This window comes from Molossus molossus, unplaced genomic scaffold (genome assembly GCF_014108415.1).
Source record: "Molossus molossus isolate mMolMol1 unplaced genomic scaffold, mMolMol1.p scaffold_m16_p_8, whole genome shotgun sequence".
In the NCBI taxonomy this organism is placed as follows: Eukaryota; Metazoa; Chordata; class Mammalia; order Chiroptera; family Molossidae; genus Molossus; species Molossus molossus.
In genome coordinates this window covers 102057770-102179665 of record NW_023425402.1, presented here as the reverse complement: position 1 = coordinate 102179665, position 121896 = coordinate 102057770, and the positions used below count along the sequence as shown (strand labels likewise).

Sequence of the window (121896 nt, the reverse complement as noted above, 5' to 3'; positions counted from 1 at the left end):
CTCATCCAGAAGCCAAGTCATCTGTTGGTCTGGTTCTTAGACTCCCGACCTACACGGCATCATTTACCTGGAGAATATTCTTTTTGGACAGGTCAGTTATCATGTGTGAATGAAAAAGACGAGAGAAAAAAATCTAATTTTGTATCACTATCAGGTCTTCTTTATTAGATATATATGACATTGTACAGTACATGCAAGAAAAGTATAATACAGCCTAAAATGGGTATGTATTCTGGCACAACAAGAGTAATACAATGCACTCGTTATTTTATATACAAGTACCTTTGACAGTCAAATAGGAATGATGTAAAACGAATGCAGCAATGTGCTCACTGATGCACGAGTCCCCATTTTGATCTGCACATGAGACCACTGTGATTGGGCAGGTCGTTCCTTTGAAAGCTGCAGCTGATGATCCTGCCTTCTCTGGAAATGTGCATTACAGGTGAAATGATAGCTTCGTCTTCAGTGCAAGTGAAAATACTTTCCAACAGTGAAAAAAATTGTGATGGGACTAACACACTAAATAAACCCCCCAACAGACAAACAGAAAACTAAAGCAAAATGAGCAGACCAACAAAATGAAAAGAATGTTGTATATTTTTAAACATCCCTTTCTGGGTGTGACCACAACCAACAAGATATTCGTTTGCCTCTATTGTTGCGGTAGGGGCACAGAGGTAAAATACTGTGCAGATACCCAGGCCGATATATTTGACTTATTGTGATAAAGGCAGATATGGGAGAAGACCTGAAAATAAACACAGGAAACATGTGTTCATTGTTACATCTACGGGTTTCGTACTATGTTTTGAAAGATGTGCTTTCATTTTCTTAGATACACAATCTGTCAAACATGAATTATTCTAGACTTTATGTTATGGGTGGGCACTTCTATGTGCTCTTTGGATATTTGACTGCTGCAGAGGAGCTGAACACGGATGCAGAGCAGTGGGTCTGTCTTTTCTTCCAACCCCCAACACTTTCCAGGAAAATGATGAATTCAGCTCTTCTCCAGACAGACCCCTGAATGGCAGCCACTAGAGTGGTATCAGTTGGTAAAGAGTCGATCGCTTATGTTAGGTTTGACTTCGAGTTCAGGAAAAGAAAATAACTCTTTTGCAGCCATTTCTATTGCTGGGGAAAAAGGTAGTTTGTGGGCTAGAATCTGTTTTAAAAATATTTGAACTAAGTCAACCACAGAGAATCTCATTGAATGAAATATGTTCTTTACAATATTTTGTTTTTTTCCCATGGAAACAGTATGGGTATATATTTTTAAAACTAAGTGTTTTTAGTTAACTTGGATTTAAAATGTAAATAAAAATCTACAGCACATCTCTTTTCTAATGAAAATTATCTTTGGAAAGCAAAAATATGTCATTAATGTTGCAAAAAAAATTAATGACACGTTACAGAGCACCCAGTGTTTAGATTTACACTTTTAAAAATTTGTCCATTCGCTACATTTGATAGAGCAGATTTTTCAATTTCTTTTTTTAAAGCTTCACCTGCAATATTTCCTTTTTTTTTTAATTTAACATAATAACATGAAAAGAGAAAGATCACTTGTAATTTTAAGGTTCCAGAATTATTAAGTATATTAAAAGGTCAGAAAATGCATTGTCAAGGGGAGGATGAGTTAGTGAAAACTGGTAATTCTTCTTTAATTCCCCCTAAATCAATGGGAATATACTGATATAAATATATAGTAAGTTTACATTGGTATATATAGATAAACAGCCCCTTTATATATTCCATTTACATTGGAAATGTAATGGGAATACATATACCAATGTTTTAAATTTAATTCTCATTAAATTAATGGGTATTTATATTCTGATAGCCATAGTGTAAAATTTTTTATGCTGCCAGTATTAAGTTATAAATTGCAGCATTGGATTTTATGTATTCAGGTTTTATGATCACTCAAACTTTCCAGTGAAATTGATGTTTTGAGTGGAGATAATAGCATGATTTGAAATTCAAATTAAGATTTAAATAGAGAAGGTATAGTTGAAAGCATTTTCTAATTTTTATTTTAAGTTTATATCCAGAGTATAAATATAAATAATGACTTTGCAAGTAATTTATTGATTGTGGACTTTCAAGTAAGGAGCTAAGAACTTCATAAATTTTATTTTGATTGCTTTATATTTTTATCACCATTACCATATAATTTCTAAGAATCCATTTTGTTAAGGGGTGTATATATTCGTACATGTGTGTGTGTTGATGATATTTATTTTTAAATATACTATATAGCCTTGACTGGTTTTCTCAGTGGTTAAAGCATCGGCCTGCGGACCAAAGCGTTGCAAGTTCGGTTCCGGTCAAGGGCATGTACCTCGGTTGCTGTTCATCCCAGGCCCTGGTCAGGGTCATATGGGAGACAACCTGTCAATGTTTCCCTCTCATGTCGATGTTTCTCTCTCTTTCCCTTCCTCCCTTCCACTTTATCTGAAGATAAATAGAAAAATATCCTCAGCTGAGGATTAAAATAAAATAAAATATGCTCTATAAAGCAAAGCATCTGAATGATAAAAGGCACTTCAACCAAACCAACCATTTTAGAAACCACAGGATCCCCTGATCCTTGAGACGCTGCAGAATTATTTCCAACAGTCTGGGAAGTTACATGTTTACCAGGCCATGCACTAAATAAGTAGGTTTGAGAATATATTTCTGAAATTAATGTGGATGTTCTTATGAGAAATAAAATATATGTCTAAAAGTGTTATTGATGCTTTATTTTTTCCACTATGGATTTTTCTCAAATAGTGGGAACTCAAGCTAAAATTATACATGTATATGGGAACCTCCAATATTATATACTGTTGCTGTAAGCTTCTTGGACTTAAAAGCATTATGAAATGCAGATACAGGTCAAAATGATTTTCTTTGAACAGAAGAGAGTCAAATTGACTTACGTTTATAGATCCAACTTAATCTTAATTTACTATTTGTACAAAGATATCTGTGTGCTACGCAAAAACAGAGAGGAAACATGTTTGGTTTTTTAACTTGTGTCACAAACATCACAGCTATGACCAGGCAGTTAGCATTTACTGGGTTCCTCGTTCCCCTCCCACAGCTCTGCATGAAATACAAGGTAGCCCTTTTTCTCAAGGTGTCTGTCTTTAATTGCTCAGTTTCCAGCTGTCTCTAAGTGAGAAACCAGCCAGTTAGAGAATAAACAGCGTGATCCCTTCAATAGTTTTCAGGATCAATAAGAAACTGACCAACTTGATTTCCCAAGTTCCTACTGGAAGCTTCCACCTTGTTATAAGAGAAAGCTACTTTGGAAGAGATACTTGTTCTTTATGTGCACATTCACGCATGTGGGCCAAGCCACATCCTAACTCGAACAGACTGTCCCAATTCTTATTTTTCACTGGAATTTTATTGTAGTGAACATTACCTAAAATGAATGGATCATCAACAATTATTAGGAATTACATTATGCCATTTGGTCTATGAATTTGGTTATGATAAGATTCAGTTTATTCTTTTTTATTTTTATTTATTTTATTTTTATTTTTTATTCTCACCTGAGGACATTTCTGCATTTATCTTCAGATAGAGTGGGAGAGAGAGAGGGAGGAAGAGAGAGAGAGAGAAACATTGATGCGAGAGAGACCACTGACTGGGGCTGGGGATGAACAGCAACCGAGGTACATGCCCTTAGTGGGAACCTAACCTGGGACTCTCTGGTCCTCGAGCCGATGCTGTAACCTCTGAGCCAAACTGGCTGGGGCAGATTTTGTTCATTCTTAAAGAAGAAAAAATTTCATAATAAAGGTGATAAAGAAATCATGTAATCAGGATTATTTCCATCCCTATCACCCCTTAAACAGATGGAATTTATTAAAACAAACAACAACAACAAAAAATCAGTGGGCAGTTGTTCCCATAAGCACAAGTTTTTCTTGTTGTTGTTTCCCCCCAGTCCACATAGAAATTATGTGATTGATTCACAGGTAGCAACGCTTGCCAGATTCTACTATTTAAATATTGATTTTATAAATTCCGAAAATAACCTGATGTTATTTGAAACTAATTTGTATAGATGTAGTCACTTGCATGGAAAGTACCCAGCTGGGTAGGAGGCCTATTGGTTTTCTCCATTCCCTTGAGAAATAAGGTCCATGAATTTCCATAAAGTTAGGAAATGAGTTTTGAGTTAATACATCAGAGATCAGTAACAGCTTCCCACTGAGTCAGAGCACTGGGTGAGCCTGGGGGCAGATGGGAACAGATTGTCTCACAACCAAAGAGAGTAACAAGAAGGCCTTGTTATTTTTCTGTTTTCTGAACGAACCTCTGCAGAGGCAGGAGCAGGCAATAGGAATCAGGCTTACCACCTGCACAGAGGCAGGGGAACAAGAATAGGCTGATAGGTTTCTTGTACTAGTCAGGGTATTGGAGATTGAATTCGGACTGATTCTAAAGTCAAAATGATGCAGAGAAGGGGGCCATTGTTTGGTGAAATGGTAATGTAGGTGGCCCAACATTGATGCCATTGTAATTAACTAGTTATTAATAACAGAAAAGAAGGAAAGGGAGGCCAGACATAGGCATGTCATTTGGGTAGCTTTACTAGGAAGCTGCAATTTCACCCCTCCCCCCCCACCTCAGGGAACCACTGGCTCATTCCCTGCCAATCACTGGGGGAAGGGGTCCAATAAAGGGGGGATGAAAGCATGCACAGTAAACTTGGGATGACATAAGTAAGATGCCTTTTGGTCAAACATGGGGAACCACAGATTGGCTAGAGTAGGCAGGGCCATTGCAAGCCCGCAAAAGTTTGAGAATACACAATCCCCCAAACAAAGGAGTTCATTGGCTTGACTCTATCTCGGTTCTCTGGTTTCTTTGGCTTTGCTCCTGCCTGTGTTCCCTCCATGGCTATGTGGTCATGTGGGTCCCACATGCAAAGGACTGGTGAACTGCAGCAGGAAACACAAACTAAGCTACCCTGGTGCTGGATTGGACTATACCCTAACAGGAAAAGGGAACTTTGGACTTGGTTTGATTGTAGCTCTACTGAAAGCAAAATGGGACTTCTTCCTTGGCGGAACAAAGTGAAATGGGACCTTGGAAACTCAGGGGTTTAATTCCACAGAAATAAAGCTCTCTGCAATATCTCATCCTCTTGTTCGAGTCTCAGAAAATTCCTTGGGATATCATAACAAGCCCACTCCCACTAGCAACCAGTGGAGATGTGAAGATCTTCCCACTGATAACACCATGATGTTAAGCTATGAGCAAAGATATGTCTTAATTTTCCACTTTATTCAGGCAATGCTGACCCCTACTCTAGTCATCACAATGGGAAATTCATTCATTAGAGAAAAGCTTCACAGAGGAGCTTGTATCTGTGATAACAAACATTCCAGGGAGAAGTAAAGAATCTTGAGCAGTAACAACAAAGCACCCAAACAACCAACAAACTAATCAACCAACAAACAAAAAAATCCTCAAAGAGTAGGCATATAACAAATAGGCATTCTGAAACTCCTGACTGTTTTATCCAGTTCCCTTTGTAAATGGAAACTCTTCTCCTTTGGAAGTGTCTGGTAATCACATTTCTTAGACTGACTAATGTCCTCTGATTTCAAAGAATGTCTTGACCATGGCAAGAGAAGAGTCATATGTGCTACTCTGCCAGGAAAGCTACAGAACTTCATGTTGTGTCTCAATGTTATGCTGTATGATGGAACTTCATGCAAATTGCCTTTTATTATGTTGGGAGTGTAAGAACTCTAATATGTGACTCAAAAAAAACCAGCAGGATTTTCACAGGTTTAATTTTGATCAAAGATGCTTTGAAGGCTTGATGAAGACAACTATATGCCTATAACTGGAAATACTTATGGAAGCCAAATCTACCCAGGCACTTGAAGACTGGAAGAAGTATGGGCTGATCTCTTGGCTTAGCTGTTTTGGTGTCAGCAGTGCAGGTGGTGACATTCTGGCCATAACCGGATATGGAATGTGAAGAGTATCTCTGCAACCCAGCAGCCCACCTCTGAGGGAACAGGCCGAGAGCCTGTGAACCATACACATTTTTAAATATTGCATAGTGTGGGGGCACTTTTGCCCTCCTCAAAATGGGGAAATGATTGCTGTTCTGCACAGAAATTCATCAACTTCGCCCTCCACTGCAGATGGTGAAATCACAATCATCAGGTCACACAAATGTAATCATCTCTCCCTTTCCTCTAGAATTTGTTAATTCAAACAGTTTTACTGTACTTAAGTTAGGAAACACATTGTTCAGTGTGTGTGACTGTGTTTGATTTTACTCAGACTCTTAGAAGACTAGTTGTCTCTTATTTCTTCCCATTCTCTTCCTTAGTTCCCTTAGTTTGCATCACTTCTCCTCTCATTTTCATTTGGTCTTTTGTTATCCAGTGTAGTCATTGAGAATTTTCTAAAATTAGTGGGTAATGCTAATTAAATAAAACACTATGTATCTGAATCAAAACAACAAACATTTCTTTTGAAATTCAAAAGCAAGTATGATAATCTGTTCTGTATTTTTTTATTTAAATCAAATTGTAAGGTAAGAAGATAGAAATTATAGGCAATGTTTGAAACCACCTTTTCCTGGAAAATTTTTGTTCTAAACATTGCTATTATAGTTCATGTGAAAGTACTAAGATTAATTTTCTTCATTGTCTCCAAAATGACCTCTGTGTTGTTTCTCTGGAACCATAAAACAAACACACACCCTTTTTTTTTTTTTTTCAAACAATGCATATGTTGCTAAGAATATGATACTATAGATGGAACTTAAGCAACAACCCTTTTTTTCTCATTTTCACTGGTTCAAATTTCATGCACATTCTTGTGGGGTGAGAAGCAAACTATATTTGATTTATGAGATAGCCCTGAAGGACAGCAAACCATTGAGATATACAATCATTGAGATGTACAGACAGGCAAATTCAGTCACTGCAGAAATTGTGAGGGTCCCTCCTCATGAGATACACTCAATATTACCATTCTATCAAAACCCAAACTGGAGACAGACAATCTGAAGAATATAAATATACCTATACTTCCATTGAAAAAAATTTGGCACTGTTATGATTAAGTTCAGGCATTTTTTTACACTAACATAGGAGTATTTTGTGTTGTTTTTACAACCAAGAGGTTTTCCTAGAACAGAGCTGTACAGCTGTCCAGTGCAGCAGCTTGCACTCAGACATGGTTTCAGTGGGTGCCGTTTCTGGTCTCATAGATTCTGTAGAGCTTCTGCAATCTTGAATAGATTGGTACCTCCTGTACAAACCATCCGAGGAGTACGTTTCAGAGAAAATCTCTTTGTATAAAGGGCAGTATATGCCAACTACTTTCTCTAACAGTGAAGGGTGATGCCAAATAATTCGAATGGTAGAAAAATAAAATGGGTAAGCTCACTCTTCCTTCCTTCTTTCCCCAATATTGGTTCTACTTGAGTCCTAACTCACTTTTTCCAAATAAATAAACTTTTATATTTTCTCAGCCCTAGTAGTACACTCTGGGAACATCTTCATCTACTGCCACAGACTTTTATTTTTTCTTCAAGCCTATGGAGAAATGGATCAAAGACTCCTAAATTTCTGGAGGTTGGGAGAGAAGGAAGAGCTCACCTCTTTCTTGCAGCACATGAGAACAGCAGGTTGTTCCTTTTAGGTATGCAGTCATGGGCATGGCTAAGCATTAGTTTCCAAGTGGGTTGCCTATGAAATGCAAGCCTGCACCTCTTTCAAAGTGCTGAGGGAGCAGTCACCCTCCCAATGTCCTCTGTAACTTTGTAAAGTTTAAGTGCAATTCCAATAAGTTTATAGGAAATGCAAAGTGAGTTGAAAAAATCTATCATTAAATTTGTATTAAACATATAGTGAGAAGAAACCCAGAAAAATGATCTTTCTCTGAATGTGTGCCCAGGGTCTAGGATCACCTTCTCATACATTTGAGTCAAGAGATGCTTTAAATGCTTGATATATTAATTTAAGAATTCCTTTAAAATTATATGCAGCTCTTTAATGTTATTTAAAAAGTACCTTGTTGTGCACTGGCTGGTTTGGCTCAGCGGTTAGAGCGTCGGCCTGCGGTCCTGAGAGACCCGGGTTCGGTTCCCGCTAAGGGCACGTACCTCGGTTGCAGTTTGTCCCCGGCCCTGGTTGGTCGTGCGGGTGGCAGCCACTCGATGTGTCCCTTCACGTCGATGTTTCTCTCTCTCTCTCCCTTCCTCTCTCTCCCTCCCACTCTATCTGTACAAAAAATGGAAAAATATCCTCGGGTGAGGATAAAAAAAAAAAAAAAAGTAAAAAAAAAGTACCTTGTTGTTAATAGGATGCATTTAAAAAAAATGACACCATTTAGTTCCTTCAAAATCTTTACTTTTAGTCCACCCTGAACCCACTTTTAATATTCCTAAAATCTCAGTTTCACTGGTCCTTATTGTAACCCAAGTGCCTAGGACCCAATAATATTGGTTGAATTAAGTTGAACCTGACCCATTTGCTGTTCCCTTTAAGGAATGTTATGGAATTGCATGGCAATAGTTTGAATATTTACCATACACTGTAGCACACTAAATACTTGCTTTTGCTTAATTCTTGAATAATTAGTAATGTACATAATACCTGGAAGTTTTAGTATTTTGATTTCAGTGTAAAACAATGACTGTGGGTTGAAATTATTTCTAATTAAATTCAACTGGTTCTTGGATGGATGTCCCAAAGCTTGACTCTTTAATTGACTCATCACTTGAGGACCTAAAGTCCTAATGACAATGGTCTTAAGTATAATCTGGATACCACATTCTGTGACTGTGAATCCTGCAGTATCTCGCACAGAGAAAATACAGTGGTAGGCCAAGATACCCATGGAGGTCCACATTTGTTCTCATTTGTTCTCCTAACCCTAACAATATGACCTGTGGGGAAAAAATTATATTGAGAATCTAGGTAAGCTATCTGATGCTTCTACACTGCCAGTAAGGATTTCTTAAGACATACATTTCCTATTGGTGGCTATTTCTATGAAGAGGGCAGTGATTTGGCTGTGTATGAACAGCCAGAGTAGGGATGTGTGTGGCGATTAGAGAAGCCGAGAAGCTGAGACTACAATGTCCTATCCTTAGTTTGCTTTGGATAGAAGTCTTCAGAGTTTGGGGAACTCCAAGAGCGAATAGCAGCGTCTGTAGTATTTATGGCTGAAGAATTGCTCATGGGCCACCTCATCTTGGTGATTGCCAGAAGACAGGGAATTGTCTGTACAAACTGATCACCTTTATTATAGGAGAGATGCAACACATTTTTGAATAAAACAGTTCACCCAAGCATTACTAGAAGGATCTTGTTTTACCTGTGAACAAATAAACATACTTGACTTAAGTAAGGACTTTGAATGCTTTGGAAGCTTTGTGATCAATGTGGTCAGAAGGAATCTCTTCTTTGTGCCTCAGTTACATATCTCTACGAGGCTTTGTGTCTGTGCTTCCAACTTTTATGTTTTGCCTGGATCCTGAGATGAAGAGGGCATGCTGTGCAAACACTGAAAATAGAATTCTGTTAGCATCTTTTAGGTGATATTAAATGAACTGAGTGTGCCTTTTCAATAATGAAATTTGCAACTGAATGGATGTCAATTTTAGCAATACATGACATATTATCTAAGAAAATGAATATCTATTTGCCAATGCAAAGCTAGTTTTTAGAAGAGTTTATTTTAAAACTGCCATCTATATCAATGTTGAGAAATATTTCTAATGGACAAATTAAGAGTCCTACTTCCTTTTTTTTTTTTTTTATCCTCACCAGAGGACATTTTTGCATTTCAAATAGAGTGGGAGGGAGAGAGGGAGGAAGAGAGAGAGAAACATTGTCGCGAGAGAGAGACACATTGACCAGTTGCCACCCACACCAACCCAAGAGGGATCGGGGACAAACTGCAACCAAGGTACATGCCCTTAGTGGGAACTGAATCTGAGCCTCTCTGGTCTGCAGGCTGACGCTCTAACCCCTGAGCCAAACCGGCCAGGGCAAGAGTCCTACTTCTTTTGATTGGACCATTAGAATGCCCTTCTATCATAGATGGAGGTTCTACTTGGGATGTTTCCTGCCTCTCAGGGTTTTATGCCAACGTGGGTGATCAGATAGTGGTTCCCAGTGAGAATTCACCAAGTTTATCTCTATTTTGTGCCATTGATAGTTTTCATTTATAATTTTCACTACAGCATTTGCTACATGGTAGGCCAAGCTTTTTAAATACATTATCTTACTTGGTCCTGACCACAGCCCAATAATTTGGTATTAATGGCTCTAATTTTGAAGAGAAGACTGAAGTGAAGAAAGCTTACATGTATTTCTCAGAGCCACAAAGCCAAAAACACCACGATGGGTACGCAGACATGTACGCAGATGACCTCAAAGCTTAAACTTTTAACTTCCTCTCTAAACTCTTTTATTTGACATCATCACATTGTTAATATAGATCAAGACTATTACAACTAAAAGTTTGAAACAAAAATGAGATCAAATACCCAGCAGGGACACTGGCAGTAGATCCCCGGTGACTCACTTTTGCCCCGGCTGAGAGAGTCTCACCTCCTCTCTTCTTTCCTTTCCAGCGATTGGCAGGGAGAGAAGGATGAAGGAGCAAAGTAACCGTGAAGGCCAAGACTAGAGGAGAAAACAGTGCCTACTTGGGATTAGAATCTCCACAGCAAGTAATTAGATGAAGAAGCAAAACTTCCACTTCCCACCTACAATCTGCATTACTGTGCTGCCAAACTCGGAAGAGAGCCCATCCACAAGCACCAGGGTGAGGTAAGAAGGAAGAACAAAGCAGAACGTTACATTTTCTTTACCTTCATTTCATAAGGAACTTTATTTTAGCCCATTTGACTGAGTTAGGGTTGTTGCTTTCTTATTTGCGAGGGAATTAATAGCAAGGTAGTTTTAGCAAATTTATGATAAAAGTGGTTTTGAATAAAAAGAACTGAAAACACACTTATTTAGCACTTGCTTTATAACCAGCAAATAATGACAGAGAGCTGGCTATTAGGCTGGGATAGTGCTTGCTGAGAAACAACCCTATGAGCAGAAAGCAGTACTATGGCATCCCTTGAGAGAGGTCTTATTATTATAGCTCATGAACAACAAGAATTTCCTCTCCAGTGACTTATCTGCAAATATTCATTTTCCCTTGTTGTGTTTCATCTGAATTATCCCTTTTACTTGTGGAAGCCCTAGTAGGACATATATGTAAATAATATATATGAAAATACATTTAACATTCTAAATATTTTTTAAGGCCCTAGTTTTAATTACTTTGATCAGAAAATGTAAAAATTTAAAAATAATGCATATACATTCTGGAACACAATATTTGAGAAATGAAGGTTATTAGAAGCAAATATAAGACTTCATTAGAAGGGAACATTAGAACACTTATTTTGGATGTTCTTTTTTTCCTCCTCCAATGGATATTTGAGTTAGGTCCATATAATTATAGGCTATCAGATCCGAGAGAGTAAATTCAGTTATTCTGATCCATGACAGCTGTCTTCCTAAAACATCGCCTTTGGATGTCTGGTGCATATTTGTACTTTGTTAGATTGAAGAACGGATGCGATTTTAAAGTTGATGCTCCTGGCAGCTTGTAGACTCAGGAATGCTCTTGTAAGGGAAGAGGGCACCTAGTTTTCTACTTGTGTCTTCATGGATAACTACAATATACTTGATTCATCTTATAAATCCAGACAAAGTTTATAATGGAGAGCTTTTTGGCATGGACCATCTGACTTGAATGTCTTTATAGATCAAACAAAATGAATGATTGCCAATTCTCTGCTGTAGTTTGTACCAGTCAAAGAGAATTGTCTTAGAGAAACTACTCAGAAGACTGACATTTTTACAAAGAAAATCTTGGCATTTAGCAAAGATCAGAAAGACCAACATATTGGTGAAGACATTATATAAACACAACCTCCAGGAAAATATTTCTGGGTCATTGTTAATTTTTCATGTCCAAGTAATAATACAAGATTGAAAATAGATCATCCGTTTTTCTCTGTGGTCATATGAGTCTATCTGTTTTGAGATTAAATTTATTGAATCCATGTTTTTAGAAAAGTTTAAACTGTTCTGAAAATCAACAAAAACATCTGTCAATTTATTACTCTGATTCAAAGAGCATAAGTATTCTGAACAAAGAAAATAATATGTAAAAGGAGCATGCAGTATGGAGAAACTACTGAGAAATGAAGAATATATTGTAACGCTTGACTTTCTGCATGAATAAAGTGATGAGCTCATTGACCCACTAATCATTTTGTGAGCACTTAGGAAGTTCTTTGCAATGCACAAGAGTCAACCTTTCTGCAGCTGACACATTACTGGGTTTCAGATTACCTTTCATGCTAATCTCTTCCTTTGCAATAATGGAGATGATTTTCTTTAAAAAATATAAAATGAAGAAATGAATGTAGAAATTATGTCTTACTCAGAAGATAATTTTAAAGTTAACGTTAAAGATAAAAAATAGAGTATTCTCTTCCAGAAGACTAGAAATTCTTGGATGTCCATAGAAGGTGCTTTGATCAGAGGTAGCATTTACTTTATGTGTTACTACAGGGAATTAAACAATCGGTGGTCTTTCTTTGATGAAACCAAAAATATTTGCTTGAAAAAAATATTACCTATCCAGATGGTTCATTTTCCATGATGACATGAATTTACATACCATAGCCTGTTGTGGTCCCACTGGGCATCTTCCTCGTGATTATGTACACAGGCTGAACTCATTAGCAGTTCTTTCCTTCCCAGTGTTTGACTTACTCTCGCTAATAATGCAGAGCGAAGTGGCCAGAGCAGAGTTCTGATGACTCAGAACAGGCCCTTTCCAGGAAAACTAGGGCCTCCCACACCTTCTGGCAGTGACCTGCTTCCACATAAGATTGTGGCGTCTAAGCTCAGTGAGGGTCTCAACGGCCGGAGACCCAGTTAGGGCAACGGAGCAGTTTCTGCTTCCAGATTTTCCAGCTGAAAGAAGAGAAAAAACAAAGACAGTGAGCATTTCAGATGGGGTTAGAGCACACATTTATTGGGCATCTTCTCTGCATCAGCACTGTAGCGAGTGTCCGTGTATACTTTCTCCTGCAACACTCAGCGTTTTTCCTAAATGTCAAGCCATTATATAATATCTTGGGTCATTATGAATAACCTCTTGGGTCATTATGAATATGTTATTGTATTTGAATACACTAATGAATGAGAACTATATATATTGGTCATCAAAGAGATATTTTTGATGGCTTTTCTTAAAATATATATTTTAATGCAAACTCTTTTTCTCCCTCTGTCCTTGACCTTCTTTTTGTCTCCTTACCCTCAAATTATTTATAATTTGATCAAAATTTTAAAAGAAAATTGCAGCATATTTGAAAAAAAATGTCTGGACAAAGACATTTTAATTTGTCACTCAATTCTCAAAAATTAATGGATTTTTTTTTCTGAAGAAATTGATAGGAAGTCCAGGGATTTCCCATCCCCACGTCTGTTGTTGCGCAAGCACATACATACATGGAGCAATAACATGACATTTGTTCACACACATGCAAATGTGGCTTGATCTTTTCAAACAAGGTGAAGAATTATGAGAAAACACTTTTTATAATTAACAAATAATCATTGCTTATCATAGTTAAAATTTTTGGTGAGAAAAAGGAGGCATTTGTATAATAAGTGCAAAGGGATAAATAATTTTTTCTTTAACTTTATTTTGGTAAATTTCAAGCTTCAGGAAAAGTGCAAGAATATGAATGATACAAAGACTACTTTACCCAAATTCACCTACTGTTAACATTTTAGCCTATTTGCATTTTTTAACCCTACTTGCTTTCTTTTTGCTTTTTCTCTCTTCTAAACACACACACACACACACACACACACACACACACACACAATCTTATTGAACCATTTGATAATAAGTTGATGTTTTATCCCTAAATATTTCAATATGTATTTCCTAAAAATAAGAATAGAAAAATCATTATCACCATTGGAAGACGCAGTCTGCCATGGGTCCTGGGTAGTCTTGAACATGCTTGCTGACTGTGCCAAACTATAAGGCTTACCTGTCCTCTGACCTGGAACAATTTCTGTAAATAGTCACGTAAGTAATTAAGTAGGTCGAGGTGACCACGGCGTTGGCCACTGTGTGACTGCTCACTCCTGGAGAAGTGTGTTTACTGCCTGCTGCAGAAGGGCTGAGATTTTCTCGGCCCACTGCCTGCGCAGCCACCATCTGGTTCCCCTGCATCACCCTGTGGGGTGTGCGGCAGGGAAGGCACTACCATGCCAACGCTTCTGCGGGCCCAAGCGGTGCAGAGAGGGAGTGAGCGGTTCACTTCTGTCCTAGCTGTTGATAAACACGATCTGAGTTGCTGGATGGAGGCTGAGGGATAAACTCCAACCAGCTGCCCAAATGGTGCATGGTTGCTGCTTGTTCTCCTGTGGACTAGTGGGTTAAAGAGCCTTCTGGGCCTCAACATTAGGAAAGTACAGTTGCACCCAGTTTTAAGTCAAAACTGGAAACATCCAGAGGACAGTATTCCTCTGCAGCGAGTAGAAAATGCAGACCCACGGTGAGAGGGAAAGGAAGACACCCAGGGGTGCTCCGATCAACAGCCTGAGGATCTGATTCGAGAGCGGGGGCAGGGGGGATTGGGGGGCGTTGTGCTCCAGAGGGTGAAGGAAGCAGCTAAGGCGCCTGATTTAAGCCATTGTGCATAACATTTACCTGGGACAGAATCATTCCTCACAGGGAGGTTTGCTTTTGTGGATTTCTGTTTTCATGACTACATTATGGCCAACCCAAAGAGGCTTTCTGAAGGACAATAAAATCCCATGAAATTCCATGGAAGAAGCTGGTCAAAGTCGGAGGGCGGAAGTGGCTTTAGACTGCGTTCCTCTCGAATGGAATGACAGCCTGGTGTTGTTTTATCCAGAACATGACTGATGAGTTTTTAAGATTGCCCCCCTCCTCCTGAGCTGGCCCACTTCACTATCTTCCTCAAGGGGAGGCCCTGGGCTGGAAGCTGTGTTAATTTAGGGCCACAGGATGTCCAGGATAGCACTCCCTAAGCTGGGCGATGCCTCGGAGTCCATGACTGAGCCTAGGATGGGACACCGTGAGGCAGTGTGGATAGGCATACTAAAATAGAGGCTGCCAAAGCAGAGACTGAGGCGATGATCACCACCGATTTGCAGCCCAGACATGAGGCTTTGCTGGGCTGCAAGGAGGCAGCTAGTTGTCCAGGCAGATGGAGCTCTGTGTGCCTCTGTAGAACCAGGTTCCTTCGTGGAGATCATTCTCTCTAATGCAGGAGCTAGGAAGCCCGTGGCTGCCTTAGGACAAGTGACCCCCTCAGAATCTCAACTACCGGACCCTGCATTGAAAGCCTTCAAGGACAAGGGGCACTGGGGGAAGTGTCCTCATTCTCAAGAGATCTCAGAGGTCTTACTTTTATGTCTCTTTTTGATATCCATGCTGAAATGACTGATGCACCAGGCTCTCTTGAGGGGTGAGGACCACTCGTTTAGCTAGCGAGATTTGAAACAGAGTCAAATAGGAAAGGAAGTGACCATGACCTCTGGGTGGCGTTGTTATGCAACACTTCTGCTGCTTCCAAAGCCGATGCATAATTGGTATGGATCATTTCCATGCTTGTTCTGTGCATGCTCAGAATGTCCAAGGGTGCTGGTCCCAATCTGGAAGAGTTGCTTGTGGAGAGGTGAGGGTGGGACACAGGCCCAAGAGATGATAATTCATTTTCAGGCTCCCTTCCAGTATAAGAACCCCATGTGGCCAGTGACAAAAGTCCATGTGGTCATGGAGGATAATTGCCAACTGAATTCAGTTTTTGCCTCTGCAATTCTGGCTATTCCTGACATTGTGACTGTAGCGGAATCAACTGCCCATGATGGCACCTGGCACACCATCTGGAGCTTGGGTCATGTCTTTTTCTCAATTCCTTTGGCACCCAAAGATCAAGATCCTTAACCTGACTCAGCTTCCAAAACAGAATTATTGTGCAGCCACAGTAATACTTGGGTTTTCCTGCTATTTGCCACCAATAGGTGGGTCAGAACACGGAACAAGCTTCTCTCATTTTGCAAGTGACTTGGTCCTACCACATTGACAATTTCATGTTGATAGGCCTCAAGGAAATTAGCAGATGCTAACTCAAGTGAAGGCCAGGATTTCTCATTAATTCTAACAAAATTCAAGGACCAGCCACCCATGTCAAAATTTTGGGAGCAATGTGAGTTACATTTAAAAGTGGATACTAGCGACAGTAAAGAAAATATTTTCTGTACTATGGTTCCCCACTATTAGAAGGGAAGTCTGGCATTTCATTCCGGTATTAGAGACAATATGTGCCTTACTCATGTATGCATTTTGTTGAGGATGCAAGTTAATTAGAAAATCTACAAAATTTGGAAGGAGACCTATTGGTGCCACCCTGGCACCAATAACCACTTCAACTGGGGAAGGAATAGCTTAGATCTTGGAGGTGCTGGAAGGGGGAAATGATTAACACTGTCTTTATCTCCAAATTCCAGCCCCGCAGCCTGGTAAAACAATCACATGTTCCACCGAGACAAGTAGCAGCTCTGACTGCCAACCTGACCTATATCAAGGCTCATCACTTCAATCTCGATGCATGGGATCAGGAAAACTCAGGTGGGCTTGGCTGGCCTTGAGTAACTCCTGATATTATCAGAGGCGGGTCTTAAATGTGAAGTCCCTTGTACATGTACAGACACACAGATAGATGCAATCTTGTTTCAGTCAGGCGTATACCAGTTCATTTGCTTTTCCTGACACCTGAGCGCCGTTGGGTTATACCATGGATGGCTTTCCAGGCTACAGCTACTTGGTAACCACACTCATACGGAATATCCAAAGTAATGTAATAGTGATCCAAATTAAGTTTATTAACAAATTGAACCTGCCCCCTTCAGTTAGATCTCTTCATGTCATGTAGGGAAGAGGGGGTCAGAGGATAGCTCTCTATTGAGCACGGGGGCAGTAGTCCGCCTCATCTTCGGCCCCCTACAGTTATTGACTATAACTCCACTCTTGGGTCCAGTAGTCCGCCTCATCTTTGGCCCTCTGCAGTTATTGACTATAACTCCACTCTTGGGTCCAGTAGTCTGCCCCATCTTTGGCCCTCTGCAGTTATTGACTATAACTCCACTCTTGGGTCCAGTAGTCTGCCCCATCTTTGGCCCTCTGCAGTTATTGACTATAACTGCACTCTTGGGTCCAGTAGTCCGCCTCATCTTTGGCCCTCTGCAGTTATTGACTATAACTGCACTCTTGGGTCCAGTAGTGCGCCTCATCTTTGGCCCTCTGCAGTTATTGACTATAACTCCACTCTTGGGTCCAGTAGTGCGCCTCATCTTTGGCCCTCTGCAGTTATTGACTATGACTCCACTCCTGGGTCACTTTCCCTTCGCTAAGCCTCCAGGTAAAAGAGGGCTGTTGTACCTGAGGGATACATGAATTCCTGTTATCGTACAGTAATGTGATATTGTTTCCTGGCATCTGAGTCCACATTTGAGAGACAGGTCAGGAACCTCTCCTTGACTTTAGCTACCGCACCAGTGAGACAGAGCAAGCTGCAGGAGATCAACAGGTCATGTTAAACTCCCTGATCGTAAATTGATTATCGACTGGCTTGAGACTACATTCTGGTGGGTGTGGTTGCCAACCACCCCTGTTGTGTTTTAATTAATACCAACAGTATGGTGGCACACTAGATGCATACCATGAAAGAGGAAGCCAGTGGCTCACTGAGATCAGAGCTATGGGTCCTCTCTGGGACTAACTCTTTTGAGTCTAGGATCCTGAAGTGCATGGCTGAGGTCCATACTGCCGACTGAGCTGATCCTGTGAATGAGGATTCTGTGAATAATAACCCTAATCAAATATTGTTTGAAATAAATGGAAAAGATTTGTTCCTAGCCTTTGTCAGTATGTCTAACCCAAATTGCTAACGGGGTGACATAAATATATGGAAACCGATTCAACCAAGAATATGTCCAGCTGACAGGTGAATCGCTGGAAAAGGCAGTGCACCATGCATCCCTGCACATTCTTGCTGACTGAGCTGAAATGCAAGACCTATTTTTTGATTCTGAGTCATTTCCATAGTCACATAGTCAGTTAAGAACCCTTGCTGCCAGACCACGAGAGGACCACAGCATGACCACTTCGTGATGGCCTGCTCCTGCTCCCAAGGGAGAAGGATAGGCTTGTTTACTGGGTACTGCAAGGTGCTGAACCCTTAGCTCTGGGACTTTCGACTGCAATGCAATCCACTGTATGCACAGTGGCTGGGCCCACTGTGTCACCCATGCGACATTCGGGCAAGGGAGCCAGCACTCTTGTGCTGAGGTTTCTGCTGTTTGCTGTGTTGTCAGTGGTAAACAGTTTTCTCTGGTCCATTGAGTGACGCTGTTTATTTTTGTAATCCATACAGTTGTGGCCTGCTGACCAGTTGCTTGCTGAGATCTCTCCTTTGGAAGCTTGTAACTCCCTACCAGTTTCAACGGCTGGGCTTCTTTCCTGACAATAACCACAGGACTGTTATGAATTTCAGTAAACTTGACATGTGACATAGATATAACAGTTTAATCTACCATCAGTTTTTCAGTTTTGCCAACAGTTTTTTAAAGCTTTTATTTTTCCTGGAAATCAACGAGCAAATCCTTTTGGGCTATTTTTTAGCTTATTTTGAAAAATCAAGTGTTGAGAAGCTTTTAGGTTCAAACTGAAGCTTATTTAGAGCACTTTAATTTCTACCCATACAAGGATTGGAGTGTGTTTCCTGCGCTGGAGAGAATGTAAGAGACTGTCTTTCCCAGCTTCATGGGCCTATGGGAAGAAGCAGAGGTCTGTAGAGGTGAAGAGACATGCCCACGTGTACTGGTCGAGGAAAGCTGGCTTACTATTTTATTTTTGTTTTCTGTAACTCTTTTCCACTTCCATTTTCTCCCTCCTGTTTGTAATGCCATCCAAAGGTGCAATTGAAGCCAGTAACAGCCTCGGGTACTTTTGAAGCCGATCAAGGTTTCAGTCCATAACAGCCTTCAAAATCTCGTTCGTTGCAGAACCATAAAAGCAGAGTTACACAAAAGACTCTTGGAATGGATGACTCAGTGGCAAAGTTCTCCATTTACCTAAATCACAGAGAACCCATCTCTTTCTTCCAAGCTCCCATTGCTGGAATCAGACATATTGGGATGTAGGTATTATAAGGGCTCAAACGGTCGTAAAGCAGAATTCAAGGTCAGGTAGAACAATCCGGTTCTTCAAAGGGCCCAGACTCAATATGCCATATACTGCCTCCTGCTTTTAATATGGATTTATTTTTTTCAGTATATCTTTTCTCTCATAAAAGGGAGCTTGGGTGGTTACTTCTGATGTACACTAGAAGATGCTAGCCCCTCTCTCCCCTCCCCCCCAGAGTCTGCCTGGGGAAATCAGTGAAACCCAGAAATGAGTCCTACTGTGTTGTCAGTCAAAAAAGGGCTGGGGAAATCCCACTTGTCAAGAGATCGCCCAAGCAGCCAGTGGCTTGGAATGCCAAGCTCATACAGCTGCTGGTCAGCAGACAGCAGAATCTGTTTCCTGGCTTGCAGTCCAGTGCTCCTTCGCAAGAAAGGCTGAATTAGTCAATATTTAGGATGCTTCTCACAGTTGAGTATGGATGACTTTTCAAAAGAAAGCTGTTTTCTCAAGGAAGTTTCATTCAAAACAAACAAAAAAAAAATATGCCAATTATAGGCCTTATTCTTAGCAATGTGTAGTTTCCACGAGGGAAAACATATCCGAAAGCTACATAGAATTTTCTCCCTTTAGGATTGTAACCAGGAAATGGCAAGATGAAAAACAAGGCAAAACAAAAGTGAAAACCCAAACAAAATGCAGCCTGTTCTATTTTCAGAGATACATAGTTTCAGCATCTTGTTTGTATTTAGACCTTATATTTTTAAATGAGTAAGAGTAGCAGATCAACAATTTTAGAACACTGATGAAGGCCTGGAATTATAGAATGTTGCATTTGTTCTAATAAAACATTGACTTTTGAATAGATTTGTGCCTAACTGACACTGATGGTCTAGGGTGGGCTTTTGGAAACTGCTGAATGAAACCTTCATTCTGTGAGATGTTACAAGGTGTCTCCTGAAAAACTGTGTTCAGATAAATTTGAAAACTTCAGCTTACAATACAAAATGCAAATATATAGATATAAATATATGCATTACACACACACACACACACACACACACACACACACTCCATAAGGCTTTTCAAAACCTTAAAATGCTAATATATTTAACCCAAAATGAGAGAGGCAACATTTGCTAATATTTGTCTAAAGAGCTATATTTTCATGGATCATATATTAACATTTTACTGCAGTGATGTTCTGTGGGGACCAGGTAGAACTTGTTAAAACTAAAAGGTTATTCAGAGGGTTATCCCCTATGATTCCCTAAGTATCAAACCTTAACACCTGAATTCCTGTAGCAACCCTGCCATGTAGGCTGATGCTTGAACAATCGAGGCTCCCAGTAACAAGGAAATCTTTGTATCTCCAAGCTTAGAAAAGTCTTTCTTTGGTTGTATTGCAATCCCTCTCCCTGTAGCTTTGGCTTTCATTAGTAGAGCTTTATTGGATAAGTCCAATTCCTTATTTGAATCCTTTTAAGTATATGAAGATAATTATTTTGCCCAGAGTTTTCTATTTCCCAAGGTAATCATGTGCACTTATTTCAACCACTTGAGGAATTTTTAACTCCCTTCACTTTCTTAGCTGCTTATCTCTGAACACAACCTAATTTGCTCATTTCATTCCTGAAGTGTGTTGTCTATGACAGTGAAGCTAACATTTCTTTGGCTCTCAACACTAGGCTTTTGTTGATGCAATCAAGTGTAATTGCAATAGCTGAGATGTACTATAGCATATTGTTAATCCACGAAATAACATTTCTAGGGATTTCTGTTCATATCTGCTATCATTCATATTTTATGTTTCTATAGTTGGATTTTTGGATTAAAGTTTTCCTCTGGTAACTACTATAGCTTAAATTTGGTTTGTTATCCTATTATCTAGATTATTCAGCATTCCTTCATTGATTGGATGTTTAAGATGGCAATCGAAGTTTATACATCTATGTCATTGTACCATTATATCCAGATCACAATTCAACATAGCATAGCATTACAGAAATTAAAAAGAGCTTTTCAAATCTTGTGTTTAAAACACTATTGATACTGGGTTTACTTGATTTTCCTGTCCTGTGATCCTCTAAAAAGATAACATTTGTTTCGTCATAACAAATTCTTAGAGAACTTAGTTGTCGCCTAGAGATTGCTGCTTCCTTTCTAAGTGCTCTAAAAATATATTTTAATAATATGATCTAGGTTCTAAAAACAATCACTGCAAAGTTAAATATTCTGTGTGGTTTTCCATTGCCACAAAGTTTCCATTAAAATTAGGACTCTTTTTCCCTTGATGTTTATGAATCCTCCCACTTTTTGCTTCTGAAGTTATGGTCTGTGTTTCATCAATTATGTTTCATTTAAAAGTTCCCTTAAAGTTTTAAGATCACAACGAGTCTTGAACTTATTCAGAGCCTCCCAGCTCTCTAACAGTGATCTTCACTTTTATTGGCTTTAATTCTTTCTTAGTACTGTTTCAGGATAGAAATCATTTGCTTTGAAAGAGAAACTTGAAATAAAATAACTTGAAGAAGTATGCTTTCCTTTTGTCTTCCATTAATATTGTCTTATTCTTTGCAACTGGCTAGCAGCACAGAAGAAAGCTTTCTTTTGAGAAATCAGTGTGATGTTTCAGAGGAGAATTACAGTGAAGTCAGGACACCCGAGGTCTAGTTCCAACTCTCAGGTACAACTTTAAGAACATCACAACTAATTTGGACATTGTTGTTTTTTCATCTATTAAACATATTTGGTTGAGTTAAATTAGTGGTTCTCAACTGAGTTTTTTATTTTGCAACATCAGGAGAAATTTTGGCTGTTGCCATTGGATGCTATTGGCATCTAGCAGGTAGAGGCCAGGGAGCTGGTAAACATCTCCCCACAAAAAAGTTTATCTGGCCCAAAATGTTACTAGTCCCAAGGTTGAGAACCCTTGAGTTAGACTAATCTTATAATTCCTTTGGCACCGTTATTTAATTCTTTTAAACTTTTCTTTACAAGAGCTGTAATTTAGTTTCTTGGGCAAAAGGAAAGGGAAGAGATGAAAAAAATAAAGCTTCATTAAGTGACTTAGTAATATTGGCCAGTTGCCTGGCGCTGTGCTGTGTGCTTTGCATGGACACTCAGGTACCACACTCACATCGAAACTAGCTACTGTCGTTGTCATTCTTACAGATGAGAGTGATTAAAACATGGAGAGTTTCAGAAACTTGCCCAGGACATTCAGCTGGTCGGTGGTAGAATCTGGATAAATAAATGTCATCTAAATTTTTTAGGATTCTACAATATACCTGCCATTCTTATCTAAATATAAACTTTCCCCTTGATGAAATTTCAGTTTCAACATTCTAAGAACTGTAACTATTTGCATCTGTTTGATAAATCCAATTGCATTATTGGGATTTAAATGTTGATATTTACATCTAGTATAGCTGTTTGGAAGTTTCTTTGTCCCACTGGATTTCTGAAGTAACCATATACTTTTTCAGTTAAAGTGTATGCCAGCCACACTGCAGACTTTCACCTGCAGCATTTTAAGGTTCTGTGAATGACATGTATTTCTTCTATTTCCAAAGAATAGCTCAAAGACAGTATTTTTCTAAAGCTGATATTTTAAATTTGAATGAGCTCTTGTATAACTATATTTTGGGTTTTTATGAATCTAAGGATGACCAAGAAGAAGAAAGAAAAAATAGAAAGATTGAGATCTTCCTGTTAAACTGGTAAATTATAGGACGCATTAAATCTGTGATCGCATCATCAAATAGAGGCTAAATCCCATTTCATATCCTTGTTCACTGCATTTTCTTGTTGTCCAGGTTGTTTTGTGTGATCATTGTTAAAATTTGAATTTTCTTAAGCTATTTTTATTTCTTAATGTCATTTTCCCGTTGGCTTTTCTTTGTTGTTTTTCTACCTGATGTCTTAGAGGTACCTATTTCATCACAAGAAAAATATAATTTATTTCTTACACTTTAAGGGATTTAGATGTACCATTTTGAGACTCTGGATCACATATATATGTAGAAAATAGATAGGATTCATAGATTTTATAGATTTCTAGTATCCCTGGGATTTCTGATGTCTGTATAGAAAAAAGAATAGTAAGAAGGATGTAGCTGATTTTGGATGAAAAGTGTGCTGGGTGGATCATTTCTCTTCCCTCCCTCCCCCTCCCTCCCTCCCCTTTCCTTCCTTCCTTCCTTCCTTCCTTCCTTCCTTCCTTCCTTCCTTCCCTCCTCCTTCTTTCCTTCTTAATAAATAGTGTTTTATATAGACAAATAACCTGAAGTATTTTTTTGTTATATTCATTCTTACACTGAAAGGGCAATTATTTTCTTTAAAATATATTTTTATTTTTAATCTTTAGAGAGAGAGAGGGAGAGAGATAGAAACATTGATGAGAGAGAACACTGACTGGTCGCCTCCTGCACCACCACCCCCTCCACTGGGGACTTGGCCCACAACCTAGGCATGTGCCCTGACTGGGAAGCTAGCTGGTGACCTCTTGGTGCAGGGTCGATGCTCAACCACTGAGCACACCAGCTGGGCAGGGCCATTATTTTCAATTATGATTAATTTCTAGCTTATATTTAATTTATATTTGATGATTATTCTATATAAGGTAGAAAATGTAGACTGACATTTTCTAAAACACTAAATCCCAATAATGAGAATTTTTTTTATGACAAATTATAATATAGCAATTTACCAGTTAAGTAGTTCTATTAATTGAAATGACAAGCACCAGAGAATGCTATAGAAATGACATAAGTTAACCCAATTATTGCAATTCAGACTCCGTGAAAGATCAGAGTATTTAGTCAGGAATCTCTCCAGTTAATTCATGTATCAATGTCCACTGTGTTACACAGAATAATCTTCTGGCTCAATCCATTGATGTGAGAGTTGAGAAAACTGAGTTTTTGCAAGATGAAAAGATTTGTGTCATCACATGGTCAGGCACAGAGTGACAACTAGAACCTTCACCTGACTCCCTGTCCTGTTCCCTTCTGACACCCCTGCCCCTCAGCTGCCTTCTCAAGTAGGATAAATGTGATAGCAATCATGATCACAAAGATCAACTTATCAAATGAACCTCTCTGATATGAATAAAATCTTGGAGCTTGTGGAAAACCAAATGTTATCATTCAATGAGAGTCAATACGACTTTAATGATGTCAAAAGATTTTAGTTCAAATTATCTGAGGTCATATAACAATACTGAGATCCTACTTATTAAATTTTTAATTTCTCATGCTATTCACAAAACTATTTTAATGCTTATCTTTACACACAGATACAATAAATTATCTTTGAATACATCTAACAAACCTACATAAAGACTGTATGGCACTCATTGTCAAGAGAAAAAAGGCTAATATTTGGTTCACAGAACCACCACTGAGAAGAGTAAAAATCAGACCAGAGGGAGAGTAGGGAACATTGATTAAGAGCCTGAGTCAAAATCAAATTAAATGGATTTATTCCTCAGCCACTACTTTTTAACTATGACCTTGGGCAAGTTAATTCCTTAAACATTGATTTCTCAACTGTAGAAATAATAGTTAATACTTTATATGACTAGATAGGATATACTGGGCAGAAACTGGTCAATAACTTTTTATTACTAGTAGTCTTAACACCAAATATTTTCTGGGAATAAACTTATTTTCTATTAAATAATATTTTTTTCCTCCCAGTCAATTTATCAAAACATATCAACTTCTACTATTTATGAAAGATATTTTTCATTTTAAACCTAGATATACTCTAGGGTCACTCATGTGCAGCGAGGCACACACCACACACTCATAACTGGAACCATTCCCTTAACCATCAAATTGAAGAGTCGACATTTTGGTTGTTCACAAAATATGTATTAATGTGGCCCAGCTCTGTAATTTTGTGAGCTATTCTCATTTTGAGTTTTTCTCATGGAATTGAAATGCCTTCCTTCTCGAATTAGCTCTCCCCAGATGTCTTATAAAAAATCAAGCTCCAGCTTTTGAGTCAGGTGACTGACTATAAAAATTAGGTTTCTGCTTTTAGTTTAGCTGGTGATGATATCATTTTATAGTTAGTACAGATGCAAAGTATCTCCTGATTCTTGACCTGCTGCTTGGATTAAAATGTCAAGAAAGTGCTTTTAAAAATAGTAACCAGAAGATCTAGAGGGGGACTTGCTGATTTAATGAGGAGTTAGCAGGAAGTACCACAGAGCTGGATTTCCCGCTATTGTATTACTTCCTCCTATGAGACCTCATGCTAGAGAGAATAGAAAGTTAAGGCTTTGTCCAAGAATAACCACATTATTTTACTGAACACAGGGTACATTACATAGAAAAATTTATATCGACCAGCTTGGCAGAAATGGTTATTCACATTAGACAAAACAGAAACGTTGGTAGTCTTTGGATGAAGTCATAGTTGAAATCAGAGTTTTCAGTTTAGTGTTTTATTCAAAATATAGATTCTTGGGCCCTACTTCCACCCAGTGAGCCAGAATTGCTTAGAAAAGTTCTCCAGCACTTCCTTTTTCTGGAGCTCATTGGAAAACGTGAGAACCTCTGGCTGAGACCATGCAATTATCGTTCCGTGCAGAATAGCACTGTGTGGGAGTGCAGAAGCAAGCTTCGGAATAATGCTAGAAGCTCCATGTTTATCTGGGTTCTGCCTTTTCCTGGTGGTTTTATATTGTTAATCATTTAACCTCCTGAGCGTTTATTTTTTCATGTTTACCCGTCAGGGTTGTTATAGGAAGCCTGGGTGTTAGTGCACAAGAAAACGCTCTTTATGCTGTAACCCATGCTACAAATGTCAGATAACATTATTATTACGGTTATAGTTCACACCAACTATTTAAACAATAATCCAACGAGTGGGGGGAGAGTTCTCCAGCAACATGGACCCCAGCAGTGACAGCAGAGGAATCAGACCGCACTCAGCACGAGGAAAGTGAGTGCCTAGGCCTGAGTCCACTAACGAAAGCCCAGTAGCCATGAAGATGCTCCGCCGAACATAAACCAGGCACGGAGTACTACCGCTGGAGCAGTGGCTGAGCCTTGAAATACACAAGAGAACATGAGGGCATTTTGTTTTCTTCCTGCTTAGCCAAGGCAAGATCTCTTTGGGCACTGAATCCAATTCGTGGCCTCCTCCTCAATAGCACTCATTAAAAATAAAACTGAGACAGCACAAGTGTAAATAAGCAGTGTAAATGCTGTTTTTGAACAGTATAACTTCTGATCAGAGGATCAGCAAAGAGAAAATGAAAATGCCCTCCTGGGAGTACTTTCTAAGTTCGGAAGGGTGAGCCTGAAATACTATCAGAGTGTTACACAGTCATTCAGGTGGTCAATGAGTTGCACAGGCGGGGCCATTCTCACCACCTCTCACATCCTCTGAAATATTGTGAGCCCTCTGATTATTCATTCAGTTAACAGATAGTTTTTGGACTAATTTGTAACGTGCCAGACACTGTGCTTGGTTGAAACTGGAGGCATGAGAAGGCAGAGGCGGTGTATGCCCTCGGGAAGCTGCGGCTTGCCTGTCCCCTGCTACGTGCGCCTCCTGGAGATGGTTAGCAAAAGTGGCCACAGTTCCTTCCCTCCCTGTATCCACACCCCTTTTCATTGTGACAGCAGCTCCTACCATCAGTAGGAAGAGTCTGTTTCCCACCCCTTGAATCTCAGACCTGTGTGACCCCCTGTGGACAAGCCTGGGCTAACACGCTGGAGGAGGAGAGGCCGTGGGGACTAGGCATTCTTGCTGTGGGGATCCGCATCAGCTCTTGCCAGCTGATCTGGCGGATGCAGCTGCTGACCACAGAGTGAGCCCAGCTCAGCCTGGAAGAACTGTCCAGCCCGCTTCAGCCCAAATTACTGATCTATAGAATCTCAAACTAAAAAATGGTTCCTTGAGGCCACCAAATGTTGGAATGAGTTGTTTTGCAGCAAAAGCTTCACTATGTAAGTGTGATTCAGAGTTTATTTTGGGTACAGACTTTTCCCATTTGGCTTATCAAATGACCTTGGTAACTGCCAACTCTCCACCTCACTTCGTGCTGTATGGACATGGTCTTAGTGTATAGTTGTCAGCATACAGACACCCTGGGAAAGTTTGATATTGGATATCTGATTTGCAGAATATGAAGTTGACTAATGTGCTTGAGATGTGACATATATAGTACAATATACTTCTTGGAGAAAACACAAATACACAGGCAGACATAAACATCTGCAACCATGTAAACTTCAAACAAGCTGTTAAAGAAATTAATGCAAATCCAGTTAGCTCTGTCTCCTAGCATGATGGCTCATGATGTTGAAAAACAAAACAAAAACAACCTGTTAGTCACAATCTGAATTTGTACAATGAATCAACTACATCCAACAGACATAGCCATAAAGTCTCCAATTTTTCCTTCAAATAATTTTATTATTTTGATGTATAATTGAGACTATCACCAAAGGCTGATATATTGTTCCAGATGTCTGTGTAACTGCCTTGATTCTAATGATCATATTAGTGGAGATTAGCGAAAGGATCTTTGATTTATCTTAATTTTCAAATATGTCAGAGTGTCATTCCTCTTTTCCTGGAAGCCACTCTACTTTGTCCGGCTCTCCCAGCTGGGCATTTTGGGAAAGCAGCCAATTCCGGGGCTAATGTGCTCCTGCTGGGATCTGACATGGATGCTGCTTCGTGGAAGCAGCAATGGAGATAAGCGCTAATTGGAAGCATCTTTAACGCAAACCTTTTTGTTACTTAGAACAGAGCTTCCCCAATTAGCTTCTTTCCTCTTCTCTCTGGCTTTGCAAGAATCACAATGATGTGAAAGTGCTAGATTTGGAAGGGAGTCAAGGGCACTGTCAAGGGCAACTGAAGGAGAGTCGTGCTGAAGTCAGGAGAAACGCTCCAGCACGGAGCTGGGGGCTGAATGGCCCGGAGGACAGGGCGAGTGGAGGGTGCTGGGAGGACCAGAGGTGACGAGAGGCCACAGCAGTGGTCCAGGGTATACTGCCGACAGCCACACTCTAAAGTGCCGAAAGCAGAGGGAAGATGTGGGTGGGCACTGAAGGAAAAAGAACCAGTATTTTATAATGGCCATCGTGACCTCCAGTGGAAGTATTTTGCTGCAAAGGCAATATATTTTAAATTTAGTTTAGGACTGAGACATTTAAATTGCATTCTTAAATATGTTATCCTCAGGTTGAAGAAAGTCTATTTAAATCCCTGCCTTTTTAGAGTTACTCACAAGCTTTTGATAGCTGCTGAAAAGGAGATCTCTTAGTAAAAGGGACAGGTTTAAAGGCCTTGATGTGGGAAAAAAAAAATAGAGAAAAGAAGCAGGGTAGGAAACCATTTCTTTCTGGCTTTTATTTCTGAGATGCATTTAGAAGTGAGACATAATAAGTTAATTTCCATTTGGTTGGAAGTGGGTCTGCCATCATTATCTCATACTCTCCAGGGGTGCCGGATCCTGTGTTCATTTTAACATTATTTAATATGAGGGGTATGAGGATTAATAACCCCTCTGGGCCACGGAATTGCATTAGTCCTGTGGTCAATTAGAAAGGGTGAGTCTGGGTTCGGCTGGGTGGCTGCCCGGAGCTAACAGGGGACAGCGAGGTGGGGTATTTGGGAGACACAGCAGAGAGGAAGCAGCGGACTCTCCCAGAATTCCCCTTCCAGTCGCTGTTACGGACCCATCTGTCCCCACAGACCCACCCCTGACCCTGGGAGCTGTATCTAAGCTTCTGACTCAAGAATTTACCGCACAGGAAGTTTGAATTTGAGTCCTGAGTTAAAATACCACACAAGCTGTGAGTTTGGGAAGCTGGCACCCTTATTTGAAAACGTACTTACTTAACTTAATATCCATAATTAAGTGATCTATCGGATTTACTTTAAAGGTCAGACTCCAAATTTTGCAAACCAGTAGCTTCATAAGCCAGGATGAACTTAGAGATGGATTTTTCTCTTTCCTCCTTTTTGACTTCTCACTTAATTATAACATTGTGTGTACATCTTGAATCTTTCATGCAGGCCATCACCTTCTGCTCCTAGGAATATATCTTCCAACAAATCATCTTTCCTCATTTGGCTTTTCCTTTTCTCTTTTGCTGTGACACCGATTTGCGGGGAACATCTTGTACCTGTCACCAGAGTGAGCAAAGTGCTGACCCTGTCTCTTTAACCACAGAACCGGAGAAGGGCTGGCTGTGGAGAAGTAACAGGGTTATCAGAGTGATATGCAGAGAATATAGAACATTGCTGGGGACCATGAGGAAAACCCTGGATCAAGTTCACTCCCAAAATATGTTAAAAGTTATTCATTTTGAAAAGAAGAAAAGACTGTGAAGATAATGATTTTTAGAGGCGTTACAGATTTCTAGTTCGCGTATCTCTACATCTAAACAAATGCATAGACATGTACAGAGCTCAATATGTAAACAAATCACCTCTCCAACACAATGATCAAAACTTGCTCCCCTCCTCCCTCCATCCTCATGCTGAACCTCAGCCTCCTAGTTACTGGTCTCTTCCTAATGGATTGAAATCTTGGATAGGTACAAAGCTCTGTTTCATACAGCCCCAGTAAGTATACCCAATTCTAGAAGCTGCATACCTGATGGTTAGTCCTATCCACGGTATTGGCCGTGGAGGGGTGGTCTCTTGTGTTCTGACGGATTCGAGTGGAGTTTTGCTGCTCAATGGTGGAGGACGTTGGGATACAGAACTCCCTGAAGCATCGTTTGAAGTTTTCGTCCAGAAATGCGTAGAGGACGGGGTTCAGGCAGCTGTTGGTGTAACCTAGAGCAATGCAGAAGTGCCAGGAAACCGTCTGGAAAGTTGTTTCTGGGATGGTGATCAAGGCTTTGATGATGACGTAAATGTGGATGGGGGTCCAGCAGACGATGAACACGGCTACGACCACCAGCACCATTCTGGTGATCCTTCGAAGGTTCCTGTCCTTTTCTTTGGAGCCAGAGAGCATGCGGACACTCTTGAGGCGTAAGATCATCAGTCCATAGCACACCGTGATGATGAGGACAGGCATGATGAAGGCAAAGATGAAGACACAGATTTTCAGCAGGTTTTCCCAGTACCAGGCGGGGTGAGAGAATGTTAGTGTACAGTCTACGGAACCTAGATGGAAACAAATTGTGAGGAAGAATTAGCAGTAACGTTTCATTATTGCCATGTTGCTTACTAATTTATAGCCTTGACATAAGCTCACTTACGGCGATTAGTATGCACGCCAGTAGAAAAATATCCAAAGAAACTGTGGGAGACACTCAGCTCTCTGCTGATTTCAGAAAGTGTTTTATTTATTTATTTATTTATTTATTTATTTATTTATTTATTTATAAATATCTAATTTTGCTATCCACTTTGATCACATTAAGCTTTTATTCAGTGAACAATTGTGGACCTCCTGTTGTAAACTAGATCCTTTATGGGGTCTATGGTGATATAAAAAATATAATCAATGTCCAAAGTCTATAGGATGTCCCAGCTAATGAAAGTTTTCACTCCGCTTTTTGGTGGGTCATTTATTATTATTTTTTAAAAAATATTTTTTCTTTATTGATTTGAGAGAGAGAGGAAGGAAGGGAGAGAGAGATAGAAATATTGATGAGAGAGAACATCGATTGGCCGCCTCCTGCCTGCCCCCCACTGGGGATTGGGCCCACAACCTGGGCATGTGCCCTGACTGGGAATTGAATTGGCAGCCTCTTGGTGCATAGATCAACGCCCAACCAGTGAGGCCCACTGGCTGGGCTGGTCATTTACTATTCTGATATGAGGTATAGAAAGACAAATTTGTTAAGTAGGCAGCCGCTTGAAATGATAAAATAAGCCTCCACTTAATGCTTTTGGGTTTCAGCTCTAATTTCTCATCATTTTGATGATGTGCAGAGAAGTCAAGAACCAATAGATTATATTCTCTTTGAAATATTTAGTGGGTTTACAATTGCAAGGAAAAATTCCTATTTAAAAATATTCAAAGACATTTTTTTCTAGGAAAAAAATGATTAAAATTAAAATTTGACTGAGACATTGGACCACTCCACAAAATTCTACTTGGCCTGTGACTTCACCACAGTTCGATCTCTGAACTGTCCGTCCCTCAGACCTGCAGCGTCACTCACCATTCCTGTACTTTGTTGTTGCCATGAACATCACGGGCAGACCAATGGCTGAAGAGAGGATCCAGTTGCAGACATTGATGATTTTGGCATTGCGGGGAGTACGGAAATCTAGGGCCTTGACGGGATGGCAGACCGCAATGTAGCGATCAACACTCATGGTACAGAGGGTGAATATGCTGGTGAACATGTTATAGTAATCTATGGAGATGACTATCTTGCAGAGGATGGTTCCAAATGGCCATGTTCCCATGAGATAATTGACGCTCTGGAATGGCAGGGTGCTGGTCGCCAAGGCATCTGCCAGAGCGAGGTTAAAGATATAGATGTTGGTGGCTGTCTTCATTTTGGTGTATCTAGGCAGCGAAGGAAGAGCAGAGGCTGAGTCAGGAAAAGACAGCAATGTGAAATACAGATAAGCTTCAAATAATTTTTTTTTAAAGTAAGGATTAGTGGAAAGCATTTGGTATTCACCATTGAAGAACTATTTTCTGATCCTAGATTGGCTGTTTATAGCCATGTGCCTATAGGTTAAATACATTATTTCTCTATCTATCAGTTTTCTTACCTATAAAATGGTTATGATAATAGGTGCCATGTTGATATATTTATAATGTGCCAGGCACAGGTAGCTCTCAGTCAAGTATCCAGACACTGGATAATAATTCATTTTAATTCTAAAGACACAAAAATTCAGATTTATATAGTTAAAATTGTGAAGCAATGTAACTGTGAAAGAAAGTATACATATGTATGCATATGTATACATATATGTTGGCACACACACATACACACACACGCAGGCTATTATGGGGGCACAGAGATGAGGCAACGGGACTAAAAGGGTTAAGAAAAGAAGAAAGGCATCCTAGAACTTAGATGCACAAGATGACTCTTACAGTTGGTAGGAGTAGGTTATTCCAGGCAGAGAGAGAATCCAGACAAAGGCACAGAGCTGAAATGGCATGATGTGTGTTTGGCAGAGTTAATGGGGGAGAAACCCCACCAGGGAATGACAATGAACCTGATAGAGGAGGAATACAGAAGCTAGTTCATGGAGGACTTGTATGCCATGATAAAAAGATTAGACTTTATCCAATCTGTGATGAGGAAGCTGAGGTTGTTTGTTTTGTTTTTATTATTTAATATCTTTACTTATTGTGTAATTAAAGTGTACAATTTGATAAGTTTTGACATATGTACACATTTGTGAAACCATCACCATAATCAAGATCAGGGATTGGCAAATGATGGCTTCCAGACCAGTTGGGTTGCTGCCTGTTCTTGTAAATAGTTTTATTGGAACACACTCACACCAATTAACTACTTCCAATCAAAGCTGTTTCAATGATGCAATGGCAGAGCTGAGTAGTTGCAACTGAGATCATATGGCCCACAACACTCAAAATATTTGTTATCTTGCCCTTCACAGCAAAAAATGCCAATTCTTGATCAAGATAATAAACATATCAAGTATCCCCAACATTTCCTTGTGCAGCTTTTTAATCTTTCCATCGTACCCTCCCTGCCTTGACCCCCACTACCCTGATTCCCTAGGTAATCGCTAATCTTGATTTGTTTTCTGTCATCATAGATTAGTTTGCATTTTCTAGAATTTTATGTAAGTAGAATCATTGAGGGTGTCCTTTGTCTGGGCTAGCTTTCTTCACTCAGCATAATAATCTTCAGATTCATCCACATTGTTGCATGCATTAATAATTCATTTTAATTGCTGAGTGGTATTTCATTGTGTGAATATGCCATAATTTGTTTATTCATTCATTTATTAATGGGGATTGAGTTGGATCCAGTTTTAATATATTATAAATGAGCTGTAATAAACATTCATGTACAGGTCTTTGCACGGACACACGTTTTTCTTTCTCTGAGATAAGTATCTAGAGCGTTATATGTCTTTACAGCTGCAGAAATGACAACTACCCTGTAGATGAGATAGGCAGTACATTTTATCTCATACATTTTATCTGGTGGTAGAAAACATCTTGCAAAATTATTATCAATATATTTTACATTCCATATCTATTTACCCTATTTTTAGTAACAGTACTTCAGTTTCACTCTAGGGAACCACTCATTTCTCACTCTCAGTCCATATGCATTGCAATAGGCTCTATTACTAGTTCAGGCACAAAGATGTAAAGTGATTGGGACCATGGGGGACGTTTAGCAATGCTTCAATGTCTCATATTTCAAATAGAGTCAATAAGATTGTTTGGGGACTTCTGAGGAAAGAGTATATTATTTTTCCCACAGGACCCAAAACCTGAGAGTATGGAAAGTATGTAGGTTCTGGAAGCCTTTCTGAAAATGAATCCAACTGACAGGATGTGGGTTTGACAGAGAGAAAACCCTACCCGATGCCAGGTCTTCCCTGGACTTTTTTTTACTTCATGCTGCAATCAATTCTTTTTAATCTCCAGTTTGTGTTTATTATTTTTCAGTCACATGAAATTAAGAGTCTAACTCATTCAGCCCAAGATGGCTGTTGGTTAGAGAAGACAGTGTTATAGACTCATTTGTTTAGAGTGTTAATTCTTATGCCATTTCTCCAACAATTACTACTTACCAATATATCATTGATTTTGACCAACTTGTGCTAAATGAAGCCATACTGAATAAATTACTTGTGTATGCTGATGGGTTTTGCAAATATTTTTTCATTTTGTTTTTGAGTTAATTCTTAAATTGTGATGACCTTATCTTTGTTTAGAAATAAAACTGACCAAGGGAGCTTGCAAAGAGGAAGGACAAATTCTCGAATTTAGCTTGTCAGTTTTGTACCAAGTCAAACCTTTTACATGGATCAGCAACTACCTTTGCTAGGAGTTCACAATAGAGCCAACTGGAATGTACACAGACTTTTAGCTCTTTTTGGGCTGATTTTCTGCTCCGGAAAGTTTTTACCAAATGGAGTTTTTATTTTTTTGGTTAATATTAGTGGAAAAGAAAGCTACATAATTCAGTAAGAATTCAATCAGGAAATACTTTTTCCTGATTCTAGAAAGAGAGGAAGGCGGGGTGGGGGTGGGAGGGAGAGTGAGAGTGAGAGAGAGAGAAACATTGATGTAAGAGAGAAACATCAATTAGTTACCTCCCATAAGCACCCGACCGGGGATTAAACTCATGACCTGGGTATGTGCACTGACTGAATCGAATCTGGGAACCTTCCGTGCACTGGACGATGCTCTAACCAATTGAGCCACACTGACCAGCGCTAGAATATCACCTTTTAATACTCATGATCAAGTGGATAAATTCAAGTAAATAAAGGCACTTGTCCTATATTTCAGGTTTTATTTAGATTATGAAAGTGATCATGAATACCTACTTGAATTTCTCCTTTATAGAATGGATAACATTCTATTAAAATAATACCATGTTACCATTAAAATAATACCATTCCTGGTTAACATTAAGTGAGCACTGCTTCTCATTCATAACTCTAGCATTACTCCGTTGATTCTGTTTCTTAGATAAGAAATCATTGATTTCCATGTTTCAAATTACTCTTGCTTTGAGACAATACTATCCAGACAGACTTCAACTTCCTTGATTCTTCTTAATCACTAAACATGTACTAAAATCCCTGTGATGTCCTCTCTCCTCTCCTGCAGCAAGCTTAATAAGTCTAATATTTTGGGCTCCGAGTCTATTCCTGGTGGCTTTAACTGGTGAGCATTGATATCAGAGTGAACTTGGACCAGGAGGTTGTTCTACCAGCAGCAGTCAAGCGTGTGTGTGTGTGTGTGTGTGAGTGTGTGTGTGTGTGAGAGAGAGAGAGAGAGAGAGAGAGAGAGAGTTAGAAAATAGCTAGAATCAAAATCAAAACCAGTGATACACTCTCATTAGGTATTAACACAGAAAGAGACCATATATTAGTTTATTTTTTGGTATATTTTCACTAGCTTAGTGAAGGAGGAAATGAAGGATTTCTAAGTTTGCTATAAACTATTCTAAAGCCCTGGCCAGTTTGGTTCAATGGTTAGAGCATCAACCCGTGGACCAGAGAGACCTGGTTCGGTTCCCGCTAAGGGCACGTACCTCAGTTGCAGTTCATCCCGGCCCCAATTGCGGTCGTGTGGGTGGCAACCAGTCGATATTTCTCTCTCACATCGATGTTTCTCTCTCCCTCTCTCCCTCCCTCTCTATCTGAAGATAAATGTAAAAGTGTCCTCAGGTAAGGATAAAAAAATAAATAATAAAAAAAAAATGTTCTAAAACATTTCATTTACATTTATTTCAAAGTGGTTTTATATGGTCAAGGACCAAATTTCCAATGAGCTTATACTAGCAAAAAGGAAAGAATAGTAACCTCAGACCTCTGAGCCCTGCAGACTGGAAAGTAATTATTGTTTACTAGTTTTCCCCAAAAGAGAAGACAGAAGCTTACAGGAAATTAAACAAAGATGCACCTCTTCCCAGAGGTCAGTTGGCTCTTTCATCTCTGTGGCACCAGGGTGATGACCATCAGAGTTTTCTTGGTGAGTGTTGCTCTCTTTTTAGCCACACCCACTTCATTTTTTTCTTCTGTCTTATAGTCCTATGTCTTCCTCCTCCATATCCCATTAACCAAAATTCATGAGAAAAGCATCTTTTGGACAGAGGAAGGGAGCAACAAATGAACTTTATACATTGGAAATGTAAAATGAAAAAACTTATTATATTTTTATTTTGCGTTTGGTGCTAGAAAAACTCAGAGTAAAATTTGGGTCTCCCCTTAATGATTGTGCAGCATTCTAATCTAATTATTTCACCTTTGGTTTCCTATTTCCCTAGTTTCTTCTTTATTTCTTATATTTTATTTTGTGCATTTTTGTAAGGCTCTTCAAATTTTTGGGGGGGCATAGGAAATCGGTCTCCCAGGTACAACCAGGATCTCTGCCCCAAGAATCGCAACAGTTTTTAAATGAAGATTGTTGCTTCTCTGTAGCCTGTAGACTAGAAAACACATCAGGGGCAACTGACAAGGTTGCCACTATTGTGGAAATCCATCCCACTGTGGAAACCTCTTTTTTTGAATTCATATTTCATGAGTAAAGTCATCAATGTCTTGAACACTCTTGATCTTTCTCTCTGTTGCATCATCCACTCCTTTCAAAAGGAGGAGGAGTGACTTTATCTTGTTTATATGTTAGGGTGAAGAATTGGATATGTATAACTCTGTCCCTTGCATTGTCTTTTTCTAAGATTCAGCTGCTTAGAGGAAATATGTATTATATCTAACTATTCCAAGTTCTAAATTTTAAAGAGACTGGTCCCCACTGAAGAAAGTTACTTACTTGTGTTTGGGTCTGTGACTAGATGGGTTCATAAATTTTATTCTGGGATTAGAATTAGGAAGCCATTATTACTGCACAGCTCAATCAAAACCACCAGCAAAATATTTGCCGATAATAAAGATATCTTTTCTCTATCTGCTCATTCATTTTGTCTTCTTGTTTAGTTGGTTCAAATATCATCAGGCAAAGAAGGAATGACATTCAACAGGGCTCTTTAAACATCCACTTTGCCTACCAAGAATTTCTCTATTATTTTCATAAATTTGCGTATGGGTTTTTATTGCTTTAATTTGTGTTCTTTAAAAAATTATTCCTAATGTTATTTTAGAGTTTGGGGATTGGGAATGGAGTCTTCTGTTCTCAATCAGAGATCCTGAAAATGATACATTGCATAGTAATTAATTTAAACAAGTTTTTAATTTGAGTATTGTATAAAAGCAAATCTTGCACTATTAATGAACTTGAGGATAACTTTTAACCTTTTGCATGCTTGCATATACAATCTTAGTCCTGTGTAATAAATGTGACATTTATATGGAAATTGTGTTTTGTCTTTTAGTCTTTAAGCTTCTAGGCTACAGAGATAGTGATCAATCTATACTCTACTGGCTGCTTGGCTGAGCGACATGATTAATTCCCTTGACCCTAAGCCTTCATCTATATAGCACATTCCTGTTCATCTCATATACCTAAGGGATTCCCATTCCTTGCCACCATAGAAATAAATTCTGCTTTCCCATCTTATGTCATCAATGTGGTACCCCACATTGATACCCATTTTTATCTCTTCCTATTGGCAGAGGAGTAGAGGATGTCATGTTATAGTGGTGAAGGTGAGGAATGATGAGAAACAAAAAAGCCCTGATGGCTTTCAGGGAGGTAATTCAGTTGCTAACAGCCAGGCTGTGGTGTTCATTTATGGATAATGTGGTATTCATTAAAGAATTTACAATTCTTTAGAGTATCAACTTCAGATGAGGACTTTCCCTGACTGTGATGCAACAAGACCAAAACAAGACACCTCTATAACTAGGTCTGAACAAAGATAAAACCAAATCACCTGAACCATAAAAATGCCAAGCATCTCCCTCTCCTGGTTAACATTAAGTGACCACTGCTTCTCATTCAATAACTCTCGCATTACTCTGTTAATTCTATTTCCCAGATAGGAAAGCATTGATTCCCATGTTTCAAATTACTCTTGCTTTGAGAAAACATTCCATCCAGACAGACCTCTGCTTTCTTGAATCTTTTCCTTAATCACCAAGCATATACTAAAATCCCTGTGATGTCCTCTCTTCCCTCCTGCAGCAAGCTTAATAAGCCTAATATTTTGGGCACAAGTCTGTTCCTGAGGGCTTTTGGCTGGTGAGCATTGATAGCAGAGTGCACTTGGATCAAGAGGTTGTTCCAGCAGCAGCAGGTGAACAGCAATCAGCAATTAGAAGGAAGCATTAGGAATGTTTCAATGATGTCCACAGATGGGTATGGGCTACCTGCACTCCTGGAGTCTTGGCAAACATATTCACCCACCGTCTATCCGTAGCACACAGAACCTCTTTCAGATGGAAGCTGGGGCTTATGGAAGCTTGAACTGGGTACCATCTTACCCTTTTTAGGGGGCCACTCCCCTCTCTTCAGAGCCCATGACCACGCACTGCAGCTGTAATTGGATCCTCATCATGCCCTAAGTTAACTCTTTCTACCTATTCTGCTTTCCATTGTTTCAATAAGTAGTTAAATGTGGTCTTTGGATCTAGGAGTCATTAAAGCAGAGGTCGGCTTGCTCAGTTGTAACTAAGAGGTTTCTATTCAGTGTTTAGTTTCTCTATCTTCAATAAATTTTTTGCATTTTAACATTTAAGTGTTAGGAAACTAAGGGATAAAAATCTTACCTTTAAAGGTGGAAACATCAAGTCATGCCACCTGTTTACTCGAGTTGAAGAGCGGGACCAGTCCCATTAAAAGTGCCATGAATCTCCAGAGCTGTGAGTAAATAAAACTACTTTGATTTTGTTAATTTTACCCTAATTCAGCTTCTTAATCAGGTTAGGAGTAAAACCCTCTCGCATAGCCTTGTAGGAAAAACAGTGGGTTTGGAATTAAAGCACGCAGGTCTGAGCAAGGTTTTGTGGCCATGACCAAGTGGCTGAACTCTGATTTCCACAATTGTAAAGAGGTGATTATATTAACCCTGAGAATTACCATTAGAACAAATTAAATGATGATGGTGATAGATGGTCTTTTTGGAGTGTTAGAACCCTAGCCAACCTTTACTGAATGTTTATTTTCTGTCAGGCATTGCTGTAAGCAGTTCACTTGAGTTTTTTGGCTTAATCTTCATTACAGACTTATGAATTGCATATTATCACTTCTTTTATAGATGAATAAACTGAGGTTCATGGAGGTTAAATAACTTGCTCAAAAATAACAATGGCAGAAGCAGAATTTAAATCCATATCTGTTTGTTACAGTTTTATGTTCTTCACTATGACATTGTACTGTTATAGTATGCACCATGTAATACAAGTTATGTGATAAACTAACTTTATAAAGTACAGTAAACACTTCTACATATATCTGTGTAAACTGATGCTCACAAAAATCGTATTAGTAGCAACAACAACTGTAGTTTTGTCTCTATTTCAAAGAGAACTGAGGCTTAGGACAATTGTCAAGGACAAAAATATTTAACATTATAAATTTAAATATCTGACTGTTACTATGCCAACAAAGTACCTAGGTAATTTAATCTTTTTTTTTGGGGGGGGATGTTTGTGTATATGTAACAGTTTTGTTGATATAACCATTAATAGTGTTTAATAATAGCACAACATGGAGAGAATTATATATCAGGATGCTGTGTAAGAGGATGAAATAAAAATGTTCTCATAGCTTTTGAATTTTCAACAGAGATTTTTAATTAACATCCATGAACACTTGACTTCAAGTTCATTGGTGAAAACTGTGGATGAGCATTCCCTGTTTATCCCTTTCACTGTGTCATAGCATCTCGTGATATCTAAATGTTTTGGCATTCAATTAATTCCTGCCACAGTAGCTGCCCAAAACTTTAGGAGCTATTGAAGAAAAACACACACAGAAGTTATGCAGTTAGTTCCTATAGGTCTTGGCTTATATAAAATGATATATTTATAATAACTGTTTTCTGTCTAAGAATGATACAAATCTTTATAATGTAACTACCATGCTGACCTGGAATTTTCCTAGGAAACAGAAAGCTGTTTATTGAGATTTTCATTCTAAGTAATTTTAAACAGAGAGGTTTTTGGAAGGCATTTTTCTTCCCCTGTGGAGAATTCAATAGTGCTTGTTAAAAGAAAATATGATTCATAGAGAAGCCAGTAATGTGGCAAAGCAAATAAGTCCCACTAGTTTTTAAAATCTGAAATTTCAGTCCTAGGGCCCAATAAGACTTATTAAATCAATTAGAATTATTAAATCAATTAGAATTGTCATCCACTTTGGAATAGACTCATTTGGCACTAACATTTTTAGTTGTGAATTAATGTATATGTGTGTAACTGTATTTTTAATAGGAAAACTCTAAATATGACTTTGATTTATATTTTAGTGAAAAAGGCTCTCATGCCATATTTTATTGCCTTTCAGGATCATCTATTACTTTGGAAACTCTCCTTTTGTATTTTTATATTATTATGTTTTTCTTGATTATACCACTCTACATTCATTTTTAAAAAGCTGAAGAATATAAAAAGTAAAATACAAATCACCATAACCTTAACATGTAGAGGCAAACTGATAACATTTTCTGTTGAATGTCCTAAATTCGTGATCAAAGTTCTACATTATACAATTCTCCTAGCTAAAGGTAAAAATTATATTGGCCTTTATGTATGAAATAGAACATCTAAAGAATTATAGGCATATTCTTTGTTTTCATAGACTACATTTATATTTGTATAACATTTCTTTTTCACAATAAAACCCTCTGAGTGTCAACACTGAGTCAAACATATATTTATGTAACACCTTTTTTATTTTTGCCAAGCACTGTGCTAGGCAACGGTTCTCAACTGATTGGTGTCCCTCCTGCCTCGGGGGGACCTACGGTCTGGTGAGAGAACATAACCAAGTGTTTTCAAAACAGAATGTTAGCTATTAAGGCAGAGTAGGAGTGATATGGCAATGTTGAAAGGAATACCTAACCTGTATTTAGGTGTCAGGAGAGCTGCAATTACTCAGATTTTGTTTCATTACTTGGAGAGTACCCACGAAAATATTAAGTTTGCTTCTTGGGGTCATATTGCTGATCTATGCTCTGAGGATTTTATCTCTGATGGTGGCAGGAAGTGCTTAGTAGAGGGTTGACCCTCAAATAAGCCTACCTATTGTCTGTGTTCCAGAAATAAATGCAGTTTCTCCAATTAGTCTATCATGTACCTGTTTTTCAGAGACAAATATAAACCTCCGTTAAGTACATTTAAATGGGCAAATTTTACTACCCATTTTATGGATAGTAATTTTCAGATTATATTGCCAATTAATTTTTTTTTTTTTTTGTGAGATAGAACTTCTTTTTCCTGACCTAAACTTTGACTTTCAAATGTCTGTTGAATGACTGGAGTATAGTAGAGGCCAAAAAAACTCCCTTAATCACTTAGTATAACTTTCTGTGTGATACATCAAATAATTAATGAATTCTATTTTTTTCCAATGTGAAAGGTAAACTCAGTTAGAGATCTAGATCAACTTAGTCGAGATATAAGTTCTGTTCATCTTTTTTTTTCTTCCTTTTTTAAATTTTTTATCCTCACCCGAGGACATTTTCCCATTTTTTTGTTCAGGTAGAGTGGGAGGGAGAGAGAGGAACAGAGAGAGAGAGAGAAACATCGATGTGAAAGGAACACATCGAGTGGCTGCCACCCTCATGACCGACCAGGGCCGGGGACAAACTGCAACCGAGGTACGCGCCCTTAGCGGGAACCGAACCCGGGTCTCTCAGGACCGCAGGTCGACGCTCTAACTGCTGAGCCAAACCGGCCAGGGCAAGTTCTGTTCATCTTGTCACCATTTAATATGAAGACAAAACCACCAAATTTAAACCTATAAGAATATAAAAAGTAAAATACAAATCACCATAACCTTAACATGTAGAGGCAAACTGAACATTTTATGTTGAATGTCCTAACTTCATGATCAAAGTTCTACATTATACAATTCTCCTAGCTAAAGGTAAAAATTATATTGGCCTTTATGTATGAAATAGAACATCTAAAGAATTATAGGCATATTCTTTGTTTTCATAGACTACATTTATATTTGTATAACATTTCTTTTTCACAATGAAACCCTCTGAGTGTCAGCACTGAGTCAAGCACCATGCTAGGAAGTTTTCTATTTTATTTATTCTTTCAGTGGGGACACAATCTATCAATCAAGGAAACATCATGAACAGGATGTCAATTAGGGAACATTCTGGACAATGAGATATAGAAGCTAAGATAATAGTCTAGTCAGCTACACTGATTAAGCCTCAGTACTGGCCTGAAAATCTCACCTGGATGCAATTAAACAGAACAGTTTTGAAAAACCTGAACTTTTAGGATCCAATAGCTCTTGATTCGAATCTTGGTATCATAAGTTATTAGCAGGACAAATTTACCGTTATTACTTATATTTTCTGAGTAGTTTCCTTATCTGTAAAACTTGAAAGTATTAGTACTTTACTTAAATGATTGGTGTAAGGATGATAATCTCAAAAATAATGTATTTAAGAAATGTATTTAAGGTTGTTAGTATTAAGTCTAATGTGTAGTAGCTTTCACTAAATGTTAAGACGATAATGATGATGCTTCAAATTAGGTTTCAAAATTGTTTTAAATATGTTTTTATTGATATTTTAGAGAGAGGGAAGGAGAGGGCGAAACATTGATGTGAGAGATACGATGATTGGCTGACTCCTGCACGCCCCCTTCCGGAGATTGAGCCCTCAGCCAGGGCATGTGCCCTGACCAGGAATTGAGCTGGGACCTCTCAGCCCATGGGACAATGCTCAACCCACTGAGCCACACTGGCTGATCTAGGTTTCAAATTTGATGAGGCAGATACTATTTTCTGACAGGACACAGGTTAAATGCTTATATTCATAAAAGTGTGACTTTTACTTGTGTTAACACTGTTTCTAGCATGTCTTCTCTTATGTGCTAAAGATAACTGATGAATCCTTAACCTAAAGCTGTTCTGAAAACAAAACTATTTTACTTGACCCATTATCCCCCATAAAATATTTTGATTTGTTAAATTCCACATCTTCATCTAATTTAACTGGGGTGCTGACCAACTTGTTATGTTTCTAACAGCAACCAAATTGCAAAAACTATGTGAACAAAATGTCTCAGCTATCCCAAAGCATGGTTTCTAACTTTGTGCTAAAGTTAGAGTAAATTTTTTAATGAAATAGAGGACATATGTATTTTATGTAAAATATGTTTTAAAAGGCAATTTAAGAAAAGGTATAGAGATGAGCATGTTCAATTGTATTTGAGTTTCTAAATGGGTGACAAAATAGTATTAGCCTTTTGTGGAAATTGTCATTTATATATTTTATTGTATTTTTTTATTTTTGAATTATATTGTTCAATATTATTTTATATTAGTCTCAGGCATATAGCGTAGTGGTTAGACCTTTATATCATTTATGAAGTCATTCCCTGATAATTCTAGTACCCACTTGACCATACATGGCTACTACACTATTATTGACTATATTTCCTATGCTGTACTCTACATTCCCATGATTATTTTGGAACTACCAATTTGTACTTCTTAATCCCTTCATTTTTTTCACCCAGCCCCTCAATCCCCCTCCCATCTGGCAACCATTAGTTTGTTCTCTGTATCTATAAGTATGTTACTGTTTGTCTTTTTAAATTTTGTTCATTTATATGTTTTAATATTTGCTTTGGGCATTGACTCATGTACCAATGTATTTTATGGAAACATGACCTATTTGTTTATAGGCAGGAAACTTTGTTCAGAGTGGTAGTCCGTTTCCAAAAGATGCATGAATTTCTCCTTTGATACTTATATTTTAAGTATCACTTTAAAAAGACAGTGATTTTAAGTAACAGCAGTTTCAGGTCTCACATCCAGCCTGAGCCTTCTGCTGACTGTTCATGTGTCAGAGTCCTCAGAAGTAGACTGGCCACCCTTTCCGCACAATGGCACCTGGTAAATGTCCCTGACCAATGATTCTTGAGAGCTTTTCCCTCTGAGTCACTTTTATTCAGTACCCTACCACTTCACTGCATTATACTTATAATTTGTAAAATATTTGCAATATCTGCTTTGAGAAATACCTGTAAATTATGGTCGATAGAATTCTCTTTCATTTTCTATGAAAATTAATCAAGACCCTCTCCTCTTACTTTTTCTCTATCTTGTCTCTGAGACACAAATAACACTTTTAGCAAAAGTTGTAAAATTAGTTGGAGACAAATCAGAAGTTACCCAGTTGCTGGGCTTGGTGATGAGGAAGATGAATTACAGTAATTGTAATAAACCTTGGGGATGGTGTTTGTCTAACAGTGTGGTTAGAGAACACTATTATAGTTATCATAGTTCAATCCTTGGCATTTATCAACTGGTTAAGTGTTTAATTTTCTTCCCCACTAGACTGTACTTTTGGGGAGAAGAAGAACTGTATCTATTTTGCTATATCAGGAGCTTCTAGGAAAGTGCTTTGTATATAGTTTGTATTCAACAAACAGAAAAAATGAAAAAATGAGCCTGAGTGTCATCTTCTTTAATAGTTCTTTGATTAACATCTTTCTCTGTCTATACTCAAAATCATTTTATGAAAATCAAATTACTCAGTGTAATGAAAAACCAAAGGCATATAAAACTTAAAGGCATTATCTTTATTCTTTTAGATACATGTTTTACAAATATGCAAAATAGGCTTCCTTTTGTCATGAGAAAGTCAGGCTGTTTGAAGGATCTCAATTAATGTTGTCTGCTTTGAATAGGACCTCTTATTTCAGTGGCCTGGGATCACCAGTATCACCAGAGACATGCTCAGATTGAATTTCATTCAACCCATGTGGTTTCCTTTTCAGAGAGGATGGGGGCTGAGTAAGTATGAAATTATAACGTTGATAATAATTTCCCTTGTTCTCTTGGCAAGCACAGTCAGGCTCTGAGGTTCAGGTTATACTGCCAGCAGCATTTTTTCAATTAACATTTAATACTCCCCCACAAAAGTACTTAACCTTTCACTGGCACTGAACCCAGTGTTCAGTGAAAAAATGCGCAGGAGCAGAAAAGGCCTCTTTGGTTGATCACCTTGTTCTGCACGGTTTCTACACTTGGGGTAGATACTCTTAGTTCTCAGGAACACTGCAAGCCTTTCGGATGTTACTTTCTATCTTGTACTTGATTTATTTGTAGACTTTACTACTCTGGTTTATAATGTGGACAAACATTGCTTTGCATGTCTTGGAAAAATCCATAATGAAAGTGTTAGGAACAGACAGGCACACAACTCACAGTAAAATCATTAATTCGCCCTCCATCTTTTTAACAAATTTGACTATGATTAATGTTACTGTGATAACAGAACCCAGGACTAGTCATCGGAATGGTATTTCAAATGCCCAAATTTCCAAAGTTAGTGTTTAGAGAACATCATTATTGTAAATTATTCCTTCTAATGCCAATAAACTACTCTGCCTGGTAAAAAGGAGTTCATCACACGCAGTCACTATCTAGACTTAGATTCTGTTTTAGGGCTTCGACGATAACACCCATTTAAACGTGAAACACTTAAGTAACAAAAATAGCTGTTTTTCTCCAAAAAATAATTGGGTTGTCCTGTTTCTTCACTGAATTCATTGGACAACAAAACAAAAGAAAAGCAGTTTATCAATGGGGAACCAAATAAGTTTCAGTTATCTGCCCTCGGAAATCTTTTCTCATCGTCTTGGCTGCCCTGGGAAGGAGGTGACCGGCGTGAAGAATGACAACAGTGACACCCTGCGAAGCCTTGCTTTGCTTCTGCAACATTGTGATTCCCAAAGGATAAACTGTATTTCAAGACATCAGACCAGATAATACATTTGACCTATGGGAAGGCCAAAGCCCTGGGTGAATGACGAGATCAGCTCACCGATGGCGCGAGCCCAGTGAGAAGGAGGATCCATTGTCAGTGGGAGAGGAACAAATGACAACAGTCCTTACTTTGATAGTAGCACTTCCAGTTTACCACACGCTTCCATACATCTTGTCTAATTGGGACCTAAAATCCACATGAGATTAAATAGAATGATTATTCTTTCAGTGTAAGTGATCTAATGAGATTTAGGGAGTTTATGTGACAATGATAACTAGTAAGGGACAGAAGTTCGAACACGAGTCTTCTTGGTTCAGGTTTAACCCTCTGCTCACTCCCTTACGCCAACTACACAGAGAGCTGGTTGGCTAATTTTAAGGACATTTTGAAAACATCTTGAGCTTTAGCTCCTTTGAGAGGTAATTTAGTTCAGGACTTATTCAATAAATAGCTTCCTAAAGTTCAGAGGAGTAAAACATATGGACAGACCTCTTAAATCTCCATGCCAAACAGGACTGTTTCCTTAGCCACACAATGGACAGATTTGGCCAGATCTCTGCTTCTCAATCTTGGCTTCACATTTAAATCACCTCGGGAGGTTTTAGATCTCCTTATGCCCAGGAGCTACCTCCGGAGATTGAGCGGAGGTGGGTTTTCATTTTTTAAAAAGACTTCCCAGGTGATTCTAAGGTGCAGCCAAGATGGAGAAGCACGGAGATGGAAGTTCTGGGAGGCCTTCTTCTATGTGTCAGTGTGTTGCAAGGATTTACGCAACAGCACTGATGGCCCATGAGTTCTTCTGAAGGAAACTCAACGTTTCATTATTCATTTTTATTCTGTATTGGTTCGTGGCTAGAATTTAGATCCAGTCCTCACTGAAGAGGTTCTGGAAACTGTAGCATTCTTCAGTTGGACTACATATCATAGTTAGACCTCTCCTTAACTTGGCTTTCCTTGCAAATTTACACCTGCTGGAGATCTGGCTAATCTAAAGAATTCTTGTACATGCCCGAAAGTTTTCTCTGAGTACCACTGACCAAAGAAGCAGTCATTTGGAGACAGATAAGAACTGAATTAAAGATGTGAAGTCAGGCAGAGAGGAGATTTCAGTGAGTGTATAGGAAATAATGGAACAAAACTATGGACAGGAGGCCAAAGGCTTTTCAACACAACAGGACACCTTGGCCTGCCTGAGTCCTCTTTATCCAGCTCAGCTGGACAGTATGAATTCAAAAACACAAGGAATAACATTTTTCAAAGAGACTTTTGATAACTGCAGAAAACAATTTTTTTTTTTTAAAGTGAGGAAGTTATGTAAGTTGGAAAGAACAGAAAATAATCCAAACTTTTTGTGCTTAAAAGGACATAGAGAAGTTGAGTGAAATGCCCAGCACCATCTGGGTGGGTGCAGAGGGCTAGTGTGCAGGCACAGGTGTCTTTAAAAGCAGATTTTATATTTGTTAAGAAGTTAATATAAATGTACAGATGACAGTTATATTTTTTTCCTGAAAGCTTCAAATGATTGAAGATGGAAATACCACGAGAAAGCCTAGAAAATTGCACTGGTATAAGAGAACCACAAAGCATATCCAATATAGGCTAATTTTTAGAAATTCCATTTTCTAAGCGCCTATAGTAATCACCGGGGCTGGTCTGATAGTAGTGGGTTATCAGAACTTACTAAAGTAATCACTGGCTAAGGCCGGTAGTGAATACTGCAAATTGTCTGGGTCAAATGAAATGCTGGGAGTTGAAGATGGGGGCCTGGGGTAAAAAAAAAGAGACAGTCCTGTGTGATTACTACTTTAATCCAATGTCAGCATCAGTTTCAGGAAAGCAGTATTCTGCTGTCAGAATAATCTAAGATCACTCTTTTGGTTTGTTAAACTTCATATTTGTATTGCTCTATTCTCATGCCGAAAAATACTGCAAGTTGGCACTAGGTTATTTTTACAAAATACTTTGTCTCCAGCTATTAAACGACAACATGCAATCAAATTTGCCGAAGAAAGCGGTATGTTCTTAGTTCATGACCACTGTAAGAATATGCATTTTATTTACCACATTCTGTGTCAGAGTTTGGCGAATGATACCTTATGGACCAAAACTGGCTCGCTGTTGCCTTTTACAACATATCGGCTAAGAATGGTTTTACATTTCTATATAAAATTTAGCTTGGTTGTTTTTAATCTTAGTCTGTAAACAGAAGCAATTTTGTAAAATATGTTATAGAATAATTTGCAGTATATAATTGAGCAAACCAAAATGAAGATCAGTATTTTTGTATTAAATGAAGAATCCTATCATCCTTATAGAATGAGTTAACAAAAGAATATATGGTATGATTATTTCTATGATAACTAAATGCCTAGATTTTCATAAAAATTAACTAAGAGATTAGGCAAAATTGTAAAACATACTAGTTCACTAGCTAGAAAATTAATCATTTTATTATCATTAATGGGAAATATTTTAGAAGCTGAGTTTTTATATGTCTTCCCTTTACATTTTCATAGTACTATCATTCTGATAGAATAATCACAAAAATAAATTTATGGAAGTCTCAGTGACTTTGCGGAAGGTAACTACCATGAATAATGAGAATCAACCATATTAACTTTGTATGTTTTCACTCTTTAAAATATTATTTTCTATATTTAAATTATTAGAGTAACAATCTATTCCCTATTCAAAGTTTGCATATATGTACATGTAGAGTGTATATGTGTGTGTTTGGATTTATCATTTGCTGACAGCAGTCTGTTGGTGCAGATCGGTTGTCATGTCTCGAGTCATGAAGGCTAATATGCATGAACGAAGCAGGGAATTGAAGGAGTTGTCTGGGTTAGAATTTACAAAGGAAGAATCTGAGGTAAATTTGAAATGGTGAGCCCTTTGAATTATACAATATTTAAGAAATATACAGTTCTGTTGCTCCACTTTGAAAGTTTGTTGAATTTCTTAGTTGTCAGAGAGATTGTTGTAGATCAAGTCCTCAAGGATCACCAAGTGACATGTTGTTAAAGCCATGGGAAAATGCACAGATTTCTTACAATAGTAGCAAATATTAAGCCTTAAAAAAATGTCATATTGTTGTATATTGAGATGAGTTTATTTTTTCCTGCTGATCAAAACAATTTGATTTTAAGTACTACCTAAAGTGGAATACCAGAAGAAATAACATTTTCCACTTTCATGTGTAAGGGGTCTTCCAAGATGTTCAAAATCCCCAAATAAATATTATCAGCATTTATCGTTTGAATGACATTTTGAAGTAGAAACCCATTATTTTTTATTTTCCTCTTAGAAGTAGAAAAATGATTCCTGAATTATATTTATGAACACATTACTTGTTGTAGCAATTGCTGAAAAAAATTTTCCTGAATATTGAATATAATAAAAATATAAATTAGTTTGGGAAAACACTTGGAAAGCTGTATTTATAATAATTTTAACACATATTTAGAGATAAGTGGAAAGTATTCAGGGGAGTTAATGACCCTAGTTTTGTTTGTTTTTATGTTGTTTTGTTTGACATCTTGTTTCAATCATTGACATGCTGGCAATAGAACAACTCTGGGCAAATAGTGAACTTATGTGTATTAATATTAATGTAAAATATAAATATTTCATATATACAGTTTGAAGAATATGTTTAAAGATTCTGTTTTGCTTGTGAAAATAGACATAAAATCAAGGTTTAAAAATACGCATGTGACTAATAACCATCAAATGTACAATAATGATAGTCTCTGGGAGGGGAATATAAAGTGAGAAGAAAGAAGGCTTCTGACATATATTATAAATACTATATATATTATATTTTATTATGTATTTATAATTATAAATTCTATTATATTAGGTATTACATAATATATTAATTATATATAATGATCTATTTTATATTATGTTATATAAATATAAACAATATTATGTTATTATATATAGTATGTAATATATATTATATATACGTAAATTTTTAAAGGTGAGGACTCTTCTGTATTCTCTACATATTCTTTTATGTTGAAAATATTCATAAAATATAAGACAGCTCATTCTTTCAAGAAAGAAAAGAGAGAAAGAGAAGAGACTCAGTGATAACTCTAAGAAAATGACAAAGACACTATTTACAACACAGGAAGTTTAGAGCAATTTACTGTTGTCAGAATACACTGAGGAAGAGGTGTTCCCAACAGAATTAGCACCTGTATGGGAATGAGCAGTTCAAGTTTGAATTGTAGTAGTTGATACTAGAAGCTCTCCATTGCAAAGCGAAAGGCATCCAATTAAATTCTTATGTTTTGATGGTAAATCATTATGCTAAAAATAGAATTTTATTTAGTAGTTGTTTTTTATTTAAATCCATACTCTAGGATATTTTATAGTTATAAAAGAAAATGAGCTTTATAAGTATTTGAGCTTTCTCAATGAACTATTAACTTTTTTATTTCATAAAAATGACTAGTGACCATATTCAGTGATATATACATTCAAATTAATTTATATGTATATACAAATACATATATATCCTTAAATTAAATCAGATTATTTTTTCTTATTTTCTCAGCTACTTACATCTGAATTAAGTGAGAAATCTTGTACTTCTGTTTCTATCAGGCATGACTGATCATTTTGTAGTTTAAACCTAAATTAAATATTTATATATACAAAGCAAATGTAAGCTCATAGGACTTGTTTTAAAATTAGAGATACTTTTGAGTGAAAGAAAAATAATGATAACATTATGCATATATTTAAATACTCTTCTCTGGTAACTAGTCATATTAAGAATTTATCTGGTCTTAAAAACGAAGGCAATTTCATTTGGTGTTCTTTACTGGAGCCTCCAGAGAGATATAACAGTTTCTAACCCTCTACTTTTTAAAAACAGTCCGTAGACCATGGCCATGACTCCACAATCAAATCATTTTGGAAAAAAAAAAATCTTACAAAATAAAGCACACTTAAGACTATATCAGTTTTCCCAGTTATGGTTAATTCTGTAGTTTGGTCAAATGTTTTCAATAAGTGAAATACTCCTGGTAACTATAACTTTATGCATTATTTGGACTAATTATTTTTTGGTTAATCCTCATCTGAGGGTATTTTGTCCATTGACTCTTAGAGTGGAAGAGAGGGAGGGAGACAGAGAGGGAGAAACATCGATGTGAGATACATCGATTGGTTGCCTTCCCCCACAAACCCTGAGTGGTGCCAGGGATCCAATCTGCAACCCACATATGTGCCCTTGGCCAGGAATCAAACCCACCAGCCTTTGGTGCGTGGACCTATGCTCTAACCACTAAGCAACACCAGCCAGGGTTGTATAATTTTTAAAAATATATTATTTTCGCCCTGGCCGGTTTGGCTCAGTGGTTAGAATGTCGGCCTATGGACCAGAGAGTCGCAGGTTCAATTTTTGTCAAGGGCACATGCCTCAGTTGTAGTTGGTCCCTAGCCCCCTGGTTGGGGTTATACAGGAGGCAACCAGTTGATGTGTCCCTCCCACATCAATGTTTCTCTCTCTCTCTCTCTCTCTCTCTCTCTTCCCTCCTTCCAGTCTGTCTGAAGATAAATGGAAAAATATCCTCAAGTAAGGATTAAAAGAAAAAAATATATCTAATTTTCAATAATATATTATCCCATTTTAAATGATTGTTACATTTTATAATATTTTTATCACCACATTTTCTAGAATCTTTGTGATAGTTTTTATAATATTGTCCTACAACCAAAAGAGTTTACAGGTGCTGAATATTTATAATATTTCATTTTTAACATTTACATTTTAAATCTTTCGATCAGACGACACTATCTTTTTTCCTCCCTTATGTTCCTTAATACAGTACCATGTAAGAATCCTACTTGTTATACTGTTTCATAACATTCAAGGTGTGCTGATGGTGACGTTGAGACACAGAACAGAAAAGCATTCATTATAGCACCTGTATTTCCAGTTATGTTTGTATTAAGACATTCTAATAAATGTTACCTTCATCTGGTTAGAAAACTGTAACTCCTTGACCATTTAAAAGTATTTATTGAATTTTAAATAATAGTAGGATGTGAACATTTTATCTCAATACTTTAAAAGATGCAAATTATACTTATCTTCTAAAATTTATTAAATTTATTGGAGTTACCTTGGTTAATAGATTATATAAATTTTAAGTGTACAGTTTATAATACATCAGTTTTATATTGCATTGTGTGCTTACCATACAAAGTGTAGTCTCCTTCCATCAGCGTATATTTGACCCCCTCTACCCTCATTTGTTTAAAAAGGACAATCATATCGCGAAACTGATCATTTTGTAGATAAAACATCACTGCCTGGAAACAGTCAAGTTAAATGTTCTCAGCTGAACAGACATGCTTTCTTCAATTCTCAGTTACTTTTACCATCACTTCATCAGTCCCTGAACTGTGTGTTTTTGTTGTTTTTTTCCCCCTTATTTCACAGTTATGTTCTCAGAGGGTTACCTGACCTTGGATTAAATACTTGAGTTGCCACAGGTTAGTGTTTGGGGCGACCTTTAAAATCATACTGGTATTTTGGTGGAACTTTCAGTACAGAGAAGTAAAGCATAATATCATGTTCTCAGTAAGATAAAATGTCACCATCTTTTTCCAAGTCATTAAGAGGTCAGAGGTCAGAGGTCAGAATAAACTCACCTAACTAGAAATTCCTTAAACTTTGGAAAAATATCAATTTGCTTATTTCACAGCCAGTTGCTGCTCTATCGGCTGTCTATTTATTGAAAAGCATAAACTGGAGAAGAGAAAAATGATGAAGGAAAATACCAGCAGAAGCAACAAAAGAGAAAAAGCAATAATGCTTCAGGTGACAGAGTTTCTAGATGCAGTGGTGATTTCTATTCATCCTGTATTCTTCAGTATTCTAAACATAAATGTGGCAAAATTTATTATTTCTACATTATTACTGCGAACTAAACCTACTCTGTCATTCTTTTAGCTGAATGAACTGACATCACTCTAATAAAAAGAAAATTATGTTGGCTGGAGACATTCAGTGGTATTGAACTAATAAACTATCTGTCTTTGGAGAAATCATTTATATGTTCTATGCCTCAGTTTACTCACCTAGCATAGATAATTTCTAGGGTCCCTGTTAGTCCTGTAAGCTTATGATTCCATGAATTTTCTTAGGAAAATGAGAAACATATTTCACCTTCATCAGGTAGGCCTTTATCTATGATTTTTATTATCATAACTGCAAAGTGAGGTGTATATTTTATCTTCAATATGAATGTTTGTATTGGATTTCATAAGTAAATATTTATAAAAACAAATCCGTAATAAAAGTAAATATTTATAAAAATAAATTCTTCAATTGATTGCCTTCCTGAATTATCGTGTTGTTAACTTTCTTCTCGATAGATGGTGCTATTTTCTCAGAGACACTACTTATTCCTCATCAAAAGATCAGGGAATTAGTATTACTCTTTAATAATCATTAACTAAAGAAATCAGACATAAAAGGAGAAAGAATAAATTACAAGAAATGCGCAGCACCTAGATAATGAAAGCATAACGAGGAAAACAAAATGTTAAGTGATGAAAGAGGTCTGCTGAAACCTGCAATATCTGCAGAATAGATGAAGCAAACATTATAGTTAAACATGAAAATTCCATGTTCACTACATGCATAGAACACATAGAACCCTGAGCAGGAAGAAAATCTTCAAGTAGGACCATTTGAAAGTGTTAAAAATCTTTATCTACTTTAACAAAAGTGAATATATAGTATTCCATATGAACATGCAGGATTTATATACACACACTAGCACTAACACAATTATATCGATCTCAGTGAATATTGAGAGCTGGCACACTCTTTGCTAAGTAACCCTGGGAAACAGAAAATGGGTCACAAACTCTTTTGAAATAATTTCCCTGGATAAAGACACTCTTTAAATTTAAGAGCAACCATTACAATGTCCTATAGAATAGCTTATAATCCAGTTTTGTGCTGCTTTTGGTCACTTCTCACTGATTCACTCTTTGGAGTCACTGAAACAGTCATGTCCTGCACTTCTGAAACCAATTCAGTCTGTGACACCCCTAGCAGGTCCCCAGCTGCTAACTGAAAACTGGCAACACAACTGTCACATTTGTTAGAACAAAGCAACACTGGAGAGATAGAGGAAAACTTCCTCTCTGAGTGTGGCCACAGGAGAGAAGGAATGGGGTAACAGCTGCTATGAGGACGGGAGGGAAAAGGGGGGTGGGATGTGGTACAGCAGACTATATGGAAAACAGCAGGAGCAGGGGAGTTGCCAAGATGCATCTCTGAAAAGGACTGAGAAGGAGTCTTGGCCACCCAATTAGAGCAAATAAACTAGAATCCTTCTTCCATTATTCACAAATTACTGTTTCCAGAGCTTCTGCCAAAGAAACAGTGGGACTGTGCCCAAGAGCCCTCTTTGCTCAGTATAGGCTCCGTACAAGGGAACTCTAAGATAGAGATCCCCACCCCCCACCCCCCCGAGCTTTGCAGCTTTTTCCAAAGCAACTTTTGTTTCTGAAATTTTGGATTCTTCTTTATCAATGGGGGGAAATAGAAAAGCAACATTTTGCACGTAAACAGCAACCAGTCCGTTGCCCCACATTCTCCCCTGTTTAACCCCCTTTCTCATCTTCTCACCAAACACTCCGCCTGGGGGCTCAGGTGTCCCTTTGTGCCCCCACTCGCCCCGAAATCCCCCTTCGGGGCTCCGGCGCCGTTCTTACCTGACAATCACGTACATGACCAGGAAGTTTCCGAAGAGACCCACCACACACACGATGGAGTAGAGGGCCATGATCGTGACGGCCGTGACCATGGAAGGGGTGCTGCTGGTCGAAGAGCACAGGCCGTCGCTCCCGCCCAGCTCGGTGCGGTTCGGACCGCACGGGTCGGACAGGTTGCCATCCAAGTGGGAGAAGTTGACCCAGGAACCGGGGCTCTGTGCTGTGGCGCAACTTGAAGAGTGAGGGAAGGGATCGGTGCAGTTGCTGGCGGGCTTGGGGACACCGCTGTCCATGGTGCTGACGGCCGTGGGACCTCGCTGGGAGGTTACCGCGAGTACACGGACTTTTCAGGGTGCGTGCGCCTTAGTCTCTTCCTCCAGCCGCGGCCAGGGCTCCTGTTATTTCTTACAGAGCCCAGCCCTGGCGAATCCAGACAGGAGCGTCAGGCAGAAGGGGAGAACTGAGCATCTGACGTTATCCTCTCCTTGCAGCCCCCTCCCACCTTAGTAGTACAGAGGCACATCCCCAACCCCGCACCGCCAGAGGGAGGGGAGGGAGGGCATTGCGGGATCCAGAGGCTGGAGGGGAAACATGAGCGAGAAGGGCTGGATTTTGCGCAAAGAGCTCCAACGAGTTGTGCCGGCACTCGCCTGTGCAAACACCTCTGAGGAGGGGCAGCACGGAGAAGGGAGTTGGAAGGAAGGGGTGGGCGGTTTCAGACGAAGAGTTAGTTTCTGACAGCAGGAAAGCATAAGAAAAGGGGCTGACATTACTATTTTCCTGGCGTCATTCTCTCTGTATAATGACAGGGATGACATCGGCCTCGGGCAACTCCAGCAACCCTCACACCCCAGCGCTCCTCCATCCCTTCTGCCTATCGCAATCACTTGGGTCAGGGGACACACATTCCTCTTCTTCAGTCTTCTTTCCTGCACATTCATGAACAGGTAACTGTGTTTTTCATATCACTAACTGAGAATTTCCAGCCCTTCAAACCTGCCTGAAATGAGCTTCATCTTTTCTCCGAAAAAGAAATGAGAAACGTATAAACTTTTGTGGATGAAACCTATTACTGTTATTCTCTAGTCCCTAGATTTCTCCTAGGGTAGAAGTTCTAGATGCATCTGATTTATGCCCAGTGGGGAAGAGGCACCAGGACCGGTTACAGAAATCAGGGGGTTGGTTTGTGGCATCCAGGAAAGTTAACCACAAATAATCTTTAACCTCCATATCTTAAAGCTCACAAATCTGGAATTATTAATTATGCATTTCATCTCCAGACTTCCTACATGGACACGTGTTTCTCAGGAGAATGGTCAAAACCAAACAACATTTGTATTACTTACTTGGTTTTCTTGTGTAGAAATTCCAGGAGGAACCTCATAGACATCTTAACTGGAGTGGTCCACACAAAGTTGAGGAATATCGATACATTTTAAATGTGATACGTCATTTTCAAGTCCATAAACACTTCTATTTTAGAAATAAATTTGTAAATCAGCCAGGGATAAGTTTTATTTTATTTTTTTTTGCAAAAGTAATACTAATTTCAAGGAAATTCTCATTTTTATACATGTGTATATTGTGCATGTATATATATTGTAATAATTAGCATTGCCACTAAGTATCCCCATTTGGTTGTAGAAAGTTACATTCTTGGGGAGCAAAATGGGGAGGGTTAGGAAGCTTAGGAGGAACAGTTGATTCTAATATAATTTTTATCATTTTCTTGTAAACAGATAACTCATAGATATACTTTGCTAATCATAGGCTATTAAAGCCAGTGTTCAGTATTTCTTTTTTTATCCTTGTACATTAAAGGGTGTACTTTCAGCAATAAGCATTTACAGAGATGTCCTAGAGACTAATTAAAGTACCTTACCACATTTTCCCTATGAAATAATATATCAGTTCACTCTCATTGAGCTGAACCCTGTCTGCCATTATTCAGTCTTTTGAGGACACAGAGAACCACATCATGTGAAAAACAAATAGATGCAACATAAAAATCCTGGCCTTGGAGTCCAATCATCTTGTGAACCTTATATTTGTAACTTTTTAGCTGTATGAGTTTGGATGTGTTACTTTACCTCACTGAATGACAGTTTTCTTAACAGTAAAAAAAAATGTTAATAAGACCTCACATGTCTGTTAGCAGAATTAAATGAGATACACAATACAATAGTAGTTGTTTAATAAATAATTAATTGTTATTAGTATTACATTTCATGTTTTTGAAAATAATATAGTAGTTTCCTCTACAAGTTAAACATCAGCTTTCTTCAGCTGTTTCTTATAAGATGTAGTTTTGGGTTGCTTCAATATTTTTGCCTCTTTTCTACTCAGATTATAGTTTGTCTCTCTACCCTTAAAGTACAGCTTCAGAGCTAACCAATAAAAACTGAGCAAGATTATAAAGTTCCTCTTTCTATAAATATAGTCATTGGAAGGTCCTATTCCCCCTCCCCCGATTCCCCCTTTTTTAAAAAGTCATATTGCTCTCCTGACTCTCCTTAGGCTTAGTATTGACAACATTTTTTAAACATGAATCTAAGTCAGTTTGACAAATACTTATTAAAGGTCTACCCTGGACAAGGTCTTGAAGTTAAAAATGATAGATATAATTTTTTATGAACACAGGAACTGGCTTCTTATATCTGATGAGTCATGTTTTTCTTCTACTATAAATTTATGGTTGTTTTAGAGGCATCTCAGTACAAGACTATAGGTTTTTTATTTTAAAATTTAAATATCTTGTTAGATGTAATTCATGATTCAAATCTAACAACATCTTTTGGAATGGTGATTGGCATCTTTTATGTGCATGCTTTCTACTTTATATGTTTTATTTTCTCTTCCAGCTTTATATACTCTAGAATAAGTTTCCTGAGGGCAGGCCTGTTCACTACTTAGTACTTAATACACAGCGGATTCCCTTCTTCTTGCTTTCTGTATGTATGTACATATGTAATACTTTAATTTGATTGAAAAATAATTAACATATTTTTAATGAAAGCTATGGACTGAATATTTGTATCTCTCCAAAATACATAAGTTGAAATCCTGACTCCCAGTGTGATGGTATTAGGAGACTGGGTCTTTGGGAAGTAATTAGGTCATAAAGGTAGAGCTTTCATGAGTGACATTATTGCCCTTACAAAAGAAACTCCAGAAAACTCTCCAGCTCTCTTTCCACTGAAGGGGCAACAAGAAGACAGCAGTCTGCAACCCCAAAGAGAGCCCTCACCAGAATCTGACTAAGTCGCCACCAGGATGTCGAACTTCCAGCCTCCAGACAGTGAGATACATTTCTGTTGCTTCTAAGCCACTCAGTTTATGGTATTTTGTTATAGCAGCACAGACTGACTAAGATAATAACATCATCAAAAATAATCTGGGTGATTTGTAAAAACAAAACACTTTTATAAATATTTTAATGACAACATATTTTTAAAACTCAGTATATTCCATTCATCAGCCAGAACTTAAATGTATAGACATACAGACTGGCCATATGACTGTGACTTTTCTTCTAGTATTAGTTAAGGAGCAGCCCAATTCCCATTGTCCTTCTCTGGAAACATTATTTGTTTTTCTCTTCATTTTATAAAAAAATATTATTGTATGGATTAGACATTTGAACTTTGTGCTTCATCTGTATATATATATTTTTTATCCTCACCCGAGGACATTTTTTCCATTTTTTGTTCAGAAAAAGTGGGAGGGAGAGAGAGGAAGAGAGAGAGAGAGAGAAACATTGATGTGAAAGGGACACATCGAGTGGTTACCACCTGCATGACCCAACCAGGACCTGGGACAAACTGCAACCGAGGTACATGTCCTTAGTGGGAACCGAAGCCGGGTCTCTCTGCACCGCAGGCCGACACTCCAACTGCTGAGCCAAACCAGCCAGGGCTTCATCTGTATATTTTTAACTGAAATTTGATGTTTTCTTTTCTTATTACCCTTTCTTCAATTTCACTAAGGATATCTCTTTCTCTATTTTCAATGCAGGGTTTTCTGGTCATTGTTGCAAGTATTCTCTTAAATTGTACTAACATCTGTATCTCAGTATCTCACACCTATTCAATATACAATTTGGGAAAATACAGGACAAATTTAATTTCTCTTTCAAATGTTTTAAGACAGCCTTGAAAAGGCTAGGGAAGAGCTGATATAGAAATAACCAACTACTGCCACTTAATATGTAGTACAAAAGGTCTCAAATTGTAGGTTCCATTATAGCTTAGTTGCCCATAGTGCATCCTCCCTTTTCTCCTTAATTGTACATTTTCTCCTAGAGTGATCTCAAGTCTGCTGTGAAATCTCTGGTCTCTTGTGAAAGAAGGTGAACTGTAAGTACATGAGTCAGTTTACTATAAGCCTAGTTATTTTATGTTACATGAGTTCTAACAACAAAGTGTTTAATTTCCTTTATAGGTTATCTAACAGAAATATCTGCATTTTTGTTGATAATTGTTGCTTAGCCTATATTTTTTATTTGGAAAAAAAATCTATCAGTTAAAATTTAACATTGATATCAAACCTATATCATATAATTTTTCATAAAAATATTTGCTTCAAAGCAATGCATTTAGTAATAGCTACCATAGAGCAAAGCAACTGCTAAAAGTTACTCCTCTTTCTTGAATTTCAAAATATATTTGCTTTAGTTATTCATGTAATTGCCATCATCCCACACTTACTTTAATAGCTTACTCTTGATATATATATATTTTTGAGACTGGCTGTTAATGGAACACATGATTAACAGCTATTAATGTGGAATATAGACATAAATACTATGCATGAAACTATTACAGTAGTTTAAAGGGGAAAAGGGGGAATATTCAAAATTTTATTAGGGGAACATTTTGTGTATTTGTTTACAGATATTTCCTATGTTATCTAACATCTAAATTTATATAATTAATGAGAATATAAATAAATTATGTTACACTATTATCCTTGATCACTGAATTGTTGCAGAAACAGACAGTGAATTGGAACAGGTACCCTTATTTATATGGGAAAGAAAGAAAGAAAGAAAGAAAGAAAGAAAGAAAGAAAGAAAGAAAGAAAGAAAGAAAGGAAGGAAGAAAGGAAGAAAGAAAGAAAAACTTTACAATCACATCAACTTGATAAACCTAAAAGAAAGACATCTGGGATAGAGTGGGTAAAAGCCCTGGATTTTAAATCAAAGAGCAACTCAAAATCTGGGCTCTGCTATTTACTTCTTTGTGACTTAGATAAAGTATTCATGCTTCCTGATAATTGCTTGTCTGTTCTGTAAAATAAAAGTATAAGAATCAACTTCAAATAAGTTTTGCCGGACTACTTTATATATGACAGAATTTATCTGTTGCCTTTGGCTTTTTATATCTTGTATGTGGCCTGGAGACTAGCAAGAAGAATTATTGGAACGATTACATTATTTTATAGTATAGAATGACTTTAAGGACTTGATTCCTTCAGGGCCTGATAGTAGTACCTGTAACTCCAACTCAATCAACTTTCTTGAATAATTCATCCGAGGACTCGTTTAAGTGATTCAAAGGTGTAAATGTTTTCCTGAAATGTGGAACCTTGTCGTTCTCTGCAGTTCTGTCACAGAGCACTGCCATTTTTCTAGGACAGTCTCATCACCTTATATTTAGACAAACACTTGTCAGATATTTGTTTTGTCTCAAGACTATACATTTAGAAATGACTGAAGACACACAAAAAAATCTTGTATTTATGAGGGTTATCTTGATAACAATTTATCACCTTAGAAACTATACAAAAAATTTTAAAAAACATTTCTTTATCAATTCAGTTAAAATAACAACAATAAACCTATTACATGTAAACATAATATTTTTTTTAAAGAAAAAAACTTCTATATTTTCCCAAATTAAAAAAAAAAATGCTTAGTGAGGAAAGTGGCATTGTTTTACATGTGTGATTGGCTTAATGTCTGGTTTGACAGTGTAGACTGGCACAGTGAAGGAAGAGAACAGATCTTCAGTAAAAACGTCTGCAGCAACTGATTGCCCGGAAAGCAACAAAGACCCGAAGACACGAAACAAAAGATCTCAGACCATAATGTGCTTGTGTTAGAAAATTGATTGGCCATTTTTTCCCTTAAGTAACATTAGTAAAATAATAATTTAAAATGGTGTCAATGCCAATATTTTTATATTAAAATGAAGAGGCTTCATTTTAGTATAAGATTGAAAGAGACATAAATTCTTACTTATGGAATTTTGATGGGATTAAGTTGTCATATATTTTTCTTTAACTTTGCTTTTCTCTTATTGCTTTTTTTTATCCTCACCGGAGGACACTTTCCCATTTTCTGTTCAGGTAGAGTGGGAGGGAGAGAGAGGAAGAGAGAGAGAGAGAAACATCGATGTGAAAGGGACACATCGAGTGGCTGCCACCCGCACAACCCAACCAGGGCCGGGGACAAACTGCAACCGAGGTACGTGCCCCTAGCGGAAACTGAACCTGGGTCTCTCCAGACCGCAGGCCCATGCTCCAACCTCTGAGCCAAACTGGCCAGGGCTCTCTTATTGCTTCTAATGTAAAAGTAAAACAAATATCATAACCCTAGTGGTAACTTACATTTAGATTCTTGGTGGGTGTGATTTCTACCCATTACATTGGATTATATATTCAAGCTTTCCTCTGTACCCCTTTGCAGTTTCAGAAAATGTATTTATATGACTTTGCCCTATTTGTTTTGTTTTATCTGTGACTTTTAAAGAATATATATTTTTACTGATTTTTTTAGATTGAGAGGAAGGGAGAAGGAGAGAGAGATAGAAACATTGACGAGAGAGAGACATCCATCGGCTGCCTCCTGCACGCCCCCGCTGGAGATGGCGCCAACAACTCAGGCATGTGTCCTGACTGGGAATCAAACCAGTGTGACCTGTGGGTGCAGGGGACGATGCTCAGTCCACTGAGCCACACCTGCTGGGCTGTGACTCTTTTTCTATAGGAACAATGAAAGCAATGTGTATTCTTTTAAAGTTCTTTTGAGCTCTGATTCCTTCCCATCTTCATAAAACATATATGTTTTTCTCTTTTCAGTGAATAGATTGCACAAAATTTGATGTTGGACAATATCACCCAAAATCACTTCTCCAATCTCCCTGTACTTTCTAAATCCTGTGGGGAAAATATACCAGAATTTTTAAAACCAAATTGCTTGCGGGTGGGGGTGGGGGTGGGGGGGTGGGAGGGAGCTGAGTGTGTGTCTTTGATTAATGTTACAGAGTCTCCTTTTTAATAAACTTATAATTTTACTTTTTCTCTATTTCTCTAGGTGTACAGTAAGATTTTTGATTCAAGCAAACTAATACTTCTAAGCTCATTCTTGATAATATGCTATTACTAAAAATTGTAATTTTTAAAGAGACAAACATAGTCCTATTTTGAACTTTAAAAATTTTTCTGAGCATAAGAGAAAAGTTCTAAAATCCTAGGGTCTCCATAATGCCTGCTTATTTTATATCCTTATCAGGTGGAAGAATCTCAAGAGCAAAAAACCAGGATTTGCCCTAGTTCATAAATATGCTAAAATGTCTGTTTCTTAAATGTAAATGTAAACCTGGGTGCCTCCAGAACAGCAGGAAATATGACAATATGTCAAGTATTCTGTGAATTTTTAAGGAAACACACCTGAATATAAATATAAATGGGAATATGTTGCTTAAAACATTTTCTGATTGGAAGTCACAGAATTATCAATTGCAGTCCATAATATTTCTCATGAAATCTCCTGGGTAAGCATGCTTCCTTAATTATTGACATATCCTTTAACATAGCTGCAAGAGTTACAGTATTCATTATTTGAGGGTAAAATTGATTTTTGGAAATAAAAAAGTAATTTAGGACCAAGTTTATGTAGTGTACCTATATAATTTTATTTTGAGTTTAAAAAGATAATCAGCATACGGATGGAATTAAAAAAATAATTGGCATAGACAGTTTTTATAGGCAATTTCAAGATGAGTTTTTGAAAAAGCAAGTATATCTAGAAGTACATAATCTTACAAAATGTTCATTTTGAAGAATTACTTTTATTTAAATTATCATGTTCTAGCATTCTAGAATATTTAATTTTTAAAATTCTTGACCCAAGGATATGTTGTTGTATCTGTTTCTTTAAAAATTAATTTGAGAGAGAGAGAGAGAGAGAGAGAGAGAGATCTTCAGTATTCATCCCAACCAGGGATCAAAACCACAACCTGGGTATGTACACTGACCAGGAATCAAACCTGCAACCTTTTATGGTGTATGGGACAATGCTCCAACTAACTGAGCCACCTGGCCAGGGATAGAATGCTTAATTTTTTAAAAAGAGAAATATTTAATTTACTGTCATACTGCATTCATACTAACTTAGAAAGTATCAATCTTGTATATATAAACTATTTTAAGGAAAGATCAAAACATAAAGGGGAATTTTTAAGTATAAGCATCTATATTTGAGCTCAGTGAAGCCCATGGAGGTGATGAGAGACCTGTACAAAAAAAAGGGAAGCTATAAACTTGACCAGATAATATGGTAATATTGTCAAAAAAGCTTAATGTCACTATCAGAGGGATGCAAATTAAAATGACAATGAGGTATCACCTCACACCTATCAGAATGGCTGCCATCAAATCATCAAACAACAATGTTGGCGAGGGTGTGGAGAAAAGGGGACTCTAGCATCCTGCTGGTGGGAATGCAGTCACTGTGGAAAACACTATCGTGATCTGCCATTTTACCCAGTGATACCACTTCTAGGAATATATCCTAAGAAGCCTGAAGCACCAATCAGAAAGAAAATATGTACCCCCATGTTCATAGCAGCACTATTTACAATTGCTAAGATCTGGAAGCAGCCCAAGTGTCCATCAATAGATGAGTGGATAAAAAAGCTGTGGCACATATACACAATGGAGTACTATGCAGCTGTAAAAAAGAAAGATCTCTTATCCTTTGATATGACATGGAGGGACCTGGAGAGTATTATGTTAAGCAAAACAAGCCAATCAGAGAAAGACACAGGGGTGGGGGTGTGAAAAATGAGACCAATGATGTATCTACCACAGTATGGTGGTTACTTGGAAAGAATGGTCAGGAAAGGGGTATTGATCTGTTTGATCCAATTAACCAGGCTCCTCAAGAAGGAGAAGGGGCAAGCCACTGAGATATCTGGGAGAAATATTTCAAGTTTAGTGGCCATGAGGCAATACGGAGGAAATGAGAGGAGCGTGATAGAAAAGGAGATTACAGAGGTGGTGGAGGAAGGTGAACAGACACAGATTGTATAGGTCCTTGAAATAACTTTGATTTCACTCTAAGTAAGACAAGAAGCCATTTAAGGTTATGAGAAAAGACAAAACATAACTTGATACTTAAAGGGCTTACTACAACTAACAAAATGCTGGGTGAACTAATAGTTGTCATGAAAAGTGGAAGAGTAATTGGGCTGGCTAATAGACACGCTCCTGACACTTTATTTTCCTCCATAGCACTAAGCTTTACTACTTATCACTATCCAACCTATTACATATTTTGCTTGTGTATTTATTGTTTTCTGTCATTCAATATTAATTCCATGAAGGCAGGGAATTTTTCTGGAATGATGTAGGATCTCAATAAACATTTGTTAGACGTATAAATCAAAAATATTTTTTATAAATTTTGTAGCCATGCACTGATGATTTCAAGCACCTGAATGATATTGCTAATAGAATTTCTCAAACTATTTAAGTTTTCTCTCTCACATACTTATTCTGGTGATTTAAACTAAATGTACATAACTGTCTCTCAACTCCACTTAGAATTTCATACATTATTCTTTGAAAGTGTCCTGGTCAAAAATGGTTGATAATCTATATACAACTCTCTTTATTGTTCTTGTTTTCTCTGGACTATTGGCTGCCTTAAATAAAGGCAGGAATCAGTATGTTTGGGGCTCAAGGATAACATCCACTCAAAAAGTCTCCTCCTCTCATTTGCAGGCCTAAATGATTAAGGATATTGGACAATAAATATTACTAAACAAACTCATATTTCATTCACTTTTGGAATATATTTCATAGAGCTTATTTTTGTTTTTGAACATTGTTGAGGATGAATAAATTTAAAGACAGAATAAATATTTTTAGTTCATTGAAATCAGACCAATCTTGACCAAAACTCTGCCTCTGAGACCCTTGGCTAGGCTCCCACATGCTACAATGTGGCATTATTTGACATTTTAACTCTTTGGAAGTACAATGCCTAATAAGGGTTCTGCAAATTGGATGCCAAATTGGATGCCACAGTGTTGTGCCAACAGTGGGAAATACAACAATTTATGTTTCCAGCCTAGGTCTACCCAATGGCTACTAGCAAAAGGAAAGAGATGTGTCCAATGATGATCTAGACCAAAGGTTGATAATACATCTACAGCTCCTGTCTGAGAAGTATAATTCAATAACTTATACGTTATGGAAAGTTTCCACCATGACAGTGATTAGAAGACAAATATTTATTTTTGTTGAGCTTTACTAGTTTGGGATTATTTCAGAAGCTTGTCAAATATTCAAATCTCACCTTTATAAAAATCCTAACTTGTTATATTTTTATTATTTAGCTCATGTTAAGTCATTTGTTGAAGCAATGATTGTGAATATTCAGTTCCATTGGTGTTATTGAGTTCATCCAATCACATAACTGCTGAATATGTACTTAATTCTCCCCTTCACTCGTGTTCTTGAGGTGACTCCATGGTATAAAGAAAAAAAATTGAAGGAGATATTTAAATTTTTACATTTGGCAGTGGAAGTCCAATCACTAAAATTATTTTGTCTACACTTAAAGTATGGCTTATGTTATTTAGAGGGTTGTTTCATCCAGAGTCTTAAATTATCACTCTTTTTAGTTTTGAATAAACATCTTTTATTCTTCTTTAAATTTAAATCCCACTTCTCTGCAAATATTGATGTAAGATAATTTTAATAACACCATCTGTATTAATAATCCATTTAGGAAAGAAATAAATAACTGTTTATTTTAAAGCTGCCAAAGATATTTTGAAAAGAAAAAAAATGTTATAAAACATTCTACACATGATTAAAATGGAAAACTAAAACAATTATAAAAGTTATTATGGTCATAATATTTTTTATATTTTCTTGTCATATACAGATAATTGAGACATGTTATTTAAAGTGCTGGGCCTTAAGTTGTTACAAATGGCCATTTGTAAATGAACGCACACACATGCACCCACGAAGTATACATCCATAATGTAGTTTATATTTGTATTTAAAAACAACACTTCTGTGAAACTTTTCATCTTTTAAAGCTCTTCTCTCTTCTCTTTTTACTTTAGTTGATTTTTCTAAATTTTTAATTCCCATAGCTAGGAGGCCTAGATTTTCCTATGTTTTTTCAGCTTCCAAATGCATAATAAAGTTAAAAAGTAACCATAAGAACTCTAAATTGATTTCTACAATTTTGGCAGAATATCACTTATCTATAGCCACTTCAGGAAAAGACAAATATGCTCACATATATGCCTGATCATTAAATCTCAAAATTGTTAATTACTCTTCTGTGCTTGCTGTCCCTCATTTGTCTGCTCTTCCATCAGAAGGACAAAGCAGAATCCGTACTATTCAAAAGATGAATAGAGCCTGGCTGATGTGGCTCAGTGGTTGAGCACTGACCCATGCACCAAGAGGTCACAGGTTTAATCCTCGTTCAGGGCACTTGCCCAGGTTGTGGACCTGATCCCCAGTGGGGGGCATGCAGGAGGCAGCCAACCGATGTTCTCTCTCATTGATGTCTCTCTATCTCTCTCTCTTTCTCTCTCTCTAACATCAATAAAGGAGAAAAAAAAGATAAATAGAAACAGACTCCTAAATACAGAGAACATACTGGGAGCTGTCAGAGGGGAGGAAGTTTGGGGAGCTGGGTGAAAGGGGTAAAGGGATTAATAAAAGAAAAGAAACACATCATAGACACAGACAACAGTATGATGATTATAAGAAGGAAACGGGGGAAGTATGAAAAGGTAAAGGGGGATAAGTGGTGATGGAAGGAGACTTGACTTGGGGAGGCGAACACACAGTACGATAAACAGATGATGTATTATAGAATTGTACATCTGAAACCTATATAATTTTATTAACCAAAGTCACCCCAATGAGTTCAATAAAAATTTAAAAAAAGAACAAAAGATGATTGTTAAGTAGCTCTTACTCCTGCTTTTCCAGCAAATTCAATAAAAAAGGCTTCTACAGCAAAACAAGTCAGCCCCATCTCCCCTGGACCACGCTGTTTCAGTAATGTGCCTGGTACTGCTGTGTTTCTGCCGCAATATGAGAGGATATGAGAGTTCTACGCTCCAGGTTTCCGGGAAAGATTCTGCTGGGAGGCCAGGGCTGCTTCTCACAGAATGACATTTATTGCACACAACAACCCCAAGAACAAGGGGCTGCAATTATATGAAAGTGAGGAGTCCCTTCCTATCATCATAGAGCAGCCCAGTTCTGCCACATCTACTTGACTGGGTTTTCTTGTTCATGGGAGAAAGGACAATTAGTACAGGTAAAGTTGTTATTGCGCACCACGTGACCCAGCTGCTACTTCCTGTTTGCTTTCCCCTTTCCCAGCAAGTTTTCAGACACAGACTTAGTGCAGCCTTACAATAGTGTAACAGACCACACATCCCCGCAGCGCTGCAGAGTGTTCTCTAAAGCAGCCTGGAAGCCTTCCCAGGTTTGGTGCTGATGGGTTTAGTCATCATCCTCTTCACAGGAAGACAAAAACTACTGGAGGGTGGGTGGGGAAAGCCTGAAAAACAAACAAATATATAAGTAATGATGGGCCAAAATTGATTTTATCAGGATTTTAAAATTAAAATCATAGTGGTCTATATGTTCAGATATAAGATCAAAAGTGGTTTAGAGTGTGAAACATCATTGTTTAGACTGTGGTTTAGACTGTGAAACATCTTGTTCACTAAAGTCACTAGAACGCGCTATCAAAAGGGTGACCATGCCAAAGAAGGCAGGATAATTATGGTTGTCATTCACTGGGGCCTGTGGTCCAAGCACTTTTTAAACTCATTTAATTCTCATAATAATTCTATGAAGAAAATATTATTATTATCATCCCCATTTCATAGGTGGGAAAACCGAGACAGAGAAGAGGAAATTACTTGCTCAAATTCACAGAGTTAGCTCTGGTCGGTTTGGCTCAGCAGTTAGAGCATTGGCCTGCGAACCAATGGATCATGGGTTTGACTCCTGTCAAAGGCATGTCTGTTGGTCGCTGTTTGTCCCTGGCCCTGGTTGGGGTCATGCGGGAAGCAACCAGTCGATGTATTCCTCTCACGTTGATGTTTCTCTCTCTCCCCCTACCTCCCACTCTATCTGAAGATAAATAGAAAAATATTCTCGGATGAGGATTAAATATTCACAGAGTTAATATGGAGTGAAACTAAGTATCTAACCTAGGCAGTATGAGTGCTAGCTTACATTCCTAACCACTCCCCTATACTGTTCCATTATGTTATACTGGTTTTGGCGTTGAACAAACTGGACTTTGTCCCTGACTCTGTTACTTACCAGTTGTGTATCTTTGGGTAAGATATTTAACTTCTACAAACCTTAGTTTACTCATCTGTACAATTAAAATGATAAGGTCAACTACATTGTGTTTAGTAGGAATAAATACAATATACTTGGCATACTTAACTTAGATGGAAGTTGTAAAGTTAAAAAAAAAGTCCCTTCATTTAAATTTTCTATGTTTTCATGTTAAATAGTAAGACTAGTGTTTTGACTGCTCTCTTTCAATCACCTGCTTTATTCATCCCTCCATCTGTGCTTATTCATCCACTTTTCACCTACTCACCTCTCACCCAATGTGGGAGAAAAACCAAAGAATTCTTGTATTTGCTGAAAAAAAATTCTTATGTTTGGATAAAGTTTGGCCTTTATTTTTGCAGTACAATTGCAGGAAAGCATATCTTGAAATTCAATCTGAGGTCAGTCCCTCTATTATTGGTCTGATAGAGCTTAGTTTTATACACTTAGGGAAAGAGAGCTTTCTTATCAACACACATCACATGAATTACTGCAGTTTTACAAGAATCTACCTCAAAAACCATTTCTTCCTGTTAAATAGAAAGGACATTTTTGGCTGGAGAGTTGCTTTGCGAAACTGTGTTGGTACTAATGAGTTTCTGCAATAGGTTGGTTTGCACAAATATCGATAGACAGAATGAGTTTCGACATATCTTTCAGGACTGTGAACTGCCATGAAGCCTTCCCTCCCTGATGATGCCAGGCAACTTCAATTTATTTCTCTAACTTATTCATATGCTTCAAATTGGTACCATGGCAAATGTTCAGGGTATATGTCAGTGAGAAAAATGAGGCAATATGTTTTCTAACCTACATTCCTAAGCACTCCCTTCTTATGCTTCGTTATGTTATATCTTTGGGAGCCTTGGCTTTGGAGGTCGACAAGTTGGACTTTGACCCTAACACACACACACACACACACACACACACACACACACACACACACTTGAATCACTTATCTTTACAAATCTTTCTTGACCCCATGTTTCCTTCTATTTACCACGCCACTTCATTGATTTCATTCAAAACCATTTTGCCATTTGTCACACATGCAGTTCTACGTTCTCACTTCTTACCTCGTTTTAAACTATTCAATGTGGTTGTCACTTCTAATGCTTCACAAAAACTGTTCTTCACAAGATTGTTATTGGCTTTTAGAACTAATTGATCTATGTATTTCCTCAACCTACTCACATTGTCTTTCTTAAAATACTTTCCTCTTGGCTTTTATGACCTCATACTGTCCTCTTTTCTCCCCGTTCCTTACTGGTACTCCCCTTCTCTACTTGAAAACTGGATGTTGGAGTTCCTTGGTTATTGGTCTGAATTCTACAGCAGAAGGGAATCTAGCTCTGTCTGTCTGTCCATCATCTATCTATCTATCTATCTATCTATCTATCTATCTATCTATCTATCATCTATCTATCTATCTATCTATCTATCATCTATCTATCATCTATCTATCTATATCTATCTATCTATCTATCATCATCTTCATCATCCTCATCTATCTATCTGGTATTTGTTCAGTTAATTATGGAGACAGAGAAGTCCCATGGTCTGCAATGAGTAAGATGGAGACTTAGGAAGCCCAGTGGTGTAGTTTGAAGTCTTCAGAACCAGAGGGGCTGAGGGCAGGAGAAAATCAATGCTGCATCTCAATAGTTATGCAGAGAGAGAGAGAGGGGGCAAATACCCCCTCCATCTTTTCTGTTCTATCCAGGAGGTGCTCAGTGGATTAAATGATGCCCACTCACTTTGGGAAAGCAATGCATTTTACTAAGTCTATCAATGCAAATGCTAATTTCTTTCAGAAACATCCTCATAGACACACCCAGAAATGTTTAATCAGGTATCTAAGCATCCTGTGAGCCAGTGTAGTTGACACATAATAATAACTATCACAGTTGAGGATAAATCTTAGGAACCTCTGAATACATTCTCTCCTTAGGTGAATTTATCCAGTCTCATGACTTAAATCGTAAGCTTACCTTCTAACAACTATCAAAATTATATATTTCCATTCCAAACTTCTTCCCTGAATTATTCATTCAGCTGACTACTTAACACCTGCAGTTTGACAACTACTGGGCATTCCAAACTTAAGGCGCCCAAAACTGAAGTCCTGATTTTACCTCCAAAACTTGTTTTGACTTATTCTTTTCCCATCTCAGTAAATTGCATGATTGTTAACTTAGTTGCTTAAACCAGCAACTTGAGTCTTAAGGTTGATTCCTCCCACTCCCCTTTCCCTACATACACATCCATAAACAAACTATTCAAAATACAAACGGAAGTTTGAGGATATTTTAAGAACATAAAGATGATTCTGCTGTTTCCATGCTTTAAACTCTTCAATGAATATTGTATTTAGGACTCTGTATGGTATGGCTTCTGTTTATCTTCTAGCCTCATCTGGTTCCACTCTCTTCCTTGCTATACTTCAACCACAGGGGCTTAGTTTCATATTCTTGAATGCATGAAGTTTGTCTTTCTTAACGTCTCAGAACAAACATAGCTCTCTTCCAACTCTCTTTTATGTTATTTCTATAATTGGTTCTTTTCCATTCAGCAGGTCAATTTATATGGTACTGTCTTAGATAGGACTTCCTTATATTATCAAAATTGATTATTTTATTATTCTCTAGCATTTCCCCTTGGTAATTTACTTCATAGCACCAAGTACCAAATTTGTATTTAAATATTTATTTGTTTACTTCCATGTTATTCATTTCTCCTCTAGATTATATACTTCATTAGTATAGAGATTGTTTTTATTTTGTTTTATGTATTATAAACGTATTGTCTCACACAGTGCCTTGACTCAATAAAAATATCATAAGTAATGCCCTGGCCAGTATGGCTCAGTTTGTTCAGTGTCGCCTGGTGCACCGAGAGGTCTCCTGTTCGATTCCTGGTCAGGGCACATGCCCAAGTTGCTGGTTTGGTCCTTGGTCGGGGTGTGTGCGGCAGGCAGCTAATCACTGTTTCTCTCTCTCTACCTCTCCCTTCCTGTTTCTCTAAAATCAATAAAAACATATTTAAAACATGTCCTAAGTAACTATATAAGTTAAATGAAGTGGAAAAATGCTTTAAAATTGGGTATGTGTCAGCATGCCTTAGAACAAAGCAAAATGAAGAACAATTATAGTTGTAAAGTTTGGGACATGAATTATGAGCTTCCTAGGTTTATATTTATTAAAACTTTTATGAACTTCAACCTGAGTTTCATGGGAAATCCATAAAGCAGCAGTGAAGGAGAAGCACAGCTGAGCACTGTTCATAGCCTCGGCTTCTCCAAATGATTCCCAGAGTGAATCACTCTAATATCTTTCTCACTGCAGAAAAATGTGCCCATAAGAAATGAGAACTATCCAGTTACTCCATTTTGTGAAATGTTCTTCCTATGATGTAGCTGATCGAAGAATTAATAGACCATAACAGTTGAGAGAATAAAAGTAGAGGCAGCCTCAGATGCCTTTTAATGGAAGATATTTTTCTTCTTTCCTTTTTTAATGTATAAAATGGGGGGGGGGGGAGGAAAAATAAATCCTTACTATTCTTAATAATCATCCATATTCTCGTACCAATAGTGAACAACTTGGACAGAATCAGGGTATAGTATATAATACTTGGATTTTTTTTTCTTATTTGAGGCTAGTATTTTGTAAATTAAAAATCTCAATTATTGGACTTCTGCTCTCAGTGGAGATGCCATAAAAGGAACTAAGGTTAATCTCTGAAATAACTAAGAAATATATGAAAATGGTTTTCATAATATTGAATATGTAACAATAAAGGACACTGATGCGTGGGGGATAGGAAACAAACAAGTTGAATTTGGACATTGATTGCCTAACTTCCTGCCTGGAGAAAGTTCCAAGACTGCAATGCACAGAGAGAAAACCCAGACAAAACCTGGTGGTCACCTTTACCTGGGCAGGGAGTCTGTAAAAGCCAACGTGGCTTGAGAAGAGTATCAGAGAAGAAAGAGCTGTATATAAAGAGAGCTGCAGATTCCCACTCAAGTCTTTAGGTGTATACTAATAAGTACATGGGTGCGAGGGAACTGAGACCTCAGGAAGAACCACCGGAAAGGATTAGAGAAAACAACATCTCAACTAGGTTAAAAATAGGTCTTAGCCAGAGTGAAAAACCTCTTAATTCACGGGGCATCGAGAAAAGTACTCAAAGACTTTAATCTCTATAGTGGGGAAAATTCATCGTGGACTAAATATTGCTCTGGTCATGTCAAACAATGCTTAAAAGCAAGACCCCAAATAATTATATTGATTCCAAGTAACTTACCTCTGTCACGGAATAAAGGTAAATAATATTTATAGAAATACAAAAATATCCAACATACAACAAGGTGAAATTCATAACATTTGCATAGAGTAGAAAATTATCTGGTATCCTAAAGAGCAGGAAACATGCTCCATAATGAGGAATAACATTGAAAAGAAACTAAAACAACTTCAAAATGACACACATAATGGAGTTAGTATATACAAATGTGAAAATAGCCATTGTCATTATAATTATAATCCATGTATTTAAGAAGCTGAGGAAAGGCTGAAACTATTAAGTAGAGACAAAGAAAAAATATATATTTCTCCATATCAAACTTCTCAAGATGGAAATTTCAACGTCCAAGATGATAAATACACCAAATGAGATTAACAATAGAGTAGATATTACAGAAGAAATAAATCAGTGACTTTGCATATATTACCAATAAAAAGACTCAAAATGAAATTGAGAAAAAAATTGAACTAAATGAAGTTAACATTAGAGAGCTGTGGGAAAGTTCAAGCGGATATCTACATATACATACATGCATATATATGATATATTATAGTATTATATAATAAAGTCATCAGAGGAGAAGGTAATAAGAAAAATTATAAAGCAATATAAAATAATAGAAATAGATTACAAGTAAAATAGTGAGTAAATATAATAATACTAATAAAAAATCTATGGTGTTTATATTAACATCAAACAAAATAAGTTTTGGAATAAATATTAGTAGCAACACAGAGAATAATTTTGTGATGCTAAAATCAATTATTTAATGAGACTTAACAATCTTAATTATTAATGAATATAATAATAGAGTCTCAGTGCCATGCTGGTGGTTGAGTGTTGACCCATGCACCAAGAGGTCATCAGTTTGATTCCTGGTCAGGGCACATACCCAGGTTGTGGGCTTGATCTCCAGTGGGGGCCATGCAGGAGGTGGCCAATCAATATTCTCTCTCTCCCTTCCTCTATCTCTAAAATCAATAAAGAAAAAGATTATTAAAAAAATAATAGAGCCTCAGCCTATGTAAAGCAAGAACTAAAAACTGAAAGAACTACAAAGAAAACCAGAAAAATTCACAATTATAGCTGAATATTTCAACACCTCCTCTCAATATTAATAGAAGAATAGACAGTAAACTGGTAAAGATGTAGAGAACTTTAATAATAAAGCTTGACCAGTTTGAACTAAAATTTATAGAATATTTATACTACAAGCCCTTGAAGAAGACTAAATCACACAGACTAAAGCAGTACTTAGAGGAAAATGCATAGCATTAAAGTTCTACATTAGAAAAACGGTCTCAGATAAATACCTTCAGATTGCACTTCAATATACTAGAAAAGAGTAAGTTAAATCCAAAATGAGCAATAGAAAGGAAATAATACAGGTAGGGGAAAAATTAATAAAGCAGAAAACAAAAAAATAATAAAGACAATTAATGAAAAAAAAAAAAAAAGACTGATTTTAAGAAGAATAAAACCACAAAAATGTTACTTCTCTTCCCAACCGATGTACATTTGTGGGTTTTGAATATTAGATAAGGGGACCTTTAGAATATTTTATCTAATGTCCCATAAAGTTTGACGTTTTGCTACTTGGCTAATAAGAATGAGCAATGTTTTCAGTCTTGTATGAGTGTCAATTACTGTTCCCTCTAAACCTATTAGATAATTCTTTCTCCAGCCTCTGATCTTTTCCTTACATACATGCATTATTCAGTACTACGTAAAATACTCAAGAGGGATTTCCACAGATTTCAGGATTCTTTCACTCTTTTCTCCATAATTATGCTTGGTGAACTCCAGTTGCCTTGCTTCACCTGGACTCTTACCTCATCTCTTCGCCTCTCAGATTCTCTGCCTAAGGTCTTCCTTCCTGTGTGGTGACCTGGAAATTCTTTCAAGGCAGTGAAACTGGGGCAATTATAGGACTCACCTCATGTGCATTTCTCAGGGATTATTGTCCTCTGCCATTTGTCCAGTGTCTTGAGACTTAAAAAAATATATATATTCCATCCTTTTTTTATTGCTTCCAAAGGGAGGGTTAATTAGGTCTCTAGTACAGTCGACCCTGGTTTATCGCGGTTAATCAGTTCCAGACTCTACCGCGATAAATGAATTTCCATGAAGTAAGATTCTTTATTTAAACAGCTGTCCCTCGCCACTTTGCATTTTGACTTTTGGGGCTTCACTCTATCGTGGTTTTTTCAAGTATAGTATTTGAAAAAACCGCGATAGAGTGAAGCCGCGACAGTCAAAGCGCGAAGTGGCCGGGGATGACTGTACAGTGATTTTTCAACTGGTGTGCCACAAGAATTTTTAAAACCTGCGATACCTGACTATTCATGACTAATACCTCAAGAAGCACTGACCTTTTTCCTTAGATTGACAAATAAAAAATGACAACAGACAGCACAACAATAGCTGTGAATGGATCAAAATTACACTTTTTTTGGGTCAGATTGGCTAAAATATAATATATATATTTTTTGTGTGCCACAGAATTTTAGTAATCAGTTATGTGTACCATAAAATGAAAATGGTTAAAAATCACTGCACTAGTACCCCATTACTCTAGAAGGAGAACCTTACATTGTTTTTCTACATTTGTATTTATGTGTGTCATATTTGTGTTTTCTCTCTCTTTCTCTCTTTTTAATCCTCAACTAAAGATATGATATTTTTCCATTTCTCTTCAGATAGAGTGGGAGGGAGAAACACTGATGTGAGAAAGATACATTGACTGGTTGCCTCCTGCATGACCCTGACCAGGGCCAGGGACCAAACCACAACCGAGGTACATGCCCTTAACTGGACTTGAACCTGTGACTCTTTGGTCCTCAGGCTGATGCTCTAACCACTGAGAAAAACCAGCCAGGGCTTGTGTTTTCTGTTTGTACTTATTTCTGTGCCTGAATTTGTTTGATCACGTCTTTTTAAATCATTTGTGATTTTAACTGTCATTCTATTACCTCCCAAATAAAACTGGAATGATGCATCCTACTCTTTTTTTCTTTTTGTAGCTACACTAACAATGGAAATTAAAACATGTTTGATTTGTACAGATACTGATAGGACCTGGAATTAAAAAATAACTAAAAACCTATAACTTTTTCAGGAAAAGAATGCAATACAACTATATTGAGATTAATTTAATGCTCCAAGACAGCGATATGCTGAGTGCTTTGGATATTCAGTATTGGTTTGTAACCATAAGATATCAAAATACACATTGAAATAAGTCAATGTATAATTGAGAATGTGTTTAGAATATAAAACTATTATCGATTTTTTTTTTTTTAATCCTCACCCGAGGATATTTTTCCATTCCTTGTACAGATAGAATGGGAGGGAGAGAGAGGAAGGGAGAGAGAGTGAGAAACATCGACGTGAAGGGACACATCGAGTGGCTGCCACCCGCACGACCAACCAGGGCCGGGGACAAACTGCAACTGAAGCACGTGCCCTTAGCGGGAACCGAACCCGGGCCTCTCCAGACCGCAGGCCGACGCTCTAACCGCTGAGCCAAACTGGCCAGGGCCTATTATCGATTTTAAAAAATTTCACACTTCACGCTGCTATTGTTTAAATGTTTCATATTATCTTGATTTGATTTAAAAATAATTTTAGACAACTGATAAATACATAATGAACTAAGACTCTCAATGCTCTATATCCAAAGACCATCAGATACATAACTGTAGTTGAAGAAGTTGCATTCATTGCTTGTTTCAGTAAGGCAAAATGATCACCATCAAGAACTGTGAGTCAACTCAGTCAGAGTTTTAGAAATAACTTTTAAAAATAAGATTCGGGTGTGGGTTTATCTATATTGAAGAGGGTTGAGGAAGCAGGCTTTGCTCTGGATTGGATGATGTCAGAGAGTGGGGATAATTCTACCCTAATAAATCTTACCTAAAAGGAAGAAGATTAGATTGAGGTTAAAATCATGGTCATTCTTATTAGCCAGGATAGGGGATACTTAGACTTTTTTTTTTTGTTTAGACAATGATAATATTTTTATTTGTATCAAGATGTGATTATTGTTTTGTTTTTGTCTTGATGCATCAGAGTCACATATTGGCCTTGTCTAATGTTGATGTTGTCTGAAAGAAATTATGTTCATAGGAGACTACCAAGGCCTAGCTATGAGTCCCAGATTAACTCTTGGCCAGAAGGGACTGGATTTTCTCTTTCCCAAGAAAAATGAAACTAAGCAAGAGAAATTAATCGAAGAGTAATTGAAAATAAGAAAATCTCTTAAGCCAAAAGAATGCACAGTATGCAAAATGTGTGCCGTTGTATTAGCCAGGTTTTCTCTAGAGAAACAGAACAAATATTTTATTTAAATTTATGTTTAAATCATGTGAGCCAATTCCTGTGGCTGATTATGGAGGCCTGTATGTCCAAAATATGTAGCCTGGGCTGGCAGTCTGAAAGCTGGATGTGTAAGAAAAACAATGTTTCAATCCAAGTCAGAAATCATCTTGTCTTTTTCTATTTAGGTCTTCAGCCGATTGGATGAGGCTCACCCACAGTATAGAGAACAATGTGCTTTACTCAGAACTATCTTTTTAAAATATTAATCTTATCCAAAACACACCCTCACAGAAATATCCATACTAATGGCTGACCACATATCTGGACGCCATGGCTCAGCCCATTTGAAACAAAATTAACCCAAACCACGAAACATTATGCACTTGCTAGAAAAGGAACACAAACAGTTATTTGTTTCAGAGCCCAATAACTAGTTTCTCTGTAGAAGCACAACTCTTCCTATTGCTGAGACCAGAGGTACCTTCCCCCACTGGTTCTCATAAAATGATAGACAATTCATGTGGTTGTGAATAAACGAGATGTTGTTTCTGAAGCAATACATTTATGGGTGTACTGCTTTAGAAATATGCCCCACTCTGTTCCTGTAACTCTTATTTATATTTAGATACATTACAACACGGCTTGAGATTGAGATTCTACAGGAGATGTTGCTTTGGTCCTCTATAAGTCAGCATGGCTTCTTAAGCTAATGATAAAAATATTTGGGCTGCCCTCTCTAACCTTTAATACTAAGCACAGTGAGCATGATGTTTGTTTACAAGATGAGGCAAATTTTGAAGTATATTCTGTAATTAGACTTTATCAGTGTAAACCAGATTGATCACATTTTGCAGATTATCAGATTAAATAAGTGGCATAGAAATTGTCTAATAGAATAAATATATCTTCCAAAAATCTCTCAACTATTCATGGGGAAATAACTATTTTGATAACAGTTGAGAAGCATCTATTTCTGGGTGTGGTGCGAGAAGCAGTCTATGCTTGGGGCCAGTAATAATTTGAGACCTTCCGACAGGAAGCAATGAACCCTTTTAAAGCCTTTCACACCCCCAACTTTACTTTTAGGATTTTGCATGGTGGCTAAATCTCTTGCTTTGTTCTTACATTGCTATGTAGCTCTTTCTCATTCCTTCAGGAAACTTTTGGATAGAGAGCCCATCTTTTATTCATTTTGCAATGGTGACAACAGCTACAAAAGCATTGCATAAATAGGTATCTAGCACTTAAAAATATTGTTGAATGGACAAATGGAATATAGAAAGTGTGAATATATAAATAAATGAATGTGTACCAGGGTACAAAGAACTTCAACTCATTCCAGCCCATCTTAAAAATAGTAGTTCTGTGAACACTACAATTTGTTCTCATGTGTCTATAATGAAAATAGGAAATGTCAAGGAGTATCTTGCAATATAATTTTTATTCAATAACTGAGTCAAGGAGATAAGACAGTACCTTGCAAGTATGACTTGATACAGTTGACCTATTCTTTTAAAATAATCTGATATCTTAGAGTTTCTCCTATCTGGTCTTTTATTATCAGACAGTAGCCAGAATGCTAAAGCGAGTAATTAGAGATATTGGGTTTATGCTCTGGCTCTACTGCTTCCTACATCTCTGACATTAAACAAATCACCATGGTCAAGAGATTTGGATTCTTATATTGAAAACTACAAAGATAATTTCCACTCGACCTGTTAATGCAAAGGTCAGGAGATGTGATGAAGGTGATGACCCTTTATAGGCAACCAAACCCTATAAGGTAATAGAAATTATATTTGTGAATTTCTTGGTTCTGCAGGAACAATCCTAGTTTCTTATCCACTCATCTTGCATCTTTGACTTTGTATAGCTGTGATTTTCTACAGTCCATCTGAGACTATAAATGTAGGATGAACTGAAACATGGAAGCAATTACCCAGATGATTTAGAATATCTGCACCCTGTGTGTGGAATTTCGAGAGTGGCTGTAAATAACATTAGAGAGTTACTCAGAAACAAGATTAAATAGGATCTGGTATCCAATGACATTTTTAAAAATCCATTTTCAGCGTGATGGAAATTTTTTGGAGTGTGGAGGGAGTTACATGGGATGATTTATGTTTTAAAAGGATCACTCTGGAGAATGTGGAAGCTTCTCTCTAGAAATGGCCCTGAATGGACCATGGTTCTTGGAATTCACCCCCTTGTGTGGTTCTTTCCCACCACAGTAAATCTGGGCTGGCCTTTGAGTTGCGTTAGCCATTGAAATGTGACAGAAATGATATTGTACCAATTCTGGGTTTAGCGTTTAAAAGGACTGTCAGCATCTCTTTCCCTCTCTTGAACAACTCACCTTGGGAGCCTTTAACTACCATATAAGTAGTCCACTTACTCTACTGAAGAGATCACATGAAGAGGACAGGTCCTGTGACTACTATTCGACTGCAACTGTGTTAAAGATACCAAGTGAGACCAAGAGAGCAATTGTTCTGTGGAGTGCAGTCAAAACACTGAACCATGGAAGATATTAACACTACTGTTGTTTTCAACTTACTGAACTTTAAGAACATTGGTTGTAGAACAATAGATAACTTGAGCATGGATGCAGGACAGCAAGAGAAGAAGCAGAGAGAATATTAGAGGGCTATTCAGTTGTAGAGGTGAGAGATGCTGTAGCCAGCTGGAGGAGTGTGACATAAAGAGGAAGCTCAAGGCACTCTGTGCTTGTTGGCTGGAGCAGCTGTCATAACAGTGAAACCATTTAGAGTTGAGAAAAATTCAGGAAAATGTTGATTTAAGAAGGTAAAAGAGGAGTTTAGTTATCAGATATCATTATCAATATGACTACTGCATATCAAATAGCAATGTCATGTAAATAGTTGGATAAATACCAAGGGGCATGTTGAAGCTAAGGGATCATTATTGGAGCCACTGAGCACGGATGGCAGTAACCTATGGAATTGAATGAGGCCATCTCAAGATGAGGTCTAATCGGAGAACAGAAATGGCCCAAGGTGTAAAAAAACATGTTGATTTTAGAAGTCAGGGAGAATTTAAAAATAGGAGACCAAAGTGAAATGACTCTAGTGAGAAAGGAGGAAATCAGAAAAATGGGATCTAAATTAAGAGGTGTTTGAAAGAAAAAAAGTATGAACAGTTCGATCAAATGTTCCTGCGAGATCACATAAGAAGGCCAACCATGACCTTTGGATGTGACATGAATGTCTTTATTGACTAAGAGCAAGATTAGTTTCAGTGAAGTGGTGAAGGGGGTAGCCTGAAATGGTGAAGTCAAGAGAGAGTGGGTGATGAAAATGGAAGAAATAGGGATAAAAATGGTTACTTTTCTCTTTGCTACTAAAGAGAGCAGAGAAATATGTTCAAAATTGGAGTTATATAATGTTGCAAGAGGATTTCTGAGGAAAGGAAGATGTCTTACATTCCCTATGAATTGAGAATAATCCAGTGAACAGAGGAAACTTTAGGAGAGGGGCGATGAGTACGTCGTTTTAGGAGTTTAAGAGCCAGAACCCAGGGGGAGGAATTGATTTGATTTCTTGGAGAAGGGCTGTTCATTATGGTTCAATAAGAAAGCACTGTACATAAGAACAGATGTCTGATTTTGGTGGATTTGGTGGAACAGGATGAGAAAGTCTTCTGAGTGCTTCTGCTTCTGCTGCTGAGTAGTGTTTTGGGAAGGAGATTTCGGTGTAGAGTGAATGAACCAGGCACCTGGACGCATAGTGGAAGTTCTGAGTTTCCACAGAAAGGTGATCGATCCCGACCCTCTATCCATTGCTGCATATTCTGCTGTTTTTCCCCAAATCTCAGGTTGGAACTGTTCTAAATTAATGTTGCCATAAAACTCATTTTGTAAGCTGTGTGAATTGCCTCAAATTTTATACTTGTTGGGGACAGATTCAGGATAGGTCACCACTGTGTAGGTCAGGATGCCTTATTAGAGTCTCTTTAGGCAGAGTGCTGAAGTGCCTCTGCTCGTCATTGTGTAAGTTTTAGCAACACAATGTGGAATGTTATTCACAGTATTTCATTTCATTTTAGAGGCAGAAGATGCAATTGTGTTTGCTCTGCATTTACTGAGTTGTTGAAGCCTTCAGCTAGCCTCAGGATGGTTCTTTGTCCTTTGGATAACTCTGAGTTATCAGTTTGTTATCATTCTGTCTTGCTGCTCCAGCATTCTTGCCAGCACATGTTCATCCATCAATGAGGTAGACTTTTTTCTGGCTTATTTCTTATTTATCAATGAAGGACCACAGAATTATAGAAAGATCTTAAATTCTTGAATACCATGGGTTAGTGATATCTAAAAAAGCCTGGACACACACACACACACACAGCAGGTTCTCAAATAACATGATTTTGTTCAGTGGCACTTTGTTATAATGATGAACTTAACTCTTGCTTATATCAATTAGCCTACAGTAAAATTGGTTTCATTGTAGGTCATTTTTCTTAAAGTCACCGAATCTACCAACAATGTTAGGTGAGAATTTACTGTGTGTGTGTATGTGTGTGTGTGTGTGTAAAGAGGACTCCTCTCTATACACACACACACACATATATATACATATTATATATGTATATATAGGGAGAAAGAGGAATATATGTGTATGTGTATATATATTTATTTATCACTGCTTTTAAAAATATAATCACTTGATTATTCATCTTGTGGTAAATAAACAAAATGGTAGCAGAAGTCTATGTTTTAAAAATAGACTAGGGCCCTGGCAGGTTTGGCTCAGCAGTTAGCGCATCGGCCTGTGGTCCAGAGAGACCTGAGTTCGATTCCCGCTAAGGGCATGTACCTCGGTTGCAGTTTGTCCCTGGTCCTGCTTGGTCGTGAGGGTGGCAGCCACTCAATGTGTCCTTTTCACAGCAATGTTTCTCTCTCTCTCTCTCTCTCCCTTCCACTCTGTCTGAACAAAATATGGAAAAATGTCCTTGGGTGAGGATAAAAAAAATAAAAAATAAAAATAGACTAGGTACTGTATTTTTAAAATAAATAGCATTATCTGACATTGTAGAAGAACCCGAGGAGAAGTAGAAGGGAAATATGATTTGTCTTCCCCAAGGGCCAAAAATAAAAAATATTGACAACCTAATTTTGAGCCACAGGTTAGTTACAACCAGCACTGTATGAAAATAAAGTCTTACTGGTTGGAACAATAAGTAATGATATGTCATAAAACACATACTTATACAAAGAATATATTTATAGAAGATAAATTTTGAGGGCTAGTTCAGAAATGCTCTAAGTATTTGGATGTTAAATAAAACCCTTTGGCTAATTTCAGAATGTCATTCTCTGCACTGAAGTATAGTTGTAATTTTAGATGAACTGTAGGACTATTCACTTGGGGTTAAAAACACCTGGCTTTGAGTCACTGAATTGCCTAATGGAATAAGCAGTAGAAGCATTCAGAAGTGATAATGGGCAGATGATTGAAACATGCTCTTTAGCTTCCTTAGCTTCTGTAGGAAATAAATATTTCATTCTGTGGAATGAGAATGAGCTTTCGAAGTCACAGTGATAGCACTCAGAATTTCCCCAGCCCCTCGTCTCTAGAGAAACTACCTAGTGCAATTAACTGACCTTTTGGAAATGGGACTGGTAAATGTTCACAAGCCGGGGTTCAATTCAAAGCAGAGCATGGCGAGAAGTTATTTGGGCCTGTAATAAGTTGGTGTAGCAGGCAAGGCCAGACACCAATTACTGTGAGACTCAGGGCTATGGCAGCTGAGGGAGCCGGTGGAAGTTTTCCAGACGCAGAGAGAAGAGCCTGGAGGGGGCCTGAGGTGTCTGCCTTTGTAAACGTGGAAGAGCATGTGAGACGGGCATTCGGTCTCTCAGTATAAATATGGGGGTTAGAATTGTTACTACAGCTGAATAAGGCAATATTACAGACCCCTGGTTCATATTTTCTCATCCATGAAACAAAGCCACACAATATTAACTTGTATTTTAATTGTCTTAGAATGTTTCACCCTTCTGCTGCTATACAGGATGGATGTGCTTTTGGGTGTGTTTCTGATCTGTTGACATTGGACATGGACGACGAACACGGGCCTGTGTAACAGTGACAGCAAAGCTTTCATGGTGCAGGGAGCACTGTTTCTGGATGTTTAATGCTCAGGAGAGGCAGGGAGAAGAATCTCAGAATGAATGGCTGCTAGGACCACGCCCAGACAATGTTTGTATCAAGGGGGAAATATTTTTTATCCTTCTTATATGTGTATTTTATTCAGAAGACGTGGGGAATTTGGTTCTAATTTCATTCTGTCTGCCATAGGAAGTAAATAGAAATCTCCTAAGATTTGGAAAACTAAAAAGATTTAATTTACATGAAACCATAAAGGCCCAAATTATTAACTGGTGGTCCTGGCGATTGTAATAACTCTCCTCACTTGCGATGTTTAGAGAGGCAATATCAAGAGGACAGAAACACTAATATAAGTCTAATCCTGAGGCCATGGGAAATGTTTTAGAGAGAAAAACAAAACAAACAAAACAAAACGAACAAAAAACCATCACTAAAAACAAACCTACTTCCAGAAAAAAAAAAAAATACAGTTTTTGGATGGTTAAATAAGTCTAGTTCTCAATATATTTTTCTCTCTCCCATTAATAGTTGTGTGAGGGACGAACTATTGCAAATAAAGAAAAATATTGCTACAGCAGCGGGCGATGGGCATTGGGCGCAGGAGCAGCCTCGGGCGCCGTGGGGGCCACACAGGGAGCAGCGTGGAGTGCTTTGCACACTTCGCCTGGAATTCTGGGATGAGCTCTGCGTAAGAACAAACAAAAGACAATGGAAAAATAAGTAGGCAGACCTGAAAAGAAGTCAAATGTAACTTTTAGAAATAGAAAATATTGAAATAACTCCAAAGATGCAGATCAGGCATGGCACAGAATAAAAGTGCTCGAGACAGTACTAACAGAGTCAACAAGAATGCACTCCAGCGAGGCAGGAAATGGAAGATACGTGAAAGGTTAAAATACAGGGAGAAAAGAATGAGGCTTAACAGACTGCTTAATACTTAAGCGGACTTCCAGAAAAAGAGGATAGAAAAAAATGTAGAGAAGAGACAATATCTGAGAATTTTATAGGTTAAAGAAATAAACCCATAGATTTTTAATTTTAAAAGAAAGCAAGACATCCACTAGTCTGGACGACACAAAGAAATATATGCTTATATAAAATTGTGGTGAACTGCAGAAAATAAAAGGTAAAAAGGAAAATCTTAAAAATCATCAGAGATAGAGCAAGTCACCTACAAGAAATGAAATTTGACCGTTAATAGATTTCTCAACAGGACAAAAAAATAAAAAAATCAATTCCAGAATCCAATAGTATAATATATACAAAGTTCAAAGAAAAAATATTTGACAACTTAGAATTAAATGTACAACAAAACTATATTAAATAGCAAGGAAGAAATGAAAACTTTTGCAAATAAACAACATACATTTTATTAGAATAATTCTAGGTTGCAAATCTCAGTGGCCCAAACATTAAAAATTTATTTATTAATTGTACAAATTTTGCTATGCTTTTAGAGGCTCTCAAAGGTAGTTCTTTCCAAATGTTTTCCTTAGCAATTGTATACTTCCATCTTCTGACCTCATATTGGCACAGAACTCAGATATCTCTGGGTGAGAAAGAGCTTGTCACTTCTGTAGCCAAAAAGCAGTCAAAGGGTTGTACCAACCTGCACAAGACTGTGTAGTATAAGGAAAGTGAGGGGCATTACTGAACACTACTACTATCTATCAGAAATAGAGACTCGGATTCTAAAGAATGAATCCGAGCAGTAGGGTGATTTCAAAAGGAATGACAGATGTAAGAAAGAATGGTGTAAAGAAATTCATTAAAAATAGAAATAATAATGATGTCTAATTTATTAGGGCCAATATGATAGCACTAGACTGTGGAACAATAACAACATGTAAGGAGAATTGTTGATCTACATTTAAGCACTTAAAATTCTTACATTGTTTTAGAAGGTTAAAAAATACAATATAGACATTGTGTAGTTTAGTAGATATGGTAATAAATTATAAACATTCCAATTAGAGAAGAAGAAATAAAATTGAATATGAAAAACAAATAGAAAATACCATAAAAACAAAAAAGAAGAAAAATAATAAAAATAAATAAAGGTATTCATAAAAAAATTAATGACTAAGACAATATTTATTAGGAAAAAAATGGAAACAACAGAAAAAAATTAACAGATAAAAACTTTTCATAAGGAATTATTTAGTAAGAAAAATGAATTCTATACCAAAGTAATTTATATCTGGAAGATAAAAATAATTAAAAGACTGCATATCAGTACCTTTGACATATAGAGGAATACAGTACCTATAGGTAAATAATTCAGAAAAAATGAAAAGAAAAAATCAAGAACCAGACATGAGAACTTAGAAATACAAAAATAGACCTGAAGAAAATAAAGAAACACATAAAAATGAAAGTAGAAAATAATGAATTAGAATATTAAAATTATTAAAAATAATGAATAAACCTGTTCTGGTTCTTTGGGGAAAAATACAAGACTATAACATTGTTAACAAAAACAATCGAGGAAAAGGGAGGAGTATACACCAATAAAGAATAAAAAATGATAGTGGAGAAATAACAACAGATACAAGGGAAATTTGAACATGCAAAATAGATGGTTCTGCCCATATTCTGCAATTTAATTTGTTGAAAAACATTTTCTACAAGAATGTAAGTTATTCAAATTGTCCCCCCAAGAGATAAAATGATAGTACTAAATGCTGCTTCCTTCAGTGTTAGGCACTGTTCTGTGAGCTTTGCCAGCCTTAATTCTTTTGGTCTTCACAATAACCTTATGAGGTAAGCATTATCATTATTTTTTATCACTCCTATTCGTCAATGGAGGCATTGGAAGGATAAGTAATTTGCCTAAGCGCACATAGCTAGTAAGTGATGGGACCAGGAAACTAACTGTGGGCTTCTGTCATCAGAATCCATACCGTCAGTCAGTTTATTGCATTGCCTCTAAGAAAACACTAGTAAGCCAAATGCCACAGAAGAAATTTCTGTCAAAATGTTACTTTCCACAAAAGGCATCAGGCTAGAGACAGGCAAATACTGTGCTTTGATCTAGCACTAATCAATACAGTATAACCAGTTTCAGAGAAGAGAAACAAGCAACAACAAAAATTCCAATTTATTTTATGATACAAACAACTTTGATATTAGTGCCCCCAAAATACAGCACATAAAAATAAGTCAACAAAGAAAGCTCACCTAGGCATACCGATGGAAACATAGTAAGCAAACAGAATTCTAAGCAAACAGGATTGAACAATACATCAACAACATAACACACTCCATTTTATTCTAGTTATATAACAAATGTTCAGCACTAGGAAATCTGGTAATAGATGCATTGAAATACAATAATTTTATGTATACATTAAGGTTGACTATAAAATTTGTACAGATTATCTGTGATTAAATTTTTGGTTAAATGTCTTAGAACAAAAAATTGATTCATTCGCCAATAGTCTACAGGCAATATCTTTAGACTGTGGGACTCCAGGCAATGTTTTCCTAAAAAAAAAAATTGATAAAGAAGCCAGAGAAATGAAGCTAAATATTGAGAAAAAATAAAATAAACACAATGTAATTCTGCTATTCACTCAGGAGAACCACTATAATTAAACAGACCCACAATACATAATTTGGCAAAGACATGATGCAATTAGAGCTCTCATATATTGCTCTTTCAAGGGTAATTTGGGACAACCACTTTGGAAACTGATTTTGCATTATCTACTAATACTAAATATATATGCAACACTTGACCCAGAAGTTTTACATATACTACTTATACATATATAATACATGTTATATAGAAAAAGTAGTGCATATATTCACCCAGAAGGATAAGTGAAAATATGTTTGTAAAATTCTTTGTACAATTTGGAACAACATATTCATAATAGCTCTAGACTGGAAACAACCCAAATGCTCATCAATAGTAGAATGGATAGATACATTATGCACATTCATTCAATAGAAAACCACACAGCTACAAGATTAAACTATGGCTACCTGCAACAACGTGATGACTCTCACTGTCACAATGATGAGTGAATAAAAGTAGACAAAAAAGTACATAATGTGTGATTTCCTTTAGACGAACTTAAAGAACAAACAACACTAATGTCTTATTGTAGAAGATTGCTCTGTGGGTGTGGGAGTTAGGGATAGGGAGTGCTAGGGAATTTTCTGGGGTGCTAGCAATATCCCATATCTTGATCTGAGTGGCCATTACAAGGGTTTGCACACATATAAACATTAATTAAACTATACACTGAAAATATGTGCCCTTTATTCATGTTTGACACCAATAAAATATTAAAAAATAAAATATGCTAAAAGTACAAAATATAAAGGCAAAATTTGAGGGGTGTGAATACACCCAAGTCAATATTTTTGTTATACAAATAACATCATGGACAAATTGAACAGATAGGTCTTAGACATAGAGATGATTCTGGCACAACATACAACAAAAAAGGATTAAAATCTTAAATATATAAAAAAAAGTCCTTCAATTAGAAAGAATAAGACAGAAAAACTAATAATTAGCTGAAAGAAAGATGTACTAAATCAATTGTATTTATGGGAAAAAAGCACCTAAAAAATTGTAAAGATTGTTCAATATCCTTAGTAAGGAAAACTTTCAAATAATAAAAAAAAAAGCAATGAAATACCAATTTTGCCATTCAATTAAGGTCAGATATCAGTGGAGAAATTTGAATCTCTGCCTGCTTCTGAAATATAAATAGATTTAACTATTTTGCTGAGCAAGTTGTAGTGAATTTGTGTATGTATATACATTGTGACTCATCAACTATATTCCTTGAGATGTATGCTTGAGAAAAACCATTCTACAAATACATGAAAAAAATTGCTTAGCACTATTAGAAAAATCAGTCAGTAGGAAACAATCTAAATGTCCATCAACAGGAACTGGATGGGTAAAATGTGGTATTACAAATGATGGAGTACTATACTACAGTGAAAAGGAAATTACTATATCTACAGGGGACAGAATGGATGACTCAGAAGAATATTTTGAATGAAAACTGTAAAATAACATAAAGAAATGAATAGCCCCAAGCTATTTTGTAAATTGCATTACCATAATTAATTTAGATGACGATGAGGTGATATTAAGGATGATACAAGGAATAAAAAGGAGGAAGATAAAAGCAGATGAAAATAAATTCAAAAAGGGGAATACAAAAAGCAAGCATTATAGTGTGGCATAAATTGTAGTAAATTGCCCCAATTCTATGCACTTGAACTCTAAAAGAATAAAAGAACCTCCTGGAAAACACAACAAAATAACAATCTATTTCCTGTTTTCTTTAAATTGCAATATACAGCTAAATTACATCAAAAGCGAACAAATTGCACAAGGCCAGAACCATATCAGCATGTCACCCATAATCCATCTTGTTGCTGAACATCTCTGAAGCACAATCTGTTTAGTATGGAGTATGTGATTGAAATTAAAATATCATTAAATATATATGTTTGAAAGATAATGTCATGTGGATTTTCTGATTTCTAATGACCTAGGTGTTAGAAAAATTGAATATTTATTTTTACTAATTCAATCTGCTATTGTAGTTTCTATAATGTAAATATATGCTTTAAGGAAATCTACAGCAATACTCCTTTATCTATAGAATTTAAGTAATCATAGTAACTAGTCAAATCTTAAAACAATGAAGAGAGTGTGCTTGAATAATAATCCTCAAAATGACATTACTTTAAGTGATTTGTGCTTTCCTTATTGTATTTGTGACATTTTTATTATTACAAGAGAATAGGGAAGCTGTGTTGCTAAAATAAAGTACCTACTCAAACTCTAATTTAATGAATGATTAATTCTAGCAACTACATTTCTACTTGTTTTACTCCGAGAACAACCATTTAGTACAAGTTGATTGATTTAATTAACACTGAGTTAAAACACTAACACATTTTAAAGTACTGTATAAACCACAACCTATAATCATCACAGTTTTCATCTTATCATTCTAAGATACTAAACTTGTAAGCTACTAGTTTAACTCAGTTCATTTTGTGAAGTAAGGAAGAGGCAGAATTTTAATGAGTTGCAAATCTGCAGATGTTTATAATCTGTTGACCAATAGGTCACACCCTGGAGATAATTAAATCAACACAACATATCTATTCTTTTCAATTGTGCCATTTTTGTTTTATTTTGAGAAAATCAATGTCTCTAGAATGTGGAGTACCAACTATGAAGCCCAATTCCCTGGTTTCAAGCATTAACTCTCCACTTAGCAATCCGAGTCACCTGGCATAAGGCACTTTGTTTTTCTAGTGCCCTCGTTTCACGTGTTAAACTGAGCAAATGTCATTATGACCTATTTTGGGTCTAGTTAATCGGTGCCAAAATTATTGTGAAAAGAGTCAAAGTCTAGCAATATGGAGCCGAGCTAAACACCTCTAGTTGCCTTGGTTTTAGCAGGAAGCTCCCCTGAAGCAGGACTGTGATACACTCAAGTTCTCTGCTGGTGGCAAAGCAGAAGAGCAATGTCCCTGCCACACATCGGTCAGCATCCACCGCCTTGCCAGCATCTTTACCAGCCAGCTGCAGAGTGTTTCTGCCCAACAGGATCAAAGGGTCTGTGTGCTGCTAGGAGGAGAGGTGCTTCGGGTGCCCAAGGGTTAATGCACACAGCCCTCGGTGTGGGCATTGAGGTACGCAGGGGCTCTTGGTGGGCTCAACAGCCCCATCCTTTGAATTTCTGTTTTCACATGTATCAGATTTCATCCCCTGTGGCTGAAGTATCTCTTTGATGATGTTTATCCTGGCTATAGAGTGTTACTCTAACAATGTATACATGTCCTGCAGGTTAAATCTTCATCGGTAATTTAAAATAATTGGCTGACAATGCTGAAATGGATTTCAAAAATTCATCCCCATTTGCATCAGCAATTTCAATGATATTTTGTTAATGAAGGAAAAAGAAAAGCTGTTGGAATCTTTAAATATATTTTCTACTGTGGTAATTTTTTTTTCTGCAAACATTGTGAACAGTTTTATTGATTGAGGATCGCATCAAGAACTTCAAAATATCATTTAAAAGCCTTGACCAGAAACTCCATCTCACCATTTCAAACCCAGGAACTAATATTAAAAGTACATATTCACAAAAAAACAGTTTCAAATTTCTCATTTACATTTTGAAAAAGCTGTAATTTGAATATTTTATAGTAATTCATCATGAAATATAAGGCTGAATGTGTTATTTTTGTAATAATTAAATAATATAAAAATGTAATCTTTTTTTTTATCCAAACACCATATGGAGTCTCTTAGAATGATCCAATCCCCCAGTTTTTAGAATAATTTTGGAGGGTACTTTTTTTTTTTTTTTACTAAAGTATGGCATAAAGCAAAACTGAAATATACTGTAAACATTAAAAACAGAAGGTCCTGTCTGGCCGGTGTGGCTCAATGGTTGAGCGTTGACCCATGCACCAAGAGGTTGCCAGTTCGATTCCAGGTCAGGACACATGCTCAGGTTGTGGGCCAGATCCCCAGTGGGGGGCATGCAGGAGGCGGCCCATGTTCTCTCTCATCGATGTTTTTTTTTTTTCTCTCTCTCCCTCTCCCTTCCTTTCTTTCTGAAAAATAAAAAATAAAAATAAAAAAACACACAAAAAAAGCAGGTCTAGCTCTGGCAGGTGTCGCTCAATGGTTAGAGCGTTGGCCTGTGCACCAGAGGGTCGCAGGTTCCATTCTCGGTCAAGGGAAAATACCTGGGTTGCAGGTTTGATACCTGGTCTTGGTTGGGGTGTGGGACACATCGATGTTTCTCTCTCTCCCTGCTGTCTCTCTCTCCTCCCCACCCCTTCATTCCACTCTCTAAAAAAAATCAATGCAAAAAATGTCCTCAGATGAGGATTAACAACAACAAAAAATAGAAAGTATATTAATATTATTGACAAGGGAAGATGTCGAGGCATGGTAGACAATACTAGTTCTCACCAACACTGCATTTTCTTTTCCTTCCTGGGCATTGGGAAGACTGCACCTCCCATCTCTTTATGGCTACTTATGAACAAGTGGCTAGACCTGGTAATGTCACATGAGCAGAAATGACATCTCACTTTTGGTGTGAGATTTTAGTTTCCTTTCTTTATTCCTGCCATAGCAACTAACAGCATTGGAAATGGTGGAACACTGGTCACCCTCAACTCTTGAGGGACTGCGTGGAGCAAAGTAGCTGTCCCTGAATCCAATGACCTGAAGCAAATCTTAACTTTTATGTGTGAATCCCCAGATCACTGGAGGTGATTTGTTCCTGCAAGCATACATTTAGCTCATCCAGAAACTCACCAAAATATTACACTAAAAAATAGTTTGAAAACTTGAATGGAGCTTGTTCAGAGTAACTTAAGAATTATTTAAAAAATAAAAATAATAGATACCATAATAAAATTATGGGCAAGTGTCTTGAACAGAAAAGTGGAGATACAAATGTGTAATAAATACATAAAAAGGCGATTAGAGAAATGTAAATCAGAACGTAATGACATACTACACAGATGCCAAAAGTGCTAAATTCAACAAGCTGACAATACCAAGTGTGAGCAGGGATACAAAGCCAGAGAGACTCCGGCAAACATTCAAATTAAAACAACTATTTTGCAAAACTGTGACATTATCTGCTAGGACTGAGATGAATATTTGTTCTGTACCTATTTTCTGTGTGTTTGTTATATTTAAATGAAAATGTTAAAAGGAATATTATTAAGGCAAAAAAAATCTCATTTTGATAAATATGTGTGTAGACAAGTCTAGGAGTATATATTTCAAACAAATTATACTGTATGGTAAAATTATAGATGGTTTTATATTCTTCAATGTATTTTATTTTATATGTTTTGCTATACTTTTTTTTTGTAATTTGAAATAAAAGAAACTATTAAAATAAAACAAATACTTCAACCTATGGCAGGCAACCAAATTAAAAACAGTTTTATATTCCTTTTATTTATTTTTTCTTCTTTTCTAGGAGCATTAAATTCAACCCACTATTTTAAAAATAGATCTTTGCATCTCTTTTTTATGTATCTACTATGGTTTTAATAATAGTACCCTTTTAGAAGTTTACTGTACCACCAGAAATTTTATATCAACTTTATTAAAAAATGTAGTCGGCTTGGCTGAGAACTTAGCCACCATTTCAATTAGTTTCTATCAGAGAGTAGATTATTAAGAGTAACACAAACTATTAGAATGTGAAGTCCCTTTAGTAATTTGAAGCCTTTGCTTTTAAAAGTGTTTATGTGAATATCTACCACAATTTGTGCCACAGGAAGTCAGTTCTCTTAAATGCATGTAAATGCACATAAATGCATATTTGAAATTTTGTTTCTCTCTATGCATTAATTAGTTTGAGTGTGCTCAGTACTTTTTATTGTTACAGAACTAATTTTTCCATAGAAGGTTATAACTAAATTAGTATTGTCTGAAATAGTTTTATGGGGATTAATCTTGAGAGGTTTTATACACACATGCATGCACACATATGCACACACACACACACACATACACCCTATCTCTCTTTGGAGATTAACAAATCATATGAGAATATTTAGCACTTTAAATGGTCCTGCAAAATGTAAACTTTTTTCATTAACCTTAACAAATTCTTCCTCAAATTTATTTGAAACTGAGTATTTTCCTCCACTTACTGATGCTCTCAACATTCCCATGAAACTGATTTACCTCCAATACATACACTAGGGCCCCACACTTCCATCAGCACACGATGCTCCATCCAATCCTTGGACCAAGAGTGATCTCAGTAATTCTTTGCCAGAACCTCAATAAAAATTCAAATGATTCTTGCTTTTCTTCTATCTTTCCTTCACACGCATTTGTTTTATTCAGTTTTAATCTCTGTGGTAAAGCCAGGATAGTCAGAGGTAAACTATCAAATACATTTGTTTCATCTTGTTTGTGCCCACATCCCAGTGTCTACACCATCTCCCTTGCCCTGTGCGTCACCATCATCCTGCCTCCTCTGCCCGACACCCAGAGCCACACAGCCGTGCTCCATTATCTAAAAAGGGACTTTCCTCTTTTCTTCTACCCCATTACAACTTCTATTTTGGGGGTATATTTGTTAGGAGAAAATCATTTTCACAATTTCACACAGTGAGAGACAACATAACCTAATGCATTTCCCCCCTTAGAATTGTAGTTTTTTTTTTTTTTTTTAAACAATGAGACTTCTAAGTATAGAATTAGGACTGATACAGTAATCAAGCACATTTCAGCAGGAAAGAACATGGGGATATTTTTCAGAATCTATACAACATATCATGTAGGAGGGATAACCTTCAATCTGCGTAAGTTCTGTACCAGGCTCCACTGGGTCCCAAAGGCTTGGACAGAGCACCCAATTCCGGAGGGTACATTTCCATGTGTTCTCCCTAGCACAGGGGTGGGAGACTATGGTGGGAAGTCTGTCTGGGGGCAGCCTGTGAACTCAGGATGATTTTTATATTTCTAAGTAGTTGAAAGAATATAGAAAAAAGTAGAATATGTTGTGGCACATAAAAACTACGTGAAATTCAGATTTCTGTGTCCACAAATAAAGTTCATCAGAACCCAGTCTCTGCTCTTTGCTCACCCTTTGCTTGTGGTTGCTTTTGTGTAATTGAGTAGTTGTGGCAGAGTCCAGTTTGCCTGAGATAGTCACCATCTGGGTGAATGACCAAGTTAGTCTAACCCAGAACATAGAAAATCACCCTCATCAAGCAGAATAACCAAGTCCAGTTTCTATCCAGAAGAACACTATGTGCCCCTGTATTCACACTAATTGATACATAGGTTCTCCAGGGAACTGTTATTTTTTGTTTTGTTCTTTTTAAAAATTTTCTTTTTGAGGGCTTAAGATTTTATACTTTACATTGCTTAAATAATACTTGCTTTTAAAAAAATAATAAATCAAAGAGTTAAGGGATGGTTTTAGAAAAAATTTAAATATATATATATTTTTAATCCTCACCCGAGGACATTTTTCCATTTTATTATTCAGACAGAACAAGAGGGAGAGAGAAATATCGCCTTGAAAGGGACAAATTGAGTGGCTGCCACCCACGCAACACAACCAAACTGCAACCAAAGTACATGCCCGTAGCAGGAACCGAACCCGGTTGTCTCTGGACCGCAGGTCGACGCTCTAACCGCTGAGCCAAACTGGCCAGGGAAAAAATTAAAAATATTTTTAACAAACCTGTAAAATCCCTCTCCCAGAAATAAGCAATATTAACTGTCTGATGTATATATTCTACAGGTTGTTCTAGGATTAATGAAACAGAAACAAGGAAGCATGGAATATGGATATTATGTTGTGTGTGTTTAAGAACTATACATTGTATATAAATCTGCAACCTAAACGGCAGCCTCTGATAGATTTTATATAACCCAGTGTTTTTAGTAGTGCCTGGTATCTTGTAGTTTGGACAGACCACAATTAATGCACCGATTCACTTTTGAATATATGAGCATTTTGCCTTCAGTCTTCTGACCCAGCTGTGATAAATAATATTACATATAAATTCTTACATAATGGAGATTTTATTTCTGTAAGAATACCTCACGAAGGATTGCTGTATCAAAAGATTTGGGTAATTTTTTAAAAATCTAGTTTGATTTTTATGAACACAAAGAAGATAAACTTTTCTAAGACTACTGTAAGAAATTTATATACCTTTATAACATCTTGCTTTAAAAAAAAAAACCCACAATATTGCAGAGATGCCAAATCCTTCTATCTATATTAATATATAAATTTTGTACCCCTATTTGATTTAACATTAACTGCTGTGAGTTAAACCTTAAGTTGATAGTATTACAATTTCAATATTCTTTTTGTTATTACTTGCTTGATTTAATATTTTCATCCTTTTACTTGTAATCTGAGGTACTTGCTTTTAGTTGTATAATTTGTATAAAACACATGGCTTGTTTTAGTTTACTCAACAAAGTTTGACTCTTTATGTTTCTATGAGCGAAGCTACCCTCCATTTAAAATTCCTGATAAAACTGATATAATCACTATTATTATATCCTCTATATTTTCTGCTTACAGTGTTTGCTATACTCTGTTTTTGCTAGTTGGATTTTCTTTTTTTATGTGCAATAGAGTGAATGGTGAGTTACTATGTGTCTATTTTTTTTAAGGTGCATAGCATGTCTTTACTTCTTCTAGTGACTCTCTTTACATCTATAACAATCCATTATGTAAGTGCATCATTAATGTCCTATATTTCCCCCCAATTTTTATTAATTTACTTTTGTGAAAGATGTTTCTCTTTTTCCCCCCTAGATGCCCTGCTCTCCATCCCGCCCCCACCTCCCAGCATTGTTGTCTATGTACATTGGTTACGCATACATGCATGTAAGTTCTTTGGTTTATCTCATCCATCTCCCCCTAACCCCTTCTCTGAGGTCTGTCATTCTAAACCATGCTCCTTTCTATGTCCCAGGATCTATTTTGTTTATCAGCTTATTTTATTCATTATGTTCCACAAATAAGTGAGATCATGTGGTATTTGTCTTTCTCTGATTGGCTTATTTGGCATAGCATAATATTCTCCAGGTCCCTCCATGTTGTCTCAAAGGATAAGAGATCTTTCTTACTTACAGCTGCATAGTATTCCATTGTGTATATGTACCACTGCTTTTTTTATCCACTCATCATTGATGGACACTTGGGCTGCTTCCAGATCTTAGAAATTGTAAATAGTGCTGTGATTAACTCAGGGGTGCATATATTCTTTTTGATTGGAATTTCAGGCTTCTTAGGATATATTCCTAGAAGTGGGATCACTGGGTCAAATGGCAGATCAATTTTTAATTTCTTGAGGAAACACCATATTGTTTTCCATAGTGGCTGTACCAGTCTGCATTCCCACCAGCAGTGTACTAGAGTCCCCTTTTCTCCACACCCTCATCAGCACTTGTTGTTTGATGATTTGTTGATGGCAGCCATTGTGCAGGTGTAGGTGATATCTCATAGTTGTTTTAACTTGCATTTCTCTGAAGATTAGCAATGTTGAGCATTTTTTCATATGTCTCTTGGCCATTTGTATGTCCTTTTTGGAGAGGTGTGTATTTAGGTCCTCTGCCCATTTCTTAATTGAGTTCTTTGTCTTCCTTTTGTTGAGTTGTATGAGCACTCTATATATTTTGGAAATTAACCCCTTATCAGATGTATCATTGGCAATTATGCTTTTCCATATAGTGGGTTTTCTTTCTATTTTGATTTTTTTTTTTTTTTGCTGTGCAGAAGCTTTTTAGTTTGATGCAGTCCCATGTGTTCATTTTTTCCTTTGTTTCTCTTGCCTTAGTTGTTGTATCAGAGAAAATTCTGCTGCATGTGATGTCTGAAATTTTGTTGCCTATATTTTTCTCTAGGATTTTTATAGATTCACGAGGCACATTTAAATTTATTATCCATTTTGAGTTTATCTTGTGTATGGTATAAGTTGGTGGTCTAGTTTCATTTTTTTTGCATGTAGCTGTCCAATTTTCCCAACATCATTTATTGAAGAGGTTGTCTTTACTCCATTGTATGCTCTTGCCACCTTTGTCAAATATTGATTGAGCATAATGTCTTGGGTCAATTTCTGGGTTCTCTGTTCTGTTCCACTGGTCTATATGCCTGTTCTTGTGCCAGTACCAGGCTGTTTTGATTACAATGGCTTTGTAGTATAACCTGATATCTGGTATTGTGATTCCTCCTACTTTGTCCTTCTTTTTCAAGATTGCTGTGGCTATTTGGTGTCTTTTTCAGTTCCATATTAACTTTTGAAGTATTTGTTCTAGTTTTGTGAAGTATGTCATTGGTATGTTGATAGGGATTGTATTGCATCTATAGATGGCTTTGGGTAGTATGGACATTTTAATGATGTTAATTTTCCCAATCCATAAACAAGGTATGTGCTTCCACTTTTTTATATCTTTCTCTATTTCTTTTTTCAATGTCCTGTAGTTTTCTGTAAATAGGTCCTTTACTTCTTTGGTTAAGTTTATTCCTAGGTATCTTAATTTTTTTGCCGCAATGGTAAATGAAATGATTTTTTTAGTTTCTCTTTCTGTGTGTTCATTATTTCTGTATAAGGATGCCATCAATTTATTGATGTTAATTTTGTATCCTGCTACCTTGCCAAATTTGTTTATTAAAGCTAGTAGATTTTTGATGGAGTCTTTAGGGTTTTCTATGTACAATATCATGTCATCTGCAAATGATGACAGTTTCATTTCTTCCTTTCCAATTTGGATTCTTTTTATTTTTTCCTCCTGTCTACTTGCTGTGGCTAAGACTTCCAGTACTACGTTAAATAAGAATGGCGAAAGTGGGCATCCCTGTCTTGTTCCTCTTTTCTTTATTTTTTATTTTTTGGGTATGTGCCCCTAGCGGGAACCGAACCTGGGACTCTCTGGTCCACAGGCTGATGCTCCAACGGCTGAGCCAAACCAGTCAGGGCTTGTTCCCGTTCTTAAGAGAAATGCTTTCAGATTATGTCCATTGAGTAGGATGTTGGCTGTAAGTTTTTAAGATACGGCCTTTATTATGTCGCGATATGATCCCTCTATTCCCACATTGCTGAGCATTTTTATTAGAAATGGGTGCTGTATTTTGTAAAATGCTTTTTCAACATCTATTGATAGAATCATATGGTTGTTATCTTTCTTTTTGTTTATGTGGTGTATGACATTTATTGATTTGCAAATATTGTACCAGCCTTGCATCCCTGGGATGAATCCCACTTGGTCATGGTGAATAATTTTTGTAATATATTGCTGGATCCAATTTGCTAGTACTTTGTTCAGGATTTTGGCATCTATGTCCATCAGGGACATTGGCCTGTAGTTTTCTTTCTTTGTAGTGTCTTTATCTGGTTTTGGAATTAGAATTATGCTGGCCTCATAAAATGAGTTTGGAAGTCTTCCTTCTTGAATTTTTTTGGAATAGTTTGAGTAGAAGGGGTGTTAGTTCTCCTTGGAATGTTCGGTTAAACTCCCTCATGAAGCTGTCCAGGCCTGGGCTTTTGTTTTCTAGGAGTGTCTTGATTACATCTTCACATCTTGGTCTGTTCAAGTTTTCTATCTCTTCCCAGTTAAGTTTTGGAAAACTATGTGTTTCTAGAAATTTGTCCATTTCGCTTAAATTGTCCAATTTGTTGTTGTATAATTATTCATAGTATTTGTTAATGAGCCTTTGTATTTCTGTGGTGTCAGTTGCTACTTCTCCTTCATTTTTGATTTAGTTTATTTGGGTCCTCTCTTTTTGTTTCTTGGTGAGTCTAGCTAAGGGTCCATCAATCTTGTTTATCTTTTGGAAGAACCAGCTCTTTGTTCCACTGATCTTTTTAATTGTTTTTCTTTTTTTTCATCTCTATGTTCTTTATTTCTGCTCTGATCTTTACTATTTCTTTCCTTCTACTTGCTCTGGGGTTTTCTTTTTGTTTGCTTTCTGTTTCTTTAAGTTATGAGGTTAGATAGTTAATTAGAAATTTTTCTTGTTTCTTGAGGTAGGCCTGTAGTGCTATGAACTTCTCCCTCAGGACTGCTTTTGCTGCATCCCATAAATTTTGTGTTGTTGTGTGTTCATTTTCATTGGTTTCCAGGACGTTTTTAATTTCTTCCTTGATCTTTTTGGTAATGCATTCATTGTTTAATAACATGCTATTTAGCCTCCATATGTTCAAATGTTTTTGCATGTTTTTGTTGTATATGATTTCTAGTTTCATGCCATTGTGATCTGAGAAGATGCTTGATATGATTTCAATCTTCTTGAAGTTGTAGAGACTTAGTTTTTGTCTTAACATATGGTCTATTTTTGAGAACGTCCCATTTGCACTTGAGAGAATGTGAATTCTGCGGTTTTGGGGTATAATTCTCTGTAGATATCTATTAAATCCATTTGATCTAATTATTTAGAGTCTCTGTGTCCTTGTTAATTTTTTGTCTAGAGGATCTATCTAGTGATGTCATTGGGGTGTTGAAGTGCCCTGCTATGATTGTATTGCTGTTGATTTCTCCTCTGAAGTCCTCCAGAAGATTTTCAATATATTTTGGTGCTCCTATATTGGGTGCATATATGTTTACCGAGGTTATATCTTCCTTTGTGATAGATCCTTTCATTATTATGTAGTGACCTTCTTTTTCTCTAGTTATGGCCTTTATTTTGAAATCTATTTTATCAGATATGAGTATTGCTACCCCAGCCTTTTTTTCCTTTCTATTTGCTTGGAAGGTTTTTTTCCATCCCTTCACTTTCAACCTATGTGAGTCTTTTGTTGTAAGGTGCGTCTCTTGTAAACAACATATATATGAGTCATGCTGTCTTATCCAGTCAGCTACTCTGTGTCTTTTTAAAATCCTCACCTGAGGACATTTCTGCATTTATCTTGAGATAGAGAGGGAGGTAGAGAGGGATGACGAGAGACAGAGAAACATTGATGTGAGAGAGACACATCAAGTGGCTGCCACCCACAAGACCCCAACAGGGACCGGGCACAAACTGCAACTGAGGTATGTACCCGTAGCGGGAACCAAACCCAGGCCTCTCTGGTTCATGGGCAGACACTCTAACCATTGATCCAAACCGGCCGGGGCTGCTCTGTGTCTTGTGATCAGAACATTCAATGCATTTACATTTAAGGTTATCATTGATATGTACTTACTTATTGCCATTTTTTATTGTGGTTATATTTCTCTTCCTATTTCTTCTAATAATTCCAGCAGTCCTTTTAACATTTCTTGCAGTGCTGGTTTGGTGCTAATATAGATCCTTAGCCTTTTTTTTGGCTGGAAAGCTTTTTATTTCACCTTCTATTTTGAATGATAGCCTTGCTGATAGAGTAGTTTTGGATTTAGATCCTTGTTTTTCATTACTTTGATTATTTTATGTCATTCGCTCTGGCCTGTAATGTTTCTGTTGACAAGTCAGCTGATAGCCTAATGGGGTTCCTTTATAGGTAACCTGTTGCTTATTTCTTGCTGCCTTTAGGATTCTCTCATTGTCTTTAACTTTTGGCATTTTAATTATTATTTGCCTTGGTGTGGGCCTGTTTGGGTTCTTCTTACTTGGTGTTCTCTGCACTTCTTATACTTGAATGCCTTTTTCCCCCCCACCAAGTTAGGGAAGTTTTCTGTCACTATTACTTCAAATATGTTCTCTAATCCTTGCTCATTTTCTTCTTCTCCTGGAACTCCTATGATGTCAATGTTGTTATGTTTCAAGTTGTCCCACAGTTCTCTTAAGCTGTCTTCCTGTTTTTTAATTGTTTTTTTTTCCTTTTGGTTTTCTCATTTTCTAATCTGTCTTCCAATTCACTGATCTGGTCCTCAGCTTCCTCTACTCTGCTGGTTATTCTTTCCAATATGTTCATTTCTGCTATGTCATTCTTCATTTCCACTTGGTGGTTTTCAGTGTTTCTATATTTTTACTCATGGTGCTAAGCTCTTTACTCGTGCTATTGAGCTCCATCATTATCATCAGTCTGAACTCTATCTCTGATAATTTGCTTAACTGCATTTCATTTGTCTCATCTTCAGTAGAGTTCTCTTGTTCTTTTATTTGGGATTTGTTTCTTTGTTTCACCATTTTGGCTATCTCAGTGGGTTTTGGAGCCTGCCAAATATTCCCTATGGGTGTTGGTGTACTACTGTTTGTGGCTTCCTCTACTGGGTTTGGATGAGTGTGGGAGGACCCACGTTGAACACCACTGTCAAGTCTTACTTCCCCGGGTAGATTTACAAGCCCAGGAAAAGTTCTGTTATCCTCTGGCTTTTTGCCTGGAGGCTATTAGTCTCAGTTATTTGATAGGCCTTGGGTTGTAGCCCTCAGCTGAATGAAAAACTCCCTTAGTTGTTCAGGGTAAGAGCATTTCCAGAGGGTGGGGCAAATGCTGGCAATTAATGAGCCTCAATTTGCATTTTTCTGGCCCAGATGGTTGGTATTAAATTTCTGAGGGAGTGCTATTACTTTTCCCCAGGGCTCTGGGAAGGAGCTCTTTGAGTAAGATGGCTACTGTCCTGTGAGAGAATGATTCAGCACAAAATTCCCAATGTCCTTCCAGCTCTCCAAGCTTCTGAGTGTCCACACAGTTCCAGTCCAGTCTGTCCTCCCTCTGCCAGAGCCCAAGGTGAGTGGCTGTAGCTAATTTAGTGCTCTGTCCTGGCCCTCTGTGCTGTGGAGCCGGCTTGGGATTTTAAACCTGAGGGAGCTGCTCATAGCTAAAATGCTGCTGTTCATGGGCTCCCAGCCTGCCCTCTCACACCTCTGCAGAACCTACCAGGCTCGATTTAGTGTCCTTTTTTCCTGTCCCTGGTTACATGGGTCCTCTCCAGCTGCTTTTCTGTTATTTTCCCCCGAGAATTTGTCTTTTAGTTGTAATTCCAGTTTGTTCCTGGGAGATGGTCTGTGTAGCCTCCTTTCACTCCACCACCATTTTGGAATGTTAATGTCCTATTTTGAAAGATGAGAAATCAACATACTTCTACCACTTCCACCCTCTTCCTTTTATAGATTTTTATATTTTCTCTTAGTAAATTTATCTAATGGGCTTACACTGTTTCTTCTTGATTTGTACACACAAGAAGTAACTTGAATTTTCTTTAAGAAATATAAGGAAATTACATATTTTCTCCAATTCATTTTCTATTACCATCTCACAGTTTTTACTGGTTGAAGTGTCATTTCAGTTCTCTCAATTTATAGCTTTTATGTTCTGTGGCTATCTATCTCATTGTTGTCTAAAAACCACCAGACTTTTGACTATGACATGTCCTCTTACCCCTTGGTCACCTGAATTCAAGTTCTATGTTTAAGAATGATTCAATTTTTGGGTTGTAGGTCTTCCCTTAAGTAATACTCTTGCATCATACTTTCTCTTTGCACTTTATTATTCTAGCACTGTAGTTCTGAACCAGGGGGCATTTTAACCCACTCTCCACCACAGGGATCGTCTTAGTTTGTTTGAGCTGTGAATACCATAAGCTGAGTGGCTTCTTAACAACCAGTATTTCTCACAGTTCTGGAGGCTGGACAGCCTAAGATCAAGACACCAACAGATTCAATAGTTGATAAAGGCCCATTTTCTGGTTCATAGACGGCACGTTTTTACTGTGTCTTCACATGAGGAAGGGCACAAGGGTGTTTTCTCAGCTTCTGTTATAAGGGCACTAATTCCAATCATGGGGTTCCCTCCTCATCACCTAATCAGCTCCCAAAGGCCCAACCTCCTCATACCATCACCTTAGGGATTAAGGTTTTTATATATACATTTCAGGTGAACACAAACACTCAGACCATAGCAGGGACATCAGGCTTCTGGAGTTACTTCTGGATGGAAGACAGTGTGTTACTGGCATCTTGTAGATAAAAGCATGAGGAAGCTCCTCCCAAAAGAATTATCTGATCCAAAATATTAATAGTGCTGAGGCTCACAAGTTTTCGCTTCATTGTTTCCAGACTGAATGCAGCTGGGCAGAAATACAAAGCCAACTTCATTTTTATAATCTCTTTGTAAAAGCTATTAATAATTTTTTTGAACAGATGCAGAGAATTCATTTTTCATCCTTCAGATTCATTACCTTACAGAGTTACTATTTCAGTATTAAATGGTCTGTATCTATTTTTATCCAAGGTTTTTCATTTGCTCTTCAGATTAGCCCTACTTTTAAGGAGTGACTTTTCTGAAGTTTCAGCTGAAGGTCAGGTGTTTAGTGCTCTCTGTCTACCTTTGATGGACAGGCTGCACGCACTTTGTAGAGTCTTGCCTTTCGTATGAGCAGCTTAGTATTTGGCCAGAACTACAACATGAATATTTTCTAACCAACTCTTCTGAGAAGCTCCTACCTCACTAATTCCAGTCATCCCAGCCTCCTCGGAATCTGATTTCTGTTCCACTCAGTGAAATTGATCTTCCCTGTTGGGACTTGACTTCCTTAGGCTATGGTTTGACAATAACTATTAAGCAGGAAGCCAATATGAAAACTGAGATCATTTCATGTATTGCCCTCCTCTCAAGCATCACAGTCCTTCACTGCCTGAAAATGGGTACCTTGTGTATTTTCAAGGGTACTCGGTTGAGTTTGGTATCAGTTAGTCTATCATAAACTGGAACTAGAGTAGGTTTTATAACTAAAACTTCATTGTGCACTTGAGTTACAGAAATGTGTTCTCTTATATGTTATTAAAATCACTTTACAGTTTTGAATTTTACATTTTTTAAACTTTTATTGTATTTTTAACATGGTGTGAAAATTATGTGATTTAATTTTATTTTTTACCTTGTATTAAACTCATCTTTTTAACACCTTTTAATAAGTTATCTGTTGCCCTTCCACTCATTTGTGGGAAAGACAGCATGACAAAATGGATAGGACATCCTGGGTTTAAGTTCTAGTTCTGCTATTTCTTGGTTCTTTGACCTTGGGCAAATTACATCATTTCTCTATGTCTCTGTTTTCTAATCTGTAAAACACAGATAAAAATACCATATATATCACGAATAGTTGTGGCTTATTTTATAAAAGGAACTCAATCATATTGTGAGCAATTACATGAACCTCCGTAAATACATGTCAAAGTGTTTCTGGACTTTCTGTTTTGCACTACTGGTACTATTTACCTGTTCTCATCTAGTGTCATACTATTTTGTTTCAATTGCTATAGTTTCTGCTATTGTAATTTCAGAAGAAGAAAGTTCAGCTTCATATGGACAGATGATATATTTTTTTTTCAAATAATACATAAAGAATAAAGAATAACGTGGGTTGTGGGTCAAGTTTAAAGGAAGTCAATTTTTTATAGCTTTGCAATATGTCTTAATAACTGTTAATCTGAAAAACCCATTGTTTTTACTTTTTATTAAATTTTTACTATTATTATGTCTTTATTATTTAATATATATTTAGAGTCAGCTAATTAGTTTCCCCTCCAAATACTACTGAAATGAATTATGTAATTAATTTTTACTCATTTAACAATATTTTAGCATTGGGTATATATAAGAAAAAAGACAAAGTCTTTGCCCTTATGGAACATGAGCTCCAAACACAGGAAAAAACAGATAAATGTCAGAAAGTACCAAATATGGGTCATTTGAAATTGATTCTCAAAAGTGATCTGAAAGACAGACAGAAACTGCATCCATGTGAAATAATGTACATATATTTTTTATCACACATAGAACAGTCAAGAAAATCAATGAAGGACTGGGTCTCAAAAGAAGCCTTGGTATATTCTAAAGAGCTCACACTATACATGTTTTTCTGTTAGAATGCTGAGAATTTAGAAATCAGTAACATCAGTTAAGCACAAGAAATTTCACTAGTTTAAAACTTAATAACATTAGTTCTAAATAACTTATCCATTTCTTTCTGTGATTATTGCTTTACATATGAAAATGCTACCTCCTTGGGTTATTATTTAAAGGTTGGTTACATTTTCAATTAAATGTATCCTTGGCATTGGTAAAACATCTTTTCCTTTAGTTAACAAAAATCATTTTGAGATCTGTAAGAGAAATTTTATAGTATTTATTTACTTTGACCAGTTTTCAAGTTCGCAGTTGGATGTAAAAAGTGACTCTTCATCTGGCCTTTCAGTCAAGCTGGGAGGTGAATCCAGCCTGGGGAATGTTGGTGATTGGAGACATACATACATGCATATTTTCTAGAGTGTAAATATTTAATGTATATATAAAATAATTAAAATAAGAGGCATCTATTGCTTCATATACTTATTGCAATTGATTATTATTGTTAAAATTACTGATCATGTTAATATATTTTTATGTGCTATGGCAACTAGATAATTATTATTGGAACTGTGTTTGCTATAAAATAATTGTCATTCAGTGTATGTTGAGTTTGATCTTTATTATGTTGGAAATTTGACAATTTTTTTTATCAACATGTAGTCTTTCCTAATACATTATTTGGATAGCTTCTAATGTCTTTCAACATAGAGATATCTACATATGCTTATTTGTGGATATATCCATCTTTTTAAAGTAATTTTATTTTTATTGTTGATCCTATTACAGATGTCGCAATATCCCTCCCCCTTTTGTGTCCACCTCCACCCAGCTCCCAGTACATTTTAATAGCCAAATCTATTTCCTGAATTTAAATGATGAGACTCATTAGTAACCCCAGATATAAAGGGGATATGTTCATATCCAAATCCATTTATTTCAGAGAATGAATAAGAAGATTTTGAATAATAAAACATTCACCAAGCATTTGTCCAAAATTATTTAGTTTGGTAGCTTGGAAATCAAGATTTCTAATTGCCAGAGATAACTGTATGCGATTGTTTTATACAAAACTGAGAAACATCAGAAGTTCAGTGTAGTTACGACAAAGCTTGACACACAGATGATTAAATTTAAGGGGAATGTCAGTGATATATTTTTTGTACCAATTTCTGCAATAGGAACTCAAACCATTTTAGAATTTACAGTGAAATTAAGTTGACAAAGCATTTAAGAAAAGCCAAATATCTACCATTGTTCAATCATTGTTCTTACTCATTGTATAGGTTAAATTAGAACCTTAAAATTGCTCACTCTAGTATCTATCTATCTATCATCTCTCTATCATCTACCTATCATCTATCTATCTATCTATCTATCTATCTATCTATCTATCTATCTATCTATCTATCTATCATCTATCTATCTATCTATCTATCTATCTATCTATCTATCTATCATCTATCATCTATCTATCTATTATCTATCTATCTATCTATCTATCTATCTATCTATCTATCTATCTATCATCTATCTATCTATCATCTATCAAAGTGCTGGACAGTTTGGAGTACATTCCTAGTCATTGCTGAAGGATGTCACAAACTCTCTGCTGTCCATTCCTCTGATGTGAATTATTTTTAAGGCCCTCTTGAGTTCTTCTTAAAAATTTATATAACAATTATAAAAGTCAGATACATAAAATATTTTATAGAAATATATTTATAGAAACCTATGGCATTAGATTATTTTGACTTATTTCCCAATCCTTACTTGAGGAATAATTCATCACTTGCTTAAGAAAATGATAACCTATAATCCCTTCACATCAGCAAAACTTCAGATAAGACAGTCATGAAATGATATGATAGAAATATAAAGAATCTCTATACTTATGGAAATAAATTACAGTAAAACTTCTTTAAAGGTAAAAAAATTGGGAATTATAGAAGTATGAATTACACAAAAGAAACATAATTATGTGTGTAGTATCAAACTTGTACCTCATTTGTTTCTGTTCGACAATGACCTGTTAGAGACAATAGATTTAAAAATTAAAACACAAATTTGCATGAGGAATAAATGTATACAATATTTGTATCTGCCTGGTTAGTGGCTAATGTAGGTTTTAGTGCTTTCAAAGAGTTTCTTTTCTTATATTGCTTTGCATTCGTCCCTTCCACCCATAATCTAGTTCACTCTATATTTGGCTTAGGGTTTATTATTTTCATGACATAAGGCAAAGTGCACAATAATAGATTCTAAAGTACTACAGTTCAAATTAAGAATGCTTTAAGCTTTATATATAAAGTGATTTGGACAAATTCAGAAGATATGGATAGATGGTATTGCTATATTTTCTAGTGTATCTGAGGAAAGAAATATTGTACTATTTTTAACATTATGATATTAACAGAAATAGATTATAATATTGATTTGAATATTTTGTTGATCTGAATGTCCTTTAGACCTGGCTCAGATGTGCTCAGAAAGAATACTGTATAACACAACATGGCACATAATTAGGGATGCTGGATAAAAAACAAAAGTCCAAATATTGTTTGGGATACATGTATACAAACTATTTGTTGTTTATCTGAAGTTCAAGTTTGACAAGGCACCTTGTATTTTTATTTGCTACATCTAGCAACTCTAGACAATACAAACATAGAAGTGGCTTTTTTAAAAGAGTACCCAAATTGTTAAACCTGGTTCCAGACTTGTAGTAAAATATCAATATATGTTATCATGTATTAATAATAATAATAATGGCAAAAATTACAGTGATAAAGTATAATATGTTGACCAAATATTAAAATAACTCCTTAATAGGCACCATACATATGACATAGGAGTAGGGAATGGTAAAAATATTGCCCCAAATGTTATTAAGAATAATATGGACTTTCAAGAACTAATTTCAATCTATAGATGTATGCTGCATTGTTCAGGTACTTGCATAGAAGGACTACTCAAAAATTCTATGGAAGACAATAATTTCTGTAAAGAAATAAAAATGGGAATAACTATGGAACTCAGCCAAGCCAATGTATACAGCCAGCTAACCAAGGTGCTTTAAACTGTGTTATTTCTTCAGAATTGTTAGAAGACTGTTCAAGAGAGTGCTTTAAAAATGCAATGGAATATTACTCGACCATAAAACGGAATGAAATCTTACCATTTTCAACAACATAAATAGATCTAGAAAGTATTATGATAAGTGAACTAAGTCAGACGAAGAAAAACAAATACCATGTGATTTCACTCATATGTGGAATCTACAGCACAAAATAAATGAACAAACAAAACAGAAACAGACTTAGAGATACAGAGAACAAATTGGTGGTTGCCAGATGGTGAGGGGCCGGGGGCTGGGTGTAACGGCAAAGGGAGTAAGCAGTACAATTGGTCGTCACAAAACAGGCCCAGGGATGGAGAGCACAGCACAGGAATGAAGTGAATAATATTGTAATAACTAAGGATGGTGTCAGGTGGGCACTAGACTATAGTGGTGGGAATCACTTTTTTTTTTTTTTATCCTCACCCGAGGACATTTTTCGATATTTTGTTCAGATAGAGTGAGAAGGAGAGAGAGAGAGACAAACATCGACGTGAAAGCGACACATTGAGTGGTTGCCACCCATACGACCCAACCAGGGCTGGGGACAAACTGCAACCAAGGTACGTGCCCTTAGCGGGAACCGAACCCGGGTCTCTCCGGACCGCAGGCCGACGCTCTAACCACTGAGCCAAACCGGCCAGGGCGGGAATCACTTTTTAAATTATATAAATGTCTAACTATGATGTTGTACAACTGAAATTAATATAAAATAATACTGTCACAGTAACTGAAAAAAATTCATGAAAAGTGAAAAAAAAAAAAGAACTTGGCTGGTGTGGCTCCTCTGGTTGAGCACATTGTCTCATGCACAAGGAGGTCACTGGCTGGACTCCCAGTCAGGGCACTTGCCTGTGTTGTGGACTCGATCCCCAGGAGGGGGCATGCAGGAGGCAGCCGATAGATGTTTCTCTCTCATCAATGTTTCTATCTTTCCCTCTCATTTCCTCTCTGAAATCAAGAAAAACATATTTTAAAAAATTAATAAAATGTAATTTAAGGATTTACTGCAGATAATATTGTTCATGTACACATAATTTTTTTTACAGTATTGAGATTACATTACAATATTGCTAACTTGAATTTACTGTTGTGTTTCCAAATTTCCCTTCTAGAGTACAAAAACATAGACTTAAAAGAATAAAATCAAAATACTCCTTTATAAGACCATTTTTACTCACCTGAGAAGAAACCAACTCTCAAAAAAATGCATAACTTGAGCAGTGTCATACGTCTAGTTAATGGAATTACGGGGACTTAGACCCAGGTTACCAAATCCCAAACCTTGTGCTTTTCCATAATAGATGGCAAATGAGAGACAGAAGAGACTGCAATTTCAGTAACAACTCAGTGCTTGAGACTTTATTAAAAATTATTATTTGATGTTTCAGGTCTTCTATATTATCACGGTCTATTCTCACCCACCTTAAATCTCCAACTGAAAGTTGTATTAAGGAATTAGCTTCAGGCAAGTTGGTGCTATAAGATTTTCTAGTATGTTCTTGAGAGACAGATGGAAAAATATTTATTAGGAGTCTGGAAAAATGGGATAGTTACATCATTTACCAGCAGCTAGCATAAGATCTTAGAAATTAAATTTCATTCGAAATTCCATCTTTTCTTGCTCATTTTTCGGTGACCATCAAATCAATTTTCATTTGTCCCTATTTTTTAGTTTTCAGCTTTGATAGCCTCCTTGTGACTCATGATTGAATGATCATATTTTGGTGTCTTGTCCTGTTATTTTTCTCATTCTTTATGTGGTGTATCTAGTTTTTAAGTCTGTTTCTGGTAGCTTGAGACTTGAGGCTTTCAGTCAACTAAAAATTACTGGATGCATTTTTATTTGCTAGAAACTGAAGAGACAATGTGATAATATTTCTAGGTATCAATTATCCTGAGTAGACAAGAGAACTTGAAGGAGAAAGATCCCTGACTTCGGAGAGATCTAAGATTGGGGGATGGCCGAGAGTTTTCTTACCATCTCACACAGCCACGTAAGCTGTAAGACCTTTGAATTAGAATTTCATTTTCGCCAGGAGAGCTGATTTAAGATTTTCTACTTAAATCAGTCATGTGATGCTCCTGTTCCTGCGGTGTTCCACAGGGCCCTTCCTCGGATGTGTGGGCACCGTCTGCCACAAGAAACTCTCATCTTCCTAGGATCAGCTGCACCTACCACCTGTCAGCTCTGACCAATTATATCACTTTTCCTTGGGCCCTCACCTCTCTCTCTGTGACTTTCACCCTTTCATCATAATTTGTGACAAAACCTTTTATGATAATTCTTCTAGTAATTGAAGACAGTGAATCATCAGGTCCTCTTAACTTCTTCTTTGAGCTCATCTCAGATTCTGTGTGACATGGATTCCAGGCCTGTCACCCATCTGCTTGCACTACAGATTTCTGTACCTATTTTACATGTGGTCTAAGAACTGAATATACGTATTCAGGTAATTCTCACCAGGACAGAGTAAATATGATATCATCTTTCTGTTTTAGAAATGATACCTTTATTTTAGGATCTCATCTGATTTTTGATCATTCACATCATATTTATGGCAGAAAACATATTTATGTTTTAATGCAGAAAAAAATCAACTACCCCTGGCAGGTTTGGCTCAGTGGTTAGTGTCGGCCTGCGGACCAATGAGTCGAGGGTTTGGTTCCAGCCAAGGGCACGTACCTCAGTTGTAGTTCATCCCCAGCCCTGGTAGGGGTCATGCGGGAGGCAACCAGTCAATGTGTCTCTCTCACATTAGGGTCTCTCTCTCTCTCTCTCTCTCTTTCTCTTCCTCCCACTATATCTGAAGATAAATAAAAAAATATCCTCAAGTGAAGATTAAAAAAAAATCAACTAACTTGGTTTTATACAAGCAATGCTAAGCCAAAATCATTCAGAATCTGCCTGGTTGGTGTTGCTTAGTAGTTGAGCATCGACCCGTGCACCAAGAGGTTGCTGGTTTGATTCCTGGTCAGGGCATATGCCTGGGTTGTGGGCAAAATCCCCAGTGAGGGGCATGCAGGAGTGACCAATCGATGTTCTCTCTCATTGATATTTCTCTCTCTCTCTCCCTCTCCCCTCCTCTCTCTCTAAAATAAAAATAAAAGTTAAAACAATTATTCAGAACCAGAATTTATAATTGCTCTATCTGCATACAAATATAGTTCTAATAAATTATAGCAATTAAATTCTAGAGTGTGGACTTATTCCAATTATTGCAACCTAAAAAGTTCTTTGTTAATATGAATCCTATTATGCAACTTATTTAGACTACCATCAAGTTTCTTTTTATCCACATATTTGATAAATATTTTATTTCTACTTCTAAATCACTTATGATAATGGAAACTAAAGATTTTTGGACAAGACTCTAGAAAAATATTAGTTACATTTAAAAAGTTATTTTTCACCTGATTGCCATTGTGTATTACCTTTTTGGTCTATTTTACTTAGTGCTACATTTTTATTTCCCTGGGAAGAAAATTTTTAAATAAAATTATGGATTAAAACAATAATCACGCATAGCCTCTCCACTAATAGTCATCATAGGAGAGAAAACAAATTAGTAGTGTTTTAAGAAACCTATGAAAAATATCAACCAAGTATCATAGATATTTGCAGGCAGGCAAAAATATTTTTGCCCAAAGTGAAAACCATGTAGAATTAGCATTTCAAATATTTTTATTTTTATTTTTATTTTTTATCATCCTCACCCGAGGACATTTTTCCATTTTTTGTTCAGATAGAGTGGGAGGGAGAGAGAGGAAGAGAGAGAGAGAGAGAGAAACATCGACGTGAAAGGGACACATCGAGTGGCTGCCACCCGCACAACCAACCAGGGCCGGGGACAAACCGCAACCGAAGTACGTGCCCTTAGCGGGAACTGAACCCGGGTCCCTCCGGACCGCAGGCCAACGCTCTAACCGCTGAGCCAAACCGGCCAGGGCAGCATTTCAAATATTTTTATTTATATTTAAAAAATGTTTTAAATTAAATTTATAGGTGACATTGGTTAATAAAATGACACATGTTTCAAATGATTTTTTTTAACCCTTACTCTGTACCCATCTTGTTTCATGCATTGGGGAAGAATCAAAGTGCACAAACAGAGTGGAGCTTTAAGGAATAGGGAGATTGTCCATAGGCAACATTTGGAGGAGGATTATTTCTGGCCAAACAAATAGGAAGAACAAAAGACCTAAAGGCAAGAAATCCTGCTCTATATTTTGGGACTGGAGACCTATGTCATTCTCAAAGAAAATAATGAGTGTGTTTGGAACAAGAGTTTATATGGAGTACTTTTTGTAAGGACATATCACCAACAGAAGTGTAATTCTGACATTTAACTGGATTATCATTCACAAAGTTTCATTCCTATACACTAGGACATGAATGTGTCCTTGCAAACACACACACACACACACACACACACACACAGCCACACCTTGACTTCCATGCATGGTTTATTTTCAAACATTGGTTTAGTTAAGAACACGGTGTTTCTTAACTTCCCTCCCACCTCTGGGGAAGATGGATGGGTAGAAAAGCAGGGATGTTTTTCTCCTGCACAGGAGAGCCTGCATCTGAATAGCAACAAGAAACAGAAAGTGATGTTCACCCTCAGAAAGTCAGAAGTTATGTAAAGAAACCAGTGTCAAGTCTGTGTTCCCAAACAAGAGTCTGTTCCCCAGTGCACCCAAGTATTGTGTGTAATGATTTCTATCTCCACTTTCCCTATGTCTCCCAGCTTTTGCAGACTTCTCAGTTTGTTCAGCACTTGGCAGGGAATACTGAACATAGTGGGAGTCCTGGTCGTCGGGAACTTCTGTCCCTTGGTCGAGCCAAGTTATTGAAACTGCTGATTTCTAAAAGCTCCTGAACAACAGCAACAGAGAGCAAGTCTGCTGTGGCCATTTTAGATCCAGCAGCGTGAATGATGGACAGCCAGAGAAATTATGTGGACACTTCACACCAAGAACAGGGACTTGGAAGGTTCAATAACACGTTTGAAGGGTGAGCCTCAACTGATGTGGGAAATTCATGATTGCGTCCAAAATACACTGGCTTAGCTCCATGTGGAGGATAGTGCTTGTTATTTTTGTAACACATACTAGGTTCCATAATGAATGCTTTTATTTAAAAAAAGAAAATGAAAGAGTCCATTTGCACTAAGTTGTTTTCTTCTATTAATTAGCTATTTCTGTCAAGTGCATTCGCAGAAAACATTTCTGATGCTTATTAACTGGGCACAGTGTTACTCCCCAGATTATAGGAATTTCTGTAGTCTAAATGGCTTGAGAAAAGAATGCAGCACTTAAAGGAAAAAGAAAAAGGTTAATATTGTCTTGTACTTATGTAATTTTGTGTACATGATGTAAATGCAAGATATTATTACTTAAAATAAGTTTGTTGTAATTAGAGAGTTAGACACTGGTTTACATGTGGATAAGGGACAGGTGTAGAAAAGAAGAGGAGGAATTCTAGATGCATCTGAAGTGTTCATCTATTGCTATGGAAACAGATACATCCTAGCAACAGCTGCTTAGTTCGTAGTTGACACGCCGAGCTTAAAGCCTTAAATAAGAGGAAAATGAGCCATGAAGAAATCTTTAGTATATATAGAAATTATATTTTTCCAGGTTTGAGATGAATAGTAGAAAATTTATGTGTAAATATGTCAAAAGAATAGAAAGTTACAGAAATCAAACTTTAGTTTTCCACCATCACAGATCCCGAATATTATTTAATGTATTGTAATAGCTACTATTGAGCTACTATTGTCCTGATTGCAAGAGAAAATACCAGTTATCAGATGGCCAATATTACTAGGTATTTCTGCTGAGTCTAAAAGACAGTATTTGACCATATTTTAATACCCATTCTTTGTTCTCAACAATTCTTAGAGTCTTATGAGTATAAGGTATTCCAAACACCCTACACAGGAGGAGAAAATTCAGACAATGACTTAGGGTTTTCATTAAAGTTTGAAAGACATTGTAACAGTATCTTTTTTATTTTAGCAAATAAAATACTTTTCTTATTCTTTAAATTTTCTGGCTATGTGCTTTTTTTCTTCATGTTTAAATAAAAAATTTATTTATAAAAAATGAAAATACGAAATGTTTGTGATAATGTCCTATCACTTTGTATGAGTGGTGTGTTTGTGTGCCCAGCAAATAGTTTTAATTAATTAGGGTTTTCCAAATGGTGGTATCGCAACTTTGTCATTTCGTCCTCATTTAACATTTAGATTACTTTGATAAAGACATCTCTTCATCTACCATTGGCTATCAGTTATAGAGCTTATTAACCTTCATTTACCAGTTTGTATTTATTTACCAGTTTTCAAAACAGTAATTGACCAAAAATTTTTAACGTTTTACTAGGAATCTTTATAAACTAATAACTGACCATATGTCATGTTTTTCAACCGATTTTAATTTTTTTTCCTTATTAATGTTCAAATTTCCCATTTTTGGTCAATGGGAGCACCTTAAGTTGACTCCTGAGTTATTTGGATGACTCTTTAAGTCTTTTGTATAATATCTGGTATATAAAATGTTTTAGGCTCTGCTTTATTTCCTCTCAGACCTGAAATCAGTCATTTCTCCAATGAGCTCTTTTATTTATTTGGATAGGAGATAAGGACGATGGTGTTTTATATATATATTTCTCATGAAAATTTATGACCATCGGGATTTTATTTAGTTTTTCCACATCATTTATGTTTCTTCTTACTTCGACACTGAGAATCTTGGTTGTAAAGGATATTGACTATAACAGATTAATACAGTTATTTATTTAATTTACTATATAAGATAAATGATGGTATCAGAATTACAATATAAATATTACCACCACCAATATGATTTACAAACATAGCTCAATTAGTTTTCTGATTATTTTTTTCTTTTTTCCCTAAGTGTATATATATTGATGATAAATCTCTATTATGTACTTTAAAGTCACTTAATACAGTTCTCTGTGTGGACATATCACTGCCAACTACATATGTAGTTAGGTTCTATTGTTTCATTTTCTTAAGATTTTTTAAGATATTGAAAAATTTCAAAATTTAATGTTTTGTTTTTAATCATGTAAAATATTTGCACTTGAAAATCAATACCAAGTATATTGTATATTTAAAGAAGTCTATTGTCCACCTTTATTTCCTTGCTCCTAATTTCTCTCCCACTTATATAGGTATCTATTTTAAAAATATTTATTTCCTTTTATTTTTTTTTAATATTAAGCATACATACCTATATAATAACATCAGTTTTTTTTTTTTAAAGACAAATTGTAGCATACTATACTGACTCTTTCTCACTGAAAAATATTTCTATGAGATCATTCTCTAATAGTATACAGAGATGTTTCTCATTTGGTGTTTCAGCTACTTGGTAGTTCTATGTGGTTGAGTCATGATATACATTTGAGTTGCTCTAATAAATATTTCGACAATGCATAGTCTTATGCAGAAGCCTTTCTTTTGGCCAGTATTTCTGCGAAGTAGATTCAAGCAAGTGAGATTGCTGAATCAAAAGATAAATTCTATATTATTTTGCTAGATATTTCCAAGTAATTTTTCATAGCAATTGCTCCATATCCGTACTCTCTAAAGATATATGAAAGTCCTTCTTTTTGCACAATTTTACTCTCATAGTATGTATTCTAATTTTTTTGCCAAAGCAGTAAGTGGAACCTGTGCTCTTGGAGTAGCTGTAATTTACATATTCTCTGACTATGAGCAAGGTTGAATACCTAGTCACATGGTTAAAGCTATATGCATTTTTATTTCTATAAGTTGGCTATTACTTTGTCTGGGCTATATTTATAGGGCCACTGGCTGTTTTCTATTTTAGAAATACTTAATATATTATGATATTAATTATTTCTCTATGTTTAAGTTGCAAATAAGTAATTTATCTTATTATTTTGTTTATAGTGTTATTAAACATTCAAAAGTTGCTGTTTTTTATGTGATCTGATTTTTGTATTTTTTTACTTTTTATTTTTGTGTCTGGATTTTGAATCTTAAATGGGTAAGTTATCCTCATTTCAGGTCACAGAGTAATTCATCCAACTTTCCTCTCGTACTTATAGAATTTCATATTTTCTTTAAAACTTTGATCCACCTGAAGCTCACCTCACTGCATGGCATGAGGAATGGATGTGATTTTACCAGTTATCTAAATGACTATCCAGTGATTCCAACACCCTAATTTAAAAATAACAACCAATGCCCACAAATTTTAACGGTTATTTATCATATATTATTTGTGTAAGCATTTCAGAGATTTTCCATGACTGTCTAAACAACACACTGAATCCCAGCAACACACCAAAGAGAAACTTTACAATAGACATATGAAAAAATGCTCAATGTCACTAATCATCAGAGAAATGAAAATTTAAAAAACTATGAGATATCATCAATAATTTAACAAACAACAGGTGATGGAGAGGATGTGGGAAAAAGGGGACCCTTGTGCACTGCCGGTGAGAATGCAGACTGGTGCAGCCACTGTGGAAAACAGTACGGAGTTTCCTCAAACAATTAAAAATGGAACTGCTGTTCGACTCAGTGATCTCACTTCTGGGATATATACTAAGAATACTGAAACACTAGTCGGAAAGAATATATACACTTATGTTCATAACAGCATTATTTACAAAAGCTAAGATCTGGAAACAGCCCAAGGGCCCATCAGTAGATTAGTGGATACAAATGTTTTAGTACTTTTACACAATAGAATACAATGGGGCTGCCAAAAAGAAGGATCTCTTACCCTTTGAGACAACATGGATGGAACTGGAGAGCATTATGCTAAGTGAAATAAGCCAGTCAGAAAAAGACAAATATCACATGATCTCACTTCTATGTGGAATCCAATGAACAGAATAAACTGACTAACAAAATAGGTGCAGGGGCATGGATGAGTGGAACAGACAAACAGATCTCAGTGGGGAGGGTCATAGGGGGATGGAAAGAGATTAACCAAAGAACATATATGCAAATATTCATAGTCCATGGACATAGACAATAGTGTGGGGAAGACCTGGGGTGGAGTGGGGGCAGGGTGAAGGGGGGCAAAAGGGAGGAATATGAGGGACATTTGTAATACTGTCAACAATAAATTTAAAAAAGAAGCTTTATAGATTGAATTATTTCAATACCTGGTAGGGCTAGCCCTACTTCTCCCTCTTCTTTTTCTTCAGAATTATTTTGGGTTTTATAGCTCATTGTTGAACATCTTTAATCTGAATAACTTACATAAGGTATGAGGCATTTACCTCTGGCCAGATTCTAAGAGTGGACCTATGGAGATGCAGATCAATCTTGAAGTTTTAAGATCATTTTGCATTTATTTTTTTAAATTAAATTCCAAAAGATAAATAGGTGAATAAAGACTTCTCAGAATTTCTGATTTTTATCCATTGACCATTGAAATACAGAAAAAGCTCCTTCAAATGTTTTATCTCTTGGAAAATTAATCAGATACAAATAGATCTTTGTTTTATTTTTTATGCTATGAAAATATATCGATAACTTCTTTTTATTCTCAATACATTTTTATAGTGATTTAGCATACTTTAAGTTAGAATTTCTGCCATTGATTAACATAAGAATATGTTATTTTCTAAGTCAAGTTACAAATACACATTTAGGTTTCAAAGCCTTGACCTCATAAAGTCAAAGGTAGTTATATCATGAAAGTAACCAGCAAGCTCTCAGTGACAGACCATATTCCAAGTATATAATCTATATAATCAGTATTTCTCTAGATAGACAATCTTTCTGAAAAACACTGAAAAATAAGAAAGTATAAAATATTAAACTCTTAAAATTTTCAAAAATTGTTGATGTAGATATTATCTTTATCACCTGGATTATTGTAACTTAAAATGTACTTAACTTCTAATAACGGTGCAGAATATCTATATATCAGACTTATATTAGCATAGATCTGACTTTGCATTTAATAGTTATAGAAAGATGATATCCCTTAGCTATGGCCAAGTGACCAATTTATTTTTGCAGTCAAATAATAAGATAAAAATATGCACTGCTCTGTACTCTGCATTGAGAGATTTTACCATCTCTTCTAGTCCCAAAATATCTCCCTTGAATACCTGAAATGAAGGTAAAATTTTGGAAAAGACATATTTATTTCTTTATATTTTATATGAGGCCTTTAAAGGACTTAGTGAAAATTCATTTTTGAATGGTAAAATATAAAGGTTGATCACATTGACTAATAACATTTTTAGCTTGAAAAATCAAGCTATACTCTGCAGTAGGACCCTGAAAATTAGAACCCAAGAGGAGCAAGTTGTAATTCAATAGTAGAACAAATGACTATAATATCTTACCTTTTAGTAACTAACTTTCTGACAGAAATCCCACTGTGCTTACAGATATGAGGCAGCATTAAATTATTAGTAACTTGGGAAACGGGTAGTTACTGGAGGCACCTATATGGTGTCAGAGTATGGTACAGCAAGATATGGTGGGTGTCTTCTTTGAATTGTATGATCATAAAATTTGTTTCATAATTTTCATATACTGTTTCATTATACAGTAATGTATGTATATATATTTTATGACATGCATGAGTGTATAATGCAGGTATGATCGTTTATATTCCTGTCTAATGTATGAGCTCCTTGCATGTTGTTACTTACCTGTCATGTAGCACAGTGCGTGGAACAAAATAACAGCTCACAAGTTTGTCAAATGAATAAATAAATTAGAAAAGACCAAATTTTGCCTGCTGTTTGTGCCCAGGTCTGTTCTTATGCAAGAGTCACCTGTACTTGAAGATAGGCTGCACGCAGGTCCTACACTTTAGAATTTAAAGAATTCCCATAAGGCAGAATTTCTCTTCATAAAAGTAATTTCACACGGAGAAAAATATTGTTGTTGTCTTGCTTTTTGTGTCTCTGAAATGGTAAGTTGGCTTTTGCATGGAAATTTTTACTACATAGGATAAACTACTGTTACCAGAGTTCAAGCTTCAAGTATTGTACTTAAAAGAAGATAGTCCTATGGCTAATTAGCATGTCACCTTCAAGAGCGCCTCTGGAATAATAAGGCAGTGTGCTCTCTCTGGGATAACAAGACGTGAAGATGGTCTCTGTCCCTGAGTGGCTTGGACTGAAGCAGAGGAGCTACATCAGAGTCATAAAAGGTAAATCAGATTCAGGCAACACATTTTAAAGAACTATTGAATTTTAGCAGGTTTCCACTGTGATGCACACATTTTAAGGGCATTCTTTTTATGCAACTACACAGCAGATGCCATTCAATCTTTCAGTGTATTTAATCATTTTTTTACATCTTCACAGTTTCTCACACTCTCTTATTCAGTGTACAGACTTTACGCTTTTTTACTTTGGCAGCAACTTCCTTTCTGAGCAAGGAGATCGGAGATGAACACTTCTCTTGATTAGCACTTCACTTTGTGGTTAATGGTGTTCCTTCTGTCCTCTGAGAGTATTCAGAATCCCGAGTGACATAATTCTAACAGAAAGAACCAGCGAAACGGAAAGAACCAGTCTAGAAAAAATATCCTGATACAATGCAAAAGATAACATTCTGTTGACATACAAACTATTATTTACAAATACTACAATTTGATTTACTTTTGATCTAACTAGATAGCAGAATGAAGTGCCTATCTTTGAAATGTTGGGGTCTGACATACCCACACAAGTTTGTTTCTGAGAGGAGGGGAAACACACAGTGGAGAAAAGAGTAAAAATAGAAACATGGGGGAAAACTGTAGATAAGACAACATGATGTCCAACAAAATTAAAATGCATAAATACAGAAAGTGTGTCTGAAGCATACACATTAAAACCTAAAGCAACGATGTGCATAAATAAGTGTCCATAAAAACACTTCAACATTCGTATACATAAATCAAGTGAGGATAATAATAAAAAAACATATTTCAAGTCTTTACCTTGCACTTTATGCAAATAACCAACCTCTCCTGGTTAAAAATTTCCACTTCTGGTGGTGGTGGTGGTGTGTGTGTGGGACGGTTATAAATGTATTAGTTACTCTAAGAATACAGAGTGTGACAGCAAGCCATTACCAGGTTCTTTAGCAGCTTCAGAGATGAAAATACAGCCCAGACCACATCAGACAGACAACCGCTGGACTTAAGAATGGCGCTGGAATTTTTTGACGTGCAGTTCCACATCATGACCAGAGGTGGCGCTGAGTGTACAGGGAACCTAGGACCAACTTGAATCAGAAATTGGAAAGAACTCGGCATGAATCCTCATTTAACCTCAGTAGCACGTCTAAGATAGTGTATCTGGAGGAAGGGAAAAGAAAGCACGAAGAACGAATAAAAAAAACCAAAACTTGCGTTAGGAGAATTGCACATTAGAATGGAGAAGGGATGAAAATCCTGGCAGGTTAATGAGGGAAGAAGAACAGAGCCTGTGAGGCATCAGGAATACAGATTCCAACAGTAAGAGAAGAATCAGGGCATCAGTATATAATTCCTCAGGTTAAATATCCTAATAGGAAACTTTTTATAATGATTAGTAAGTCTTTATTTGGCCAAGGGAAAGGGGAGTTTTGGGTTTTGATGTTATATAAGTAAATGTAGGCTGTTATATGTTTTTCTGTCTCTAACAAATGGGAATAATTAGATGTAGTCATAGAGTACTACCCCCAAAGTCTAATTAATGCATTTTAAATTTCCTGTTGGTTAACAGATATTTGTAAAAGAGAGAGAGAGAGAGAGAGAGAGAGAGAGATCCATCTTCAGTGAGAAATGCTTAAAGTGCTGACCCTGCAGCAACAGGGTGAACTGCTGTGTACGTCTCTGCAATAGAATCAGAAGAACACAGAATTGAGGGCTCAGTGTTAAAGTGAAGGCCAAATATTTCTCAAAGTCCCTTCAACAAGGGTAGCAATACCTTACAATTATTTTTATGATTTTTGTATGGCTTAACCCTCTGTTTTCTAAAAAATAAATTAAATAAAAGTAAAAACAAATATTTCCCAGTCATACCAAAGTCACACTTTCTGATTTTAAACAGAAAACAGAAGTGTCTTCCTCTGCCTTGCTCCCACACCTCCTTCCGTCTCTCCTTGGAACCCATAACTAGAAGATGCATAGCCGTGGTCAAAAGGCACCTTGCTTTTCAAAGTGTGATCCATGAATCGGCGGCCTCAGAATCCCCTGGGAGCTCAGCCCAGATTTAATGGGCCAGGATCTGTATTTTAACATTGCCAAGTGATATGCATGCTTTGAAATTTGAAACATTCTGCTCTAGATTCCAAAGAGAGAAACTTCAAGCCAGTCTTTCTCTTTCAGCTTAGCAAGAGGCTATAGAGATGGCCTAAATATAGACAATGCTCCTATCCTGAGATTATATAAAAAGAGGACCAGGAAGGGGGGTCTAAGTCAGTCATCATCAGGACATTGAGAAGCTGTGTTTATGGTGACAGATTGTCTTCTTTTCAGGGACTGAGAGGAGCTCCAAGGGAATCAGGAATAGATAGGTGCTGACAATAAGAACACTTACATCACAATCCAAGGCTGGATGTTTGTTGATTTGCAGAATCCACACAGCCACCCCTGGAGAATAAGGGAGTATGCTAGTTTTGGCTGAGCTTGTCAGTATTTATCCAGAGTAAGAGACCTACATAAATAAAGAGACTGTACCCATTTATAGCCTTGTGATGTTTAATGTGGGAGGCTCCTTGGAGTAACCTGTGACAGCAGTGTGAGATGAGACTTCCATGGACTATGGGAAGAAGATAGGGCAACCAGGTCCCCAACAATTTCTCTCAGTTCTTTTATTTTTTTTCTTTATTGATTTTAGAGAGAGAGGAAGGGGAGGGAGAGAGAGAAAAATCAATGAGAGAGAACATTGATTGGCCGCCTCCTGCCTGCCCCCCTCTGGGGATAGTGTCCACAACCTGGGCATGTGCCCTGACCAGGATTCAAACTGGCGACCTCTTGTTTCATGGGTTGACACTCAACCACTGGCCGGGCAATTTATCTCAATTCTTGATGATCTTGGGAGGGTACAAAACAGGACATGTGTAGTTCCTGTTGTTCCTTGAGAAGGGACATAGAAGTTCCATCACTTCAAGCAACTAAGGTTATAACTAATCTTTTCTCAAGAATGGACATGGGCGCCCTGGCCCATTTGGCTCAGTGATTAGAGCACTGGTTTTTGAACCAAAGAGTCGCAGATTCGATTCTGGTCAAAGGCATGTGGTTCAGTCCTCGGCCCTGGTCGGGATTGTTTGGGAGGCAACCAATCAATCTGTCCTTCTCACATCAGTGTTTCTCTCTCTCTCTCTCTCTCTCCCACTCTATCTGAAGATAAATGGAAAAATATTCTCAGGTGAGGACATGGGGGAGGAAAAAAAGAGCTAAAACTTAAACTGAGTTTGAGATTGATGCTTTAAATTAGACTAGAATTTATTAACTTAAAGTGACCCAAAAGTTACAG

General features: G+C 36.8%; 1 protein-coding gene across 2 annotated transcripts; it reads right to left on the bottom strand.

Annotated features, from left to right (window-relative positions):
• Positions 1-12810: 12810 nt before the first annotated feature.
• OPRM1 (opioid receptor mu 1) lies at positions 12811-55196 on the bottom strand. 2 transcript variants are annotated; one of them, XM_036247900.1, is made up of 4 exons: positions 54609-55196; positions 31464-31816; positions 29936-30456; positions 12811-13043 (listed from the first exon to the last, which is right to left on the bottom strand). In XM_036247900.1, exons 1-4 carry the CDS (start codon positions 54899-54901, stop codon positions 13005-13007), a joined length of 1206 nt encoding a protein of 401 aa, XP_036103793.1. In that variant the 5' UTR covers positions 54902-55196; the 3' UTR covers positions 12811-13004. The 2 variants fall into 2 exon arrangements, with proteins under 2 accessions (XP_036103793.1, XP_036103792.1); XM_036247899.1 differs by lacking the exon at positions 12811-13043 and adding an exon at positions 28129-28378.
• Between the last annotated feature and the right edge of the window lie 66700 nt (positions 55197-121896).

Coding starts and splice junctions, on each gene's coding strand:
- OPRM1 (XM_036247899.1), bottom strand. CDS start 54,901: ATGGACAGCGGTGTCCCCAAGCCCGCCAGCAACTGCACCGATCCCTTC. Junction 31,817..54,608: donor GTCATGTACGTGATTGTCAG/GTAAGAACGGCG, acceptor TTCGCTGCCTAG/ATACACCAAAATGAAGACAG. Junction 30,457..31,463: donor AACAACAAAGTACAGGAATG/GTGAGTGACGCT, acceptor GTTTCCATCTAG/GTTCCGTAGACTGTACACTA.